This window comes from Nelumbo lutea, chromosome 5 (assembly GCF_056320005.1).
Source record: "Nelumbo lutea isolate HS-2025 chromosome 5, American lotus-T2T, whole genome shotgun sequence".
Taxonomy (NCBI): Eukaryota; Viridiplantae; Streptophyta; class Magnoliopsida; order Proteales; family Nelumbonaceae; genus Nelumbo; species Nelumbo lutea.
The window spans coordinates 3868529-4001852 of record NC_142688.1 but is presented as its reverse complement, the minus strand read 5'-3'; the positions used below and the strand labels follow the sequence as shown (position 1 = coordinate 4001852).

General features: G+C 40.3%; 7 protein-coding genes, 1 long non-coding RNA gene and 2 pseudogenes across 13 annotated transcripts; 3 read left to right on the top strand and 7 right to left on the bottom strand.

Annotated features, from left to right (window-relative positions):
- The first annotated feature begins 5195 nt into the window (after window positions 1-5195).
- Window positions 5196-9030, top strand: LOC148849905 (uncharacterized). 2 transcript variants are annotated; one of them, XR_016099790.1, is made up of 4 exons: window positions 5196-5399; window positions 5516-6298; window positions 8109-8210; window positions 8438-9030. It is a non-coding gene; the product is annotated as an uncharacterized LOC148849905 (long non-coding RNA). The 2 variants fall into 2 exon arrangements; XR_016099789.1 differs by having other exon boundaries at window positions 5258-5443.
- A 12221-nt stretch (window positions 9031-21251) lies between these two features.
- On the top strand, window positions 21252-29697 carry LOC148849904 (putative cinnamyl alcohol dehydrogenase 6). The gene is made up of 6 exons (XM_088947567.1): window positions 21252-21702; window positions 21903-22016; window positions 22114-22341; window positions 28515-28803; window positions 28945-29098; window positions 29231-29697. The coding sequence occupies exons 1-6, from the start codon at window positions 21608-21610 to the stop codon at window positions 29434-29436; spliced, it is 1086 nt and encodes a 361-aa protein (XP_088803693.1). The 5' UTR covers window positions 21252-21607; the 3' UTR covers window positions 29437-29697.
- Window positions 29698-33294: 3597 nt separating this feature from the next.
- Window positions 33295-35490, top strand: LOC148849903 (UPF0496 protein At1g20180-like). Of its 2 annotated transcripts, none has more exons than XM_088943224.1 (2): window positions 33295-33652; window positions 34119-35490. In XM_088943224.1, exons 1-2 carry the CDS (start codon window positions 33592-33594, stop codon window positions 35204-35206), a joined length of 1149 nt encoding a protein of 382 aa, XP_088799350.1. In that variant the 5' UTR covers window positions 33295-33591; the 3' UTR covers window positions 35207-35490. The 2 variants fall into 2 exon arrangements, with proteins under 2 accessions (XP_088799350.1, XP_088799351.1); XM_088943225.1 differs by lacking the exon at window positions 33295-33652 and adding an exon at window positions 33777-34045.
- Window positions 35491-38667: 3177 nt separating this feature from the next.
- LOC148849902 (uncharacterized) lies at window positions 38668-48596 on the bottom strand. 3 transcript variants are annotated; one of them, XM_088943965.1, is made up of 6 exons: window positions 48213-48596; window positions 42586-42704; window positions 40950-41007; window positions 40725-40802; window positions 40305-40370; window positions 38668-38959 (listed from the first exon to the last, which is right to left on the bottom strand). In XM_088943965.1, exons 1-6 carry the CDS (start codon window positions 48409-48411, stop codon window positions 38937-38939), a joined length of 543 nt encoding a protein of 180 aa, XP_088800091.1. In that variant the 5' UTR covers window positions 48412-48596; the 3' UTR covers window positions 38668-38936. The 3 variants fall into 3 exon arrangements, with proteins under 3 accessions (XP_088800091.1, XP_088800092.1, XP_088800090.1); XM_088943966.1 differs by lacking the exon at window positions 40305-40370; XM_088943964.1 differs by lacking the exon at window positions 38668-38959 and having other exon boundaries at window positions 40040-40370.
- Window positions 48597-51023: 2427 nt separating this feature from the next.
- Window positions 51024-57385, bottom strand: LOC148849901 (Single hybrid motif superfamily protein). 2 transcript variants are annotated; one of them, XM_088943963.1, is made up of 6 exons: window positions 56873-57385; window positions 56706-56754; window positions 56489-56615; window positions 54077-54147; window positions 53893-53965; window positions 51024-51589 (listed from the first exon to the last, which is right to left on the bottom strand). In XM_088943963.1, the coding sequence occupies exons 1-6, from the start codon at window positions 57063-57065 to the stop codon at window positions 51476-51478; spliced, it is 627 nt and encodes a 208-aa protein (XP_088800089.1). In that variant the 5' UTR covers window positions 57066-57385; the 3' UTR covers window positions 51024-51475. The 2 variants fall into 2 exon arrangements, with proteins under 2 accessions (XP_088800089.1, XP_088800088.1); XM_088943962.1 differs by having other exon boundaries at window positions 51271-51858; window positions 56873-57378.
- Window positions 57386-59826: 2441 nt separating this feature from the next.
- Window positions 59827-60977, bottom strand: LOC148849900 (uncharacterized; annotated as a pseudogene).
- Window positions 60978-61647: 670 nt separating this feature from the next.
- LOC148849899 (putative ubiquitin-conjugating enzyme E2 23) lies at window positions 61648-63605 on the bottom strand (annotated as a pseudogene).
- A 5642-nt stretch (window positions 63606-69247) lies between these two features.
- PER64 (Peroxidase superfamily protein) lies at window positions 69248-70929 on the bottom strand. Its single transcript, XM_088946265.1, has 4 exons — window positions 70605-70929; window positions 70305-70493; window positions 69957-70119; window positions 69248-69854 (listed from the first exon to the last, which is right to left on the bottom strand). Exons 1-4 carry the CDS (start codon window positions 70806-70808, stop codon window positions 69460-69462), a joined length of 951 nt encoding a protein of 316 aa, XP_088802391.1. The 5' UTR covers window positions 70809-70929; the 3' UTR covers window positions 69248-69459.
- A 27886-nt stretch (window positions 70930-98815) lies between these two features.
- LOC148849897 (expansin-A11-like) lies at window positions 98816-100708 on the bottom strand. Its single transcript, XM_088943160.1, has 4 exons — window positions 100642-100708; window positions 100167-100529; window positions 99709-100030; window positions 98816-99583 (listed from the first exon to the last, which is right to left on the bottom strand). The coding sequence occupies exons 2-4, from the start codon at window positions 100309-100311 to the stop codon at window positions 99277-99279; spliced, it is 774 nt and encodes a 257-aa protein (XP_088799286.1). The 5' UTR covers window positions 100312-100529; window positions 100642-100708; the 3' UTR covers window positions 98816-99276.
- Window positions 100709-103233: 2525 nt separating this feature from the next.
- On the bottom strand, window positions 103234-117448 carry LOC148849896 (putative 26S proteasome non-ATPase regulatory subunit 3). Its single transcript, XM_088946264.1, has 8 exons — window positions 116944-117448; window positions 116659-116849; window positions 106906-107043; window positions 106598-106734; window positions 106433-106487; window positions 106242-106352; window positions 105438-105677; window positions 103234-103956 (listed from the first exon to the last, which is right to left on the bottom strand). The coding sequence occupies exons 1-8, from the start codon at window positions 117020-117022 to the stop codon at window positions 103441-103443; spliced, it is 1467 nt and encodes a 488-aa protein (XP_088802390.1). The 5' UTR covers window positions 117023-117448; the 3' UTR covers window positions 103234-103440.
- Between the last annotated feature and the right edge of the window lie 15876 nt (window positions 117449-133324).

Below are 133324 nucleotides of genomic sequence, written 5' to 3'. Positions count from 1 at the left end.
CTGTTGTGCTCTCCCTGCCGACTTGTCTTATTACTATTATTGTTATTATTATTATTATGTTGTACAAAATTTCTTAGGTACCCGCAACGGATAAGTTCTTCTATCTCGTCGCAAAGATTATTATAATGTTCGTTGCTATGACCATGGTCTCTATGGAAACTGCAGTACAAGTTTTTATTCCTCTTGTTCGGGTTTCCCTTCAGACAAGGTGGCCATTTCACATACGGGGCGTCTTTGATCGTCATTAAGATCTTGGCCCGCTTCGTGTTTAAGGGCATGTAGTCCGTCCGACCTGCTAAGGGAGCTCGGAACGACTGGCTTGGCTTTGTCCCTCGAGGTGGGTCTTTCTTTCTCCTGTCATCTGGTTGGAGGGCTCGCCTTCTCTCTTCCTTTTTTCGATCCCGCTTTCAGTCCTTTGATTTATCTCCTCCTCTGTTCTTATGAATTTGTTCGCGAGCTTGAGGAATTCAGCTACGGTCGCGGGCTGGTTGACTACCATGTGTCACTTGAACTCCTTGTGTGTCACACCCTTCTTGGATGCCGCGAGCTGTACCGCGGGGTTTAGGTGCGGTATCTGTAAACATGCGTCATTGAACTGTTTGACATAGCCCCGGATGGACTATCCTTCCCTCTGGACTATTCCGAAGAGGCTCTCATTGTTTCGGGGGCACTGCTTGCTAGTAATGAAGTGCGCGGTGAAGACTTAACGAACTGGATCCAACTTCTTATCGACCCGGGGGCCAAGTTCCTGTACCAGGTGCGGGCCACTTCCCTGAAGGTGGTAGTAAAGGCCACATACATGCAGGACTCATTGGCCCTTGCCGGGTGCATTTGGGACTGGAAAGCATTGACATGGTCATTGGGGTCAAAGGATCCATCATACTTGTCTAGAGGAGGGAGTTTGAAATCTTTGGGCATGAGAATTGCAATGAGTTCTGAGGACAGGGGGGAAGGGACTGAAAGAATAGGGGCATCTTTTACCTCGTCTGTGCTTGTTTCTTCTTTACCTTGAAGCTCGGGCAGGATGCAGGTGGTAGTTCGGTGTCTTCGTTGCTGCTTAGAAGGCCTGGTATTGGCACTACTTGCCTCGGTGTTGCATCGGCCCAGACTTTTGGTAGTCCGTGGCCAGGACGCCGAATTGGTTCTCTGTGAGTGGGAGCTCGAACTTAGAGTGCCAAGGTGCTGACTTGATCGGCATGGAGGTTCCTGATCCGTTGGCAAGCTACGAGGCGGGGGTAATTAGTCTTTCCCTCCTGCTCGGGGATGAGGCCTGGCTCCTGGAGGGGTTCTGAATTTGGGAGGCTTCCCCTCGGTGAAGGCGCCCACCCTGAGGGGAGGGCTTGATGGAGCTGTTGTTGGTAGTGATGATGGGAAATGTGGTGTAGTACTTGCTGCTGATGGAGCTGTTGTTGTTGGAACTACTGCTTTTGGGCTTGCATTGCCTGCATACACTGCATCAAGTCATCAAGCTGGTTCTGGCTGGTCTTTAGAGGGGCAACGATCGGTTCGACGAAGGTTGTCTCAATAGGGAGGGGAAGGGGAACACTCACAGGGGTCACCGTGCTTGGCGCATTGAGGCTAGGGATTTCGTCCGTCAAGAGGGGGACGGTGAACAGTCCGGTGCATATAGTGGCGGGCTGAAGGTGTTCCCCTATAGCATTCAAGTCGGCGTTGTGCCCGTTGCTGCTGGAGGAGGCCATGGAAGCTAAGGTTTCTTTGAGAGAGAGAGAGAGAGTTAAAGGTTAGGGGAGGCTTTTTGAAATCTTCCCACAGACGGCGCCAAATGATGATGCGAAATCCGGTCGGTCCTAGCTGTCGATTGCCTCGCCTTTGACAGAACTGAAGGTGCTTGAAATAAGGAAGAAGTTGAAGATTTTCGGGGAGGAACTCGGTCGGAACACTCTGAAGCTCAAGTTAGTGTTCTAGAGAAGGCAAGGGAAATGAGAGACTTCAGGACCAAAAAGCACAAAAATCACATACCTCCTTCTTTGGGGGAAGGGGGGCCTTTCATAGGCACCCTGGTACACTTACTCCCATACGTCTACCAGATCGGGTGTCATAACCGCCACTGTCTTCCTTGTCAGGGCCGTCTCTGCCACGTTTGAGATGGCGGTGGCAGGTGGCCGTTGGACGGCGGCTGTCATGTGTCGGACCCCTAATCAGTCAGGCACACCGCCTCCATGTACGGGCTTCCTTGGCATCGGGTACGGTTGTTACGTCAGGCAACATAGTGTTGGAGTGGTGTGCGAGGTGAAGTCTTGAGTTCGGATAGAAGTGTGGCCCGAACTGCCCCAAGGTGGGTCAGCTCGGGTTTTTTGCCTGTTGCGCTTCTTGTAAGGCTTAAGGCCTCTAAGGGAGAGCTCGGGCTCCTCCTTGGGGAGCTCGGTTCGTGGGCACGCTGCCATGCCGAGCTGGTGCTCCTGCCAGGTCACTCTCGGTTGCTTCAACGTGTCGCGCGGCCAAGGCGTTGGGCCAAATCTCTCTCCATCAATAGATTTTCCAAAAATTTCTCCAAACATATATTCTAGGCTGTCCTTGTGGTGCCTACCTTATAATGCCAAAAGCAAATGTTTGAAAAACCCATGCGGCCTCCAAATGCTTATATTTAGCTGAGAATAATCTAATTTTATGGGAGTTTCTTTGAAGCGGCTCAGTCAACACAGCTTAATCTACAATGAGGCACTCCCAAACAGGCCCTTAATCAACCCATTCCGCCGTTGAAGAGATTGCAATCTATTTCAAGATTTTATCCACTAAAATACAATATAATAGGCCACTTAAGGGATAGGAAGGCCTAAGACGAAGGATTAAAATATTGCCACTGGGCGTATCGTATCGGACTGCATCGATACGGGATACGTTACAGCTAGATGTATCTTGCCAGTCATGCGTATCGGTCCGATACGCCATCGTATCGGCACGTATCGCATAGTATCGGCCGATACAGAAGCATATCGATCATGGTTTCGACTTTCAACTACACAACGTCTCACAATAAAAAAATGGATGTAAAGTAACTCAAACCCACGTTGGTCAATGTGCACCCAATTCCCAAACGCGCATTAATCACAAAGCCATTTATTATTTCATGTTAATTAGCGCTATAAAATCACTTTTATTAAAGCCAACCCAACCCGCCAATTGCCACCACTAGCGTGAGATCTTCGAGTGATTTAGCGGCAACATAACAAATATAAGAACACGAGAGAGATAGAGAGATTCTCTGTTTTTTTTTTTGTCTTAATTTTTATTAGAAATTTATTTATTTTTTGTGTGGGGAAGAAAATATAGAAAATACTTTTTACCAATTCATTATTTTATTAATAAATTTTCTTAGATTTTTTTAATTAAAAATTCTCTTAAATTATTAAATAAATATATTTATTTTTGTTTTATAATCGTGGTCATTTGTAGGCTTAATATTGTGCTTTGATCATAGTTTGAGGGCAGAAGATGGCTCTTTTGAATCTTTAGGCTGCATTTGTTTTTGGTGGAAAATTCATTGATGTAAAACTCAATCGATGGGTTTAAAATTTTAGTGGACCATTGTAGCTTTTTTAATGTGATAATCAATGTATGTAATACAATGATTTTTAGGTATTATATACATCAATTATGGATGGAAAAGTTGACTGATGAGAAAACAAATGCGTGAAAATGCAGACCGGAAGTGGAGTTTAACACTGCTCCATATTTAAACCGAAAACAAACATATGCAAATGTAAATTGACAATGTAGTTTTACGTTGATTCGCATTTACATCAAAACCAAACACAATCTTTTGGCTTAGTTTAGAAGGAGTACAAATACAAATGTGTTCAATACAAATATATACAAAATATAAAGTTCTGTAGTCTACAAATTTGTATTTGTACTCCTTCCAAATACAGCCTTTGGGTAAAAAATGAGTTTATTATTAGGGGTGCAAATCCGGCTGGGTAGGTCGAGGTGAAGTCAACCCTAACCCAACCCCAAAACTTCGGGTTTGGTTCTGGTTAGGCTCTGATTGTCTTGTGTTGGTTCGACTTCTTCCTATGGCCAAATGTACTTTTAAACTCTAGTTCATGTTAATTGAATATTAACATTATTTATGTGTAAACGAACATGGTTATCATGTTCAAGAAAAAATTGCTTTTAAACCTTTTAAATAATTAAATAATCATTTCAAAGTTAAAAAATAAAATAATTGTATATTTTTATGTTTTTCTATTGCTTAACTTTTTATTTTTTACTTAACATATCTCATACGGGCCACTAATAAATATAAAAAGACGAATATTAAATATACATAAATTCACAGAAACCCGGCCTAAGTTACAAGGCCTATTCACGGACTGGGCTTTGGAATCAACTTTACACAGTTTCAAGCTCAGGTTTTAGGCCGGGCCCATTCAGAATTTGACAAAAGCTAAGGGCCTAAGCCCGATCGCGGCCCATGAACCGGTCTGGCATCCCTATTTCTTATACAGACGACCACTGCATGAGATGAAGGGGCTTTACTTCGCTCATCGGACAAAAGCATCCAACCTCCTGTTGATTTTCATATCTAAGCCCTTAAAGCCTGAAGTTGAAAATTGCAGTTGGTCGGACGCATGTTCTCCGAAGTCGGAACAGTAGAAGCCAATTATATTACCCCAGCAAAAGTGCCAACTGTCAATGTCAGGCAACTTCAACACAGAAGGAAAAACAGTTATTCCTCAAGGTTAGATTGTTATGAAGTGCACATCCGTCCAGCTAAGATTTGAGTGGATATCAAAATTAGGGTGGTCTTCTCTGCAACATCAGTGAACATTACTGAAACGATTCTTCCAAAATTGACAAAGTTGTTAGGGTTTTGTAGGCCAACGTTCACGCAATAATCACCTGTTTATATTAAGTAATTCACTTCTCTTTCATGGAAAATAAAACGGAGGAAGAGACTTTTTGAATTTGTTCACGCACGCACTGCAGTTTGCCTGCCAAATTAACAGCTAAAGCATAAATACAAATTTGGGTTATTATATATAATTTTTTTTTTCAGGGATCATTTTATTGAAAAGCCAGATACTTGTTTTTGCTGAGATGGGTTTGTGCTATGATGCGGTTATCCATTGCTATGGATTGAAGTTTACTGTTTTTGTTTGTTATTTATTCTCTCACCATTTACTTGAAACTAAGAAAAAGTCCGAAAGAGAAAGTAGTACTGCCGGGCAGGTATGGAAAATAGCGCCTCAGGTGCATCAATTTGCTGAAAGATTGAATCTTCTAAATATATTTAGTGGCCCTTTTGCAATTCATGATGTTTTTTGGCCAGCTTTTTTTTTCTGATTCCCTGTCGATTCTCAATGCGCGCGCAACAATAATAAGTCTAATTCTATGAACAGAATTCATGCGAGGACATTGGTGTCTATGCTGCCCAGGTTGTTACATTTGTCAAAAAGCTTGGATTCGCTAAGAATTAGATGTGAGCATTTCAAGTTTTGTCTCTACTTGAGTTTGTCTTAGCCCCGCCCTAACTGTGTCGATTTGATTGCAGGTACCCGCAGATCAACTGGTCGTAGAGTTCGTTTATGGCACAGTGTAATGTGTCAATGAAGCTGCGGGAACTCGTAGTTGTCAGTACTCATGAGGACACAAGCCAGATCCATCAACAGTCTCCAATGCTTGGCCAGGAGCTCCACGGTTTGGTGATGGCCGATGGTTGCACGGCTGATGACATTACGGTCGTAGATCAACAAGTAAAGCCATTCTCCACCAATGGGTTTTCTCCCAACCAGTCGAATTCTTCTCACTACCAACCATGGCTACCTCTAACAGCCTTGAGGGATAATTTGACTTTGCCGTGGGATCTAAGTGGCGATCAGGTTAGACTCTGCAGCTCTACCAAGAACTTGTTTGGGGTATCAACTTCCTTTGTCATCGGAGAACAGACCCAAGAGTGATATCTTCTTCGAAGGCCCGACACACTCAATCGTGTCAGATAAACAAGAAGCCGTTGAACATGGGCTCCATTCCAACAGATGGTTGCACTCCAACATCTTTACCGGCCAATGGGAATAACTTATTACATCCATCGTCAATGCCAGAGTCTACCCCGAATAAGGAAGAGCTCGGGCATGACAGAGGTTCCGTCAAACTGGGGTCAGGTAAAGCAGACGCTGTCTCAGATTGAAGATGAAGATGATCAGAAGGTCGTTGGAAGATCGGGGGGGGAAGCACCAATCAAAAAATCTAGTCGCCGAGAGGAAGAGAAGAAAGAAGCTGAAAGAGAGGCTCTTTTCCCTGATGAGTAAGGTCATTGGTTCCCCGGATTAGTAAGGTAATCCATTAATTGTCATAATTAGGCATCAATTTCCTTTTATATCGATAAGCAGGCGAAATTCTCATTAATTTTGGATAACCTCACTCTTGGGGGCGTTCTTTTTTGGGATTTTGAGAGGGGAAAAAGATGGTCAATGGGATTTTGGTTTTCATTGACCAAGAATTTATTTCAGATTTATGTGGGGCCAGTTATTTCCTGAGTATCATTTACCCCTCCTAGGTGGGTAAATACTTTTATGAAAGTATTTTTACAAAAGGACTTTTATGAAAGTACTTTTATGGAAGTACTTTTACGAAAACACTTTTATGGAAGTATTTTTATGAAAGCGTTTTTAAGAAAGCACTTTTATAAAAAGCACTTTATGAAAGCATTTTTATAAAATGACTTTTACAAAAGCACTTTTATGGATGTACTTTTATAAAATCACTTTTAGAAAAGTACTTTTATTAAAGAACTTTTGCTAAAGTACTTTTACAAAACATCTATGCCAAGTGGTAAACATTAATTGTTGGAGACCTAGGTTGGCGTTTTGTGAATACTAGCATGATTTTTTTTTTTTTTTTGAAGAATGGAAATGTGCAACATAAGACATTTATTAGTATGGAAAGAATTCATTTTTAGGAAAAAAGTGTTTGGGTCATAGCAATATTTTCTCAATTGGCCTATTTTTACAATTCTTTTCCATTTTAGAATTTCATCTTGGATAAGAATGAGAGTTGAACCAAACATAGCCTTAGATTATAAAATTTTTACCATGAGTCATATTCTTTTTAGAATAAAAAACCAGCTCATAGCACAAAAATTGAGGTAGCCTCTAAAAATTATCATGCCCTATCTTATTCATTTTTATTCTTTCAAAAAACTCTATCTACAAAATTGCTGGTTGAGTTTATAATTAATAAATCCATCTCTGTTGTTTTGTGCATGTATTAACACTTTTGGCCTAAAGTACACGGAGTATCTTTTTGTCCGAGGTGAGTTTCGAGTCCTGATCTTCTGCACCTGTAGACTGTAACAGAAGTTACAGGTAGTACCTTAAGCACCAGTCACAAACCAACATGAAATTTGTCCTGACTCTATTAGGTTAATGGCTCGTCCCCAGTTCACCATTAACAAGCACCTGTAGATTCTCGGTCAGAAAAGCCTTTAATATTGGTTACAGCTCTGTACTTACTCGAGTCAGAGATAGGGCAGCAACTGGGGCCGGGCTCAGATTAAACATTTTTAAAAGTGTAAGTGCACCTGGTTCTCGCAGGCCAAATACTGTGTAAAATTCTTCAAAATGGATACTCTGCTTCTACCCTTCTAAAGGTGCAAATCAGGTATCCGGTTTGAAATCCAGGCCCATTCAAATTTTAACATAATAAACCCAAGTCCACCCAGGTTGCACCCCTACCCTACTCTTGCCAAGGGCAATAAAATTGTCATTCTTAAATCAGTAGTGACTGACTGACGGACCATGTATTCGGTCTGTGAAAACTTATAGGTATGTAATTTTGCTTGAATCCAGGCACTAAAATGTCTTGAAGTATTGGCCTATTTTTTTTTTTCTTAAAGCCGACATACACATACCTTATTGGGTGATATAGCTGGATTTAAATATACTCATTAACGAAAGGGTTAAATATAAAAACCTCTTTTTTATTTTTGAAAATTCAATAAATACCTCTGTTTTGTCGATGATGAAGACAGATGATCATTTTTTTCAAAATAGCTGTTTTACCTTTTGTATGAATTAGTATACACCTATTTTATTAAAATAACCCTGTCACTCAAACATTATTCATCTTCTTCCTCACACTCACAGCGGGAATGGCGGCAGTACACTCCATAATAATCCGATCGAATACTGTTCATATTCTTCAACTGATTCGCCATTAAAGAATTCACGAAGTCGCACGAAAAATCTGTAAGTTCTTCTCACAGAGTCTCGCACAAGAAATTTATAGGTCCTTCCTCTCCCTTTGGATCCAAAGCAAAATTTGCCCGCCAGTTATGGAAACAAAAATAGAGCACTTCTGAGTTTTTGCTCTCGCTGCAAAATGCAGTGCTTTCTCCTCCACTAATCTCCTCTCCTCTTTACTCCTCCTGGGTTTATCTTGTTTAACAGTACTCTTCTTTACTGCGTTTACCCAGGTGGACCCGCCTGGGAAAGGTACTGGTGGAGGAAAGGAACGAGAGCCAAGTCAATACCAGGGCCGAGAGAATTTCCTGTGTTTGGAAGGATGAATCTTATGGCTGGCAGCTGCGTGGAGGAGTGCGTAGCCAATTGGCTCATGGCTTTCTGTCTCGGAGAGACTCGTGTCATCTTCACTTGTAACTCCGATGTAGCGAAAGAGATCTTGAACAGCTCGGTTTTGCATCTTGTAAACTTTCTCTCTTTATCCGAGATAGTTTACAAGATCATAGCCTATAAGGCCCTTTAGGAAATCTCTCCCGTTGTTCAATCCGCAAATTTCATCTCTAATCAGGCGCTTTTCGAGGCCATTGATGGAGCAATGTTCATACACATAATAGACTTCGAGATTGGGCTTGGAGGTCAATGATTATCGTTCATGCAAGAGATCGCAAGCAAGTCCAAGTCCCGTAATGTTCCTCTCTCATCTCTTTTCTTCGAATTATTGTTGTTGTACCAGAAGAATCGTTTCCTGAGGCGAACCTGATAAAGGACCATCTCTATCAGTTCACGCCTGAGCTTGGAATTTGATTTGATATTGATTTCTTGATCATTCATGTTTTTGAGGTCATATTGTTCGACTTCATCAAGTGCCTCAATGGCAAGATGAGACATCAAGTGCCTCAATGGTGAGATGAGACATCAAGTGCCTCAATGGTGAGATGAGATATCAAGCGCCGCAAGGCCGCCGTTAATCTTTCTTTCTCCAACTATTTTTTGATATCTCAATGCTTCCAACTCCATCCCAGCATTCCTCTGAGTTCTCTCAGGGATGTCACCGTACATCATCATGTTCATGGTTGCTGATGACTGTAGAGATACCGCGCTCGTTTCATCGGAATTTCATTGACGCGCTTGAGTTCTACACATCGGATTCGCTTCTTACGGCGTTTACTGGAGAACACCAAGATCCTTGCCTCCATTCTCATGGAGCTCTCAAGAAACCTCAGATGGCCTCTCTCGATCTCGAGATCAATAACACACATCTGTATTGGATTGCTCTTTGGCCTTGCTCTGTTCCTGTACTTATCAGAAATGCTCGCCGACCTCTGCAACACTTACTTCTCGGCTACTCTTCAGCTCCACTAAAACAAACGTTAAAACTAACCAACCAAAAAAACACACAGAGAAAGCTAAAAAGGAAGTAACTATCTACTAGAAATTAAAGAACCAGACAAATAAACGACACCTAAAGAGAAAAACTACTGCTAAGGCTAACCAATTAACCATCTATAGCTTAATGGATTAGAAGAGCATCCCTGATGGATTGCTCTCTAGGGACCAAAGCTTGCAACAGCTTCTGAATCTAAGGATCTTTGGAACCATGCCCGTTTTCAAAAAAAATGATGCCACATTGGATTCACATAGGTATTTCAACAAACGCCCATCTATCTCATTATCTCATTGTTTGGTTCAGCCAATTATTAAAAAATTGGACATGTCTCAAAAATCGGGACCTCACCGATGCATGTTCCCCAACAGTTGACTGATATGTATTCTGTGATGCTTACCTGTCAATACATACATGAAAAAATGGTGATAAAAATCATCCTACCAAACAACATAAGGTAAGTTAAACTATGTGGGAGGTTTTTGTATTGTATCCTTAATTAAAGTTAATAACCGTTTCAATGGTACGTTAGGTGACACGTTAAAAATTTAAAAACTCTATTTTACCCTTTTTTAGAGCGTTTCTTTCTTTATTAGTTTTTTCTTTTTCATCCCCATCTTCTCCCTCCCTGCCGTGTTGGGTTTGTATCCTTTCTACTAATTCCTTGCCCTTTCTTTTTTTGTATTTTCTTGAATTGGCCATAAGCAGATATGGAGAAGCAAGAAGATATTGGTCTTTTGTATAGAGAGAAAAAAAAATGAAAAGAAGGAATTTTAAACTGGTCCCGAATCCCGCTTGGACTTTCCATTTTTTGAATTTGGAAAACACTTTCATTAAAAATGTAAAATGAAAATAATGAAAGTTCACTTGAAACTGTGAAAAATCTCTAGAGATTGATAGACTATATTCCAAAACTATTGGATTTAAAAATCCAACACAAATCTTTTGCATTAAAATGAAAAAATAATTAATTAATTTCTAGATATATATTTAAAGCATTGGAAGGGTGTGCGACAACATTTTGAGATTGACACTTATAATTTTTGTTCTCAAAATCATTGGTACGTGTTTAGGGGTGCAAATTGGGCGGGTTGGGCTAATTTTCTGGTCAACCTAGACCCAATCTTAAAATTTGGGCTTAAGGCCCGAGTCCGAGGTCATATCCGAATTTTCCAACTCCAGCATACATATATAAATGCATTTATACAAATATATATATATATATATTTATGTATGTATGCAAAATATCTATACAAGTGTTATGTATACAAATACTTTACTAACAAATTATTCTCTCCCCTTGAGCCCAATGTTCAATGTTGTCGACGGGTCTGGTTTGGTTCAAGATAGCCAATACCAATCCCATCCCAATAGACTTTTATTTATTTATTTAATTCATTTAAGAAAAACTAGGGTTGAACTAATGGGTTGGGTCTATCTTGAAAGAGCTAAATTGATTGAAAATATAATTATAACAGTTTTGGTTCTATGATTTTGTCTTGATTAATTATTGTATTGATTCTCATTCTTACTTGTCCAGAATTGATTCAGGTATAGAACCAAACATTTCTAAATATATAATTTTTTATCTTGTATTTTTTATTATGTTTTATGTTTGAAATAGTAAATATGGTAAATAATAAATAAGCTAATATTAGTTAAAAATGTTTAACTTATTTACATAAAAATAAATTACTATTATTATTTTGACTATTTTTTTTCAATATAATGAGGTTTATGACTTGATCCCAATTAAATAATCAGTTCAAGATGGAATCTACGTGGTTGTTTATTATTCATAATAATATAGTTATAGATATTTTATTTTAAAAAATATAACCTAATTTATTATTGTATCTCCCATAGTTTTCAAACCGCTATTGGCTCGGATTGTTAGACTGTTCGATGCATGAACCGTTCAGGCAACTGATTCCATTTTACCCCAAACCCGGTCCTTGGCCAAAGACCATTGAATCAGTCAATGATTCATTGACCTGGGCGGTCGAACCGTGGATTTGTTGACCCGTTGAACAATTTTGACCATTTTTTATTTTTAATTATTTTTTAATTTTTTTGTCAAAACGGGCCATACGTTCAAACTGGACGGTCTAGCTGTCAACCTAGAAACTGGTGGCCAGAACGGTTCCGTTTCTAGGTCATTTTTTAAAACCATGGTATCTCTCCAAATAGGCGCAAAAAAATGGTATCTCCAAATGGCAATTTTAAATTTTGCACCTGCAATGCAAGGGCTTCCCCAATAGTTACAGATGTAACGCCATAGAATCAAGTGACAAAGGTTTTCTTGCAGGTCTTGAAAGTTGAAACCCAAACCTCAATTAATGGTCGTCAGAGTCTGAATCTAAAAACTAGGTGGGTGTTTGGCATCGATGTCGTTTTTTGAAAAAACGACACCATGTAGGCACCACATCAAAAAAAGTGGTGTTTCAAACAACACACTCTTGTCTGGTACCGTTTCTAGAAAAAATGTTGTTCTAAACCACGCCTTAGTAATTGGGAAAGTGTGGTATGGAGCAACACCAAATTCAAAGTTTTTTAAGAAAATGCATTGCCGTCAACAGTGCAATGATGTGACTTCAACTTGGACATTGGATAATATACACCATATTGAAAACATTGTTGCCAGGTACCTGACAAAACTAATGTTATTTCTCAAAAAAACAACCTATATGGCAGCTCCGGTTCCAAACAAAAAATAAACACCATTTTCTCAAAAAATGATAATTACGATTCCACATGCCCAGCAGTGCGATGTTTCCAACACCAATGCCAAACACCTACTAGATCCACGGTTTAGCCATAATTCAACCCCTATTCTTTCTTACGATGTGTGATTTGTTGCCCCCATTCTACTCGATGGTTATCTACCTCCATGTTCTGCCAGCACCAATGCCAAAAGGTCCACATCAAACACATTAAGACTGAGGGGTCTGGGAATTTCAGTTTTAGTGGCTATTGTTTTCGCTTACAGGTTCTTTGTGATCTCAGATATAACTCACCATTGCGGTAGTATGATATATATTGTCTATAACTCATTCTCCGATGAGATTTTTATTGGTACAGAGATAGGGTCTTAACGTAGAAGATGACTTTTAATGAAGGGCAAAAGTGTCTCTTCCACAAATCCATCTAACGAAACAACTGGAAAGATAAGTTTAAATCCATTTTAAAAAGGTAAAATACGAAAACCTCCTCTAAAGTTTTTGACAATCATAAAAACCTCCCCTATAATTTCATTTTAACAAATGCCTCTCCTGAACTTTTGAGAAATTCAACAAAAACCTCCATTCTACCCTTTAATATATTAGCTTACATGCAAAATTACTAAAATAACCCTATTTTAACTCAACAAAAAACCTCCTTTAATGATCATCTCAGTAATTTTACATACAAAATTACTGAAATATGTATTTTTGTTGAGTTAAAATGGGGTTATTTGAGTTATTTTGTATGTAAAATAATTTATAAAAGGGTAGAATGGGTATTTAGAAAAAACTGGTGCATCAATCTAACGTTTTTCGCTTGGAACAGTGACGGAATGGAGGTTTTTGTTGAATTTCTCAAAAATTCAGGGGTGGCATTTGTTAAAATGAAACTATAGGGGAGGTTTTTATGATTGTTAGAAACTTCAAGGGAAGTTTTTGTATTTTACCCTTTTAAAAAAAGCTCAAGATATATTTAAGTAAATTTTTGAAATTTGAGAATATGTTTAAGTCTTTTATCTTAACTTTATGTTCATTGGTGAATGACCCCTGTAGTAAGTATGGGAGAACTACATTTATGTATCATTTTGGTTTTTACTCTTTTTCTAGTTTTGTAATAATATTATTTTATTTGAGATTTAATATCTATTTGGTAGTTATATTTAATTTAAATAATTAAATTAGACTTAATTTGTAATTTCTTTTATTTTGGATGGGAGCCTTTTTTTTATATAATATACATGTGTATAAAGTTAATTAGCACTCTTTTTGAAATTAGAGTTAACTATTTTCAATTTTTAAGAATGTATGCACATATATTTGAAAAAGAAAGTTTCTTAAGGTACTAAAATATTGGATATTGTTTCTTAAAAGAACAAAATATTGTGTATTAAACTAAAAGAGTTTTAGTCTATAAAGACTTGGGCTGTGTTTGGTTCCATGCGCATTTATTGGAAAAACGCCCACATCAGTGCCACATAGGCGTTGGCATTTATTGCAGATGAAGCAAAATGAAATAACTGTTGGTTTCACTATTTATCGAATAAATGGTAGAAACTGAAAATACTTTGATTTTTGTGCATTGGGCATTTGGGGAAACATCAAATTTTTGTTTCCCCCAATTAGGGGTAGATTCGAGCGGAGCCGAGCCGAATAGTACGAGGCTCGAGCTTAAGCTTGGTTCAAGCTAGAACCTTGAGCTCGAGCTCGACTCAAATAAAAAATTCATAAGTTCAAACTCAATTTTGAGAAAAAATATTTTATAAAAATAAAAAATTATATATAAAAATATTTTTTATTTGATATTTAAAAAATTAAGAATTATAATATTTTTATTATCGTGAAAAGCTCGTCTCGTTGCCACCCCTACCCCCAATGCCCCAATGTTTCTTGAAACCAAATGCTGATGTGGTACACTTTAATGGGTATTAATATGAGATAGAGATTAAAAAACGTTTAAAGTTAAGCCCGACATAACAACAAAAATAAGAAATATTTAAACTTTAAAATAAAAAAGTATAAATAAACGTTTAAAGTGAAAAAGTAAAAATAAACAGTCTATCCATTAACGCACATGTAACCAAACTCATACTTGATAGAATTTAACCACCCTGCACTAAGTGTCGTTGCAACTAAGGACACGTTTGATAACGCTGAATCTGCCACTTATCTCTGAAAAGCTTACTTTTCAGAGGTAATAAGCGTTTAGGGTCATGTTAAAAGTTGATTTGAATGCCACATCTTAAATTTTAAGACCTAGGCAGGCTTTGAACGCGGGCAGATGCGTTTCGGACCTGACTGAAAGTCTAAAATATCCTTCATATTTTTAATAATAACAAATTATGCCCTTCATATTTCAGATCCGTAGCGGACGAGAAGGGAGATGACGATGGAGAACTTGAAGAAACCCTATGACGGAGATGCCAGCGGAAAGAAAATCTCTCTCAAATCCCATTCTTCCCTCCCTCTCTCTCTCTCTCTCTCTATAAGAAATCCTTACGGTGGCTTCGATCTACGCCTCTGTTCAAATTTCTCTGACACAAGAAATCCTTCCGGTCCTTCACAATCATTTCTATTCAAGTTTCTCTGGTACAGAAAAAATCGTCGATCTCCGCCTCTGTTGGCATTTTCTTTGCCGTCAATCTCTGGTAGAAAATTGACTCTGATGGCCTCGCTATGGACTCCAGATCGTGCAATTTGACTTCGTGTTCGTTGTCGATCTCTGATGCAAGAGGCCACGTTGTGAAATCCCACCACCACCGCTGCAACACTCAGCAGCGGCGGTTTACACCCTCCCTCCCTCCCCCCTCTCTCTCTCTCTCTCTCTCTCTCTCCCCCTCTCCATCTCTTCTCCACTCCGGACCACTGTCTTCTCCGCCCCATTTGGCTTTAAGTTTGATTCGAGTTCGCTGTTGATCTCTGATGCAAGAGGCCTCGTTGTGAAATCCCGCCACCGCCACTGCAACTCTCGGTAGTGGCAGTTAACACCCTCCCTCCCTCCCTCCCACCCTCTCTCTCTCTCTCTCTCTCTCTCTCTCTCTCCATCTCTTCTCCACTCCCGACCATTGTATTCTTCGCCCCATTTGCTACTCTACAACTAATGTAAGACATGATATGTAAAATTAATTATTAATTATTTTAATTAATTATAAAAGATTATAATAGTTTTTAAGATGTTAATTTTCTAATTATTAAATATTTTTTAAATTGTTTCATAGACTTTATTACTATTTTTATTATTATTTTAATTCTTAATAATTTATAAATTTTTACATACTTTCCAATTTTATTCTTATTTTAATAAATTGTTTATTATTATTTATAATTTTTATTTGTATTAATTTTTAATAATTATTAAGTATTTAAATAGTTTTAAGATATTAATTTGCTAATTATTAAATATTTTCTCATTGCTTCATGGACTTTATTACTATTTTCATTATTATTTTAACTTTTAATTATTTAATTTTAATTTACAACTTTATATGTATTTTCATTTTTTTCTTATTTTAATAATTTTTTTTATAATTTATTCATATTTTAATATTATTTTTAATTTAATAAATTGTTTTTATGAAATAATGCAAACTGAATTAAAAATTATCAAATAGTTTGTTTTAGAGGTAAAATAGTAAATTCAAGGAATTTCAGATCCTAAAGATTCGATCCATCACAAACAACCTTTTAATATCTTTTTTAACTTTTCAGATTTATCAAACGCCACTTGAAAGCTGTTACTTTTAAAACCGAGCTTTATCCATCACAAAAGTACTGCATTAAATAATTTCTTTTTTAGCCGTTCCCGGTTTCCACGCCTTTGAGTTATGGGTCTCATATAAAAGCACTGTTTTCAAAACCTGACCAGATCGAAAAAACCAGGAACCGATCACCAGACCGGTTCTGTTTTCCTTCAAAACCACTTTTTCCCTAAAAACCGTTGATTTTAGGCAGCAAATTGTTGAACCGGCCGGTTAACCGTTCAAACGGTTTTGACCATTTTTCAAATTTTTTATTTTTTTTAATTTTTTTGTCAGAACAGGCCAATTGTTTGAATCGAATGATCGGACCATTCAAACCGGTAACCGGACCCCTGACCGATTCGGTCACCGGTTCGTTTTTAAAAACCATGTATAAAAGAAGAAAATAATTTCATCAAGGATTAACCTCTATAGCCGATTTTAACTGCTCATGGAAACTCCGGGACCGCAACGGCATTATACTCGGTGATAATTTATACCTTGTTGTTATTTAATTTTAAGTCTCTCACACTATCCGTTTGAGATCAGATTATCTGAATTTAATAGCTCTTTAACCGGGCAGTGGGATCAATCAATTTTTCTCCCCGACAGCCATAAGTGTGAGAGACTTAGCTTTTTTATCGGGCTGTGAGATCAATCATTTTTCACCCCGACAGCCATAAGTGTTAGAGATTTAGCTGTTTAATCGGGCTGTGGTAGAAGTGTTCACTTTATATATGGGAAATAGTTATTTTAGAAGTCGTTTGGTGAATTTTTTTTGCATGGTCTTTCAGCTGTTTATAAGTTGGGAAGACCGAAAATTGAATGATTATCAAAATTATGAGAAAATCTTCTTAAAAAGACTTGTCAAATGAGTTCTCAATCATTTTTTTAGTATTAGGTGCCATGCACCATTAATAACTTCCCCTTAATCCCTTTTTCCTCAAAGTGTTGATTGAGAGATCCAATTCCACTATAATATTGGAACAAACCCGCTAATATACTAACGAGCCAGCCCTTGTTTGCTTATTTCAACTTGGTCAAAGTTATACATCTCCACCTTAAATAGGTGCTCATCAATAATCTGGTTCAGTTGCATAATTGGTAAGAGTTGTAAACATGGACATCAAATCTATGATTCTTTTGTACAACAAAGAAAATATTAAAATTGAAAAGAAAACATACAAAACACAGAACACACAAGATTTATTATTGCTTGTCCAGATTTGATTATGTTAATGGAAATGAATTTGGTTTTTCTGAATGGGTTGTATGGCTAGCTAGCTGTATAGTGGGTTATGGAAGCAATGACAATGCTCCATTCCAGCCATAAATGTTAAGTGAGAGATTGAGTGATTGTGGGCTATATATATTTTATGAATAGTATAGGACATGTTACCAAGGTCGTTTTCTTTCTTTTTTCCAAATTGTTACAAGGTGCTCATACCTTAGCTTCATGGGCTATTGGCTAAGACTATGGAAAATTCTTCCTTTTGGCCTTCTTTACACCATCCTACTTTACATTTGATTGGGGAAGATTTGTAATCTTATCTGCTGATTGCTGATTGGAATGGAATTAGCCTAATGGCTTTAGTTCTTCCCTTAATTCAAACAATATTGAAAATGTATATATTAAAACATATGCTGAAAATTAATACTTGTTTGGCTTGCATATCACAGCCTCCCCAGGCTAGGCTTTGCTTTGCTACCCACAAGTATGCTATCGATAACTATTCACAAGACTTTGCAGTCGTACATCAGGAACATCTCCTGATATGACAATCAGGTACATCACAAGACATGCATTGGCACAACTTTTAAGTGAAAATATAATTAATAAATATTTAAATAATTTTTATTTATTATTTATTTTTAAAAGTTAAAAAAATAAATAAACATTATATAATATATTCAAAAAATTAGTTATTAAAGTCTTTGTGGATATGATAGATTATCCATAGAATTATAATATATTCAATATTGTGATCAAATGATAAAATATAATTAATTAATTATTGTGATCAAATGATAAATTAACGATTCACACTGTTTCTTGCAAATTTTTTTTTTTGCAAATCTAGCACTCTAGGAATGAGGTTTGGAGCTTTAGAGTCATTTGAGGGAGAAAGAAGGCTTATTTTAGAAAAAAAGAATCTTGTTTTCCCCCTTTTTTTTTTTCAATTTTTGGCTGCATCTTTTTTGTTGATATGCTACCGATACAACCCCGGTACGATCCGATATGGGTACAATACGCATGAAAAAAGATAAAACGCCTGATTTCCATATATATCTTGTATCTGTTTTTCAAAAATACAATATGATTCACCCCGTATTAAATGTATCATATCAAAATTTTTAACCTTGCCTTTTGAAAATCTTTTATGTATGTGTCCTTTGACATAACACTGTAGATGAGATGAGATGCATGCTTAAGTCAATATTCATAATTTCATATGGAAAATTGACTCATCGATGTATGTGTCCCTTATTAATTAATGTGGACCGTTTTCTTTTGACATAACACTCAGTTAATAATGACCACAGCCAATACAGATAAATATGTACCACCATCAATCCTTTTCTAATTAATGAGAACTTTCTATTTCTTCCTCTATTTTAAGGTAAAATTCAGAAACTCTCCTGAAATTTTTGACAATCATAACAACCTCTTCTAAAAGTTTTATTTTAACAAAATCCTCCTTTAAAGTTTTGAGAAATCCAACGCGTACCTTCCTTTCATCAATGACTCGTACGAAAAATTGTCCAATTTATAAAACTGCCCCTAACTTAATAGTGAGGGCATCCTCAAGATATTTTTAAAATGGCAAAATATGTTTTTCACTCGATTCACTCAACTTTACCAGTTTAGAATATTAAACTAATCCATCTTTACTCACTCAACTTTACTAGTTTAGAATAGTGAACTGATTCATCTTTTAGAGTAAACTCCAAACCCTAAATAGTAGAAAATATCATTTGCAGCCGCACCATCTATTTGAATATCCCATTCATCGAAGAATATCTCCCTCCAATAAGCTTGCAACAACCTTCAAAAGGGTATTTAATAGCAATGAGTTCTCAGATGAATTGGTTAGTGGTGGTTTTGAGCTGAGCCAAGCCGAATAGTATGAGGCTTGAGCTTGAGTTCAGTTCGAGCTAGAATATTGAGTTTAAGTTTGGTTTGAGTCAGAAACTCATAAGTTCGAGTTTGATTTGAGGAAAAATATTTTATAAGAATAAAAAATTATATATAAAAATATTTTTTACTTGATATTTAAAAAATTAAAAATTAATATATATATATATTAGGCTTGAGCTCGGCTTAATTGAGCCTATAAATTGGGCTCAAGATTGAACTCGATTGAAACTGAGTCAAGCCGAACTCGAATAAATCGTGAAAAGCTCGGCTCATTGCCATCCCTAAAACCGGTAGAAGGGATTTGCGTGCATTTCTAAGAAGCCAAGAATTTTATCTATTGTTTCTTTTCTCTCTCTCTCTCTCTCTCTTTATGGTCTTGAAGTCGGAAGACATGGCCGAGTGGATGTGGATGAAGTACAAATTGGGGACATCACAATGGCGACAACTACTCAACCCTTTATTATCTCTCTATTTACATATAGGGGATGAGTAAAATAGGAATTCAATCTTTTTAGGGAACAGGGACTCAATGTTGGGTCTGCCCAACTTTCTCTCTACAGCTTCATTCTAACCTCTGACTCCGAGTATAGGTCTGGCTCTCTGGTTCTTCCAATTTTCTTACTCTCTAACCGCTAACGTTCCTATGCCCTCCAACATTTTTCTTTTCAACAATGGCTACTCCTACTCTAAACCCACTAATCAAGGTACTTCTATATGCATCTCTCTCTCTCCTCCCAATTTACTTCATTTTCTTATTTTCCTTCTCTTCTCATCTGAGCACGTTACATCTCCTTTCCTCTTCTTAAGTATAGTCTTTATAAATCCCCAAGAGACAACTAATAAAGGGGACTATAAGAGAGATACATGAGAAGTATTATAACACAATGGTGTTTAGAAAATTAAAAGGCTTTTTCTGTCTATCGAGATAAAAATCCGATAAAATTCGCCTTTGCGTCCTCTAGTGGGTGAGTCACGAATTTTGTCTCCAATTATCACTCGGAGTAAGTTTGAGTGGAAAAGCCTATTGCAGCTAAGTACTGCCTCTGTTTTTTATTCGATGAGTTTGAGGGGTCGAAAATTGAAAAAGGGGAAAGAGGACCGAAATTGGTGATTCTAAGTAAAAGTTTATTTTAGGGTTATTTTAGTAAAATTTCATGTAAAATCATTTATAGAAGGATAAAATGGGTATTTTAATAAAATAATCCATAAATCAAGCATTTTCCTTATGGATTAGTGATGGAAGGGAGGTATGTGTTAGGTTTTTTAAAAGTTCAGGAGAGATTTTTGATAAAGTGAACTTGAGGGGAAAGTTGTCAATATTGGAACGAGACAAAAATGCTTTTTTAATAATGGAATTTGTATGGATAAGATTGTCATTGAGTTATTTACATGATAGTAATGTGTGACACTGCAATAGATAGAGTGTGGGTAGAGAATAGTGGGCAGGAAATCCGGATTTGAATCCGAGACAAGCTATTTTGTGCAAAAAAATCTAGAGCAAGTGGGACCCATGACTACTAATCAATCAGTCTACCCCTCCCAAGACTTTAGCCACTGGGACCACCATTGCATAAATATTCTGAATTCTGAATTCCAGCCAGCCCTACAACTAACCCTATCCCCGTGTAAATCACATCTTGCCCGTGAATTTGACATCAATTCACAGTCAGATGCACTCCCTGTACTTTGGGCCTATCAAATTTTGAGCTGGGCTGATTTGTACTTCCCCCATATAAGGGAAAAGCATGGAGACAGATGATGCAGAATTCTGAATTCTAACCCCCCCCCCCCTATAAACCACTATAAACCACTGCCTGTGAATTTGACATCAATTCCTCCTATACTTTGGGCCTAGTAAATTCTGAGCTGGGCTGATTTGTATTTCTCCCTTAATATAAAGGGTTTTTACAGTCCAATCCAACCCCTAAAAATCTAGAACTCCCTGATCCACTACCCAACCCACAGGTCCCACACTAATCAAAAGCTTATGTCCTATAAGTTTTCCTTTTCGCTATGTAATAAAAGTATATCTATATGAGTGTGAATTGGTCAATTAAAACAGGGAACAAAAGACTACCTGAGTTGGAATTACAAAAACTGTTTCCGCCTGAAAACATGATCTGTGTTCTCAAATTTACTGAAACCCACCGTGTATCAGATGTGTGGAAATAAATCATGGTAAAAGGTGTTTGAACGGTTTTTTTGTTGGGACTTGGGAGGAGATCCGGAATCAGACTATATACCAACTCCGATCAGTACTCACTACTTATTTGGAGGGATGGACCAACTACTCCATCGATATTATCGATATTAATTTGTTATTGTTATTAAAAGCTGGAAGGAAGGAGACGTTGGGGCCAACTGCATCGTTCGTGATTGTTTGTGCTGCTGCTGCTCTCTCTCCCTCTCTCTCTGTCCAAAGAATGGCTCAAACTACCCCAAACCACACTCAAACTGTCTCTGGATGGGCAGCTCACGACTCCTCTGGCAAGATAAATCCCTTTACATTCAAGCGAAGGTAATAGAAAAGAAAAAAGTAGCAATCTTTCTCTTATATGTATATTTTTTGGTTATTTCAGTTGAAAAGCTCTGTTTTTCGGTAGTCTGTTCCTCTCTCCCACACAGTCACACACGACCATGGCCCATAGGCACATAACCAGTGCCATCATCCATCAACTCTCTGAACCGTTAAACAAATTGATAAATTAAATTGTTCAGGGAAAATGGCGTTGACGACGTTACGATTGAAATCCTGTACTGCGGAATGTGCCACACTGACCTGCACCATGTGAGGAATGACTGGGGGATCACCATGTATCCTGTGGTCCCTGGGTAAATCTTTTCTCTTCTCCTTTCACTATTGTTCATTTGCTCAAATCCTTTTGTCGATCAGCTGTGTTTCTAAAAAATAAAAGTTTACGGCACGCAGACATGAAATTACCGGTGTGATAACCAAGGTGGGGAGTAACGTGACGCGTTTCAAGATGGGGGACCGAGTCGGTGTGGGATGCATTGCAGCGTCGTGCCTGGATTGTGAGTTCTGCAAGGAATCTCAGGAGAATTACTGTGACAAAGTTCAGTTTGTTTATAATGGCATTTTCTGGGATGGAAGCATCACCTATGGAGGCTACTCCAAAATGCTCGTAGCACACCAAAGGTACACCACACCCATGCGCTTCTTCTTCTTCTTCTTCTTCTTCTTCTTCCCTGTTTCATGTGTTTCTAATGAATCTCATATTCTTTTTCCTTATTTGATGCGTAATTGACACCATCTCTTGAATCTGTTCTCTTCTCAAGATCTTGAGAAGAGGTAGGTTCATCTTGAGAGCACATGTGCCACGACCGTGGTCGCATGACTCCCGTGATGCACTCCAATTAAAGATGGACAGTCCAGCAATTGATTTTGAAAATAAAATAAAAATCAGTTGACGTGGCTTGAACCGCTGTTGCTTTCATTGGAGGGTCGCAAGGAGTGCTGCCATCATAGTCAGAGCAGATGTGAGAAAATATAAAGAAGTTAATGGCTTTAATTATTCTATTAATGAATTGTGGGAATCCATCCACTGCTTTCCACTAAAGTAATTAATGCAGATGATATCAAAGGGTTTCTAAAAGATAAGGGCAACTTTTAAAATGTTTATTTTCTTTCTCTACCCTCTATCCTGCATCATCCAAATACCCCGGTTCTGATCCCATCAGAAAAAAGTAATCCATCAAGGTTTTGGTAAATAGAATTATCCATTCTAATAGCCAAGTAAGAACCAATCCAAACTGGCCGAGTGAAGAAAGAGATGATTGTTTCATTGCCTTTCGTGCCTTCATTTTTTTTCCTGATTTCCAATGAATAAAATACAATGGACGCGCAATACGGCAAGTATTCCAAATATGCAATTAAGCTTTTGGCAAAGTGAAAAATTTTCAAATTACAAAAACCTGATGAATTGATTGAATATAAAGGGTCTGGAACACATCAAAGCGGGCGGTGCTAAGAGGTGAAAATAGATATTAGGATGGTTTATTGAGATAAATGGACGCTGTTGAAAAGGTAAAAGATAAGTCAGGCCCAATAACTTCTCATCCGTCGGATAAAACCGGAAGCCCGGCGGCAACGCTAACTGGGAAGTAGGGTCTCTCTCTGATGTCACCATTGGGGTGTTCTTCCTTTCCTCGAAGATTGGCTGAGTTTATCTCTGTTTCGGCAGCTAGAAGAAGGAACAAGGAGAAGAAAATTGATTATTTTAATTTCTTTTTATCTTCTTTGAGACTCAAGCTAAGAGGGGTTTTATATAAGGAGGAAGACGATGAACAGTATGCTTGTTCTTGATATTTAAAAAAAAATATCTTATTTTGACTTTTTATAAAAATATTATCTTTTATTGATATTCTAAGCAAAAAGTTGCCATTGTCCACTTTGGTGAATGGGGGCGGAGACTGGGGGGGTTGACTCATCCAGTCCCATCGGCCATCTCGTCTTTTGGAAAACGCCAAAAGGGAATGTGCCTTATCTTTTTTGGAAAAGCCCATCACCCTCCCCCTCCCCTCAATCCCCTTCACGTCTTGGCGCAGTGAGATTTGATGTCAGCTCTCCACCTTCTCCACCTACAACGAGTTAGAGTGGCTTACTTTTGCTTACGTTTGCTTCATATTTAACCTTGTTTTTGTTTTCTCTAGTGTTTTCATTCTATCATTCACCTGGCTGGTTGAACCGTTTAAATTGTCACGAGTTAAGATTTCGGATTTGATTTTTATATGAAATCTGCCATTTCTTCACGAGTTATCCATTAGGTGGATAAATAATTTTCCTATCTATGGAAAGCTTCCAACACTTGAATGGCACAAAAATGCCTCTTTTAATAATGAATTTTTATGGTTAAAATGGTCATTTTCATTTTGTTTACTTGGAAAATAAAACAACATGGGTAAATACACTTAGGTAAGTGTTTTCTTACCCGGGTAAATAACTTACCAAAAAGTGAAGGGCGCCTTAATGTATGTATAAACTTCTTTAGACTATAACCTTATCCTACTATTTTTCGTAAAAAAAAAAAACCTATTTTTAGATCTCAAACCACAATTTTTAGCATTTTATAATTAAAAAATATGAATTAAACATAAAAGTAAGATATATATATATATATATTACATCTAAGAAATAATTATACATTTTTTATTGATAAAATACATGCTTTATACTATAGACACACATTATGTAGAAACTAGTGTGTGTGTATGTTATTTTATGTATAAATTAGTGTTAGGGTATATTGCATGCGTGCAAGTAAAAGGTAGATATGTGTTAGTATTATATAATCGAATTTAGCTTTTGTGACATGCACAAAACCAACACAAGTATACGATTTTATAATAGTATAGATATTATAACATGACACTATAATATATATCAAGGTTCAAAATATCGATATGTATTGTATCAGGAGATTTTTTATACACCCTTATAGAGGGTGTTTTGGGGTCCTAACCAGTTAAGAGGGTGGACGAACTTTAAAGTTTAAACCAGCCCCTCTAAATCAGATTCGAAAAAAACTAAAAGTAAAAAATAAAAAAAGCTACCAATACTGCCCAATATGCCTTTATTGACGTATCAAGCATATTGATATTTTGATCTTGATATATATATTTTGTAATATTTTATATTATACAATGTATAAAAGACATTTTATACACATATTATATGACATATATATAAAATATTATATATTTAATATTTTACACATAAAAGCTATTAGCTTGAAACCAAGCACGAGCCGATATCAAATGTGCAAAGCCTAGCTCAGCCTATCTCATGATCACCTCTTATTTAAGGCTGAAAGTTGAGTTGCCAAATTTGAAGAATTTTGTTGATTACATCAAGCATGCATTGGTGTTTGATGTATCAATTTTTTGTGAAGTATCAATTTTTTGGCTAAGTACCTCGTCATTTGGTTTGCTTCCAAGTGGCCGATGATTCAGAGGCCGAAGTGGAGAACTTTTGCTGGATGAGGACCTGGATGCCGGGTTGACCAAGCCGAGCTGGGGACAGATTAGGTGTCGAGCTGACTGAGCCGAGATGGACAGGTTAGGTGCCAAACTAACCGGGCCGAGTTGGGTAGGTTAGGTGCCGAACTGATTGGGTTGAGCTACATATTAGGTAACGAGCTCACTAGAGGGCCAAAGTGGAGAACTTTTGCTGGATGAGGACCTGGATGCCGGGTTGACCAAGCCAAGCTGGGGGTAGATTAGGTGTCGAGCTGACTGAGCCGAACTGGACAGGTTAGGTGTCGAACTATCTGGGCCAAGTTGGGTAGGTTAGGTGCCGACCTGACTGGGTCGAGCTACATATTAGGTGACGAGCTGACCAGAGGGCCGAGTTGCATATAAGGTGACGAGTAGACCTCTTCAGGGGCCAGGACGTGCCAAGCTCGAACCGGGCTTTTATTGTGTATTAACAAATTTTTTTAAGGCCCGAGCCCGACCATCGGGCCTACAACTTGGGCTCGAGCCCGTCTCTCATAAAAAGCCCGAAGCCCGAGCCTGGGTTCGGGCCTGAAATTTAGCCTATACTATTACTATTATTAATGTTGAAGCGGTTGAATAGAGATAGAGAGATTGAAATTATAAAGAAAAGAATAATATATATATATATATATTAAATTATAAATATATATTTTAATAAATATTATATTATTTATATATTTTATATAATATATAAAATACATTTTATATATTATATAAAATATATAATACTGAGTCGGGCTGGGCCGGGCTTTTTTGAAAAATCCCGAGCTCGGCCCGAAATACAGTCAGGCTTACTATGTTAGTCCCGAGGTCAGGCCCGTAGGCCTAATTATATGACCAAGCCCGACTGGGGTGCGAGCCGGGTCGTCGGGCTACCCGGCCCATGAACAAGTCTAGTGACGAGTTGACTGGGCCGAGATGGGCAGGTTAGGTGCCAAACTGACCAGAGGGCCGAGCTGCATATTAGGTGACGAGCTGATTGGATCGAGCTGGGCAGGTTAGGTGTCGAACTGACTAGGCCGAGCCGGATTGATTGTTGAGCTTCGTAGTTCTTTAGAGACCTGCAAGGAATCACTGTCAGAGGACTCGGGGTGGCTAACACAGCGATGTCGCTCTGATGCTTAAGTCAGTACTCTCATTGTAGATTGCGAGCTAAAAATCATAGAGTATGAGAGATAGAATATGCTTAATTGCGCCCCCCCCCCCCCCCCCCCCCCCCCCACCATGCCATTGGGGTTGGTGCCTTTATATAGACATTGTTTGGCGTGGGCTTCATGCACCGTTTCTGAGATTTTCGAGAGGTCACCTAAGTGGTCTGAGATTCCCGGATGCAACCATCATGCACGTTGACCACCCTTTGGATCGTTCGGCACGTGGGCCAACTTCCAAGGATCGTGGGAGTGTTGGGATATGCATGCTGAATTTGTCGGCGAGCGCGTCTCGTAGGTCGCAAGGTCGGCACTTGTGCCAAGTCTCTAGGTCGGGGCCTATGCTAGGACGTCAGTTTGGCACCTGTGCCAGGTCACCAGTTCAGCGCCTGTGCCAAGCTGCTAGTTCGGTGCCTGTGACAGGTCGCCAATTCGGCGCCTGTGCCAAGTCGCCAGATGGGACACCATCATCTTGGCTAAAACAAATTGTTGCCTAAGTGGTTCTGGATGTCACTTACTTATTCCGATATGCCATGTGTTACAATCTCATTGGAGGGCCAAATCCGCCTTTATCAGTGTTCAAATCCATTGAAAATTTATCAACTCCCAACTCAACTCTACCCAAATTGCAGTCTATTGGGTTGGCAAATTAGGGTTTTGTTTTTTGACATCACTCACGGTCCTTGCTAAGGTCCATTTTAGAGTTGGTCTTAGTTTGGCCTCTAACCTATTTAAGAGAAAAGTAGGGATCCAATAGGGGACATAAGATGTTAAAAACATTGAGTATTTAAAGAGGACCTTTAATAATTTAATTTTAAAAATAATTAACCATATATGTAAAGAATGAGAGTGATCCGTATGAAATCTGTGGTGAGAGGACCTTTGAACTCCCCCACTTTCCTCTTTCTAATCTACATAATTTTAAATTCCAAGGATAGTATGTTTTAGTGCACGCATGTGCATCGGTCCCTATGATACTTGCACGGAAGGTTAGAAGACAATTAAAATTTAAAAACTTACATCCATTTCAATACGTGAAGAGACCACATCACGCTACTTACTGTTGCATCCGGGCAACTTAATTATCAAATCAAGTGAATGGATGCCAAGTGCCAACTACCCTACTAATTAAATCGAGTTCCCACAACGTCTCACAGCGCATCCTCGCTGTATATTGGGAATATTTCACGATAATGACATTTTCATTTTTTATATTATGATAAGAGATGTTTTCCAATACATCATAGGGATGTACTATAGGTCCCATAGAAAACGAGCAAGTTTTGTTGTTTGGTGAAAATTTTGGAAACCGAAATCAAACTTTTGGAATACCATTTATAACATGAAGCTCAACTTGAGAGATTTCTGTGTCCTTTAAAACGCAAAGCCCTCCCAAACGGAGCCTTAAAACTCAGGTTATTGTCAGTTCTTTAATAGCATATTAAACACTAACTTAGACCTTCTATTTGATTGATGTATCATGGCGTGGCATTTTTCTGATCCTAATAAAGAGTCTAACTACAGTGTATTTCCAAGTTTTAATGGCACAATACATGAAAGCTTCAAACTATCACATTAAAAATGTAACATAATTTATTTAATTTTTATTTGTACAAGTATAACAGAGTGTGTTTCACTATGATGTATTATTTTATCATTGGTTCATTTATGTTTGAATTATATGTGTTATAAATCCACATCAAAATATAAATAGCTCATGATAGTTCACAAGGTCTGTGTAAGAGGGGATCGGATCTTCAGAAGCATAATACAATTTGGTTTTTCTTTTTTTTCCTTTTGGCCAAAAAAAAAAGAAAAGAAAAATTCATACAATGTATCATATATATATATATATATATATATATATATATATGACCCCATAGAATCAATGTTTCATATGTGTAAGAGCACTTTTAGTTATCACTAACGGCCCATTTGGTTCATGCGAATAAGGGTCTGCAATAGATATCCGAAAGGGTCATTCCAATTTCAAACTGTTTTCCTCCCTTGGGAATGAAATCTCATTCCAATTCTCATTTCATTTCTTACCTGAATCAAATAAACTATGGGAATGGATCATTAATTTCAATTCCAACTACGAATCAAATAGACCCTAAAAACGGTTATTGTTGGACTCTGTTAAAAGTTAACTTGAATGGGTGAGCAGGTTTGTGGTGCATGTGCCGGAAAAGCTTCCAATGGATGGTGCAGCGCCTCTACTGTGTGCGGGGATAACGGTGTTCTGCCCTATGAAAGACAATAAAATGCTGGAATCACCTGGGAAAAAACTCGGGGTGGTAGGGCTAGGGGGTCTTGGACACGTGGCTATCAAGTTTGGTAAGGCATTTGGGCTCCACGTCACCGTCATCAGCACCTCTCCTTCCAAAGAGAAGGAAGCTAAAGATCGCCTCGGTGTAGATGACTTTCTTCTCAGTACCAATTCTGAACATATGCAGGTATATATGGACCTTTTGGTATATATGATCCATCGATCAATACTTGCAGCTGCTAGCTTTCTTTACATCAATGGTTTGTCAAATAATAATCTTGAAGTCTTGTTGTACATAAATATATGCATTTACACTTTAGAATTACAGGCAGCGAGGAGGAGTCTTGATTTCATAATAGACACAGTATCAGCCAAGCATTCTTTAGGACCCATCCTAGAACTGCTTAAAGTGAACGGAACTCTAGTGATGGTTGGTGCACCAGATAAGCCCGTGGAGCTGCCTTCTTTCCCTCTCATATTTGGTAAGGATCCTGAGGTCGGCAGCTACTGAATAGTGTGTGAATACTACTGATTTAATTAATTTTATTTGGGTTTCGTTGGTTGGTTAAGTTTGTGGGTTTAATTTGGTTGATTAGAATGACTCATGACTGCAGGCAAGAGAGTGGTGAAGGGTAGCATGATTGGTGGAATGAAAGAGACACAAGAAATGTTGGAGCTCTGTGCCAAGCACAACATCACCTGCGACGTGGAGATCGTCACTCCAGATAAGATCAACGAGGCCATGGACCGGCTTGCTCGGAATGATGTTAGATATCGATTTGTGATTGACGTTGCCGGTCGGACACCTGAAAGTCGTTGAGCACATCCAACCGGGGGCTGGTACTTTGATTGATGTTTCACATGTTTATTGCACACTACACAACACCGACCTGTGTCAGAAGAAGCCAAGAAAAAAAAATTAAACCCATTTATATATGTTGTTAGGAGAAACAAAGTAAAAATTAACTAAATAAGTGTGTAGTTGCACTAGAACTTTCAGTTGATGGATTGTCCTCTTTTCATGTATTAGTTTGCCGCAATGCGGGGTAAAAAGAAAAAACAAAAATCCTTTTATAACCAATATTTTATGTCACCTGGCCAGAGCTGACTCAATTATATTTTTTAAACATTTTAGGTGGTATTACAATTATATTTTATATTAAAAATATATTAATCTTGTAGGCCTGAAACCCTGGCCAGGCCCATGATCACCTTACTGGGCTGCGTTTGTGGGCAGCAATCAGCATGATATAGAAGGCAGACTGAGGTTGAGTCAACGTTGTGCACCAGTCTGGGCCTGAAGTGTTGGGCCCAGTTGCAAGTCCAGAAACTTGCGGGCCGAGCTTGTCTGGACTTACGGGCCAGGATAGAAATGATCACCCCATAGCCCCTGGGGTTCAATGCAATCCTAATAATTAGCATGAGATGAGTCTAGGTCAAAACCCAGGTCTGCGATCAGCCTACACATTGAAAATCGAAGAAGCCCAAGTTAAGAAGAACCATATGCACCTCGGCACCTCCCTTCACAAGTTGGGTTAGTGAGGGCAGTCTTGGATTGAGACAGCCCAAGTTCCTGAAATGAATGAATTTTACATATCTTAAGGTTTCATCATCACTATTTTTTGACCAAATACCCCCCTAAACCAACAAGAAAGAAGATCCGGAATTAACAAAATATTAATGCCTTGGATCTGTCACAAATCTTGTGATTAATTGTTATTCAATTAAAGGTCCATGAAGTGAAACATATGCAGACTTGCATTGTCATGCAACTTATAAATTACATTGAAGACTTGAAATTTAATGGAGTATTTGATAACTAAATAGGGTAGGCTGCGTAAATATTTTGCCATTCTGTTCTATTAAATTATGAATATTTAAATTTTTTTTACTCCAACCCAAATCCTTTTCACTCTGCCCCCTAATGGTGTAAATTAATATGGTTTTTTTTTTTTTTTTTCAATTCCCCAACCTCATAAATTTCTATTGATTTATATAATTGAAAAATGATATAAATTTCATCAAAAGGCAATTAATACTCAAATATATACTATTTTAAAATGGATATTTTCCTTGCTTAAGCAAATGTATATCACAAAAGTTAATTAACTTTAGATTATATTTTTACCTTTTATTTACCCAAAATTGGCGTGGCTCTTGTGTTGCTGCTTGGTTTGGGCCTATATCTTTATTCTTGGCAATTCAAGCTGAAGCATTAATAGCTATCAGGCAAGGTATTTTGTTAGCCAAGTGCTGTAGCTTTCACTAAGGTGGTCCTTGAGTCCGACTGCCAGAATACAATCTAGAGCATGAATCAGAAGATCTAGGAGTTTGGTCCCAGAGTCTTTTTGTTTTTTTGTTTTTTTTTATTTGAATGATATTTTTTATGTAGCCTCTGATTTGAATCTCTCTTTTTTTGTATGTTGGTAGAAAAGATAACACTACGGATCATGTTATAGCCAGGAGAGGCTTAATTGTAATGATTGGTTAATTTCTTTGGCACTTGGCTAACAAAATACCTTGAATCCTGATAGATAAATAGATAGATAACAGATCCTGTCAGCCTCTCCAGAATCCTGATTTGGCCATGTATGTTGTTTCCGCGTTTTGTTTTAATGGAAAGTCCTGCCTCTTTGATTTTAAAAATAAATAAATCCAATCTGGACAGACCTTTCCATGCATGCATGGGTATCATCATGTCTGTAGCGTGTGGACCCAAGGGTTGTATGGACATATATATCAAAGCAAGGGGCGACTCTGGATCTCCGATCCATCAGATTCTGCCCATGTTAACCCAAAGCACATTATCTTTGTGCCCATCAGATTCTGCGTTTACATGAATAAACGCAGACAGAATTCTTGTGGAGAAAAGATCTGGATTCGAATTTTGTAATCAGCAAATCTGGACTCGTCCAGCGCACACCGCACCAGGTCCGACGCATTCATTCTCGCAAAGTCACAACTCACAAGCGAAACAGTAGTAAGTAGTAACAAGAACCAGAAGAAGAAAAGTAAGAAATCCGCAATGCTTTTTGTGACTCCATTAATTATTTCATTCCAAATCCATGATGATCCATGCATCCGCGCGTGCACGCATCCTCCCCCTCCCGTCGCCTGGTTTTCGTAAATAATGCCCGGCGATTTGATGAATTGACCCTTAGAAAACATATATTACATTTTCTCATTCGAAATTGTTTAAAATTCTTCACAATTTTTGGCTCAGTTTGGAAGGAGTACATGTGTTTTGCAAAAATATATAAAATAATACAAAATACAAGATTTTGTACTCCTTTCAAATTCTCAATTTTTCAAAATATTCAGGAAAATCATATTAATGGCTTTTTGTTTTCCAAGACAGTTTCATAGAAATTCTTCACATCAACCTTATTAAACATATTTTTATGATCAAATATTGAATGGCATATCAATCTTATTAGAAATATTTTTATGTCAGCCTAATTTTTTTATTTAATACACCTTTGTTCTAACTGACATTTTATAAAAGTGAACGTTGGGTCCTACAGTGCCATGTGTCATCTTCTTGACCATAAATCTTTTATTGATTTTGGTTCTTGTTGCATTTAAAATTAAAAGGGATCGATAAAGTGACAGGGCCTTAGATGAGTTTGATTTGATCAGAAGCATTTTTTTTTATTTAAAGTTCTTTTTACCTAAATATGTAAAATGGGCAGAATTTTTTTAGACTGAAATATTTGAGATATGTTTTTATTGTTTTTTATCAAAGTTTTGCTTTATTTTAACACAACAAAGGTAAATAGTAATTTAACAACATCCCGTCAGTTTATTTAATGTCAACTTACTGATATGGGGTTTCATGAACATTTTGAAAAATTATGATAAATTTAGAAGAAATGTTAAAAAGCTATAATGGGTTTTATACAATTTCTCTTTGACTCAGTTTGAAAGGAGTACAAATGCAAATATAAAAGTACAAAACCTTATATTTTTGTATATATTTACATTATATATATTTGTATATATTTCTTCAAAACTGAGTTTTCTTTTTTTTTTTTTTTTCTTTTTACCCAGCGCCCTCTTTTGTCATTCATTATAAAGGGATGGAGACAATTGTAGTGGAGTGAGAGTCCAGACTTCTCTGTTTTTCCAACCATATTAGATATTAGAAGTTGTATTCCTGGTGTTTCATTTATTTCTTTTCAATATGCATGTTTCCAGATGAAGGGAAAAGGAAATGGTAGTACTGCTAGCATTCAACTCTTTGGTGGGTTGGGTTGGGTTGGGTTGGGTGGATGTTCCACCTCCAATCGCATCCATGGTTATCTAAAAATCTAGAAACCCTTCAATCCTTGCTACTCTACATGGGGAAGGGGAAATTAATAAATATCCCAAAGCTTATTCCCATCCAACGGCTAAAACTCATTCATGCGTTGGCTGGCACGATCAATTATAGTTAATCATCATCTTTGGCAAGCAAAAATAGAAAGACAAAATTTATGGCACAGACACAGTTAATGATAAAGAGCCACCTGGATGGAAAAAATATCTTCATGTGGGACCCCAAAACAAAATATCTGCCAAATGTGTGATTAATTGCGTCAATAACGTAAACAAGTTATGGCCCTTCATGGGAGAGGGAGATTAAGATAGATGGATATTGAGTGGAAGTCAGGATCACTTAAGCAATAAAGCGACCATCTTTGGACCTTAACATTTCATAAATGATTTTATTGAATAATGAATATATACACAATACACATTCTCCGTTCTGCACAAAAAGGATGTCTAATTAAGGAAGGCATTACGCCGCGGTTCGGTCCCACAAATACAATAAGCCGACGGACGATGTATATATAAACATTTAGAGTTCCATGTGTCGTGTGGCAAACGAACAGGCTTATTCTCTTCAACCCAAATTATAACTCTTACTTGATTAGAGACAGAAACACAAACAGGCTTGCATGAACAGATGATCCTTTTTTGATTAATTTGCAATATGTCTCAGGTCATCAGAAAGATTATGTGGCCAAAGTTGAGATCATCTCTTACGCAGACAGGTACGTGAGTCTGATCATTGATTATTCAGGGGGATCAGTTTAATTTGGACATGGTTAATTGAAGGTTTTACGTTTCTTCTTTAATTTGTCGTTATTTCAATCGATCGAAATGCTGTAAAGGGCTCTTTCGGTCTTAAGAAGATCTTCATGGGTTCAAATGTTCAATTCACTTCTTTACAGACAGATTTTACTAGTTTTTAGAGAAGAATTTAGGGACTTGGGAATTATTTGTTCATGGGTTTGTAATTAATCCAGAAACAGATTAATCTAAAAGAAAGAAAGAATGAAAGAAAGAAAGAAAACTGCAGCTTAATTAGGTTATTTGATTGAAATGTTATACGGGATCTTGGATGAGGATGATAGAAAAGAAGTTCAAGAGATTGAAGCTATAAGGTTTGTCTGTCTGTCTGTTCACTGTTCTATATTGAGTCCAGCTGAATTGGTTTAATTTTCTCTTTGCTTTCAGGCAGTGGGGCTCCAATAATGCAACACGTCATGAGTAGCGTGCGAGGCAAGTTCAATGTAAACGAGGAATACATGAAAGCCTTTAGAACACAGTCTTACATGGAAATATGGAGCAAAGCCCAAGTCCAGCTGAGAAAAAAGGACGATGAAGAGAGAGTCTCTTCTTTGTCTCCTGTACCTTCCACCCCACATCTCTCTGATTTCTTGCTCGAACCCCAGCAAGATATCCTAACCGACATGATCAAAAACTCCAACCTACACCACCTTCTCATCGACTACTTCCAAGGCAGCATAGAAGCAAGCAAAATATGCGAGTTCCTCCTGAAAAGCATCGATCAAACAAGAGTCAACTATTGCATAATTCGAAGGATCCTCAACCAAACCAAAAGGCTACCTGCTGGCTCTTGTGATTACAGCGAAGATGAGTGCAAAACTATATTCCGTGATCTTGATTCATTTGCCAAGCTCAATAACCCTCTCTCCGGCTTTACTTCGATGCAATTCCGTCTAATTCATGACAGATACGGGTTGATGCTCAAACAATTGAGAACAGCACGTAAAAGGGTAACCAGGAGAAAGAAACTGATTGGTGTAAGCAAGAAGGCTGTTGGATTAAGCCTGGTGATCGGGTGCAGTGCACTTTCAGTAGTCACGCTAGCTCTTGCGGTGCATGCATTGGTGGGTCTTATAGCCGCACCGGGGTTAATCAGTTTCTCTCTGGGTGTCATGAAGAAGCAGATTAGGTCTGCCCGATTTGGGCTGAAGACCAACATGCTCGCGAGGCTCAGCGCACAGCTTGATGCAGCAGCGAAAGGGGTGTACATTCTGGACAGGGATTTTGATACGATAAGTCGGCTTGTGGAGAGGTTGCAAGATGAGATAGAGCATGGTAGGGTGATAGCTAGGATGGGCGTGAGGAATCGGAAGATATTGAAGGAGGTGGTGAGGGAATTCCAAACCCATGAGTCTTGCTTCCTGGATCAGCTGGGGGAGCTTGAGGACCATGTTTACTTGTGCTTTCTCACCATTAACGCAGCTAGAAGGCTTGTCGTACAAGAAATAATGGTGCAGCCCCAACAAAACACTTGAAGATATATAGATTCAATTAACTGCATGGAATTAGCAATCAAACACTGACGGTACGTTCTGATGCATGTATTGCTGATAGCAATCAAGATTCAAGATCACTCACAACTACAATCAGTGACTAGTGAAGCTTCTATTTTAGTTGTAGTCCACAGGCCCGAAGCTCTGCAGAATTAGCTTTCCTCTGAATTAGTATACCAAAACCCAAAAGATGATGATGCAAAATACATGTAATACAATAATAGTTTTATAGTTGTTTCATTGCAATTCCTTGATTTATTATTTTATCCCCCCTCCCCCAGTTTGGACTCTCTTAATTAATTAGGTGATCTCTTTTTTCTTGAATGTAATTGATTTTTGAACAAATTGATCGAATATATGGAATACGCATAACACAAATATGAGTTTTCCAAATTCTAATGCTCACTGAAAGAGCCAAATAGTGACTAGAAAATAGAAACTACTGAGCAAGTGATCTCTATCAAGGGATTACAGCTGGAATAATGAGTATAAAAAACAACACTGGCCATGTTCATGCATGATGCAAGCACTAATTACTCATACAAGACAATTCAGTTATCAATACATTGCCAACATTATAGATCCTAAAACAATTTGATATTGAGATTGAACAAGGATAGGTGGAAATTGATTCTTGCTTGTCTCCCAAGCAAGAAAGAGAGAAACTTTGACATTAAATGAACACATGCATTCGGTTACGTGACCCCTTTACTCCAAATTTTGTTAGATTTGGTAGATCTGTTAAATGGAGCCACTGAGGTGTTAGTTATAGGGCAAATCTCTTAAAAGCTATCTCTATTGTTTAGTATTTCAAGTTTTCTGGCAATTGACAATCATCGGTAATCGTTAATAGAAAGATGAAAAAGATTATTTTACTCTTAATTTTTCTTTAAATTTTCAAAATAAAAATATTTTCTATTGCTCTATTTCTACCTTTTTCAAAATGGAAGGGATAGATATGAAACTCTTAGCACATAAATAACATATGTCTGTAAGCTATGGACGAGTGAGGAATCACCTATTGCAATCAATACATGAATTTGATTGCCATAGAGATCCATTTGTAGGCTTTGCTGGAGAGCTGAGATTGATGAAGAATTCCAAATGATGGAGATTTCAACCTCAAAAGGGTAATATTAGGTTTAAAAAAATTTATATATGACCCGGCATCACATGTGAATTGATTGCGATGGAACATTAATGGACACAAATGGCAGAGGAAGATTTAGGGGTACTTTAAGAGATTGCCCTTAATTAGGGGGAAAATAAGTCAGTTTTCTAAAACTTAGAGGTATTTTAAGAGATTTTCCCTTAACTATATTGATCAGGTATTATCAAACTTGTATTTAGCTCTCTTTTCTTGTTAATTAAGCCAAGATTTCCATGCAAACTTGTCTTTATATGGCTTCATATATACACACCGGGTACCGCAATGCGTATAATTCTCACCAGAATGATGAGTCTTCATTAGCATTTTATAAAAACGTGCAATTTCATAAAACTTAGGGGTACATTAACAGATTTGCCCTTAATTATGTTGATCAGGTAGTATCAAACTTGTATTTCGCTCTATTTTCTTGTTCATTAGGCCAAGATTTCCATGCAACCTTGTATTTATATGGTTTCATATATACACACCGGACACCGCAATGCGTAAAGTTCTCACCAGAATGAGTCCTCACTAGCATTTTCCTGGAACGTGCCTAGCTCCTTGTTGGCGAGGTTCGTTCAGATGCAATTACAATGTGACCAATCTAAACTTTATTAACATCCAACGGAGGATCCACGTTTAAATTTTAACCGTTCATGTCAATCCTCTAGGCCTTATTGATGGCATTTGCCTGATTTGGGGAAGCGGCAGAATCATGGAAAGATCCGTATGTCTTGATTCTTATCCACCACCCGATTATAATCCGCCAGGTACTTTGAAAGCTTGTTTAACTGATTTGAGCTCAAGAGGTTACAGGGTAGAAACGGAGCATCAAGAGGTGCTTCTAAGTAGGGGTGTCAATTGGACTGGATGTGGTCCAATCCGGTCCAGTCTAGTGTGAATTCATTACAAATAAACCAGGTCCAATCCAATCAAATGAATATTCTGGACCATTTTAGACCAGTCCAATTCAATGTCTGGACCGTTCAATTTGTTCATATTCGTTTTAATTTAGATTGGTTTCAATCCAAATCCAGTTCATTGACACTTACATTCTTATTTTATATCAATGGACCAGATATAAATTTATTACAGTTAAACCAGGTCCAATCCAATCTAATAAATAATTTGGACTGAATTGATCCAATCCAATATATCTTATTGGTCCATCCAATCTATCCAAATTAGTTTTGGACTGAATGGGGTCCAGTCCAAAACCGACCCATTGACACCCTTCTAAGTTCCATTACCATATTAGGGAAAAAACTAAAAGCACCAAAATCCAACACCCATCATTGCACGCATATACACCCAAAAAGAAAAGGCATAGAAGCTTAAAAATGGAAAGCCATAAGAAGACCGAAAACCTCCTACGCTAGTCCAAAGACTCCAAACCACTTGATCTCTGCAAAGTGCAAACATACCCGAGTTTGTTTGTTCACCTGCCCTTTAGAGAAGGGCCCTAAACAATCTTGGAAATGGCAACATTCTTTTTTTTTCTTTCTTCCAAAGGGGTAACCTATCCCCCAAACCCATAATCCCCTACCCCCCAATGGTGCAGGCAGGATTCTGGTTTTCATACTCTCTGAAGGCTTATAACTTAAGCAACGTACAAATAGGGATATGACATGGGCTAATGCTGGGTATGTGTACAAATCGCAGAGATGGACAAGACACTGTGTTTGGTTGCAATGCAAATAAATTTGCAATGATGCAAAATTATAGCAGTGTTTGGTTGCAATGCAAAATTATAGCAATGCAAATGATTTTGATATAAACTTTGATCTATTTTTGTATCAAATTTAAATTTATTTTATTTGATTGCAATACAAATGAAATAAATTAAGAATAATTCTCTTATTGGCAGAAAACTGTTGGGTCTACATATGATTTGGGCTCCATTTATGAAGCTTCTTTTAAAAGCAACATTTTCTACATCATCAGTGACAGATACATGATACGTGTGTAAAGCACATAGACCACTTAACTATTGGATTTTAATCTCATAAGAGATTAAATCCAATGGGTTTGATTGATCAATTATATGAGAAATTGCACATGCACACTTGATTGGAAAATTAATTTTTCTTACAAAACCTAGTTTTGAACTTGTCCCACATTGGAAAATTATAAGCTTTGTTTTTGGTATTTTAATAGGAGATGATTTACACTTCTTAAAAATAGTAAAGGAGAGTATGGGGGTTTGATCAACGCAATGAGACGCTTTAGAGATGCACTTTGTTGATCGTTGATCATCGTTGATGAGATCAATGGGTGTGATCAAGAGGCACAATTCAAAGTTAATAATCATTAATTGTTAACTACTTTTTAAACAGTTACAATGTTTGAAATTGTGACTATTCAAGATGCTTTCTCTAAACCAACACCTACATTTTTCTTTATACCTCTTCATAAACTATTTAAGGAACATGAATCAGATTTCAAAGAAGGCTTTTTCGAAATTCACACTCTCTCTCTTAGTCCAGCCTACTACAGTCTCATAGAAGGTTTCTTCGAAGATTCTTCAACTTTGCTAGTTGCAGATTCTCGCCCAAAGCTCTGTTATATTCTAAGAACAGATTTACCTGTAACCCAACAGCAAACTCAATGAAAATAAGTAGAGACAAATAACGTTCTAAAGACAGTATCTTCAGACGCGCCTCAAAGCTTTTCCTCCAAAGTTACAGTGACCCCATTTCCCAACATTAACCACACAATTAAACATTTAAACATAAAACACAAAATGTTGCGGCTATTAGGAAACACCCCTAAAAAAGTTAAAAGCAATTAGACCACTTGGTATGAACCAAAGAAACAAGGCACCAAATATTTAGGTTGCAATTTCCCACTAATCTCAAACAGTACACAGAAAACTTTACTTGCCCCAGTAATGTACCCTACCCTGTTTTGGTGGAACCGAAACCTCCAATTGCCAATTCATAGCCAACCTTAAGGTTGTGTTTGGTTGAAAGAAAATAAGAAAGTTCTTGGGGAATTTTACAAATTTTATTAAGAACTTTCCTTCAGCTTTCTATTTCTCTTATTTTTTGTCAAACCAAACACAGCCTGATAGGACACTACTGTTATGATATACTTGGTCCAACCTATCTCAAACCTTGGAAAATCAAGCCCAAGCCCCAAGATTGATGCACACACACAAAAAGAACAAAAAAGAAAAAAAAAAAATCTAGGGGGCTAAGATAACTTTCATTGTTTGGTAAGAAAAGTAATGCCCCCTACCTCATTACAGTTCTGTAATACAGTTACGGATCTAGAACAACCAGCAAAACTGTAGTCCAATGAGATATATTTAGGCCCCGTTTGGTTCACTGGAATAGGGGTCTGGAATCAGAATCGGAATAGGCTATTCCAATTCTAACTGTTTGATTGGATAGAATCGGAATCACATTCCCATTCTTGCTGAAATGGCATTCCCCCATTTGAGGGAATGGCCATTCCTTACCCCTCCCTTGGGAATGAAATGCCATTCCTGCTAATTCCAATTCTCATTCCCATTCCTGTCTGAACCAAACAGACTATGGGAATGAACCATTCCGATTCCGATTCCAACTGTAAACCAAACGGACCCTCAGAGAAAACAATGAAGCAAAGAACCACAAAGATGGAGAACAGACAGACGAACAAAAAGAAAGGAAACCTGTGGGGAACATAAAACATGCGATAGTATCATGTATCCTATAGATTTATAGATTCACAAAATGAGACTAGTAACTTTTTACATGGAAGTAAGTAGTAGAGGTGAGTTCTCTCTCGAAAAAAAAAAAAAGGTGAGTAGCCACACTTAGAGTGGCAAAAGAAGCACAGGACATGGGATGAACTCAGCCAAGAGATTTGCATCAATGTGTTTCGAGTGGATGGATTCCATGCTTATCACTACCAAATCCAAATTCAAGTCATCAGCAACTTCACCTATGATGGCAGTTGGTTTGTTCCCCTCCCCTAGTCGCTCTATCAACTGGTATTCCTGGAATCCACCTAGTTAAAAGAGACCAGTTTGGTGTACAATAAGTTACTAAGAATTTGATAACTATATCCAAGTATAGAATCTCAAGAGGATGGTATGCATTTTTTTTTATGAATAATGTTATACCGTATGCATATAACTCTTAAACAGCCACCGGTGAACAGAGCTAACTGATTTAAGGTAAATCAAAATCAAATGGCTCTTGATTCGCAATGACTAGACTGGGTCAAAGTTGCTTAGGTGAGAAAAGCCACAGCTTCACTAGAGATTGTGCCCAAGTAATTGGTATCCAATACTAAGTTGTTTGTTCAAGCACGATAAAAATAAGAGGTAAGATCAACATCAAAAGGAAGTAAGGAGCCAACCTTGAGAGAGATGCCACCTGATGCTAGATAGTTGGGTGTCATGCTCTGGAAACAATTCTTTTGGCTTCTCATCAATAACTGCAATAAACACCAAGTTTCCATATCTACTGAAATCCTGCACTCAAAAGGTCCAGTAACCAAAACAAGAAGTACTTCTACAGTTTATGTTTCATGTTTTCCATAACATGAAAGAGAAAAAAGTGCAGAATGAAGTTGCAAGTATACCAACTACTGTTATGTCTGCCCCATATTTCTTTGCTAAAGCAGCAGTAGTTGCCGTAGCCTGGCAACAGAAGATTGAAAATTATGGTAAGAAAGCAGTAAGAGTTATATGTCTAAAGGATACAAGTATAACCAACTCTAAACTCTTACAGATAGTATATGTAAATCATAGACCTATTGTGTACACACTTTCCCTATGTAAATCATAGACCTATTGTGTACACGCTTTCCCCCAAATAGCAAACTCACTTGTTTTGAAAGTTGTCAGCACCAAACATGTCAACATATATTAAGACTATCTTCTAATAGGATTGCAAGTGTGCAACTTGGGTGGGCTTTGGTTGAGTTGAGTATTTGTTAAATTTGATATCATCCCCTCGTCTATACCAGAGAACTGTCAAAAAAAGACCTAAAAGATTTTTCGTTTTTTTTTTTTTTTGGAAGAAGAAGAAGAACTAAGAGATTGCTTTTGAAGAAAAAAAAAAGACCTAAAAGAATCACTCTGCTATTTCTTTATTTTAGGCATTTTTTTTATAAATATTTATTTTAGGCATTCTTATTCCATGCACCATTACCTAACCACATATGATCAGATATGACAAAGCAACTGTTGTTCATAACAATAGGTATGCCCAAAACCGACTTATGGGTATTGATCAACTAGTTACTTGTGCAGTAGGTGTGCCCCTCAACTGACCAGTCAATTGACTAACCACCTTCTTTCCCAATGGTAGAATGAAGCTCTAAAAAGCATGGTTTAAAATGTCCATAAATTTCCTAAAATTTCCACAATATATTTCCATTTCTGTGGATAGGTGACATGAAATTTTATTTGAATTGACATATCCCCCAATGAACACTACCAACACTATTTTCGAGCACAAGAGACAGTATTGTAACATAATTTGGTGACAATATTGTAGCAATTTTATTACCTACATAATGTACATAAGTACCACTTTGATCCAGCTCAATATTCATTTCAAACATGTTAAATATTAGTTTTTGTTTGTGTAATAGATTGTTTGGTTGATCTGTAAGAATCATTTGCTTTTCTATGAGTTTAAACTTTGATTCAACTTATCTTAAGGTTTACAGGGCAACTTCGCAATGTATTATTTTGTTTATAACCCTATTTTTTAGCTTTGTTTAATGATTTGGAACAAGATAATAATTTAAAAATGTGTCTATGCTTCCTTTACCATTTCATAAAATATCATCTATATTTTTGCATATTACCACCATGTCTATAATTTTTACAATATTTCTATCGATATTTCCAACATGTTTCCTATATTTGGATGACCGACATTACCACCAATACTGTCATTTTAAACCTTGCTAAAAAGTAATGGGTGAATGAAAATAAAATCATTTCATTCCAGGTGGCATGCAAACAGACTCTAAGTAATTCAGTTAATCATCTTCTTTAACAAGAACTTTAGGGAGATCCAAAATGTAAATTGGGAAGGAAAGTGCTAAAAAGATATATAAACTCAAATTTGATGGATAATGACAAACATCCTTCTAACAGGATCCATTTTTATACCAAAAAAAAATTAATGTTTTGATTGAACAATAGCAATTTACCAAGTAAAAATAAATATGACAGAAGCTGTGTTGATAAAGAAAGAAGCACCTGTCTTGTCCCATCAGAAAGATATGGATTCCGATCAGTGATTGGAAGGAGCAGATGCTTGAAATTAGTAAAAGCATCTGCAGCTAAGCTTGTTTCAGATTCTTGCTCCTTTGCTCTTGCTGGAAACAATTGAAGCAGAGGGTGTTAGAAACAAGTCATTATTCAAGACAGAGAGTGCAATCACCAATTATTTATTTATTTATTTATTTAAGAAAGGGTAAAGTAACTTTATTAGAAAATGATCAAGAGATTACAACAGCAATCCCAAAAGAGGAGACAAATATACAAGATCAAAGCTCTAAATCACATTACAATTCTTGCAGATTTCTGGTCCTCAGCTGAGCCCCAAGAATTGAGGTTTGGAGAACTTTTGCAACCGCAATCCAAGAGACCAGCTTGCCAAAAGTATAAGAAATCAGACAGTCTGAATCTTTAATACTATTCTGGAAAATCCTTCTATTCCTTTCTGTCCAGATACTACTAATCACTGGTGCAGGAATAGCCAACCAAACACTTTTTGCCAGCTTAAACCTTGGAGGTCCCAACACCATAACAGGTCCAACACAGAATTTGGCATGACCCAAGATAAGCCCAAGGAAGATAAAAAAATGCGTCCAAATAGGAGAGGAGACAGTGCAATGGATGAACAGGTTGTTGCAAATAAAAAACAAGGAAAAAGAACAACAATGTTCAACAAGAAAAATAGAAAATAGAAAAACAGAAATGTAAAATTCATAGATCAAAAGAAGAAGTAAAAAAAAAAAAAAGTCAAAGTACTTAAATTCTTGGCATAAACCTCAAAAGCTGATATTTAGGAACAATAAGCTCAACCTGATAGGAGGCTGAGCATTGTAAACTACAGGTGGCAAATTATCTCTGCTATAATCTGTTTCATTCACCGTTTTTGACTCCGTAAGTGAGATCAGAAGTTCTAATTGTCAACCATTCTCAAAATTAGCTGACCAAAGTCAAAATGAAATTTCAAGTAATGGTTGTATGCTAACCTTACTAGATGCTTAGAGCTTAAAGATAAGTTCTTTCAACATGTCGTTCTGCAAGCATTAACTCTGACAAGGAAATTTTGAATCATTTAGTTATTGTTACCTTGAATAAGAGCAATGCCGGCAATGTACCAAGTTCTGTCACACTCTCTTACCCCCATTACAAGTAGCCACAAAAACCATTATACCAGTTTGTTAGCAGCAGGGCAGTAGCATCAGTCAACCGGTATTGTAAGATTCAGACCGGACATAAAACCAGAATGCTCACTGGGTCACGGTTTTAACAGTTAACCAGATGGTTAGCATGAAAATCATCATTTAACCAGGACCCAGAAAGGTCACTGGCTCACCAGGTTACAATTCAACTGTCCAATATGGTTTGAGTCTTACAACATTGCTAAAAACAGCTTTACTAGAGATGCAATCTCGTTTTTTGGAAAAAAGGTAATGTAATTTATTCAACACAAAAAAAAGAGAATTAATACAGCAAAACCCAGACCACTAAGACTGCCTGGGTACAAATCAAATTACAAACTCATCCAGGACTGAGAACTAAACAAAAGAGCCAAATTCTGATGTTTGAACTCCTCAGTAACCAACACCCAAGAGATTAACTTGCCCACAGCTCTCTGCACTTCTTCATCCGGACTTTTAGATTTACTACAGAAGATTCTGTTGTTTCTCTCAGCCCAAATGGACCACAACACAGCTGCAGGAATGGTACTCCATACAAGCTTTCCTTTCTTTCTGAGGCCCTCAATTCTCCAACAGCCCAACACTCCTTCACTGATCTTGGCATAACCCAACTAATATCCAAAGCCTTTAGAAAGTGCCCCCAAACCATGAAGGAAATTGGGCAGTGAATACACAAATGCTCTGTAGTTTCTGCAAGAGATCCACACAAACCACAAGAAGGATCCAGAATCTGAATGCTACCCCTCTCCAGATTAGCTTTAATCAGACATTTATCAAGAGCCATTGTCCAAACCAGAAAATTAACCTTGGAGGGACTAATTGGGTTCCAAATCTGGTTGGCAGGGAAATCCAACTGACCTGAATTGTTCAGCTTAAGGACCAGGGACTTTATAGAGAAGCAGCCGTCTGAATTCCATTTCCAGCTCCATTCATCCTCCAGACTCATATCTATCTTCTGATTTTGAAGTTGCCCCAACAGCTCCACATACTCATCCAACTCCCAGTCAAACAAACTTCTCCTACAAAGAGGGGTCCAAACAACGGAACCACCAGAAAAATTAAAATTCTCAGCTACTGAAGATTCTTGATTCACAGAAATTTGGAAAAGGAGAGGGAAAGCATCTGCCAAGGAGCCCTCCAAAGAGATCTGCCCCAGCTTGGATGAAGTTCCCTAGATCTCCAATCACCCCACTCCACCGTATACTTCGCAGCAACAAGGTTTCTCCACCAGGCATTCCTTTCAGTAGAAAATCTCCACAACCATTTACTGAGAAGGACTGAGTTAAATTTCTTCAGATTTCTTATTTCCAGCCCACCAACTTCCTTAGGGAGACACACTTACTCCCACTTTACAAGGTGAATCTTCTTTTCATCTTCCCATCCCCTCCATAAAAAGTTCCTCTGAATTTGCTCGATCCTATTCGCTATTTTGTTTGGGATGGGGAAAAGATAGAGAAAATAAGTGGGGAGGTTAGAAAGGGTACTCTTAATCAACGTCACTCTACCCCCAAATGACAAATATTTTGCCTTCCAAGAAGCCAATTTTTTTCTCCATTCTCTCAATAATTGAAACCCAAGTCAAGGAGGAAGAGCATTTTGCCCCGAAAGGCAGCCCCAAATACTTTACCGGGAGGAATTCGATTTAACAAGCTATCACTTCTGCACATTCTTCTAAATTTGAAACTTGGCCCACTAGGATAATCTGACTTTTACCCGGATTGACTTTGAGACCAGACACCACTTCAAACCAGCTCAGAATTCCAAGCACTGTTTCCAACTGAACCAGAGATGCATCAACAAAACATAGGGTATCATCTGCAAATTGGAGGATATTGACCTTTTCCTTATCAAGGGAGATTACAAATCCTTCCCAATAACCAGAATCTGTTGCCTTCTTGCTAAAAAGAGTGAGGATTTCCAATAACACAGATGAACAACAAAGGAGAGAGGGGACCACCCTGTCTCAAGCCTCTGGAACTACCAAAAACCCTGTAGATTGCCCATTAATTAGGATTGAAAATTTAGGGGACTTAATACAAACTCTGATCCAGTTTCTCCATTGCTGCCCAAAATTCATTTTTAACAACACAAGATCCAGGCAATTCCAATTGACATGGTCATAGGCTTTCCCAACATCAAGTTTACAAATCACACCCGGAGCTCCCTCTCTTCTTCTGGAATCTATCAGTTCATTAGCAATGAGAATTAAATCTATCATCTACCTCCCCGGAACAAATGCACTTTGGTTATTAGAAATTATACTGCCTAACACCCCTTTCATTCTTTCTACCAGAACTTTAGCCAGGATCTTATAAAAACTGTGCAAGAGGCTAATTGGTCCAAAATCCTTGATATTCACAACCCCTTCAATCTTTGGAATAAGAGTAATAAATGTGGCATTCAAACTTCTTTGTAGAGAGGCATTTGAATGAAAAGCCTGAAACACATTCATCAAGTCTTTTTTCACAAAATCCCAGCATTTTAAGTAGAAGAGGTTTGTAAGACCATTCAGCCCTAGCGATTTATCACCTTCTAACTTCTTAATTGTTGTCCTAACTTCCTCCTCTGTGAAGGGTCTCTCAAGCCAAAGTTTTTGATCTTCACTCAGCTGCTTGAAAGGAAGGTCTATAGGAAAGGGTCTGTGGGTCCAATTTTCCTTATAGAGATTTTTATAAAAGGATGTTGCCACTGACTTAATCTCTGCGATTGATTCCCCACTACTACCTTCCCACACCAGCTTGTTGACTGAGGAAGCTCTAAACACTGAGATGGGTTCAATATTCCTCTTAATATTGATATCATCTTACTGAAAGTTCTAATTATGAATAATCTTGGATTAAGTTAGAAGAAGGCATGATAATCAAGACCCAATAATCACTACTGCAAGGGCCATTACCCTATATATATATAAAGAGAGAGAGAGAGAGAGGGAAGTGATTTTACCCTATTTTTAATCTATATCTACCATATATGTACCTAAAAAAAATAGACTTTACCACTTGCCCACTAGAAGCCTAAGACGATATGATCAGGTTTGACAGTCAAATAATCCACATGCAAGGGCTCTTTAACCTACATATGATGGAAGGAAACTTAATATAGTTTCTAAAAGGCCTTAAATAATCTAAATAAATCATTTTGTAGTAAGGGGTTAAAAACAAGTGTCCCTTGGAAAAACTTAAAAGAAACACAGAAATGAGCCAGCATTTCCTTTTTTTCGCTTCATGGGGCTATGGGTAGCCCATCCTCCATACCCAAACCCCCCCCCCCCCCAACCTGTGGTGGCAATGGGATCCGCTACACCAAGCCAGAGACCATATCAACTGAACCACCATCAGTTAGTAAAGAAATGGCCTAGTAGGGAATTAATTCTTACTTGAATCATATAAATTGTAAGCTCCATGAATCAAATCGCAGGATTCAAATAAAAACCCTTTGCATTCATGATGCAAATCATAGAATCATAAAATCATAAGATTTTAAGTAGGTTGGAAGAAAGATATGCGCATATTTTTAAGCTCTTCTCTCAACTCAAGGAGATGGTTCTAGGGAAACAGCAATCATGCACTCTTTGGCTGTCTGTCCACAAAAATTTTAGGAATATTGAGAATCACACTTTTCCTCGTTTTTTTCATGACACTTTTTTCAGCACAGAAGATAAAATTTGTTTTGAAATACCACAGTACATAGATTATCACCATACATGAGCTATACTTGCTCTTTGATATATTTCAATAAAGGGATGTTCTAAAAAAAACAACAACAAAAGAAAAGAAGAAAAAGGAAACATGAACTGTGAGTTTCTAGTCATAGATCAGGGCATGAAAATCAATTAGCAGACTTATAAACCCCAAAATTTTTCACTGTTTGCAGTAGATAATCCAAACGCCACAGTTTTTAAGTTTACCGGAGTAACTTTAAACTTAGAATATTCGACATCCCAAATGCACCACGGTTTTCACTTTTCTGTAGTATCTTAGGAGTTTGGATCAGCATTCGCTTGGTTTTACTAGTTTGAATCAACATTCGCCATTTTCATTTTATCTAAACAGTTCTGTCAACAAAAAGCAAGTGAAAAGTAGAAGCAGAAAGCCCTTAACTTTGGGACAATATGGCATTAAAGAGAACGGAATGGCGAAACGGGATTCATGTAGCCGACCCCATATAGCTGGGATAAGGTTTGGATGATGATGACCTAAAAACCATTTCAAAGTATGATCAGAGGCCTGCCTAGTGCCAACCATTTCAACTTAAACCCACACTAATGACATAATACAGACAAAATCATGAAATCAAATCTCTAACTTTAAAGAACAAAAGAAACTAGCCTTAACTACCTCCATACATTGAAGATGAAACAGAAGATGGACAGTCCTCAGTTAAGAAAAAGACGAAGGAAGAAACGTGGTTACTGAAAGAGAAGAAGAGTACCTTCTGTAAGTGCGATTTTACTGAACCTAGAAAAGAGTGATAACTTGCGTTCTTTGGTCTTTGTCCGAAGAGAAGAAGAGAAATTATTCGAGAAGAGAGAAGCAGTATTGGCAGTGGAAGAAGATGACATGAAAATCGATACTTTCGGAGGGTTTGAACCGTCCACGGACACGGCGAGTGAATGATGAGCAAATGCCATGGCAGAACCGGAATGGAATCTTCAAATGCTATTACTCACTACCACGAGAGAGAGAGAAGCTCTGGTATTTTTATTGTTTTAATAACAGAGGAAGAGTGAAACATTTCGAGAAGTGGATGAAAAGAATGATTGTTTAAAGGCCCAGGGGTGCGTACATGCTCAAATGAGGATGTCGCATCTCGCATACTGGCATTGTCGCTGCTTTACAGTTTAGATACACGATTCCGGGCTTGGGCTTTAGGTTTCGTGGCTAGGCCCAGACCGTGTCAGGCCATAAATATATTATATATTGATTTATTTTTTTAATTTAGGAAAAATGATGGTTCAATCGAGGGTCAGAATTTGTAGGTTCAAAGTATATTTGGGGTAGGCAGTTTGGAATTGATGTCAATTTATGGGAGGGTATGGATGCATAGAGTGTGGGTTTTAGATATTTTTATTTTTTATAATTCTGCGGTAGAAATCAACTTCTCCATTTAATTTAACTAATAAATTATTTAGAATAAATTACAAAAAACCCTGCATACTTTATCATTATTGTTGGCACATGGCACTGCCAAGAGTGCCATGTGCCAACAATAATTGAAAAAATATCTAATCTTCTAGACATATTTTTATGCTTCAAAGTAAAAATTAAGACCCTCAAAATCTGGAATGATGATAGGACTTATTTATTCATATATATATATATATATATATATATATATAAAAGTAACTTTTCTTTATGGATAATTTCAGGCATTTTATAGGATAAAATATATTTTTTCTTTGGCCTTTTGAAGTTATGCTTCTCCGGATTTGCAATAATAAAATGGGGACCATATTTTGAAAATTCCCTTTTAAATACCATTAATACCACAAACTTATATTTTAAATGACTATTAATCCCTTACAAATTTTTAAAATCTGAATTAACCCTCCAATCATTTGTTAGTACTTTAAAATGACTAAAATGTCCTGAGTACTTCCTAAACCCAAATTTGTCCACTTGTTCCCATTGTGCTTGTCCATTTACAATAAAAATTATCCACAGGCAAAAGCATTACCCATGGATAACTTTTAAACTATCAGATTAAACACTCTCAAACACTACCCAAGTGACACATCCCTTAATTACCCAAACAATATATTATATCTAATAAAAATTACGAATGGAACAAAGAAAAAAACTGGAAGCTCTTCTCTCCACATGAAAAGAAAGTCAAAAGAGGCACCAACATCTTGCGTAGTAGCCTTTGAAGCTATTCTCCAATGTGAATTTTTTTTCCCTTTTCGCAAAGTTCTAAAAACAAAGCAGAAACAACTGGATTGGATGCACATTGATTTTCAAAACAAAATTACAAAAAAACATGTTATTGGTTTGTTTGTGTTTTTTGCTTCCATAAAATCATATTTCTATACTACTACAAATTTGTTTTTGTTTTAAAAACCATTATCTTCATAGTTTCAAAAACATGTACTGTATTTTGAAATAAAACCAGCTTGTTTAAAAACCAAAAACATGTTTTGTTTAGGCTTTGTGCTTTAGGGCTTCAAAATGCTTTGGCTTCAGATTATGATCGTTTTATTTTACATAAAGCAATTCTGACAAATGAATGTGGTCTACAATGAGATTTTTTTGTTGTTGTTGTTGTTGTTGTCGGTTTAAAAAAAAATCGAAACCATCTTACTTTAAAATAAATTGTTCTTTTTGTTTTCAAAACTAAAACAAAAAACATGTTCTTGAATCTGATTTCCAAAAGGTGTTTTCATTCATTATTCAACATCATTCAACATCATGTTCCATAAATCATATAATCTATACTAAAAATTTTGTTTGTATTTTAAAAACCAATATTTTGTTGGTTCAAAAAATATATATTGTTTTATGAAACAAAAGCAACTTGTTTTTCTTTGGAAACAAAAACAGAGTTCAAGAAAATATCTTTGTTTTTTTTTTTTTTTGTTGATGTGGTGATTCCAAAAGCAAATGAAATCAACAATATTCACGATGTCCTATAATATATTATTTTTATATGACAAAAATACTCCTGATACAGTTATTTATCTCCCCTATTCCATATATCACTCATCTCACAACACTTTGATGGAGAGAAGCTATATTTAGGGTCTAGTTGTCTAGATATCATTTTCATTTTCTGTTCTCTTCTTTTTAATGCAGCTCCATTTGGTTTGCGCCTAAGGCTGTGTTTGGTTGCAATGCAAAATTATGGCAGTGCAAATGATATGGATGCAATTTCTGATTTATTTTTATTTCAAAGCTTACCTTATTCTATTTGATTGTAGTACAAATAAAGTAAAATAAGATCAGAAGCAGAATAAAGTAAAACCAAAACAAAATTAAACAAGAAATTGCATTCTTTTCATTTGCACTTCTTTGCATTTGTGCCAGTGCAAATAAAATTGCACTGCAACCAAACACAGCCTAATGGTAAAAAAATGAAAGATTTGTACAGAATTAATATAAAATGGCATTCGAGGGGTTTAATATAAAATGGCATTCGAAAGTTAATGCTTTTTAAGAAAATGAGTAGCGCCAGCGGTTGTAAGAAAATGATATTTCTTATAATTTTCCATAAAGTAAATTTTCAAATATAATGTTGGTCCTATACTTTTAAACCAAACAAGCAGAAAATGGTTGGTTTTCCTTCATTTCACGTTTCACATGCAATTAAGCACTGCCTGCTGTTGCCCACTTCATGCCACGTCTATGGAAAGTAAGGAACTCATAGAATACAACTTCCAAAGCATCTAAATAGAAAACAACGCAAGCAACATTAAATAAAATACAAACTATGAAAAGACTCCTAAATGACAATTCAAAATGGATAGGGAAAAGGTGAGTAGACAGCATGAGAATTCCTGTAAATTTTGGGTTTTAAGATGAAACAGATTGTTGGAAACCAGGGATCAGAAATCAATTTAAAAAAATGGTTTATCCAGATCATTTAGCAACTTCAGTCAGATCCTTTATTGTACTCAACTCAGGAAACTTTTACCCGAGCATTCCAACCCACAGATAGGTGAACCATTAGTGGTAGAGAAAATAATATCATCCGATCAATCAGGAAAGATCTTTCAACTTCTTGTAGTCTTCAAAGCTCAATAATGAAGACTTGATTTTTGGCCAATCTGTTGGCTTCGGCATGATAATTGCAATGTATCCTTCTCTGGATGCCTGTGATGCAAATATAAAAATGCAGGAGAAAGTGGAACAAATGATTACCACTAAAACGTGAAATGATTATCATTCTAAATGGCTAAACTAATGTAATGCCATTCACTAGCTGGAAGGAAAGACAAAAGCCAACCCCTTGGTAGTGTCAAAACAGGGTATACATGCAATGGGATCAGGATTTGGACATCAGAGAATTCTCCACTCATAATGTAGCAAGGATCCTGTAGATATACAAGGGGATATAGATTCCATGCAGCCACTTCCAACACCTATTCTTAAAGTCAAAGTTAAGATTTGAGTCAGAAAAGTACAATGCACCCACTGCAGACTTACAACAATTTAAAATGTCAAACCCCCCAGCCTAAACACCAATACCCGCCCGTGTATTGGCATCAATTCCAAGCTGGCACCTACCCCAACTGTACAGTGGGGCTAAGAATTCTGATGGTGGGCTGAACAGTCATTCTCCCTAATTTCTTTTCACCACCTTTCTTTGGTGCTTTCACCATATATTCTGAATCCTCAAAAGCACAAGCCAAATATTACTAGCAGTCTGACCTTTTTGGGTATATCTCGATAGATATGTGAGCATGTGAAGAAACTATATTTATGGATAAAAAATATTACAATTGTTTTGGTCCTTTTTACTCTACAATAGTGATATATGACATGATGAGCAAGGTTCAAAATTTCGATACAATACGCCCCGTATTGGGCATATCGTATCATATCGGTAGCTGTCCGAAACCCCAAATAAGGGGTATTTTGGACTTTGACTATTTTCAGGGAGTAGGCATGCTTAAAACCGACCTGATGCAATTTTGAAAAAAAAAACCTTAAAATAAAAAACTTATAAAGTAGCGAAACACCTGATACACCTGTTCGTGCGTATCGGGTGTAACAATACTTTAAACCATGTTGATGAGTACTGTTCTGAGATAATGGTGTTATGTGAAGACCTTAATATCTATCAGCTGATAACTTCTTCTGTGTGTTTGTGTGTGTGCTTTCTTTCTTTCTTTCTTTCTTTTTTATTTTTTGATTAGTAATCAATCAATAACTGCTAATATCACAGTTATGCAATAACAGAGAAATGATCTCCATATGGCAAAGTTTGTATCTAGTATTAAGTCTGAGTATTTGAAGGTGGGCCTTTGCACAACAGTTGGGTCACTCCATTGCAACCTGGGTGACCAGGGTCCAAATCTTGGAAAAAAAAAGCCTCTGTATGCACAGGGGTAAGGCTGTGTACATCTGTCCCCCCCCAGACCCCACATTGGTGGGGGCCTCATGCACTGGGCTGTCCTTTTATTATGTCTGAGTATTTCTAGGTAGACCTGAACAGCCATCTATGGATGATGCTTTCTTGCAAATGTTAAAGAAAAATCAACTCTTCGAAGGAAAACCGTTCAAATTTGTTTCCAAAAAACAAACCATAGGGAACTGTAAGTATCTTCCAGCATTTCCAACACTTCTAAATGGATAATCCAAATCACATGGTTCCCCCCAAATGAACAGCTTAAGATATCATGTCCTGTGTACTAGGTTGCTTTTTTGTTCATTAAGTGGGAAGAGGCAATTCAAACAAATATAAGATGGGGGTCATATGGAGTTAATTAGGTTGCAATGCAATATTAAAAAGTTCTCTCTGAGTGAAAAGCCACCTAATCAATGTTGGAAGATTTGGACCATTTACCAAATGAGAAAGGCCACCAGGTCACAGGTCAAGTGGTCCGAACACTAGGTTGACGTAGTGACCCATGATGTCATATATATAAATATATAATATATTATATAAATTAACATGTATATTGGTTGTGGTTTAATGGTTATTTTTCTGATTTCCATAGATATAGATATTCTTTTATTGGTAACTTGTCAGCATTTTATTGATGTGAGAGAAATAATAAATTTACAATACAAAGATACAAGCAGGACCCAGCCGTTCACTACTACAAACAGCTTCCCCTTACCCAACCCTTCATAATAAAAACAAATGGTGTTATAGCTTAATGGTAATATACAATCTTTTGTAAATAAGAGGTTATGAGTTCAACTCTTCTCATTGTCATTTTATAACATATGATGAAGCAGTGATCCGGAAGGGTTGTTAAGAACTGGCTAGGTTACTACATAAAGGTGGTTTGCAAGGGTTTCCCCAAGTTAATAGCAGGTCAAACGGGTTTTGAAAAAATAAAACAAGTAAAAAGCAGAGCATTAAAAACTGAATTAAATCCATATTTTTTTGGTAAGAAATTGAATTAAACCCATATGTTCATATGCATATATTGACTAATTCTTACCGATGAGTTAAGCAATCCAGGTTGCTTAATTAGCCTTTCATTCACTTCCAGTAGAGAGCCTTTTACACAACATCTGAAAAAAGCCACCAAAATTATTCAACATTAAAAACAACTTTCTGTCCCTCTTTGTTTTTCTTTTTATATTTTATAGGTAAAATGAAAAGGAAAGAAAAAAGTATCTAACCTCACAATATAGAAATTACCATTAGTACACACTTTACACAAAGCTGAGTTGGGTTCAAAGTGTTGTGCATTCTGCATAAGAACATATCTATATATTAAGACCTTGTGCATGTTGAAATAAGGTTTCAGATCATCCATATGCATATAATATCACCAAAAAGTTGAAAAGAAAGGCTGTTAAATGATATCATGTCAAATATGAAATATTATTCTTTAAAACATGTCAAACTTTCTGAATGCAAACTACTTCCATGCTTAACTCTACCATGTGCATTCATGTGCAATGTAGGTGTAAAAGGAATTAGTAGATGATATAGATCTGGCACAAAAATTTTGTGAAGACAAACAAGAACCAGCATCAAAAGAGACATGAAATTATTACAAAATGATCCAACATTAGTTATTAAGTAATACATTATGAAAAAAGTGGCTCTCTATACCACGTGATAATCTGCAAAAGAGATTCTGGTTAATGGGATGGTTGATATATTAAAGTACATTCATCAAGGTCAGAGCCTGTATCTCACTAGAAGGATACAATAGATGGAATTAACAATTAATCTACATCATTTTTATGATAACAACGTTTCTTCCAAAGTAATGCTTATGCATAACAACTTGCCATCCTTGTTGCTCCAGTAAGGCCATGAAGAAAGATTTACTCATGGGTAGGCAGACTCATGCATGCTTTCTAAGTGATAATGGTCCTCTAGGAGACAGATTTTCCTTCAAGAAATAGTAAATGATATATGCCCATACAGCACGATCGCTGTATTTCATTCAAAGTAAATGGAACTACCAGATTCTGGTTTCTTATCAGTCAAGTATTTCACTTTTCCTTTTGCTGTTAGGAAAAGTTAACACACTATGCCCATACAGCATAGTCGCTCCTATTCAACTTAATTGGAGTTATTTGAATAGGAATAAAATCAGAGAACAACAAAATTGTAAACTTCATTTCATCATGTATACTCAAAAAATAACAATTAACAAACACCAGAATCTGGTATTCTATCCTCACAACCACCAAATAATCACAAAGAACAAAAACAAAACTGTTTCAGCATGTAAATATCGGTCACTAACCTGTCCAAATGAAGGAGCAACATTCCTTTCCAATTGTAGATAAAAAATTTTAGCAGAAAAACTGAGTAATCACCATTCTCACACATCATGATCTGCATAATCATTGTCTTTCTTGACTCGTAACTAGCACATCAGACCAAATACCTCAATCCCTCTTTGTATTAGAACAAGGAAGAACAATCAGTTCACTATCACCTCACTTTGAGAGAAGAAAAACATCAAGAAAAATAGTGAGAAAACACTCACCATCACCATCATCCAAGCCTTGTCCCAAATATATGGGGTCAGCTACATGAATCTTGTTTTGCCAGTCCATTATGTTTAATGCCATATTCATTGTTAATTATGAGTGCTTAAATCATTTCTTACTGCTTTAACCAATGTCCCTTTTGGTTTGCCCCTAACCCTGGGTGACCAAGGTTCAAATCTTGAAAACAGCCTCTCTGTATATCTGCCAGGGTAAGGCTACGTACATCTGTTCCTCCCCAGACTTGGCATTGGCAGGAGCCTAACACACTGGGCTGCACCCTTTCCTACTGTATCAAAGATCTCTAATGCCCTACTCCTTTTGTATTTTCTCACACCTGATAGACTGTCTTCTCTCAATAAAATCAGTGCATTTTAGCCCCCAAAAGAATTATCAAATTTTAAACTTTAAAATAATAAAGGGCTCCTGACAAGCATTTCTTTTAACCCTTTTGGCCAAAAAAAATTGGTCAACCGCTTGGGTTACAATTACAAAATGTCGAGTTGAAACTCATCAAGGCCATAAGGAGGGTGTCCTTCAATTAACTAAAAAAGAAAATGAAAATATGAAGGTAATAGGCATGGCGGTTATGTGCAGTGTAAGGCACCCTTCTTCAGTTACTATCACTAACTATGGCAGGTTGTCATAACCAGCCATTTCTGACCACAAAGCACCCTAGTGTAGTTCTCTGATCAAGCATTGGAGTTCTGAAACTCACAAGGAAACTTAGTTCGAACACAAGCACACTGTCTCAGAATTCCATATATCGACTGTTTGAGAGGTTGTCTACAAAATTAATGGCAAAATTCACCTAATATGGAACTAATAGAGTCATTGAAATAGAAATATGCACAGATCGATTCATTCAGACAATCCAGAAGACTAAACCCTAAACCCTAGACCTGTAAACTAACTTAAGAAGTTCATCAAGTTATATTTGTCACCACGAGAATCAGAAAAATAAGGAAACAAAAACAAGATTATGCCATGAAATTAGTATTTCAATATTTCCGTTTTATTGTCTACTGCAAAATCGTCAAACATTCAGAGGACAATCAAAAGAAGAAGAAAAGAGGGTACCTTTTTACGCTTCCCGGTAACCTTGATCGCGCTTCGGTCAGACTTCCCAACATTGAAATCGATAGCCGTAACTCCGCCTTCCTCCTTCAAGGCCACATGCGTCGGAGCCAAACCAATCACGCATAGCCTTTAGATCAAAACGAAACCCAAAAAAGAGAATTTAGAAAGAAAAAGGACTACATCAAAGACGGACAACCAGGAAAGATCAAAACTTTACCCGTTAGCGTGGCGATATACGTACTGGTCGTGTCCTGGCTTGATAAAATCTGCAAGTACAAGACAATGAGGAAAAAAAAAAAAAACTATAGGGGAGAGAGAGAGAGAGAGAGAGAGAAAGGTGAAGTTTGTCCATAATGGGTCCTATATAGTTGTTTATGGAGAAACCTGGAGCAAAGAAGCTAACGTAGTTAGAATCGACCACAGAGAGAGGAGTCAGAGGGAGGTCTCGAATATCCGGGAGCAGAAGCTTATGCAGTTCTTCTTCTTCTTTCACCACCTCTTGTTCTTCTTTTACCTTCTCTTGCTGGTCGGAATAAGGGGGTGAAGATGAATTTCCAGTGTTTATTTCTTCTTCCATCACGGCCAACTTAACAAGCAGCAGAGAGAGCGGTCGTACGCCAAATACTATTCCCCGGAGTGTAGTATTCCATCTCGGCAAAATCTCGGGACTGGGGAGCACAAACACGGTAGCTAACAGCCTGACGCCGTGACGCAGATGGACCCAATTGCCAGTTATCAGTCAAATTTTACTATCACTCGAAAATCAGGGCCATCTCTGCCCCACAAGGGGCCACACCACAACGCCCCACAGCACATCCCCGCCGTGTATTCGGAACATCTTCCGATGATGAGATGTGCAGTGGGGCGTTGTGGGGCGGAGATGTGAACTCGTTTATTGTAGAGGTGAGCAAAAAGAACTGAAAAACTAAATTAACCGAAAAAATCGACCGAAACCAAACCAAAAAACGATTAATTGAATCAGTCGATTTGGTTTCGGTTTGATATTATTAAAAAACCGTTAATTCTGGCTTGATTTCGGTTAATCTATTAAAAAAACCAACGGTTAATTGAACAACCGTTATATATATATATATATATATATATATATATATTTATATTTTATAATGTATATAATATATTTAAAAATTAAAATTGAATCCCTAATAATCGGCCTCCTACCTCTCTAAGTTCTTCCTCTCTCACGCTCTCTGACTCTCAATTCTCTTCTTCCCCAATGGATTGATGGCCTTTGGCACTCCGCCCTCCGATTGAATCACCGACGGCTTCACGTCCAACCAACTGTCTCACTCTCTATTTTATGTTCTCTCTCAGACTCTTCTTCTTCTTCCCCAATGGGCTAGACCTACTGAAAGGCGACAACCTCCAACCGATGATATCTCTCACTCTAAGTGAGTGTCTCTCACTCTAATCTCTCTTAATAATCAGTTCTGTTCATCGGCTCTCATTCCCTCATTAGTCATCTCTCTAACTCTCTCACTCTCAAGCTCGAAGCATTCACTCTCTCTCAGACCGTTTGGCATCTCCTCTCAATCTCTCATCTCTCAGTCTCTCTCTCTCACTCGACACTCACTCAGTCTCTTCTCTCTCAATCTCAATCACTCATCTCTCTCAATCTCAGTTCTGTTTACTCTCTCTCAAACCATCGGCTCTCACTCAATCTCTTCTCTCTCGACAGCAAATTAGCAACCACCAACTAGCATTCGGCATATCGACAACTAGTCTGGCACTGGCAAATCACCACCTCTCACTTAGTCCTTTTTTTTTAATTTTGAGGACATAAAAAAACCGAAAAACCAAACAGGTCGACCAATTAACCAGTTGCACCGGTTTGGTTTCGATTCGGTTAAATTTAAAAATAGAACAGATCGATTCGGTCCAGAAAATCACCCAACCGAACCGTGGGCACCCCTTGCACTAAACTATAAAGAAGACTACAATAACCGTCTGATTTGCATTAAATGGACGGCATCTGATTTGCCAACGCAGGCTTCTGCATCTAACCATGTTATACGTTAAAAATGGATATTGATAACAGAAAATTGCATAGTCTCAATTTCGTCCCGAATTTCAAAACATGTTAATGCAGTATTTAAACTTCCAAAACGTATACAAGTGTTTGATCATTTGAGACTTTGACCCATGGTTTTCAAAATTGGACCGGACCAGATGGTCAGACCGGAAAAGGTGTGACCAGTTCTGTTTTACTCCAAAATCGTTATTTTACCAAAAACCATTGATTTGGTTAACAAATCATTGATTCAGCATTCAGGTGGTTGAACCATTCGAACCGTCTAATGATTTTAACTTTCTTATTTTTTATTTTTTATTTTTTTGTCAAAACAAACCATCCATTCGATTCAAACGGTTAAACCGTTTAACCTGGGAATCAGACCCCTAACTGGTTATTCAGCTTTAAAAACCTTGCTTTGAGCGGAGATAAAATAAGGTGGAAACTTCCCGGTAGGTAACAGATGTAGTCTTCCGGTTATTATTAAATAACTGAATGTATTCTAAGTTTATCTATGTTTCACTTTAATTGTTTTTTATAACTTAATATTTGATAAAAAAAACCATTATCTAATGCTGACTTATGAGGGTGTCTAATCACCTAGATGGGTGTAGGGGTGATCACAATTAGGTTAAAATCGAAAAATTGAACCGAAATTTTGGTTTCGGTTAATTGGTTCAGTTTAATTGATTTTTTATTCAGTTTCAGTTTCTAAAATCAGTTTTTTCCAAATTTTGGTTTTTGGTTTTGTCATGGTTCACAAACCGGTTAACCTGAAAAAAAAAAACAATTTATTTTTAAAGTTATATAATTTTTTTAATATTATTGATATTTTCTATAATTTGATACGTCAATCAATGCATGGGCTTAATAGAAACTAAAAACTTTCCGATCCAATACAAGAAAACTTAAATGTCTACACCATATAAAGTCTAACTAAAAAAAGGAAAAACTAAAAAGAGTAAGTTTCAAGCTTCCTTTTCCTTCTTGAACACTTCAGTGAACCCTCTTGCCTCTTCATCTTCTTCTTCTCTTCCTTGAACTCTCAAAGAGACCACCAAGTCAGTAACAGAGAGTTCGTTCGGCTACAGGTAAAATCTTCTTATTTTCTTCTCTGCTTTGGATTTCTATTTTGGTTTTTAATCAAAATAACCGAATAAAATTTTGGTTCGGTTTGATCGGTTTCAACCAATTTTGATTTTGGTTCGGTTTTAGCCTACAATAGACCGGTTATAAAAAAATCGGTTTTGCAGTTTGGTTTTGAACCAAACAAACCAAATGCTCAACCCTAGATCGGTGTGTTGTTGCTTTAAGTGAAGGCCCCTAAAACCTATACATAGTACAGAAATTTAAGGACTAAACATGCTTGTAAATATGAACTTACATCCACGATTTTACCAAAAGCATAATGTCCAAGATTTACTAAACATGATTGCATAATTTATGAAAGATCTTAAAAGGACAAAAAGAGTGATTTGAAATGAAGAAACATATTAAACACAAAACATAGGATGAATGTTTTTGTTTTCATTTGTTTTTGGAATTGCCACATCAGCTAAAAAACAAAAACATGGTCTTAAACTTTGTTTTTATTTTCAAAGGGAAAAATAAGATGGTTTTGTTTAAAAAATCAGTACATGTTGAAAGGGAAAAATAAGATGGTTTTGGAACCAACAAAATATTGGTTTTTAAAACAAAAACAAATTTTTTAGTATAGAAATTATATGATTTATGGAATATGATGTTGAATAATCAGATGAAAACATGTTTTTGAAACCAGATTCAAGAACATGTTTTTTGTTTTAAGAAACAATCTGTTTTCAAACAAGATGATTTCAGTTTTTTTTTTTTTTTGGAACTGGCAACAAGAAAAACAATTCACATTATAGAATGCCCTCATAGTGTTTACGAGAACACTTGCACCAATAATTTAATGGCCCAAAGGATCTTTAGCAGTGTCAAAACGTTTAAAACTAAAATCAAGCATCGTTCCCACATGCTTTCATGCTGATAGAATTGCTATCTTCATGCCTTAAGTTGATAACGTATCTACCACATCCAGTTCAGTTGTATCCTCAGCCATAACCACAAGGCAATGTTCCACTGCATTCTCATTAGTAGATTCTGGATCATAAGTTCATAACCATCAACTATACCAGACTCATCCAGAGATACAGAGATACAGAATCACAACTAGTTGATCTTCTGTAAGAATTATCTATTTTCCTCTGACTCAAGTTCACTTTCACCTCCACAATCTGGATGCTAAAGATACGTCTGTTTCCTTCCATGCGAAAACAATTCAATAGCCAGTCTTGTAACGAATCCAAGGGAAGCTAGGGAAATGGAAACTGGTCCACCTTGTCCAGAATTACTCTCTTCTGAATGAATATTTGTGTTGTATTCTCCTTTCTGGATTGTTATCTGTCTCTTTCTGTTGTGCAATCTCATGAACATCATTGATTCATAATTCAATCATTCATAGAAATGGGAAAACAAAAAGACGAGGATTAATTAAAGTCCAAGAGCACAACTGGTAAACTGAAAGATACAACTAGTCAACACTACTGACAGTCTATGGCATGGCAACACATATGGAATGCATAGAAGCGTGGAAGGAACCATCTAATGAATTCCACACATGAGATATCCTATGACAAGGAAGGTTCTTCAGGTTTTCAGTGATTAAATGTTTTTGGTGCATGAGTTATCCTACATGGCATCCATTGTAAGTCTCACACCCCACAAGTACTAAATTCATTGATGTCCAATACACCATCCTCTCCAAGAGGAATTCTAGACTTTCTCATAACGTGTCAAAAGTAACACTGTTAAAATGTACCCACCTCTTTAACATTCTCTAGGGCATCCTTTCATTTTCATCAACCATCATCATCATCTCAATCAACCAAATCTGTTATTGGAAAAATGTTGCAACTCCCCTAGAAGAATGAACTGACATTTCATGCTCATGATTATGAATATTAAAATAGAATTTATCATCAAGTTCTCCCCTTTCTTCTTTCTTCTTTCTTCTTTTTTAGTTTTTTGTTAGAGGGATCATTAAGTTGTATGACAGATGAGTGACCAATTTTGTATTGTTAAAACTTGAATTAAGCAATGAAAATTTTCAAGCAAATGGGCAATGCATACACCATTGGGAATTTGGAACCTTCCCATCAATCCATGTGATTTCAATATTACCATCTTTAGGACCTATAATATTACCAACCCAAGAAATGTCTAAGAAGTGTATAGGTTTCACCATTGGAGACATTGTCTTCTTTCAGACCTGCAGAATGCTTTTCTAAATCACTTTTAGCTTCTTTTGAAGCAACCTGCTGCTTTGCCTCCTCAATAGGATTCCTAGAATCAGATGACTAAAGGAAAAACAAGGGAAAGCCAAACTACCACATCCCCATAACAATAGTCATAATCTGGATACCCCTCCAACTCATAAACACTTACTACTTCCTCCTTACCAAACTCTTAGGGGTCTTCTAGCATGGAAACAGGCTTTAACCACCTCACAGTGGCCATCCGCTCCTTTGCATTCTCCCTTCACAACCCTAGCACACTTCAATACTTCACATCACAAGCATTATCATTATCATCAGAAGCCTTATCCATCATATTTTGTTCAGCAACAAATTCATAACCACTAGGAGTATCAATTGGAATTGAAGTGGCTGAATCTAGTCCAAATTCCTTCCTTCCGTCCTGCCAAGACACATCAACTATTGTCTTGATCTATTTAATCAGAAGAGCTTGTTCAAAATTTTCTTCTTCTCTCTAAACATTATTGTCTTTCCTAACCTCGACTCTATGGATCCTTTTCCAATGAATAGGCTAACTTTCATGCACAAGTTCCATTGAAACTAGCATGGAACTAGTACAAGAACAACATTCTAGTGATACATTGTTTTCCACATTTCCACTATTTTCATCTAAATTAGGAACTCTTTCAAGGCCCATTGCTTCAATTTTGTCGACTGAAATGAAATTGTAACCTAATTTCTCCTTATCAACCGGCCACTTCCAAATGAGAAGAAACTATTGTGGCCTCAACAAGATCATTGGATTTTCTAAATCTTTGTTCATTGGAACAGAAGATGATAGAGAAGGCACTGGAAAAAAACACTAGTCACCCAACTGCCAATTTGTATGTGCACAACAAGATAATAGTTTTAGACTCTTCAGACTCTGCTCTTCAGCTAGGGTAGTTGCAGATTCAAAACCGTATAGAGAGGCAGTAGAGCCAATCCAATAGATAAAAACTGATTCAACAATAACTTTTGTAACAGTACCCTCTAACAAGCTGGCTTGCGTATGGGAAACACCCATCTTCAAAAATGTTCTTGGAAACTGGCGTTAGCAGCAATGGATCAGCCTTCATGACTTTACACATCAATCCATCATCAAATGAAAGTATAAAACAATAACATTGTCAAGATATCATCAATTCTTCCTAGCCAAGATCCAAGTACTACATAATTGCCAATACAGAAATCTCACATTGTCTCAAATCCCTGGAGGATGCATCTTTTATAGGGGACCCATCAGCTGCTAATAGATCACACCCACTTATCCTGTTGGATCCAGAGCAGATACAACAACATCCCCATGCAAGAATCCTCTATCTACAACTCTTACAGCAGTAAGATTGTGTGTTGTCTCATTGCTATATTACTTTAATTTGGTCAACTGGAAGAGGAGCACTCTTGTAACCATTGGCATTCCCACTGGTGTTAGGATTGAGATCATTATCACCACTAGAATCATTGTTATCTCCATCATCATCAGTAATGCAGTTGCCTAAATCCAAGTGGCCAGCAAATTCTGTCACAACCCCAATCCGACTTGCATCTTTGATGCAACTCATAACATCCTCTCTTTAAATATATGGCACACTATGCAGGTTTGCCTCAACATCTGGTGGTTTGATTGCTCCCCCATTGTCAGAACCTTCAATTAACCCAGAAATAACTCCATTCGTTGCGCAATTCATTACATTCATTGTTCTATTGTCATGCAGGATTGAGTGGCGTCAAAAATGTTGATATTGTCATTTTGGCATTCATTTGCATTATTGAAAATTCAGAAGAACAATCCTGAGAGAAAATGAGGCACAACCACACAAATGAATATGTTAAATCCCATAGTTGGGATAGAAAATTGATTAACAGGATGCATCACTTCTGAATTAGAACTAGCATAGAATGTGTACCAGCAAGACGCAGGATGAGTTGGTTGATATCTACTTTATCAATTTCACAAAAGAAAGAAAATAAAAAGAGCCAATTTGAATTTTTCCCTCGAATAGTTCTCTGATTATTTTGAAATTGAATAAGGAACCTCCAACACTCCGTTCAAGAAAATGCAAGTCTGGTAAAATCAAGATAAAATCCAATTGGGATCAAGAAAAGAAAAAATGAAATCACATAACATAAATCTATAAACAACTACATTGTTTCTTAGTTCACATTAGATTAAGATTTTCCTCTTTGGATCATATAGTCGGCAATCTGTCCAAACAAATAGTAGGCATTCCAATAAAGTTCATGAGGGTAGATATCGAATACTCTATAAAAGAACTCCTCCATCTCCAGGGCACACATACATTCAACATTCAAGTAGCTATACCAATTGAAAAGCTTTGAGCATTTAAATAAATATTAGTTCACTAATACAAGAAAATGGTTATTGATGAGGGCAGATTTGGCCCTCTAGTAAAATTGTGACACGTGGCACCTCGTGACAACTAGGAAAACACCCAGCCAACAAACTTACAAAGTTGGTGACCCACCCGGGCACCTGCCTGGCCGGCCTGGCGCGACCTGCGCGCGGCTTGACGCGCGCCTGCGCGACCTGCACGCGGCCTGACGCGCGCCTGCCTGGCGCGCACGAACTGCGCGCGGCCTAGCGCGAACTGTGCACGGCCTGCGCGACCTGGCCGACCTGGACCAGCATAGCGCATGATCCGGCCAAGGCGCCAGCTTGACGACCTAATCTAGACACTGACCCGCCGACTGACAGGCGCCAGCTTGACGACCTGATCTAGGCACTGTCCCGCCGACTGACACAGGCGCCAGCTTGACGACCTGATCTAGGCACTGTCCCGCCGACTGACACAGGCGCCGACCTGACGACCTGGCCTAAACACCGACCCGCCGACTGACACAGGCACCCCTCTGACAACCCGGCCCAGGTGTCGACCTGGCCGCCTGACACAAGCGCCAACCTAATGACCTCGAGGAGTTCACCACCATACCCCCGGTTCTGACCGGATGCGACGAGTCTTACCGTTTGGAGGCTTTTCACCCACCTAACTCGCGAAGACTCCGGTATATAAAGACCTCACCCCCCAAAGGGGAAGGGGATGGAAAAGAAAGGGAAGTAACCCTGCTCTCTAGCTCTCTCATATTATCTTCAAAGCTCTCTACAATAAGAGTGCTAACTTAAGCATCGGAGAGCCCCCACCGGGAAAGTACCCCCGGGACCTCTGATTCAGTTCTCGCAGGTCCTTCAGCTCCCGCCGCCTACAAAGAGGAGGAAAAGATGGAGTTCTCGCAGGTCTCTTAGTTCCCGCCACCTACAAAGAGGAGGAAAAGATGAAGTTCTCGCAGGTCCCTCATCTCCCGCAGCCTACAAAGGAAAGAAAAGCACCTCATGCTGAGGGAAGTCGGATTGCGTCGCACCAGGGAGCTCCAACATTCTCTAAGGCATCGACCGCCTAGTAGGGAGTTCGCCAGGCAGTTCGCCCCCAGGTAGTTCGCCCCCAAGGCAGTTCGCCCCCAGGCAGTTCGCCACTAAGGCAGTTCGCCCCCAGGCAGTTCGCCACTAAGGCAGTTCGCCCCCAGGCAGTTCGCCACCAAGGCAGTTTGCCCCCAGGCAGTTCGCCACCAGGGAGTTCGCCACCAGGCAGTTCGCCACCAAGGCAATTCGCCCCCAGGCAGTTCGCCACCAAGGCAGTTCTCCCCCAGGCAGTTCGCCACCAAGGCAGTTCGCCCCCAAGCAGTTCGCCACCAAGGCAGTTCGCCCCCAGGGAGTTCGCCACTTCGCCGCCAGGCAGTTCGCCCCAGGCAGTTCGCCACCAAGGCAGTTCGCCCCCAGGCAGTTCGCCACCAGGGAGTTCGCCACCAGGCAGTTCGCCACCAAGACAGTTCGCCACCAAGTAGTTAGTTACCAAGCAGTTCTCCCCCAGGGAGTTCGCCACCAAGTAGCTCGTCACTAAGGCATGCCACCACCGGGTCGAATAACGAGGTACTTTGCCAAAAAAAATTTACATCACAAAACATTGGTACGTGGCCAAAAACGGTTACATCAATTGGCGCCGTCTGTGGGAACCCGCTACAAAAAGCTAAGTTCTCATCCTACCAAAGCTAAGTTCTCATCTTGCCAAAACTAAGTCATCACTTTTTAGAAATTGAAGCTATCGCTTTATAGTTTACATTTTTTATGAACTTAGAGACTATGCAGGGAGCTAACGGACTAAGTAGCTCTACCAACCTTACTTTCAATTCAGATAATGCCACATCAGTCCTCTCTGCAAGGTCTCCCCTACAAAGATGAGCTCTTCGTGGCTTCCGCAGGAGTTCGCGGCCAACTGACTACATAGGCGCCCTTACTGGTCGAGCCTTCCAAGGCTCCCGTGTGATCTGGCAACCTAAAGTTAGTGGTGTTTCCCCCGAAGGTTGAGCCCCTAGTAGCTTCTTGTAGGAGTGGGTGACCGGCATTACGAAGCTGATGCAGGCCAAGCCTACGGGCCACCTCACTACTTAAGACCCGGTTGCCTCTCCGGCACGGGCAAAAGTAAAAAAAGAGTAGACTACGAGTCGCTCCCAAAAGCCTACGGGCCACATTACTGCTTAAGACCCGGTCGCCTCTCCGGCACGGGCAAAAGTCAAAAAAGAGTAAACTACGAGTCACTCCCAAAAGCCTACGGGCCACATTACTGCTTAAGACCCGGTCGCCTCTCCGGCACGGGCAAAAGTCAAAAAAAAAGAGAGAGTAGACTACGAGTCGCTCCCAAAAGCCTATGGGCCACATTACTGCTCAAGACCCGGTCGCCTCTCCGGCACGGGCAAAGTCAAAAAAGAATAGACTACGAGTCGCTCCCAAAGCCTACGGGCCATACTAGTAATTGGATCAGCACTTACTAGCTCATCGACTTACGGGCCAAAAGAAATCTACTCCCTTCGCTGAGTTACTATCAGCTCGGGAGTGGGGGGCTATTGATGAGGGCAGATTTGGCCCTCCAGTAAAATTGTGACACGTGGCACCTCGTGACAACTAGGAAAACACCCAGCCAACAACATTACAAAGTTGGTGACCCACCCGGGCACCTACCTGGCGCGACCTGCGCGTGGCCTGACGCGCGCCTACGCGACCTGCACGCGGCCTGACGCGTGCCTGCGCAGCGCGCACGAACTGCACGGCGGGCGCGGCCTGCGCGAACTGCGCGCGGCTTGCGCGAACTATGCACGGCCTAGCGCGAACTGTGCACGGCCTGCGCGACCTGGCCGACCTGGACCAGCATAGCGCATGATCCGGCCAAGGCACCAGCTTGACGACCTGATCTAGACACTGACCCACCGACTGACAGGCGCCAGCTTGACGACCTAATCTAGGCACTGTCCCGCCGACTGACACAGGCGCCAGCTTAACGACCTGATCTAGGCACTGTCCCGCCGACTGACACAGGCGCCGACCTGACGACCTGGCCTAAACACCTGATCTAGGCACTGTCCCCCCAGGCAGTTCGCCACCAGGGAGTTCGCCACCAAGACAGTTCGCCACCAAGTAGTTAGTTACCAAGCAGTTCTCCCCCAGGGAGTTCGCCACCAAGTAACTCGTCACTAAGGCATGCCACCACCGGGTCGAATAACGAGGTACTTTGCCAAAAAAAATTTACACCACAAAACATTGGTACATGGCCGAAAACGGTTACATCTGTTATCACTATCTTTCTTTTTTCTTCCTTTTGAGAAGTGAATAAGCGATTGTAAGACTACAGAGGTTGCAATGGTTAGATTGAAATAATCCATATATCAAAACAAGCGTAAATCTTTCACCAAGTGGCTCTATCCATCGAAAGATTTTGATAGCAGATAAAAATCGCGAGGTTAACTTCTAAGAGCAACACTTTCATTGCAAGCATAAATCTTAAGATAGCACCTTATTACCCTCATGAGGAGAAAGAGGGGTCTCTTCGAACAAACAGCTCTGATGACCCCGTTTGGCATTTCTTTTCGCGCGGGTTGTAGCATTTTAGAAGTGAGGCAGCTTGCATTTTGATCTTTTCCCGTTTGGTTGGGAAAAGATTTAGCCGTCCAAACTCATAGCTTCGAAAGTCCATTTTGAGCAAGAAGTTTCAAATAGAGTTTTTCCCTTTTTTTTCAATTCATTTTCGCATGGAAAGACATGCCGATGGGCGTATTACCTTGTATCGGTACTTTTTTTAGCTTTTATTTTTATTTTTTTGAAATCGGTTCAAAGGGATCAGTTTAAGGCCCGGCCACCCTCTGAACCAGTGTTGACCCAATACAACCCCTAAAGGGACGTATTGAGAAGCCATTGTCACGATACGTATTGACCGATACATATCAATACTTTGAACCTTACTTTTAATTATCAGAGCTTCCAAAAAATCTTTCAAAAAAGACTTGCCAAACGGCCCTGACTCATCGCTTATCACTCAAATAAATGAGTTTTTTATTGACGCCCTATAAACATCTATCGTATTTGTCATGGGAGAAGGCCAACCCAACAGACCAAACGGCGTACCGCATACAGACAGGAAACTTCATATAAAGTTTTTTGATCTTCGGTTGCTTTGGACTTTTGTGAACTTTTTGAGGTGTTGCCAAGGGGGACAAGAGGTGGCTCAATTGATATATTGGTTGATTTGTTCTGGTATTTGGGAAGGGGTTATTAATGGTGCGTATCAAAAAAAAAATGGACAATACCATGCAGAATTCCAAATTCCAGCACCCCTTATTTCTAGCCCTTTTCCCCTATAAACTACATCCTGCCTGTGAATTTGGCATCAATTCACGTCAGGATGCACTCCCCCTATACTTTAAGGTTATAAAATTCTGATGTAGGCTGATCGGTTATTCTCCCAAAAAAAAACATTTTTGGAGGTGTTCGTCTTTCTATCTTCCCATTATTTTCATTGTGTAGCCGAAATTTCGATCATTTTAAAAAGCCTAAAAATAAAACACCGCATATAAATACTTTTCAAATCTCAAACGCACCCTTTGTTAATTTACAATTGGATCTATGAAATCACCCCAGGTTGTTATGCAACCCCGGAGGGCCTGGACTCCGAACTCCAAAATCTAAATGCGAGTAGATTCGGATTTGGACCGGGTCAGGTTATACCCACCTTTTTTATTCTTGATCTAATTAGAAAGACTCGAAGTGAGACCATTTCTCCCTTACAGCCCATGCTTCCCAACGTTATTAGATCTAATCTGCATAGACAGAGTGGCACCCAAATTACTTACATGACATTTTACTGTTAGTGCTGACTGCTGAGACCCATCATGGAATGGGTCAGTGTTTACACCTATATGGGCTATGGCTATGGGAGGCGTTTCTGGGCTGCTTAAACTTTATGATTTCTCACGTCCAAGGGTGGGCTCGGCCTATTTTGTCCCCAGCCCGTTTTCACTACCAAATCCCAAGTCCCAACATGAATTGATGTAATTTTGCAAATTAACATATGAAAACTAAAACCAAGCCTTCAATTAACATGCTTGAGCTTTGTTGCTACAGCATCTATGATGATCTCAAAAGCAAACACGCAGATCTACTTATTTCTTCACTTGCCAAAATAAATAAGAAAAACAGAAGCAACCACTTTCAGAGGTTGCTCCATTGACATACTCTTAAATTTACTTATTAAAAAAAATCATATATATAATATAGGCTTCACCTAATTAACCACTCTGCAATCCAACCTAACCTCTTGTCCACCAGCGAGGCTACTCATCTTGATCATAGACTTGACAAAAGCCTTATTGAAGTCCGCCTGGGAGATAGCAAACTTGGACACAAGCGATTTGGTTTTTGAGGTAGTGAGCAAAGCTTGGTCCGAAGAGAATAGACTCTTCCCCTGGAGAAGTAGCTTGTAATATGTGTTGTCGAATGTGGTGACACTAGAATCCATGGTAGAACCAGCATTCTTTACCTTGTTGTGTGCGGGACAGACACTTCTCAGACTCGCCGCGAAGGCCTGGTTCATCGAAGGATCTATATCACTATTGGGGCTGAAGTTGTGGATTCTGTTCTGGAAGGATGAACAATGAGCGAATCCAAGCGTGTGACCTCCTGCAATTTATTGTCAAATAGTTACTCTAGCCTGCAGGGAACCTGTTGGTCCAACCCCATTTAACCACTGATTGACCGGGACAACATATGTAATTAAATTACCTGAAAGAGCGACCAGGTCTGCCATGGATAAACCTCTCTGAGAGAAGCTTTGCTGCAATTGAGATATGTTGAAGGTGGGAGCTGGCAATTGTCTGGTTTCACTGGCTTTTGAAACTCTTCCATCTTTTCTTCCTTTGGGCACTTCCCAAGTAGGACCTCCAGACTGAGAAAGAAATATTAAATACCATGCATTAAACCATCACTGCTACTCTATGAAATGAATATATATATATATAAAAGCAATTTGTAGTCTGCATTCCACACAGAATCAGTTTCAAGTTTCACTCTTCAGTCCAACCTCAATGAAGAAAACAATTAAAGAGAGAGCAGTGTGGTGTTTGGACTTACTAGAGCAACTGCATCTCTTGCAGCTAGAGCCAAGATATCTGCACAGGAGACGACACCGGGGCACACTGACTCTATTGCTTTCTTTGCATTGTCAATGACATAAAATGCATGCAAGGAAATGTTAGGAGGGCCATCCTTTTCAGCTTGGTTGTTTCCTACAGATTTCAACAGCACCGAGCCATCGCAACCCTTCAAAAAACAAAACAGGAATTAATTCAATTAAACTGGACGAAGTAGTGCTGGGCTGCTGGCTGATTAAAATACATATTATTTGAAAAAATAAATAAATAAGAAGATAACCCTTATGAAGCAATCATGGAAATGCATCCGAAGTAGTGCTGCCGGCACTGTATTATCATTCGTCATCGCCTTCTTCACAACATTGGTGATGGTTGACTCAGCTTGTGGACATGTTTTGTCGTAGTAGTCTAAGCTGAGGGCATCCCCAGGAGAAGAAACTGAGAAGACGAAGAGTGTGCACAGAAGTGCAACAATGGTTGCCATGCCGGCCAATATAGATTCTCTGGTATATCTACTTATCTTTCTTTCGCTCTAATTCTGTGCTAAGTGGAGATGAGAACAAGGGTATTTATAGAAGAGATAAGGAGAAGGAAAAATGGAGATGTTAATGGAAGAAATGAAAAGTTGTGGTTATAGTAATTAACATATGCATTTGGTGAGCAAGATTTGCAAGAAGGAATCTACATTACATAATGGAGTAGCTAAAAAAGAGAGAATCCGCATAATGGAGTAGTGTGTTTGAAGCATCCCCATAAGAGGACAAATATATTTGGTATTTGGTACAACTTATAGGAAAATAAATTTGAGGCATGTTGCAATGTAACCTTATTAGTTAGTTCAATAAATTTGAAGTTGCCAGCTGATGGCCTGATTGGTAAAGTCTCTAGCTGAGATTGCAGAAGAGAGACCTGGGATATATCAGGGGCGGAGCCAGGGGAGTGGGAGCCATCAGCCATGGTGCCCTGGCCAATCTAGCCCCGAAGAAGAAATCATGGCCCCGTCCCTGCCAGGGATCGAGTCCCTCCTTCACCCGGTTGGGGGTTTTGATTTTTGGAGGAGGGCTATCCCCTTTTCTAGGGGTGTCAATTGGACTGGATTTGGTCCAATCTGATCTGGTCTAATATTTAGTCCATTATAAATGGACCAAGTCCAATTCAATCTAAAGAATATTTGGACCATTTTGGATTGGTCCAATTCAATGTTTGGACCATTCAATCTGTTCAAATTGGCCTTAATTTAGATTGAAAATGGTTTTCAACTCAAACCTGGTCTATTGAACACCAATATTTTTATCTCCTATCAATAAACTGGATCAGTTCAATCTGACCCAATCTAATATAAAACCATTACAGATGGACCAGATCCAGTCCAATCCAATAAATAGTTTGGACCAATTAAATCTGGATTAATCCAATTCAATATGTCTTCTTGGTACATTCAATATTTATTCAAATTGATCTTGATTTCAACTAGATCCAACCCAAAACCGGTCCATTGACACCGCTACTTGTGTTGCCCATCACCAAAAGTTGAATTAAATTTAAATTACAAATAACTTTATTTTCCTGTTTGTTTTAATGCAAGTATAGTTTTTTTTTATAATGCAAAAAAAAGTGTGCAACACATAAGCATAAGCATATTGACTAAGCGTCAACATCTCAGTTAATTGGCGTAGTCTAATCACAGTTAGTTATCTTTACTGAATCCTACTAAAAAAAAACATTGAAAGGAAAAAAAAAAAAAAAAAAAAAAGGAATCTTCAGTTCTTCACCATTGGTCCATCCGGATCAAATCCGCCTGCACATGATTCAAGCATTGCCATCGAGGAAATAGTAGCCGGAGCAGGTCTTTCTGAGCGGTCCACAATCAGATCCCGCCCTGGATGGCCCCATCTGAGAAATTGCCGACACGAAGATGGACAGAACCAGAATTCTGGATGTTATTTCACTTTTAGTGTGTACTGTGTGTTAGGTGTAAATAATTTGATTGATCATTTGTTCAAGAACCTGCCGTTAAGGGATCCCACATAAGATATTGTTGGTGCATATGAGACTAATTCAGTCCTCACAAAGCTGCTAAGTGTTAAAGACCTAATCCGTATTGGCATAAGACTATTATAATTCATATCAATCTAACCACCTGCCCAATTTATTACCTCTGAAACTTTTGGTAGATCGGATGTTATGACACGGATTTTTTTTTTGAAGCCTAAATATTCATTCAACTTTCAACAAGATTACATCTCAAAATCAAAATGGAGTATCGACCTTACAAATGAAGGAGGTGATACCCAAGTTTTGAAAACATGATACTGATTAGCATAGGTAACAAGTTTGTGAACTAATCGATTACAACTTCAAGATGCAAAGAGTACTAAAGCTTAAGAAAAACAAGACAATAAAGATCTACACTCCATAATTATACGGTGTAATCTTCAGCGAGGATCTATCTGGGAATTGAGCAGATCCACAATAGTTTTGGCATCACTCTCGATATGAAAAGTTTGTAAACCCAAACTTGGAGCCATCAATAAACCTTCCATAATGGCAAGAGCTTCTATTTCTTCTGTAGAAGAAGATTGAACTGGATGAACCCGACCAACCAGATAGGAAGTGGCCTGCTGAATCGCGGATAGCAACACCGATGATGGCTGCTTAAGATTGATGCCAAGCACCAATGGACGTTATGACACGGATTGTGATCTAACAAAAATTTCCCTTCATGACCATCCATTCTCTCCTTTTTAGCGCAACACATGATTGAAAACGGGGAACCCATTGATTAATTAGTTATGGGATTTGTGATGATGCATTATAAGGTGTGATTGACTGAATGTTACATTTTATTAAATATACAGCCAATATTAATTAATACAATGCAATTAAACTCTTATTATTTTCCCTTTTCTCTGAAGTTTTGATGTCTGGATAGCGAGTAGACGACCAAGACTGTCGCCCGTCAAAAGAATTGATATTTCACGTGGTCCAGCTGTTGCGCTTTCTTAGCCGACTCAGACTCCCCTTTCAATCAATTAAGAAGGCAAACTCATGACAAAGTGATATATCAACAAGAATGTGTCATATTATATAAAGCGATTAGTGGAGCAAAAACAAAACCAAACCGGATTAATCTCTTCCTATCAGAACAAAAAACACTTATTATTTTGGTTAAGATTTTATTAAACCATCAAATAGGGTTGTTACTTTATCTCTATACTATGTGGTGGTGGTTAGGGCTCAACTATAGAAAGGCGTTAAATATGCTTGCATGCCTTATTTTACAAGCCTCCAACTTTTATTTTCGTGATGGGTCTGTTGAAGTGTTGAAAACTTGGATTGGATTCAGATTTGAGGGCAACCACCTTTGTCGCCTGTGGACTATATCTGAATAAAGTTCACTACTATTAGTCTATTATTACTAGTAGTAGAGGTTGAGTGATTAATTGTCTTCTCAATATTGGTTGAAAACTAACTAATTACCAACCAAATTATGATTCCCTTTTGACTTCTTTCAGAGGGTTGCTCAATTATTTGACTACACACTGTACACTTATGCAATCTTGGTGGTGCAAATCAGGTACGCTATATATATATATATATATATATATATATATATATATATATATATATATATAAAGTTTTACTTAAAAATTTATCAAATGCTCAACCCAGGCCTATCCAAGTTGTACAGCTCTGGAACTGGATGCCATTATTTGCCCTTAAGGCCCTTCAGCCACAACAATGGACCGGAATTGGAATCCACCGGCCGACTGGCGCATGTAGGACCATGTTAAAGGTTTCAAGTTAGGGGTGATTATGCGCCGGGCCCTAGGTCTATACTCAGGCCCCAGCACAGGTTTCTGGCCTACGACTTTTATGATAAATATTAAGTATCACATAATACTTTGTATATCATATATATGTCTATAAAATTTATTCTACATATTAGATAATATAAAATAATGTTTTCAAAACCGGCCAGACCGGAAAAATCAGGAATTGGTCACCTGATCGGTTCCATTTTACCACAGAACCATTTTTTGGCCAAAAACCATTGATTTGGTCAGCAAATTGCTGACCCAAGCAGTTGAACCGTTTGAATTGTTCAATGATTGTAGACCATTTTTTATTTTTTTTATCAGAATGGGCCATCCATTCGGCTCGCACAGTCAGACCATTCGACTCAAGAACTGGACCCTGTACGATTTATTGCCTATTTCATTTTTTAATATTTTATATTATTATACATAATATATTATTTATTCAACTATAATACCAGAAAAACTTACAATTAATCAACCAGTCATCATAAAAGTAATAATCAATTTGGTGGAATTTATCAAAATTCACAAAAGGTTTTGCTCGGTCAAAGCTCTTCCGATTTCATATTTTTCTAGTAATATATATTTTTATTATATATTATAATTATCATGTTATAATATTCATATATATGTAATATATGGATTTTGGGTCCAAGCTCGAGCTAAGACTGAGCATACATAAAAGCTAATGAAATAATGGCGTAGAATAAGTTTTATACGTTATTAAAGTAAACAATTTTCGCATTGTCAACAATTAAAAAAAAAAAAATCACAAAATTAACAGGCTAAACTTCACTAAGATCTGGAAGAGTTGAGAATAGTTGAATTGCAAAAGAGCAAGTAAAAGAAGAATATTAATTGCGGATTGGGAACTCGAGATGAAAATTATGATGACAATCACCTGAGATCAAGATGACTTTTGGTCTTTGCAAATAAAGAGAGGTTGACCTGCTAATTAATGTGGACCGATGCTTTGATCCTGTACTAAAGCTTTTATTCTCTTATGTCTCTTAAGAAGAGTTGTTGCTTTGCAAATAAAGACTTTTGGGTCCTTTTGGTTCGTGGTCCAAATTTAAATTGGAATCAGAGAATCAGAATAGTCTTTGGTTTAAATAGAAATTGGAATGAAAATTAAAATAAACTGGAATAGGATTTCATTCTAAAGGGAGGGAGAGAGAATAGGACAAAGCTATGGATATGGAATATGCGTCAGATCCACCAATCCCTGCCAGTTTTCTGGGTTCCAAGCTTTGACGAATTTTAGGTATGTGTCTACTCCACCCAATTGCAAATTAAACACCCAATATAAACTTCAACATACGTAATGCTTAATCAAGAAAGCCACTTAAATCTCATAACATCTGAATCTTGTATTGATTATTATATTCTGGGTTCTTAATTATCATATTACAAGTTGATTTATTTGCCTTTATTTTGTTGTTGAGGCTTCCCATTTTGGATATCACCACGACACCAAGGGAATGCATCTAAAGTAGACATAAATTATTTTCATGAATGGAAATAAGTTAAATATTTATCTCAAGATTTGAAGTCAGGTGAATCCTTATTAGATGAAAACTAATGCAGCCCTACACCCATTAAGATATGGAAGCAAGGGAATGGGTTCACAGAAAACAAAGAAAAAAAAAACATTATAGACGTATTTCTGGACTTTTCTGCCCCATAAACAAGCTCAAATAAGCCTACCCCTAGAGGCCATGTCACTGAGTGATCTAGGAATCTATCTGAATGAGCTATTCACCCTATAAGCCAAAACCTTTGCTTCTTTGATATTGTTGGGAAAAAGCCTGCTATCTTACAATAGCCAAATAACAAAATATATTTGAACTGAAGCAAAAGTATTTCTCTTTCCCTCTTTGTGCAATTAAATGAGCATGCAAGCCAAACAATATCAATCAAATAGAAAATATATGCAATAACAAGAACACAATCCACAAATAAAGACACAAGATTTTAACGTGAAAAACCCTCCAAAATGAAAGGAAAAACCACGGGCAACTAGCCACTCAAAAACTTCCAATAATAAATTAATGGGATACAGCAAAGTTCTTCTCTAGCATTAAATCTAGAGGCTATCATCATCAACTACTCACCCAAAGGTGGACTTTATCACATATCACCAAATAACTCAATGACAAAAATAAATCTCTCCAAAATGATAATAGAGAAGAGAAATAGCAAATCAAACCAGTAAATGTGCAGCTTGAGATGTCATCAACTGCATACTAAAATCTCAAGGTGATCGCTGAAAGTGATGCCACGCAAGTTTTGTGTTCTTAGCCCATGAAAACCCACAAAAACTCTCTTCTCCTTTCCCCCTCTCTCTCTCTCTCTCTCTCTCTCTCTCTCTCTCTCTCTCTCTCTCTATATATATATATATATATATATATATATATATATATATTTCTCTCTATACTCAGTTCTGTTTTCGATGGAAGACTTAGCCAAATCGTTCCAACTCCCCTCAACTTGCCGAGCAAGTTTTATTTGCTCATAACTGTCTCTGCTAATGCGAAGACAATTATGATCCTCTTTGACTTCTACATTTTTTTTCTTATATAAATATATATATATATATGGTGGGCCCTCCATGCGGGAAGGGAGCCCAACCAACAATCTCCCTCCTCACTTCTCACGTGGAGGGTGGCAACCCCATGCCAACAGCCATCCTGCAAACAACAAGCTTTTCCTTTGACAGAGTCTTGGTCATCATATCTGAGCCACTATCATCAGTATGAACTTTATCAAGTTGTAGTAGCTTCATTTCTAGCACATCTCGAATCCAATGATACATCGCATCTATATGCTTAGAACGTGAGTGGAAAGTAGAGTTATTACTGAAGTGGATTGCACTTTGGTTGTCACAGTATAGAGAATTTTTTCTTGCTTATGGCCCAACTCTTGTAGGAATTTCTTCATCCACAAGACTTCTTTATAGCCCTCAGTAATAGCAATATACTCAACCTCAGTAGTAGGCAAAGCAACACACTTTTGCAGTTTTGATTGCCACGAAACAGCTTCCCCTACAAAGGTAATCAAGAACCCTGATGTAGACTTTCTAGAGTCAATGTCACTAGCCATGTCTGCATCTGAATAACCATCTAGCACTGGCTTGTTACTTCCAAAGCACAAACAAACTCTAGAAGTACCTCTGAGATATCTGAGAATCCATTTCACAACTGCTCAATGTTCTTTTCCTAGATTAGAGAGAAAGCGACTAACAACACCAACAACATGAGCTATATCTGGCCTTGTACATACCATAGCATACATCAAACTACCAACTACGGATGCATAAGGCACATTCTTCATTTCTGCCTTCTCTTTCTCACTTGTAGGACATTGCTTGGAGCTAAGCTTGAAATGACCTATAAGTGGAGATACAACCGGTTTTGCTTTGCTCATATTGAATCTCTTCAAAACCTTCTCAATGTACTTTTTTTGGGTTAACCAAAGCTTCTTGTTCTTCCTGTCACAGATGATTTTCTTGCCAAGGATCTGTTTAGCTGGACCCAAATCCTTCATAGCAAAAGCTTTACTGAGTTCTTTCTTTAACTTGTTGATTTTAGCAGCATCATGACCAACAATCAACATATCATCCACATAAAGCAGGAGAATAACAAAATCATCATCAGAGAATTTCTTTACAAACACACAGTGATCAGAAGTAGTCTTACTGAGCCCATATAAGTTCTTTCTCAACCTGCAAACAAGATCTTCTTTACCATGTCTCACAAAGCTTTCAGGTTGCTCCATGTAAATCTCCTCCTCTAAGTTACCATGGAGAAAGGTGGTCTTCACATCAAGTTGTTTAATTTCCAAGTTTAAGCTGGTAGCCAATCCCAAAACAACTCTGATAGACGACATCTTCACAACAGGTGAGAAAATTTCTTCAAAGTCAACACCCTTTTTCTGATTAAATCCCTTCACAACCAATCTTGCCCTGTACCGTGGTTGTGAGCAATATTGTTCGCTCTTCAATCTGAAAACCCATTTATTCTTCAAGGCCCTCTTACCTTTTGGTAGCTTTACCAGATCATAAGTATGGTTCTCATGCAAGGATTTCATCTCATCTTGCATGGCTTTTAACCATTCTTGTTTCTTCTCATGAGACAAAACCTCCTAATAATTCTCTGGTTCTCCCCCATCTATAATCATTACATACTTAGTAGGGGAGTATCTTACAGAAGGTTGACGCACTCTAGTGGATCTTCTGAACTGAGGCTCTTCTGGTGGCTCTGAATTATTTTGTTCATCTGCTTGCTTTTCTTCATTTATTGACTCATTATCCATTGGAGGAGTATTTTCATCTTGATCTTTTTGTACATCTCTTCTAATTCCAGTATTTGCAGCTAGTGGACCAACCATACCTAGGTCAACTGGTTCATGATATGTAGACTTTGGCTCATTTGGCTTTTCAAAGTCTACAATAGTCTAATCCTCGAGGAACACTGCATCTCTGCTTCTGATGAGTTTCTTGTTGACTGGATCCCAAAACCTGTACCCAAATTCCTCATGACCATACTCAAGAAAGATACATTGCTTTGTTCTACTGTCACATTTGGATCTCTCATCTCTAGGAACATGCACAAATGCCCTGCAGCCAAAAACTTTCAAATAATCATAAGATACATTTTTTCCTTTCCAAACCTTCTCATGAACATCACCATCCAAAGGAACCGAAGGAGAAAGATTTATCAAGTCAACTGCTATTCTCATTGCCTTCCCCCAAAAGGACTTAGGTAGCTTTGCATGAGAGAGCATACATGTAATTCTGTCATTAATAGTACGGTTCATTCTCTCTGCAACACCGTTGTGTTGAGGTGTTTTTGGCACTGTCTTCTCAAACTTGATCCCATGAGTTCTACAATACTTTGTAAATGGCCCTTTGTACTCACCACCATTATCTGCACGAACAAATTTCAACTTCCTTCCAGTTTCCCTCTCAAATGCAGTATGAAAATACTTGAAAACATCTAAAGCTTGATCTTTAGTTTTCAAACAATAAGCCCAAACCTTTCTAGAATGATCATCAATAAAGGTAATATAATAGTGAGCACCACCAAGACTCAAAGAATCCATAGAGCAAACATCAGTATGGACCAAATCTAGAACATTTGCTCTTCTAGGAGAGAAGTTTTTAAATGTGACTCTGTGTTGTTTACCTACCAAGCAGTGAGAGCATGACTTCAAGTTAGAAAAATTCAAACCTAGAACATTATGCTTCTTTGAAGGAATCCGCAAATCATTCTGACTCAAGTGACCCAACCGTGTATGCCAAAGTTCAATGGAAGAGTCTTCAACTGCATTTACCTCTCCCCCACAAGATTTAGCCTCTGTCACATTGAGAGAACTGCACTTATTTCCCCGAACTACCACTAAGGACCCTTTAGTGAGCTTCCATTTTCCTTCACCAAAGTAGTTATGATAGCCGTCATCATCAAGCATCCCAGTGGAAATCAAATTAAGGTGAATCTCAGGAACATGTCTCACATTCTTCAAGAGAAATTTGCAAGAAGTATTTGTGTTCGGGCATACATCTCCTATTCCGACAATTTTGCACTCTCCATCATTTCTCATCTTCACATGACCAAACTGACCACTAAAATATGAAGAGAAAACATCACAACGAGAAGTGACATGATATGAAGCACCAGAGTCAACAACCCATTGTGAATCCTAACATGTGAGATTGACACTGCCACCATCACATATAATACAAACATCATCACTAACTGCAGCTGCTACAATATTGGCCTCTTTCTTTTCTTCGCCCTTTTCTTTGCTTTGTTCCCTCTTAAGTACTCTACGTTGGAACTTCTTGTGTCCTGGCCTTCCACAGTGATAACACTTAATCTCTTTCCTTGACTTGGATCTTGCTCGAGACCTGTCATTGTTATCACGATTCTTTGGAGTTCTACTTTTGTTCTCCCTTGCCTTTCAGTAACCAAAACTTGACTCTACGTTGTTAACCCTCAGTCTTTTCTTCTGTTCTCCTCATTCAGCATGCTCTCCTTCACCATTTTCAAAGTTGGTACACCATTTGGAGAAGAGTTTACAAGAGAAACCACAAGAGTATCCCAAATGTCAAGCAAAGAGCTAATCAAACACATAGCATGAATCTCTTCATCTAACTTTACTTCCATAGCAGTCAACTGGTTCATTATACCTTGAAAGACATTCAAGGGCTCAGAAACAAAAGTTCCATCCTGATATCTCAAACACATAAGCTTCTTGAAAAGAAAAACTTTATTCTGATAATTTCTTTTCTCATATAACTCCTACAGAATAGTCCACACCTTATGGGTGTTAGTCTCATTGGCAACATGCTGATACACAGTATTATCCACCCATTGCCTGATCTTTCTAACTGCCTTTCTATTTAGTTTTTCCCAGTCTTTACCAGACATACCCTCTGGCTTGCCTTCATCACCTCAGAAACAGAAGTTCCACCCTGATATCTCAAACACATAAGCTTCTTGAAAAGAAAAACTTTATTCTAATAATTTCTTTTCTCATATAACTCCTACAGAATAGTCCACATCTTATGGGCGTTAGTCTCATTGGCAACATGTTGATACATAGTATTATCCACCCATTGCCTGATCTTTCCAACTGCCTTTCTATTTAGTTTTTCCCAGTCTTTACTAGACATACCCTCTGGCTTGCCTTCATCACCTAATATGGTGTCTTCATAGTCATAACAACAGAGAAAATCCATCATTCTAGACTTCCATATTGAATAGTTTGAATCATTGAGGCTAGTCATAGTGCCACTGTTGTTACTAGTTGAGTCCTCCATTTAATTAGCACAAGAAATTCCTCAAAAGAACCTGGCTCTGATACCACTTGTTGGGAAAAAGCCTACTACCTCACAATAGCCAAATAACAAAATATATCTGAACTGAAGCAAAATTATTTCTCTTTCCCTCTTTGTGCAATTAAATGAGCATGCAAGCCAAACAATATCAACCAAATAGAAAATATATGCAATAACAGTAACACAATTCATAAATAAAGACACAAAATTTTAACGTGAAAAACCCTCCAAAACAAAAGGAAAAACCACGGGCAACTAGCCACTCAAAAACTTCCACTAATAAATTAATGGGATATAGCAAAGTTCTTCTCTAGCATTAAATCTAGAGGCTATCGGCATCAACTACTCACCCAAAGGTGAATTTCATCACAAATAACCAAATAACTCAGAGACAAAAATAAATCTCTCCAAAATGATAATAGAGAAGAGGAATAGCAAATCAAACCAATAGATGTGCAGCTTGAGACGTCATCAACTGCATACTAAAATCTCAAGGTGATCGCAGAAAGGGATGCCACACAAGTTCTATGTTCTTAGCCCATGAAAACCCATAAAAACTCTCTTCTCCTTCCCCCTCTCTCTCTCTCTCTCTCTCTATTTTTCTCTCTGTGCTCGGTTCTGTTTTCGGTGGAAGACTTCACTGAATCGTTCCAACTCTCCTCAACTTGCCGAGCAAGTTTTTATTTGTTCATAACTATCTTTGCTAATGCAAAGACAATTATGAGCCTCTTCGACTTCTGTGGGAAGGGAGCCCTCCATGTGGGAAGGGAGCCCAACCAACAGATATGATGCCCGAGGAGCCATGGACCATCTGATGTAGCTGATACCCACCCAATCACCACTTGGCAATCTTTTTCAGTTTTTGAACTTGATGAGAAATCCTATTTAAGGTCATGCTATAGTACTAAAATCCAAGTTTTTAGGGAGTTCCTTCTCCAGACAGTCCAATTTAACTCAATATAATTTGATGCATCTTTAGAAACACCATCCCAGCCCTGAAGGGCCTGGGTTACCTAGGGCTAACATCTATAATACCCTCTTCTGGGGCCACCCATCATTCATAATGTTATTCATTCTCTCCCTCGGGTATTTGATCCCTTTCGGCCATGTCCTGCTTCAGCATTACACAAAAAAAGTGGGTCAATACTCAACACTATTGCTTCCAATAAATAACATGTATATTGTGTACCAAGCCATCAGTTTGTTTGACTTTGTTGTAGGTCCTCTTGGTGTTCATTCAATTGATTAAACTAAGGTGTGTATCGGATATTATTACTTATTAGTTAGAGCAACTGATGCAAGAAAGTTTCTTTGAATTGGGCTTTAGCCACTTACTAGAAGGTAGAAAATGTCAAAATTAGCTAGAGAAAGACACAAGTTTTGTTTTGTTGTGTTTTTTCGGTTAAAATGTGAAAATGACTGCCGTCTAATCCGCCAAGAAACAGATTTGTTGTTTCTCATGCAGATTACAATAAAGAAATTATGTTTTATAGATACAAGTATGAGACAATATGAGACCAAAAAAAGCATGCTCAGTCGATTTTTGTTGTTTTCTGTGTATACTTTGCCTATCAAACTTTGTAATGCACTAATGAGTTGGCATTTGATTCAATACAAGTTCTATCTTCTATACTTTTTTCGTCACATAAACAGCTGCACAGAAGGTTTAGAGAGATCTCAAGATCATCCATTGCTTTAGCTGGTAGTATTGGAAGAGGCCAAGTAGGATAATTTGTTTTGGGGGAAATAGACTTGGGTTTATCTTTTCCCTTCATAGCCATTGATTTGCTTGTTGGTTCTTGGTTCTGCATTCCCCTGTTTGATCAGAAAATAGGGGATGTGACAAAGCGGTGCGGGAAAGAAAACTAATTGCTTTTCATTCATGAAACGTGTAATATACATAGTTACATGTATTTGAATTCTAGAAGGTTCACATTTAAGTTAGTCTCTAACTAATTGTGCCAGCTAGTCAACGAACTCCAACACCCCCTCCCCCGGCCCCTCAAGTTGGAGCAGGAAGAGACTGGATGCCCAACTTGCATATGAATCATGTGAATTGGTCTCAACCCAAAGCTTTGGTTATAAGATCCACATATTGGTTCTCACTAGCAATATGAAGTGTCTGAATTATTTTGTTTGAGATATGTTGCCTGATGAAATGGCAATCTATCTCAATATGCTTGGTGCACTCATGATATACTTGATTGTTGGCAATGTGTAGAGTTGTTTGACTGTCGCAAAATATACGCATGGATTGATAGATTGACACACCAAGATCAAGAAGGATTTGTTTGAGCCAAAGTAATTCTAATTTAGCAACTGCCACAGCACGATACTCAGCTTCTGAAGAGGAGCGAGAGATAGTAGCTTGTTTCTTTGTCTTCCAAGAGAGCAACAAGTCATCGAGTATGGTGATGTAGCCAATAGTTGAGCAACAAGTGAGGGGACAAGTAGCCCAATCAAAGTCACAATATGCCTTGAGATCGAGTTGACTTAATGACAACAAGAAAATTCCTTCTGGTGAAGACCATAGATAACGCATGATGTGCATGGCAGCATTCATGTGTTCTTCATGTGGCTCATGTAGGAACTGACTAAGTGTATGTACTGAATAACTAAGTTCCGGTCTTGTAACTATGAGATAGACCAAACGACCCACTAACCATCTATACTAGGATGGATCTGATAGCAGTGGACTATCTTTATTATGAAGTTGCTCCATAGGAATGGGGCTAGGGCTAAAATGGATCATGCCAATATCTTGCAAAAGATCAAGCACATATTTATGCTGACTTAGGAAAATTCTGGATGATGAGCGGTTCACTTCATTCCCCATAAAATTGAAGGGATAGGAAATCCATCACATGGACGCCCAAAGATTGCGGAATAAGGGGGCGAATTTCAAAAAATTTTCTCTCCCTTCAACTGGGAATCGAATTCCCCATTTAGAAATCATATTTTCAATGATCATTCTTGAACCATAAACTGAACCAGATCTAAACCAAAAGGAGTAGGGAGAGATAATACCTGATACAGAGAAATAACATCTCTCAATGGAGGTGTTCACACCCAAGGTAGGATCCAAAATCTGCTCCCACTGAAGATGGCGCAGTGCAGGGTGGAGCAGAATTAGCAGTGTTCTTCCAAAAGAACTTGATCCTTCTCAAGAATCACCTGGACGGCTTGTGAATACAACTCCCACCAATCTTTTCTCCAAAAGATTGGAATCAAGATCCAATCTTGATTTCTCCCAAGAACTGGAGATCGAACTGTTGTAGGCGGCTAGAGAGTATTTGTAGGGTGCATAATTCTCTCTTCTGTGATTTCAGCTCTGAAGACAGGACTATCTATTGCTTGCTTGTGATTGATTGATGTGTCTAAAGGCTGCCGCCCCCTCTTTCTTTTATAGACTTAAAGGGATCAGCTCCTAATCCCATTAGGAGTTGCTAACCCAAATCATATCTGGATTAGAAGTCCCTTTAAGATAAGGGATAACCCTTATCTTATCTGCAGATTAGATCAGCCATCTCCTACTCTAATTAAGAAGTTTTCATATCTAAATTTTATTTAGATCTTGGACTCTCTAAGTGGATAGGGTGTGGGCTCAATCCTATCAGCTGATCCATCTCAGAATTTGCCCCTTAAGTGACTAATCAAATTAGCTCAATTCGAAATGGGCTTAAGGCCCATTTAAGGTTATGTATTCATTTTGCCTTCCAAACTGCTGCCCAATTGGGCTTCCTTGTATGGTGTGGGACCCAAATATTGATCTACACATCAGTCACATGGGTTCAGCCCAACCTTTGTTACAAGGTCTACCGAATACATTGTTATGGACAGTGCACCCCCTGAAACCCATCAGATGGGCTCTATGGGCCCAACACTTACCCTAAGTGGTCCCTGGGTCAAGCCACCTTGTAACACCCAAGGACTATGGGCAGATGCAAGATTAGCCCATCAGGTATTATCCTCAATGGTCTTACACTTAACCTCTCAGCCCATAATGATCATACACTGCTCGACAAGAGAGGACCTCTCCCTCGGCTGCAAGGAACAGTGTAGCACTCTCTCTTATATGGATCCCGGGAATTAAAACCTTTTGCAAATCATTTCGAAACCATAATTTATATACTTTTATATCTCATATAAAATATATTTTGCAAAACAAATCTCAACGATTGAAATCGGCTGCCGGTAGTCTTGGTTTCTGATGGAGCGCGATCCGGCCGGTCTTAGCTGTCTGCGGCCTTGCTTCCGAATGGGGTAGCAGGGAACCTGAAACGGAGGAGATGGGGAAGCTCCGAAGCTCAAGTTAGAATCCTTCAAAAGCAAGGTAATACCAGATAGCGCAAAGTTTTTGCATACCTCTGTTGTCGGGGGGTAGGGGGCTCTTATAATCACTTCGTGCACTCGCCCCGGGGCCCTTGTCAGGTCAGGTATGATTACCCTTGTGCTTGAAAATTCAGTCGTCGTCCTTTCTACTGAGATAGAACCGTCACTGCCTAACCGTCATCTAACTGGAGATGGCGGTGTCAGTGGCGGTGGCAGGTGGCCGTTCAGGGTGCTGCCGTAAACGTTAGATCCCAAGTCAGTCAGGCGCGGCGCCCTTGGGCACGAACTTCCTTAGTGTCAGGCGTGGTACGACTTGTTTGGTTTTGGTGCCAAGTTATGCGAAGTGCTGAGCGAGGCGGTCTTGAGCTCGGAGGTATCTATAGGGCAGGTCAGTTCGGCGAAGTGTATCCCGAGCTGTTACAAGGTGGGTCAGTTCGGCGAGGTGTATCCCGAGCTGTTACAAGGTTAGTTCGGTGAAGTGTATCCCGAGCTGTTACAAGGTCAGTTCGGCGAAGTGTTTCCCGAGCTGTTACAAGGGGTGAGTTCGAGCCCCCGATAGGGAGTTCAGTCCGCTCGTGTCCCCTTTTGCCGAGCTGTTGTTTCTACCACATGTCACGTAATAGAGAGGTCGGGCCAAATCTTCCTTCATCAATTAACCCCCACTCCTTGCGTCGGGGGTCTTGCCATGGTGCGGGGAGTTTCGCGAGGTAGCAGGTGGATTTGTCCCATCCTTCGAACCTTCACTGCGCGAGATGCTTTTGCTACGGTTCTTTCGGTTTTCGAGAAGGCTGGAAACGTGCTTACTCAAGAACGCTGGTGGTTGTGACAGCGCACGTTTTAAATTTCAAACCAATTCGCGCCGCTAGGACGTGACAGTGGGTCATTTCAAAAAGGCGCGCCACTGTTGTACGTGCGCGGGCGACTGTCAAGGAGACGTGTGGCGCGTCAGTTTCGGAAAAGCCGCGTGTCGAAGCGACGTCGGTTTCAAAAAGACGTGCGCTGACGTTTCGCTTTTTTCGGAAAGACGTGCACCAATCACGTCTCAACCTTAAGGGCTGTGCGGTCAGTAAGAACGTGGGCCGTCGGATCGTCTTCGGTCTGCACGGTCGATTCTTGGTTACTGTAGCTATAAATAGTGGGGGACCTCGGTTGGTTTGTCACTTCTGCGGTTTGTCTACTGAGTTCGCGTCCAACCTTTCAGCTCACGTCCAAGTCTTTTCCAGCTCGCGTCAAGGCCGGTTATACAGTCTTCACGGTACTTTGGCTTGTTCTTCAAACTTTCCGATGAGTACTTTCTTGAATCCATCTTTTCCCCAATGTCTAGCTTTGATAGCTCAGACGATTCTTCGAGTAAGGCCGGCGTAGGTTCCACCAACCGAGCCGTGTCCCCAGACTGCCTCAGTGATCCTGAGGTGGAGTTTGAGGACTATGAACCAATAGGCCGAGTCGCTTCGGGCAGTTTGGCGTCTACCTCCCGCCGAGGTCGGATGCTAGACAGGTTTGGTCCTTCGACCATGACGCCTGAGGGGCTTCAATCCATACTTCTGTCTTACAATCTTCCTGGGGGGTACACATATTTTATTCCTTCGGGAAGCTTTCCTTGGGAACACGGTCCTGACGAGATCGTGATTTTTCGAGAGCAGCTCACTGCGAGGTTGCGACTTCCTTTCCATCCCCTTCTCGTCGAAGTCATAAACCACTTCGGTGTCACCATTGGTCAGCTTCATCCGAACTCTATTCGGAACCTGGTGGGGACAGTTTCCCTTTTTTGCGAGCAGAACTTCTCCTTGGACTTAGAGATATTCTCCTCTATCTTGATGCTCAAGAGACAGGCGGGTTCTCTTCCTAGGGGGAGACGGGCGTATTACCTTTCTCCTCGCCAAGGTTTCAAGCTTCTGCACGATCTTCCTAATAAGGTCCCGGCTTGGAAGCGGGGCTACTTCGGCGTGCGAAGTGTACAAGGATGGCCCTTTCAGACCGGGTGGGGTGAGGCCGCTCCCGATTTAGGCATAACTCTCGATAAAGAGACGGTGAAGGGCCTCCGGCAATGGGCACGGCAAGGCTTAAAGTGCCACCACTACTTAACGAAGGCCAAGCTTATTGCAGCCGGCCAGAGTTCGGGTAGGTTTCTAGCTATGCGGTTCTTGCTTGCTCTGTTCTTTTCATTTTTTTTTCCTGATGTCGAACTCATTTCTACAGGTGTCATGGACGCGGAGAGAACTCATGGGGGGCGTTTGTTTCAAGGTATGAAGAGGAGGAAGCGGGTCGCCAAGCGAACTCGTACCGAGCTGCCCCTGGATGAGGAGCCCCAAGTTCCAGACCATACGCCGGAGGATCTGCCCAGGGAGCCCGAAGTGACTCCACCGGTGCACGAAACTGCCGGGGCGCCTTACGCTGAGACCACTCATACGGGCGCTCCTGCGTACTCAAGTGCTCCTGCTCACTCCGGGTCTGCTCATACGCGGGCTGGGCCCTCAGGCTCGGGAGCTCAAGGGGAGTTTAGGAGCGTGTTGACACCGAACTACGCTCTTCAGAAGAGTAGGGACGCTACTTTCCCTGAGGAGGTCGCAGCGTGGACCGATCTTCCCTTGAATCAGGTCGCTTGCCGCGCCATAACACATGCCATGGTGGTAAGTTAGATTCCGTCTTCCTTTTTTATTATGTTGCTTCTGTTGTCATTTGCTCACTTGTTTCTTTTGGTAGGTGAATTCTTCAATTCATGCCTTGGCGGCCCAAGTGGAGAGGAGCTCGCAACAGGCGCGAGCTGCTGAGACTGCCGCTCATGCTGCTGAAGAAGCCTTCCGTGCTGCAGAGGCAAATACCCGGGCTGCTGAGGCGGCTGCTTATGCTGCTGAAGAGGCTGCTCGCGTCGCGATGGCCAGGTAGGCGAGGTCTCAGCGTGACGCCGAGGCCATGGGGGTAGTTGTCAAGCATATGGCGGACTTGAAGTTGGATTTACAGCATCAAGTCGAATATCTTCAAGAGGACATCAGGGAGAGAACACAGATTTTTTCCCAAGGCATTGAAGACGCCAAGAAAAGGCCATTGAAGACTACATTGCCTCTCCGCATTTTGACGATCTGATGATGGACTCTTACAGGAGGGGGTTCAAGTTGAGCCGGTGGATGATCCAGAATACGTACCCCAACCTCGATGTAAGTGCCATAACCACTTCGCGTATAACTCAAGAGATGGCCAATGCTGCCGATAGTGAGCCAGACTCTGAAGGAGAGGCAGGGCCTTCGGGTGTTGTTGAAGAGCCTTCCGATGGCGAAGAAGTGGCTCTGGGCATGTAAATTTTTTTTTTTTTGTCAATGTACTGTTTCTTGCAATGGAATGTCTTTTTCCCCTTGCTCATCTTCCCCGAACTGTTTCTTTGTCTGCCACTGTCCGGGTTATTAAATTTCCGTGGTCTTTTATGTCGCGAACTGGTTTTTTGCCGAGCTGATAATATGCTCTTCTTTGTTTGTCTACGCCGAAGTTCCTCTTAGCTTGCCTCATGGCACCTAGGACCTGATTTCGTCCACTTCGCTTGGTGGTTTATAGGTAGTATCGCCGTAAGTTCACAACGTTCCACGCTCAAGGTACTCGTTTGCCTTCCAAGGTTTCGAGTTCGTATGCGCCCCCGAGCGCTCTTTTTACTTTATACAACCCTTCCCAATTAGGTCCAAGCTTGCCCATGCCGGGTTCGGGCACCATAATCTTACGAAGGACCAGGTCGCCGACTCGAAAGCTTCGTTGCTTTACTCTGCTATTGTAGTAGCGAGCTACCTGCTGCTGGTATGCCGCTATTCGGATGTGCGCGAGGTCCCTTACCTCATCCAGTAGGTCAAGGTTGGTACGTAACTCGTCTCCGTTCGTCCGATCGTCGTATGTTTCTAATCGCAATGTTGGTATTTCGATTTCCGCCGGGATCATTGCTTCAGTGCCGTAGGTGAGGTTGAAGGGGGTTTCTCCCGTGGCTGCTTTTTCGGTAGTTCGGTGAGCCCATAAGACACTTGGTAGCTCTTCGGCCCACAATCCCTTAGCTCGATCCAGACGTGCTTTCAGTCCGCGCAAGATGGCTCTGTTCATTACTTCCGTCTGACCGTTTGCCTGCGGGTGCGCGACTGACATGAAATTTTGCCGAATCCCCATGTTCTGGCACCATTCTTGGAACTTGATATCCTCGAACTGTTTGCCATTGTCGAAGATTAGTACCCGAGGTAACCCGAACCGACATACTATGTTCTTCCAAAAGAAGTTCAGTATGTTTCGAGCCATAACAGTTCCCAGAGGTTCAGCTTCTATCCACTTCGTAAAGTAATCTACTGCAACAACTAGAATTTTCTTCCGCCTGTTGCTGGTGGGAATGGCCCTAGGAGGTCGATGCCCCATTGTGCAAAGGGCCACGAGCTGGCGAGGTATTTGAGGTCTGAGGCAGGTTGATGGTGGATATTAGCGTGCTTCTGACACTTGTCGCATTTTCTGACGAGCTCGACAGATTCTGCCTTCATCGTTGGCCAGTAGTATCCTTGTCGAAGTGCCTTTTGGGCGAGTGCTCTGCCCCCCAAGTGTCCGCCGCACAGACCTTCATGAGTGTCGCGGAGTACGACCTCGGCTTCGGCAGGTCGCAGGCAACGCAAATAGGGGAGCGTGTACGACCGTCGATACAACCGTTCGTCTATTATCACGTATTTGGCTGCCTGGCGCTGCACCCTCTTGGCCACATTGTGTTCTGCAGGGAGGGTTCCGTCTATCAAGAAGCTCGCGAGTGGATCGATCCAGCTCGGCTCTGCCTCCATGACGGGAGCGACCTCCTCTGTCCCCCCAAAAATACTAGGCCGAGGTAAGTCCTCTATGTACACAGTTCTCATATTGTTGTGACTTGTACTGGCTAACCGGGACAGGGCATCGGCCTCAGTGTTTTCTGACCTCGGGATTTGCCTGATGATGTGTGACTGGAAGCTGAGCAGGGCTTCTTTTACTTTGGCCAAATATGCGATCATGGAGAGATCGCGTGCTTTGTACTCGCCGGTAACTTGGTTCACCACGAGCTAAGAATCATTGCAGATGACCAAGTGCTTTGCCTTTACCTTTCGTGTTAGGTCCAGCCCGACGATCAGTGCTTCGTACTCTACCTCATTGTTGGATGCCGCGAACTCAAAGCGTAGTGTGTATTCTAATTTTGTGCCGCTCGGGCCGCACAAGACTATTCCAGCTCCGCAGCCTTGCCGGTTCGAGGAACCATCCACGTGAAGGATCCAGGGCTCCTCATCCCAGTTCGTGCTTCGCTTGACCAGGAGAGATGCCACACTGGCTGCTACTTCACGGGGTTCGGACTCTATGGGCTCAGGAGCTCCGGGTTCGCCCGAATTGGGGACCTCGGGCTTGACCTGTGGGGCTTCGTGGCTGAAAGTGCACTCGGCGATAAAATCTACCAAAGCTTGGGCCTTGATAGCGGTTCTCGGTTTGTACTGGAGGTCGTACTCGCTGAGTTCGATGGCCCATTTCGTCAATCGACCAGAAACCTCGGGTTTGAGTAAAACTTGTCTAAGAGGTTTGTCAGTCAGGACGATGACGGTGTGAGCCTAGAAGTATGGGCGGAGTTTCCGAGCTGCTATTACTAGGGCGTATGCTAGTTTTTCTATCTCTGGGTACTTTGCCTCTGCTCCCTGCAAAATTTTACTAACATAATAGATGGGTCGCTGGACCCAGTCTGTTTCTTTTATTAGTACCGAACTGACCGCCTCGTTGCTTGTCGAGAGGTACAGTTCTAAGACCTCGCCCACTTCGGACCGGGCTAAGGTTGGCACACTAGCGAGGTAACCTTTTAGTTCGCCGAACGCGAACCGGCAGTCCTGGGTCCACTCAAACCCTTTGCCTTTGATCACCTTGAAGAAGGGTAGGCAGCGGTCTGCTGATTTGGACAAGAAGCGGCTTAAAGCGGCTATGCGGCCGTTTAGCCTCTGAACCTCTTTTACTTTCCGAGGTGGTCTCATATCAAGAATGGCTTTTATTTTGTCCGAGTTGGCCTCAATACCGCGCCGATTGACAATGTAGCCTAGGAACTTGCCCGAGGTGACGCCGAAGACACATTTGTTGGGGTTCAACTTCATTCTAAACTGACGCAGGATTTGGAAAACAGAATCTAAGTCTTGTATTAATTCTTGTGAAAACTGAGTCTTGACGACCATGTCGTCTACATAGCACTCTATCTTCGTACCAATCAGGGGCCGAAATAGCCTATTTACAAGTCTTTAGAAAGTCGCTCCGGCATTTTTTAGTCCGAAGGGCATGACTTTGTAGCAATACAGACCGAACTCGGTTATGAAACTGGTTTTTTCCTCATCGGATGGGTCCATCCTAACTTGGTTGTAGCCCGAGTAGGCGTCCAGGAAGCTTAGCAACTCGTTTCCCGATGTCGCATCCACTAGGCGGTCAATTCTGGGGAGGGGGAAGCAATCTTTCGGGCAAGCTCGGTTCAGGTCGGTATAGTCGACGCACATGCGCCACTTGCCGCTTGCCTTTTTTACCAACACCGGATTGGCCACCCAGCTCGGGTAATGGACTTCCCTTATGAAGTTTGCTGTGAGGAGCTTCTCGACCTCCTCGTTGACCGCTCTCAAGCGTTCTGGGGCTAAGTTGTGTTTCTTCTGTCTAACGGGTCTGACTACAGGGTCAGTATTAAGTTTGTGAGTTATCAGTCCGGGGCTAATGCCGAGCATGTCGGCCGCGGACCAGGCAAAAATATCTAAATTTTGAAGTAAAAAACTCACCAGTTCGGTTCGTAGGGGATCCTCGATGGAAGCTCCGATCTAAAGTGTGCGATCTGGGTCCGTAGCCGAAGTCAGGATTGCGACAGTTTCCTCCGTGGGCGAAGCTCGTTCCTCACCTTGCCCCGCAGGCCGCTCCAGCTCGAGGTCATCGGCCACCTTGGTTTTTCCCTTCAGGGCGGCAACATAACAATTGCGGGACTCGAGCTGGTCGCCCCACGCTACCCCTACACCGAAGTCCATAGGGAACTTCATGGCCAAATAGTAGGTGGAGACTGCTGCCCGTAGGATATGCATGATCGGCCGCCCTATTATGGCATTGTATGGAGAGGGGGTCGCGACTACCAGGAAATCATGGTTGAGTCTGACCGCACAAGGCCATGTGCCGACTTCCACAGGGACAGTTACTTTTCCGAGGGGCCTGACTTCCTCTCCGTTGAAACCCACCAGGGGAGTGTTCGCGGGCTTCAGCTCGCTCCTCTATAACTGCAGCTGGTCAAATGCTTATTTGAAGAGGATGTCCGCTGAGTTGCCCGAATCTACGAGTACGCACCTGACCTCGAAGTCGCTGATCCTTAGTTTAATGACAAGCGCGTCGTCATGGGGGTAGTGGACTCCTCGCGCGTCGTCCTCCGTGAAGAAGATTGGTTCTTCGGTCTTTGGTCTCTTTGGAGGGTTCCGTTCTTCAAGGGCCGTTTCGCGAACTGAAGTCCGGGCTGCTGCCGAGGTACACCCCGCTACCACCGAACCTCCCACTATTACATGGATGGTTCCCCGAACTGGCCTCTCTTCCGGAGGCTGCTTCTGCAATGGTTCGGCAGGTATGTTGCTAGACTCGGGGGCATCCTTTTCATGCTCCCCTTGTCGACCTGCCATATTGTTATTATTGTTGTGCTGTATAAAGTTTCTCAAGTATCCGCGACGGATGAGCCCCTCTATCTCGTCCCGGAGGTTATTACACTGTTCGGTACTATGACCATGGTCTCTACGGAAACTACAATACAAATTCTTATTTCTCTCGTTCGGATTTCCCTTTAGGCGAGGTGGCCACTTAACGTACGGGGCGTCTTTGATCGTCATTAAGATCTCTGTCCGCCTCGTGTTTAACGGCGTGTAGTCGGCTTCTGCTTCGGCTTCGGCTTCGGCTCCCGGGTCGGGGTTTTTCTATTCACCGGGTTGGAGAGCTCGCCTTCTCTCTTTCTTTTCTCGTTCCCGCCTTCGGTTCGTTGGCTGATTTCTTCCTCTGTCCTCATGAACTTATCTGCGAGTTTGAGGAATTCGGCCATGGTTGCAGGCTAGTTGGCCACCATGTTCCATTTGAATTCTTTGTGCGTCACCCCTCTTTTGGCCGCCGCGAGCTGCACTACGGGGTCCAACCGCGGTATCTGCAAGCATGCTTCGTTGAATCGCTTGATGTAGCCCCGAATGGATTCTCCTTCTCTTTGGACTACTCCGAAGATGCTTTCCTCGGTTCTGGGGCACCGTTGGCTGGTGACGAAGTGTGCAGTGAAGACCTGCACGAACTGGGCCCAGCACTTTATCGACCCGAGGGTCAGGTTCCTGTACCAAGTGCGGGCTACCCCCCTGAGGGTGGTGGTAAAGGCCATGCACATGCACGATTCGTTGGCCCTGGCGAGGTGCATTTGGGACTGAAAGGCGTCGATGTGGTCGTTGGGGTCGAAGGACCCGTCGTACTTGTCCAGAGGTGGGAGTTTGAAGTCTCGTGTCTTTGCCTCTAGATTCCGACAAGGCACGGGTGGCGGTTCGGCGACTTCGCCGGCGCCTTCTCCGTTGAGCGGGCCTTGTACTGGCGCTGCTGGCCTCCGTGTTACCGAGCTCGATGGGCCCGGAATGCTAGTAGTCCGCCGCCAGGGCATTGAATCGGTTTTCGGTGAGCGGGAGCTCGGGCTTGGAGCGCCGGGGTGCCGACCTCGCGGGTGAGGTTCCCGACCCGCCTACGGGTTGCGAGACGGGGATGACACTTTTCTCTCTTCGGCCTGGGGACGAGGCCTAGCTGTTAGGGTGGTTCTGGGGCCGGGAGGCCTTCACCTAGTGGGGGCGTCCATCCTGCGGGGAGGCCTTGACCGGCCTCGAAGCGAGGTGGCGAGGTGGAAGTAGTGGTTGGTTCAGTGGCAGTTGGGGGAACTGCTGTTGATAGTGATACTGGGAGATGTTGTGCAGCACTTGGTGCTGGTGAAGCTGGTGCTGCTGGAACTGTTGCATTTGGACTTGCATTGCCCGCATGCACTGCATCAAGTCCTCCAACCGGTTTTGGCTGGCTGCCAGGGGGACGGCAGTCAGTTCAGTGAAGGTTGTCTCAATGGGGGGAGGAAAGGGGATGCTTGTGGTAGGAGGGTTTACGGGTGCCACTGCTTGTGGCGCGTTCAAGCTGGGGATCCCATCCGCCGAAAGGGGGATGGTGAACTGTCCAACGCACACCACGGGGACTTGAAGTTGTTCCCCGGTGGCGTTTGTCTCCGTGCCACGTCCGGTGTTGTGGGAGGAGGCCATGAGTGTTGGGTTTTTTTTTCAGAAAAGGGGTTATCGAAGTTTGGAGGGAGGCTTTTTGAAGTGTGTTCCCACAGACGGCACCAATTGATGGAGCGCGATCCGGCCGGTCTTAGCTGTCCGCGGCCTTGCTTCCGAATGAGGTAGCAGGGAACCTGAAACGGAGGAGATGGGGAAGCTCCAGGGGGAACCCGGTGTAGAGGCCCGAAGCTCAAGTTAGAATCCTTCAAAAGCAAGGTAATACCAGATAGCACAAAGTTTTTGCATACCTCTGTTGTCGGGGGGCAGGGGGCTCTTATAATCACTTCGTGCACTCGTCCCGGGGCTCTTGTCAGGTCATGTATGATTACCCTTGTGCTTGTCAATTCGGCCATCGTCCTTTCTGCTAAGATAGAACCGTCACTGCCTAATCGTCATCTAACTGGAGATGATGGTGTCAGTGGCGGTGGCAGGTGGCCGTTCAGGGTGCTGCCGTAAACGTCAGATCCCAAGTCAGTCAGGCGCGGTGCCCTTGGGCACGAACTTCCTTAGTGTCAGGCGTGATACGACTTGTTTGGTTTTGGTGCCAAGTGATGTGAAGTGCTGAGCGAGGCGGTCTTGAGCTCGGAGGTATCTATAGGGCAGGTCAGTTCGGCGAAGTGTATCCCGAGCTGTTACAAGGTGGGTCAGTTCGGCAAAGTGTATCCTGAGCTGTTACAAGGTGGGTCAGTTCGGCGAGGTGTATCCCGAGCTATTACAAGGTCAGTTCGGCGAAGTGTATCTCGAACTATTACAAGGTCAGTTCGGCGAAGTGTATCCCGAGCTGTTACAAGGGGTGAGTTCGGGCCCCCGATAGGGAGTTCAGTCCGCTCGTGTCCCCTTGTTCCCGCCTAGGCTTGGCCCCTTTTGCCGAGCTGTTGTTTCTGCCACGTGTCACGTAATAGAGAGGTCGGGCCAAATCTTCCTTCATCAGTTTCCATCAGTGAGAGTGCATCCCCAATCATTACCTTTGCCCGACAAAGGGGCTGATCCTGTCACTATGATCCCCCACTCAGATGAATTCTCAGACTGTCCCAACATACCCAGGTTTTGACCCCCGCTAAGGATTTCACTGATTGGTACATCAAAGACAGCCTAATCCGACACCTAGTGCAGTATCATAATCGAGTTTAGGGGTCGGGTGTAACTTTCCAGTTTTGCCCATCAATCTCCAAGGTCTAGGGCAATACTGGAAATCTGGTACAGTTCAAAGATTCAATTAATCCTACACTGTATGTGCCTTGGGTCTCACCCCGGTAGCTAAGACATGCCACCCCAACCGACTTGGTGGTACTACAGTGTCAGACTTGTCAGGATAGGTCTCCCCAGACCAACCCACTGGCTGTGAACATTCTAAACTAACACGAGTCTCATTAGGTGTCTAGTTTAAGGGTATTACACAAAAACATACTAAGGGAACATGAATCAAATATGCACTTTTATTATTTTACAATAAACTCATAAAGTACATCATTTTGATTAAAGCTAAGGGTATACAAAATTGTCTAACAAAAATATGTGAGGGATCCAAGATCTCTGATACAAAAACAAGTGTGAAGGTAGGTGAATAATTCCTCAATATGTTTGGAGTTGTCACCATTGACTATTATATCATCAACATATACCAACATTGTTGTGAAATATCCATCACGATGAGAAGTGAATAAAGAATAGTCAACTATGGACTGTTGGAAACCATGCTCCTTAAGTGTAATTGTGAATTTTTCAGACCACATATGAGAGGCCTATTTAAGGCCATATAAGGACTTGTGTAATCGACACACTTTATTGGAAGAGCCTTTTTCAAATCCTTGTGGTATGCACATGTAAACCTCTTCATGAAGGCCTCCGTTCAAGAAAGCATTGTTAACGTCCAATTTCCAAAGCGACCAACCTCTGATTGATGCAACTGCTAATAAACATCGTATAGTCACTATCTTGGCCATAGGAGCATATGTATCAGTGTAATCGAGGAACTCAATTTGATTGTAGCCTTTAGCTACTAGGCGGGATTTATATCACTCAATGATTCTGTCAGCCCAATATTTGACTTTTTAAATCCACTTAGAGCCAATTGGCCCGTTTTCCTGGGGGAAGATCTACAATGGACCATGTGTTATTTCGCTCCAATGCCTCAATTTCTTTAGTCGTAGCTTGTAGCCAGCAAGGGTCATGTGCTGCTTCCGCAAAATTCTTTGGTTTACAAGGTGCATTGTTGTCACAATTTTTTGTTTGAACTCTAGACAATATGAGTGAATGGGGAAAGTCACAAATATAGTTATCGAGATGAACGAGAGGTTTGCGGATGCGGGTAGGTCTTGTAATAGGATGATGAGTTGAGGTGTTGGGGTTGGAGGGCCAAGGTTCACAAGTGGTGGGTTCATTGTCGTCATCTAGCTATGGTAACATTATTACTGGTTCTAATTGGGGCCGATGGGCTTGGAATTGGAAAGGAAATGGGATTCATAAACTACAATGTCCCATATGAGGTGAAAATTGATTTTGACTCCAAGTCATACACCTTGTAACCTTTTTGCGCATATGGATAACCCACAAATATGCATTTGTTTGCCTATGACATGAATTTGTCTCAAGAGGGTGAGGTGTCTCGGGCAAAACATAGGCAGCCAAATATTTTGAAATGCAAATAGGATAAAGGTTTCTGCAATAATACCTTAATAGGCATTTTGCCTGTTGAAACTGATGTAGGCATGTAATTGATAAGATAAGTTGCAATTAACATGCACTCACCCCAAAATGTAATAGGAAGAGCAGCTTGAAATCAAAGGGCATGAGCAACCTCCAACAAATGTCTATGTTCGCACTCAACAATTCTGTTTTGTTGAAGAGTGTCAACACATGATCTCTCATGAACAATTCCATGACTCAAATAGAACTGTTGCATTAGCCCAAAGAGAAACTCTAAGCCAATGTCAGAATGGATGCGTTTAACAGAAGAGTTGAATTATGTCTTGATCATTTCACAAAAGGTAATAAGACAATTGCATGTCTCTGATTTATGATGCATAAAAAAACCCAAGTACATCTATTGTAATCGTCTACGATTGTGAGAAGAAAATGATTAACTCGGGAACCACCCCAAATGTCGCAATGTAGAAGCTCAAAAGAAGCAGCAACTCGGGAATGATTAACTGGGAAATGCAAGCGGGTGAGCTTAGCTCTGTGGCAAACTTCACAACAATGACCATGTTCTGAAGGAGTACTACCAAAGATGGATGAAATGTGTTGGGGAGAGGCATGTCCTAAACGCTAGTGCCATAGCATGTAATCAAATGAAGGAACAACAGAGGCGTGGACGATGGCATGGCATGTAGGTCAGATACTCAAATTTTACAAGTGTTTGACATGTTTGTTGATCTTCTAATGTCAGTAATGCTAGCGTCTTCCATTTGCATTGAAGGCTCAATCTGTAAGCTGAAGCTAATCAAGGATGGTCGCCATTCTTGTGTTTAGTATGGATCCTTTTTGCAAAACTGTAGCCTTGTGTTCTTCCAGGAGTTACTAATGCACTTTTCCTGTTAATTAGCACCTCTACTTTACATCTCCATTTGCTAGCCAAGGAAATATGAATGAGATAGAAATTTTCAATTTTCTTGAAAGCATTGTCTGGAAGAGAAAAAAAGAAAAGAACAGCTTCTGCTTTTATCCTTCAAGCATGCAGCCAATTGTGTTTTGCCCATTCAGAAGCCCAGATACCGCAATATGAAGAACATTCTTCGTTTCTAAAAGTGAAAAAAGCTTTCAAAAACTGAAAACAAGTTGGCACCGCGAGGAACATTCTTGGTTTATAACATGGCCATTTTTCTGACAATCCCTGATATAATAATGCCACAGCCACAGCCTCTTAGATTAACCGCATAATTTAACTGAACTAAAACAAATATGTTTTTTATGAATATATATGATTGTATATTTCGGTTGAATTGAAAATTTTTAATCATCTCGTTATAGTTTTTCTCCCAGGGAGCAAGTTCACTCTTTAGAATCGATCCATTACTGAGTTAGAAGAAAAGGGGGAAGATCAAATAAATTAAATGGACAATCTTTAACCTAACATGCATACCCCAATTAAGTTTCTTAAATATAAATCCTAAATCTCATTTCTGCACCTCCGAATATTTCATATGCAAACAGAAGCTAGCTAGTAAAATAATATATGCAACAAAACTGAACCCAAACAGAAATTCAGAAAATATTTGTGAGAAAACAGTCATGAGTCACCGAGTCTCATGACTTGGAAGTCTTATTGTTACTTTGGTTTGGGTTAATAGGACATTACAACAGTAGAAATAATATATGAAATCTACAATTATACATATACTTGAAATAAAACCTACCTCCATACGCAGTGACTGTGACTCCACTTCTGGGGTCAAGCCTTATCTCTCTCTCTCTCTACATATGGTACTTAATTGACACAAGAGTCCAGTCTCAGCTCACATCGGGCTCGGAGTTTGTCAATTGATTACGTTCAAAGGCTTAAACAAGGAAAGGGTAGAGAAAATTGCCATCATTAACCTCACTTACATCTATATATCCACTGATGGAGCTAGCACAGGGGATGGCGGGCTGCTTTAGCAAAACAACAAGCACGCCTCAGCCAAATTAATTAATTAAACCCGATCCAGAACCCTGAGCTTACAACGATGGAGCTTATTAGAACTGTTGGGAGCTAGAGAAGGTCTGGCCGAAGCTCCAATTTGCTGGGACAATGTCCATAAAGAGACGAATCTCTCCATCTGTGGTGGTAACCTGAAAGGAGAGGAATTGGCCATTCAGATAGGAGTTCGATTGCCAATTAGCACCCCAGTTCCTCGACATTGCCATCCAACCTGTGCGAGAGCCCTTGATCGACACGGATTGAATCGACCCAGCCCCTCCCACATTGCTTATAAGCACCAGTTCGAAGTAGTCTCTCCCATTGATGGTGAACCTCACTCCTCCATGTTTCTTGCATGGAACCCTGCAATATTAAAAGAAGAAACACCATGCATGAGCGAGTGCCAGTAGTCTAGCTATCGTCTGATATTGAAGAAGAGATCGAACGACGACTGACGAGTTAAAGGAGTAATTAAGAAGAAGAACAACCTTTGGTACAGAACTGGAATGATTCCACCTCGATAAATGCCGATTTTTTCCCATGCTGGCTGAGCCATATCGAAGTGCTGAAGCGGTGGGTTGCACCACCCGCCATCGTTATTGGGAAGAGCATAATTTGGAGGACAGAAATTAGTGGCCGTAACCGTGACAGACACCCCTTTCAAGCACCACTGAGGATCCGTCTTATAATCGCAGATGATCTTATAGCATTGCCCACATGAAGCTCCGTCGTTAAACAAAGCAGTGCTTAGAGCTGCTGTTCGAGTTCCATATCCAGTTGCATACAAGTTGCCATACCCACAAGCTCCCCCTGTGACCAATCGTCGTCTCTTATAAGATTCAGAAAATCAAAACAATCACGAAGAAACTTAAAAAAAAAAAAAAAAAACATTAATTTGGCTATTTGATGATTGATGAAAAGCAAAAAAAACTAATCAGGCCTATACCCATCGTTCCGGAGGCATCGCTACCACCATAAAAAGTAGCATGGGCCTTAGTCCAACCAGAAGGCGTAAAACTCTCGACCTGCTGAACGGACTGAGAACCGAATCCAAGCACGGCTATGAGCGTGAAAACGATGCTCAACGCCATTAATTCCTCTCCCCGTAACTCACGATACAAAATACCAAAGGAGAAGGAAGAAGAAGAAGAAGAAAAAAACAACTCCGAGGAGAGAAAGATGACTTCTGGCCTCTGGGGACTGAATTGACCTGCTTACATTTAGTAGCTTCTCTGAACGTGTAAGGACCTCCACTATAAATAGAGAACATAGTCCCTCGTAACGCAACAACCTCACTCACATGTGATCACTGCAATTAAAAAGAAATTTGTATGTAGTTTGATTAATCAAATAATCAATGCATTCATCTGGCTACCATTTAGTTAATAGTATTTACGAGCCTCATTCGAAATAATTATTACCAGGCACGTTATCCTCTCTTCTCATCAGTCCTGGATGGATCAATACTCTTAATTAACCCACAGTTATTCTTTAGATTAATTCATTTTCTTTCAATGTTCTTTCTTCCCATCTGAAGCAAAATTCGCCATCATCCACGGATTTGGTGACGGAATAATTTGCTAAATCCATGTGATACACCTCACATGGTCTTCCTATTGACCCATCTGATCAGAACCCATATGAGTAAGAAATTGGGTTTCATGCACATGGCCCCATTTGACCTTAGTGTCCATTGCTGCCTCTCTCTCTCTCTCTCAACATGGTTATAGGAATCACCTGATGTCCAGGTGCTATATATATATATAATTCAGATCATCTCTAGGGACTGTCTCCATCCTGATCAAATATCTGTCGATGCTCTGCCTTTTCAGGACTAGAATGAAATCGTTTCCCCCAATCAAACCGTCCATATTAACATTTAGTTTGAGCCTGAATGTGTAGGAACATTGTAATACACCGTACTGATTGACAGAGTAGATGAGATTACGCCTTCCGAACCTACAGTTGATCAAATTGGCCACAAGCCCAGAACCCAAACTTGGGTTTCATTTTTGTGATCCTACCCAATACCCATTAATCAATCACGTTTGGGGGATCCTCCCAAGAAATACCACCACCACCAAAAGATGGGCCGAACACGTTGTCACTGATTATAAAACTCAACATGATTGAATGACAACCGGAGTATGCATTATTCATACCATGATACCAAACCTTCAAATAGTTTAGATTTACTTCCCCCAGAACATTTGTGCTCCATTTGAACGGTCATGATGATTGGCAGACTGGTCAAAAAACAAAAATGGTACAAATCTTTTTGCTTTGATTGTCTCTTTAAAATTAGTCTAATTCCAGTGTGATGTGATGTGGAACATTTTTAAAGCAAGAGCCTTGGGAAAGCTTCCCATTCCATGTCCCTGTTCATGAATGTGAAGCCAGAACGGAACAGAGATCATAGGCCAGTGGTTATATATACTGATACTCAATATACGAGACTGGGAAGTTGATAAAAACAATCTTTAAATGATTGGTGTCATGTCTCCATTAAAATATCATAGATTGCGAACTACCCAATAAATCCAACTTATCGTTTGAGAAATAATAACCCTTTGTAGCATCATGCACGTGATGGTGAGATAAGAGACACATCTCTTTGTCTCTGTTTAATTCAGTTGGATTAGAAAATGGAGAAGGAATCTCTTGATATTTGCAAATTTCTTCATAAACAAAGCTACTGATCGCATGTCCACACTTTGTGTTAAATCATTCATAGGCTTTGGCACATTCTATCACATGCTGACTCCATACAATATGCATTTGTAGCCAGTAAGATATTAGAGAGGAATCAAATGATAAGACTGATATGAACTGTTTCAGTTGGAACTTGGAACCCTATAGCATAGGTTAACAGGAGGATACAAGACCATCAATCATGGACTTGCACGTTAGCCTAATTATATTGGGACCCATGTCTGCAGAGCAGAAGAGTTAAAGAGTTAAAAGAGCTGGAATCCTTGACTGGGCATGCCAAAGCTAATGTCCTTGTGTATCCCGGTCCCCAGTTAAAAGAGGGGAGTCCGATGCACAAAGCTCCTATCAATGCGGGTTCTGAGAAGGATCGATGTATGTAGCTTTACCTCTATATACATAAGGCTGTTTTCAAGATTTGAAATGTGGCATTCACTCCAAAGCCCACCTTCTTCATGATTAAAATTCGAAATGTGGCAGCTAAGTTAAATCCGGTCATTCCTGATGAATTTGGATGGTTGCGAATCAGTGGATTGCAATATTTGTGAGAATTTATGACAATTTCGACGTGCACCCACCAATTTTCTGGATTTTTCTATTGGGTTTTTTCTAGTGAATTCAGATCTGCTGACCATAAGACGCTAGTCATAGCACTTTACAGCCACATCGGAAACATTTCTTGTGCTTTTTATTGTCTTTCATGCGCGGAGGATGTGCGGCTACGGTGTCTTATGCAAAGTATGTGGTAAGCAGATCAGAACTCTTTTTTAGTGACCAAACAAATATATCATTTTATGATAATTATAGGATACTTGCTTTTTGACTCAGTTTGAAAAGAGCACAAATACAAATATATACAGTATAAATACATGAATACATATTTGCATCTATACTCTTTTCAAACTGAGCCTTTGTATCTCTTTCCGTCAACTTTTTATTCCTCTTACTTTCTATTAATAATCAAACCAAAACCCAATCTGAAGGAGAGAAGATTAAGCATTCGCACCTGGGTTCGATATCTTTTGAGAAAAAACTGGGTGTTTGGAAAAAACACCCTGAGCTGTTTGGAAGCTTCTCGTGCGTGACACGGTTAACATTATGTGTGTTGGACAAAGGAGTAATTAAAATCTTAGTTAAGAAGACAAAGGACCGAATGGGATAACGTGCCATACACAGCTCCAAAGCAATCCAAGTTGTCTTTCCCAAACAGCAAAGAGCCAACTGCCAAAGCACATAGCGTGAAACCATTTAGCCAAAAATAAAAAGACTCAACCAGACTCAACCTCCAAAAGACTCCGGGCATCTGGGAGGAATACGGAATACCAGAAACAGCATAAAGAATAGTCACTCAAACACAGAAAGAAAACAGAAAAAGCAATAAGAACAGTAATTCGATAGGATCAGTTATCAATTCAAGGAAATTAATAACATCCCGATATGACATTTTGACAAAGCAACAAATACAAGAAATGACAGTTGCTACCAATAGATTGGACAGCGCAAAACTGAACTCAAAATTCATCGTCGTCTTCCTCGGCAATATGCTTAGCAAGTTCCTGCTCCTGTTGTTGCCTCTCTCTCCTCTTCTCAGCACTTTCCTTTTCCTTTTTGTGGGAATTGGGTGGGAACCTCAGAGCACGCACCGCCTCATTATGCATGTTAAGGCAGAAGGCTATCCTTGAATTGAATGCAAATTGGGGCTCATTTGTAGAGTAAACATCTCCGTTCTCCTTTGATACCATACACCCATTTGCATGATCCACTGTAGCATCAATAGCACCATCTCGGATTGCCTTAGCTACAATACTCTCAGCATCAGCAACAGGATTTGTGGAGTCCAACCTCAATTTTTTCGCAACATCTGCCAGTGAGATACGAGAGTAAGAGATGCTAATATTGCGTAATCCAGTCCTTATAACATTATGACGGAGCCTCACAATCAAATTGTGGGTCCGATCTGAACTAAAAGTATCTGTGAACTTCTCAGCAACAGTCCTGAACAATTCCAGATCCCCAATCCGAACAGCCTAAAAAAACAGCTAGCAGTGTCAGTCTACATACACAGAGATAAGATGACAGGACATCTGTCATTATGCATAACAGAAACAAGGTTCAAAATATGGATATGTATTGTAACGTATAGTATGATGTGTATCAGTTTTTGGGCCTGCCAATTTGCTATATTATTGAGTATTTCATGAATCTTGAATGTCTTTTTTTGGTGGTCATGAATCTTCAATGTCTAAAGAATACCAAAAGGCTTACATGTGGCCCGACTTACATTTATTAAAACTTTACAAAAAGAACCGTATTGAATGTGCCGATAGATACACCTTGAACCTTGAATAGAAAGAGAAAGCATGCCCAAATGAACAAAAAACTGTGTGAACCTTTTTTATGTTTTCATATAATGAAATCTTTTTTTTTTATCAGTAACAAAAAACTTTATTAATGATGTGAAGCTTTGTGAAACTTTAATTATAATGGGGGAGGTAAAATGTCTTAACTCCCTACCAACAGGATACAAAGGAAGAAAGTTAAAAATTAGCCCAAATGAACAATCTAAAGTTGAAAAAACCTGCATTTACAGTATTTGCACCAACCAAATGAACAATCTTAAAGTTGAAAAAACCAAATTTAGAAAAGCTGAAGCGTTAACATGAAGGTGCCAAATACATGAAATATTTGATAGTGTCACAAGTACAAACCATAATTTAGAACTCTGAATGGCTCCAACATATGCAGCCATGTAACCAAAGTTGGTTCCTGAAATTAAACTTTGATGGAAGCAGCTTTGGGAATCCAGGTCCATCTGGAACTGGAGGGGTTTTAAGAAGTGAAAGTGGAGTGATTATGGGTATGTACTCAGGCCCCATTGGATTGTGTAATTCTGTAACAGCAGAACTGAACTGAAACAGAATGAGAAGACTTCTTTGTTTCTCAGAAAAGAAATCAAAAAATTCAGGAGGTTCTCAAGGGACCCGGACATGCAACCAAAAATTCAATGGACTCCATGGTCAGCAAATGGTCTAGCTGACCAATTAGCAAAGCAAGGGATAAATAGGGCACAGTGTTTTGGGGCTCAGTTGTAAGATTAAAATATTAAATTGTTACCGTATTTTCTGGGAGGTAGCCGAGGCTGCCTTTGATTTGTATATTCCTCTTTCTTTAAGTACTAAATTTTGATTTTGGTGCTGATCAATAAAAAAAAAAAAGTTAGCAGGCACACCATGACCACTGGTGATCTCATATTTGGCTATCCCATATAGTTGCTTTTTTATCCTTTAATTTTTTCCAAACATCAAAAGGAAAAAAGCAAAAGACACAATCACAATCATCTTTCTAAATCCCTGCACATGAGATCCATGTAAAAAGTTTAAAGCATGTAATTGGGAAAACCTACTCAACATTTTGTAACCTGACCAAAGAAGGAAAATAGGTGGTGGAAGAAATAATGCAGCATAATGGTAATGGAATGGATCTTGAAAATTCAGTTAATTATACTCACATTTGTAAGCTCAAAGTATGGCCTCAACGCCTTCTGCATCCCTTTCTGCATAAACACAGTGCGCTCAGGAATCTCCCCAAGTAGTAAGCGAACTATGACAGCCCACTTGTTGCATTGAACACGGAAGCCACGGGCTGCGACAGGGGCTTTTCTGGCAGCCTGCAGGAGACTCTCCTTTGCATCTGTATATTCCAACTGAATTGTCCTGATCTTTCCTAGGTAGAAGAGGTATCTACAAAACTGCAGCATGTGCACTGTTAGAATGCGCAAAGTCATAATTCTCAGAATAACAGCCCAGGTCATTCCCAATTTTCCAATTCTAGATGCCAAAATTACTGCTTCCACTAAAACTAACCAAGGGATCCAATCGAATTGAAAGGGGTTGATTTAGGGTCTTAGTAAGACAAAAAAACCTGCCTATGAATTCATTAACTCAACCCATTGGATTAATGCAAAATTCTTGAATTAATAGCCATGCATCTAGGATAAATTTTATGAGTGTCAAAACCACAAATAGTGCCAAGTGTTATGATCATCCAATATACTCAAGGTGCAAAAGAGTTCCTACATAGGTCTCATAAAACTGAACAAGGTAAACTGCTCCCTTTCATGTATGCCACCGTCCAGATATAACCACAATTTCAGCATGCCTTTCCATGCATGAATAGGCAAGCTAAAAAGTCTGTAACTGTATGATAAGATATCTAAAGTACATCTGAAACATGTTTCGGACATAAGCCGATCCTAAAGAGGGTGAAAATGAGATGGTGTAAAGTAGTCAAGTCAAACAGAAATGAGGATTACCTGCTGATTTGAGTGTGCTTCAAAACGTGGTGCCTTTGACCTTAGTTTCTCTGCCTGATCATACAAGTTGTAATGCAAGTAGTTGCGAAGTAACAGGTTAAGAAGGGTTTCCTGCATCAAACCATTATGTTTAGTATGAAAATAAAACCATCAAATAATATGACTTTATATTTTAGAAGGTCAAAACCAACCTGACCCAGTTCATCATGGCGTAATGTGGCAATCCGATGCAAAGCAAGGAGATTGCTGAAAAGAGGAAACTTTTCAAGTCAGACAGAAAAATAAGAATTAAGAACAATATTGACCTTAATCAGCACTCAGCTTCCTTTTTTTAGTTCATAAATGCAGGTGCTCACCCACGTATTTCAGCAAGATCTCCTGTCAGTTCATAGCTGAAGGAGTAATAGAAGTACAGCCTGGATGCTAGAACATCAACAGTTCTCCTATTCAGGTTCTTTAGGCGAGCAATGCTTGCAGAAGAACAAGACTTCGCCTGAAAGACAAGCCAAGACACTAGTTAAATTAAGAAGTAGAATTTACTTCAGTATATAAAAGAGGATTTGGAGATCTATTCAAAAATTTAAAACTTAAAAAGGAAAAAAAAAAAAAAAAAAAAAAAAGTGGTCGATTTGAAGCCATTGATAATAGAGAGAGCCCATCTAACCTCATTATATCTTTTCTGATCAATCAGAAATATTAACACAAGCAAGTAACAGTAAATCTCAAGCTCTGGCAAGGAGTGCTTGACAGGAGTTTGAGTTGTGGAAGTGGCAGTATCAACTTCCATGCCATGCTCATCTCCCTGCAACCAAAAGGTAAAAAAGATGTTTCAGATTTTCATTAAGAAATTGGTCATACTCCAACAAGATTAAAATTTGACATCAACATATATTTGAGCAGTATTTGTGAAATCATAATTTTAAAGCCTAATGGTGTTACCAATATTGTGAAGCAATGACTAGTTGTTTTGGACTCTCCAGTCAATGCAATGACTAGTCAGTGCCTACTCGATAAAAAAGACTTCTAAATTTAAGATATTAATACAGTTTCATAAATAAGTTAATATAGACTACAATTATGCAAAAAAAAATGATACTGAACATTAATTGAGTCTTTGTTTTGCAAACAAATAAAAAGTTAGGCTGGATAGGCTAGGATAAGTAGCCATAGGCTCACAGCCTTTGTTTTCTAAAGAAGAGTAGAACCTAGAATATTTGATGTGTCCTTTGCTTATGGCAACTCTGTACTAACACCACTGATCAGAAGAAAACTTAAAAGAACTCCACTGCCATCTTTTATCTTAAGCTTTTTTTCTATTTTATATACAATCATTGAATCATGCTCCATTACAAATATTTAAGGCAACAACATTAATTTAATATTTTATATTGTTTCAAATGATTAGAGATGCAAACATGCAAATAAAATTTTCAAATGGCTTTGTGGTTGACTAGGTTGACTAGCAGACAATCAGTCAACCTTGTCAATGCTTAGTTGTCCTAGACAAGTAGATCATGAGTATCAACCAATCAGTTCGTGATTCAGTCAGTCTGACCAACAACTGACTAGTCAATGCTTTTGATAAAACTGACTTAAATCACTGCATCAAGACGGGCACTAAAGTTGATGTGTTAAATCCATGGTTTTCAAAATCGAACCGGAAAAACCGCTAACCGGTCAGCCTCGGGTCCGGTTTTACTAAAAACCAGAATTTGTTAAAAAACGTTGAAAAGGTCAGAAAACCGCTGACCCGGGCAGTCAGACCGCTAAACCATTCGACCCGGGCAGCGGTTTGCGGGTTAGTATTTTTATCTTTAATGTTTTAAATAAAAAAAAAACAAAAAATAAAATTCCTATTATATCCCAACACAGTTCGAATCCCTTATTCCCTTTAGCTTTAGGGTTAGAATTCTAACCCTTCCCGAGTTCCCTCCTCAATCCTCTCAACCCTCACACCCTACAACGGCCATCACCTCCGGCATCCAATGGCGACACACACCGACGGCGACCGATGAGCTTGCAGCAGCAAAAAGAGTCACCCTCACCAACACTTGCAGCAGCATCCAACGGCAAAAAGATTCACCAACACTTGCAGCGGCGGACGGCGAGCTTGCAGCGGCACTCGACACTCGGCAGTGGACATTGGCGAGCAAGTCCACTTGCAGGCTTGCAGCGGCAACTTGCCTGCAACCAAGCCCGACTGCACTGGGAGGATCCGCAGACATTTGTAACTGCACTGAAAAAGGTCGAAGCCTGGATTTTCTCCCAAATAATTGAATCTGTGTGGTGGCAGGTCAATTCCAAGTGTTTTCCACCTCTCCCTTAATTTAACGTTTCAGAAAGAACAGGGGAACTTTTCTTTACACCTTTGGAAAGAAGCTTTCAGGGATGCTCATGAAAAGCTTTGCCCTGTTCGAGCTGGAGGCCATGAGTGTGGTTGTTTGCCTGTGCTGGCTAGACTGGTAGTCTATATTTTCATTATCTGTTACTAATGTACTTGCACCAATCAAGTGCCCCAGCTGCCATTTGTAATTGGCCTTTATTATCTGGTGATAATCTGGGTGCATAAGCATTAAGCATTGTATGGATTGACCATTGCATGGATGCTGTTAAGCGATAGTTTAAGCATGGACCCTTTTTTTAATGAATACATGGACCCTTTTACATGTAGAGTGAACATGGAATTCCTTTATAAGTAGCCCCTTTTTTATATGTTTTTAGAGTTCACTTCCTATATCATACTCATGTATCAGTCTTTCTGCAATGATATTCTAGTAGCTGTTCTCCTTTGCCCTATCAATATATAGTCAGGTCTAAGTTCTAAATATGACATGGCAATCTTTTTTTCTCGATATCCAGGTGATGGAGCAATGCATGAATAGATTAGATGTGGCCATGTTTAATGCTATTCTTCATGAATCAGCTGATTTGATTCCAACAGATCCTGTCTCTGACCCATTAGTGATTCCAAAGTTCTTCCTATCCCAGCTGAAAAATCAAGCTTTGGTAATGGTACACAACTGAAAAATGCTGTAAGTAATTCACATGTTGCACAAGTTCATGTTCTATGACTGGACATTATGTATTTTTTCTATATTTTTTGGAAAATTTTCTGTATTTTTTGGATTTTTCTGTATTTTTTTGTATTTTCTGTATTTTATTATTTTTATTTTTTTCATATGTTGTTCTTTTTCCTGTATTTTTCTGGGTATTTTTTGTATTTTATTTAAATTTCTATGGTATTTTTTATTATATATAAATATTTTTTGTTTTTTATTTATTTATAACGTCACGGGTCGAACCGTTTGGCCTAGACGGTTGAATCGCCAAATCGGAAAACAGTGCCCAAAACGGTTCCGTTTTCGGGTCGGTTTTAAAAACCTTGGTTAAAATCTTATTAAAGTGATTAACTTCAAAATTGTGCGCCTATTGCATAGGGGCAGGGTAAAAAAAAGGAATCCAGGACATGTAACTTTACCTGACACACAACATATTTGGAATGCTGCAAAACCCAAAATATCAATAACACATCTGTGTCATGTGGAATAACAATAGAACTACAACCACATTTATTGATTTGTTGCAAATTTTTTTACCAGGTCTGCTCTCATGACATAGCCTTCTACCAATAGTGTGTCATTCCCAACTATATGCCTATGTTGATACATCCCTTGAATAGGGGTGGCAACGAGCCGAGCTTTTCACGAGCTGCTCGAGCTCAGCTCGGCTCGGCTACAGTCGAGCTCCAGCTCGAGCTCGGGCCCAATTCAATGGCTCAATTATTAAACGAGCCAAGCTCAAGCCTACTAGAGCTCGGCTATTCTTAATTTTTAAATATAAAATAATTTTTTATATATAATTTTTATTTTCATAAAATATTTTTTTCTCAAAATCGAGCTTGAGCTTATGAATTTTTTTACTCGAGCCGAGCTCGAGCTTAAGGTTCTAGCTCGAACCGAGCTCGAGCTCGAGCTCGAGCCTTGTAGAACAGTCTTGAGCCGAGCTCGAGCCTGGTACCATTCGGCTCAGCTCGACTCGAATCCACCCCTACCCTTGAGTACCATCCTTAGAACCTGTTTTTTGATTGGTCCATCCTTGGAGCCTGTTCCTCTTCACATTATGTTGGACAGTTGGAGTTTTTGGAAAGAAATGGATAGGTAAACCTTTTTACAACAAAAGTCCCCTTAGAGACCGCCAGAGTTAAAATGGAGAGATAATTGTTTCAGCTCCATCCTCAGAGATTTTAAATGCCTTGATTTTGATAATTTTAGGCATCAATAGTTAAAAGAAACATGTTTTATCATCCTTTTGATGTATAGGGAATTATACATTTAATTGTCCCCTCTTTAACCATGTAGAGCTCTAGTAAATACTCAAGAAGTTTTCTCCCTTTTGCAAATATAATAATATCCTCATCACCTTTATAAATAAAAAAGGAAAAATGTTATTAGCAAATCAACATAATTTTCATTTTAGATGCTTCATGAAAAAGCATTCAGCAGATTTCATTGTCTTTTTTCCTTTTATTTCATTTTTTACTTAGAGTCCCTAAATAAGCTTATCACTAATTCAAAGGATGTGTCTTCTCTTAGTCTTGCATGGTATCCTTCATTATGATAATAAAAAGAACCAAAGCACATAATTTTTCAACTCCTCCCCACAAGCAGAAACAAATATATTACCAGGACAGAAAAAGAAAACATAAATAGCAAGATGAAACCATAGATCAAGGAGTCAGTTACCATTTAAGTCAGGCAAGGAAGTTTGAATCCAACAGAAGAAAACATGTTTTGAATGTAAAGTTACACTTTTGCTAATTACTATCCATGAATTATTAATAGGAAAAGATGGTATTCATTATGTATGCTAGATATTCATTCATGTAAAGATACAAGGAAAAAAAACAATATGTTAGTGTCACTAAAGAATACACAAATGTTGGTAACCAGACAGCTTTGTGATATTTACATTTCCTTCAAGAGAGTACATGCAATACATCTTACCTAAACATATGATGAAATCTATATCCCACTTGTCTATGAAGCTCCATTTACTGGTTGACCATGTATAGTGATAATAGTCACAAATTTGCAGTTGGTATCTAAGCCAGAAAGCCAGTGTAGTTAGCCAAGGGTTTAGGTATTTTGGGCTGGCCAGACAAAGTGGTACCCTAGGCAATCAACAGGTTAATGCCTAGGCAACAAAAAAAATAAAACATATCTATACACATATATTTATTTTTGGTAAATGGTAATAAAAGAAAAGAATTTCACTAAAATAAAAGAGAGTACAAAGGAAAGTGACCAGAGATCATCCAAGGGAAGAAAAAAAGAAAATAATACCCTATTTCTCCAAGACTCCAGTCTCCAGTCTCCAGTCACTTCACCAAACCTTAAAAGCAAGATTCAGACCCCTTGAACTAGGACTCCACCACACCAACAGAGATTCAGACAAAGAAACCATCATACCAAAGCTTAAAGAGAAGAAACTCTACTTTTATGAACGTTCTTCACCTTCTTAGTGGACCCGATTCCAAACAAACCCCCTTTCAGACATACAAAGACTCTCGAGACCTGAACTGTTCGATAATTTTTCTGGTTACTAAATCTTCTTACCGCATTCTGCTTCCTAATCTTTTGACACTCATTGATTCTTTCCAGCTCCAAAACTACATTTCTCTCAAACAACATAGTAGACGTTAACTAACCATCCTCTCTACAAACCACTCCAAAACCTTTTGCATCACTTAAATTTTTGTGGTTTAAATCTAAATCTGAACAGACATCCAACTATACAAGATCCTCATTCATAATTCCTTATTTCCTTTCTCTGGATGCTTAGGCATTTGCAACATCTTAACTCTCTAAACAAACTTCTTGTACACTTTTCCCCTCCAATAACAAGAATTCCCAAAGCTTTGCCAACCTCCAGTCTAGTTCCACTACCTTCTCCAGATCAATTCTCCCCTCAACTTCATGAGTTCCATCCATAATGGCATTGTCTTTAATAGAACTAATTTCCTCTCCTTCCTCCTTGTCAGCTTAAACATCAATTAAATCCTGCAGAAGGCCAAGTAAGATCTCCCCTTTTCCTTTTATAAGTCTTGGAGAACAAAGAAGCCAGACCCATAGTTGTCAAGGTGACACCTAGGCAGGCGCCCTTTGAGGCTCACCTCACCTAATCACCAAGCATTTTTTTACTGTCTATTATAAAATACTTGTTTGTTCATTCTTTTTTGAGATTATAATTATAAAATAGACATTATTAAACTAAAATAATCATTTTGTGTGTTTATATACCAATTTCTTTTTATTATTTTCTTATTTATTAGGGTTTAATCAACACGAACATTGCTAAATGCTGTATTGAACCCTCAAAGACTTCAAAACCTGAACCAATAAGGAAGAACTTAAAGTTTTGTCTAATCAGCACATTTTCTTCTTCCATATATTCTTCTACTTCTACTACTACAACTATCAATACTTTTTCTTTTCTTCTTTTCCAATAACAAAAATAAGGGTTCTCAATCTCACATCTTTGCATTGCCGGGGAACTAGTACCCTCAGTTTTGATCTTGAACAAAACCTTCTCCCACTCCTTTATCACTCAAATTGCAGTTCTGTCACCTGCTCCCCTTTCGAATGGAGCTCCAGTCACATTTAGGGAAGATGAAGACACACCGTCTAAACAGTCTAATATTTGATGATCATGCTTCAACTTCACATGTGTTAATTAACTCACATGCCTCCTCCCAATTGGACCCAAATAAATTGGAATGCCCAAACTTCTTAAGACCAAGAGACCTACCTTCAAAACTTCTACTTGGCCCACGTTTCAGCCCACCTGATTGTAATAAAGAACTTCCTTCAAGATTATCCTTCCCATAAAAATTTACCACCCTAATCTCTTCATATAACTCCCCCCCCCCCTCCACATGCACTTCTGTATCCCCAAGCAGTTCAGCCGCAATAAACTTTTCACTTCCCAAAATACCCTTATCATCAATGTCTGCACTTCCATTATCCTGACATTTCAACTCCCCCCTCCCCCTACTCGACAAATAGTCTCTTGCTTTCGATCAAGCACCACCGCCAGCATCTCATCAAACCAATGCAATGGGATACACCCTTCAACCACTAATCTTAGGTCAAAACCATTCCCCAATAAAATTTAGAGCCAAATTCAACGAAACCAAGTGGGTTTCCTCGACTTCAACCAAAATACATGCCATAATCACATTCTTCAATCTATTTGTATGAGGGACAACCTTTCTAAAACTCCCATAGGCATTCCCCACAGCACAAAATGTTTGTAAGTTCTAGGCATGGAGAGGAATCCCAGAAACATAGATCCACACAAGACTTTTAATTCCCACTTCTCGGGTTGCACCAACCAACAGATCCCATCTTTCCAGGCTGAGATCCAGCATCCTTATTTTAATAGACTCTTGTTTTATAACTTCCTTAGCTTCCTCTATGCTGTTTAGAACGAATAGGAAAAAAAAAACCTGCATTCAGTCTTCTAGTTTGAACATTTCCTTTCAACCCCCAATCCGAACAAACCCATTTCAGAATCTCCTCCTAAACAGGTTTGGAGTTAACAAAGCAACCAACTAAACAATTACCAAACCACCTCAAACTTTCAAAACTATCATCATTTGGCTTTACAAAGATTTCCTTCATTATGACCAATCTTTAACAAAGAAAAGCTTGGATGCAAACATCATCTAACAAAGCAAAGACTTCCTTCATGATGACTGATCTTTAACAAAGTTGAGATTGAGGTGGAGGGCATCAACTATATAACCACTGAAGTTAAGGACTTTAGACCCATCAACTTGCTAGCCATCCTGTAGAAAATAGTGGCAAAAGTGCTAACATTGTCACCAATTCCTAGAGTGCTTTATCGATGGAAGACAAATTGTATGGATTGGATCCTTAATGGCTAATGAAGTGGCTGAGGAGAGAAGAGTACAGGCTCTCATGGGGTGGTCTTTAAAATTGACTTAGAAAAAGCCCATGAGATAAGTTAATTGGAACTACTAATGGAATATCATGAAATTAAAAGGCTTTGGAAATAGGTGCACTAATGGTCTGTTTGGTTCGCGCGACTGGGATGAGAAAATAGGAATATTTGCTGAATATTCCTATTTTCTCATATTTGTTTTGGGCGACATACTAGGATGCAACAAGAATACCCTTCTCAAAGTATGGGACACGGGGTCTCACCAAATAGGTGCAACCCCATTGAGAAACAAAAGTGGCATGACGATAGTAGAAAAAAGTTGTCAGGGCGCACTGTTCTCATCTCCCACCCCCTACAATGGTTCGAGCTCCAACCACCTGTGTCCTTCATCTCCGACGAAGTTTACGGCCTCCGGTAAGCACTTCCATCCTGTTTCACGCCATTTAAAGGTTATTTGGTATTTTATTCGACTAAAAATCTCATTCCCTCTCTCCCTCAAGTCAAGTTCAGATCCCCAGCCGACAAGGAGACAAGTTATCGTCTTCTTCTTCTCCAGCAAAGGTAACACTGTAGAGGTGTTTTGTTTGCATCATTCGTATTATTTTGCATTTCTTTATCAAGAACTCTATGTTGTCATCGTATGTAGGAAGAGTGGGAGCGCAGAGAAGAGAAGGGCATGCTTGTATGTTGCCGCTCGGGGCAAACCATAGAGAACACACGAAGAACAATTCTTCTTAGGCTCTGTCAGCAATGCTTCCCTTTGTTGTCACTACAACAGCTGTTTCTGCTCTTGTTCAACCTACAATTTTTTCTTGGTGAGAATTTGTTTCTTTTTTTCCCCTTCCTATTTATTGTTTATTGGAGTTGGATTTCTACTTTGAGTACAAATACTGAATTTTAGATTGTTGATTACTGTTTCCCACAGTTCTTTTTTAATTATTTTTTGTTAGGTTTTTCTTCATTGATGCGATTTTCTGAGTTTTTATAGATAGAGATTTAGCATAAGAAAAACGGTCTATATACTACTAGCGGTTTCTCTAGTGGAATTTCTGTTTCCTTTTCCTCTTTGAGTACAATTAGGATGGAAATTCAAACTTTTTCTTTAATTTTTTGAGTTTTCATATTTGCAGGATATTTGTTGGATTATCATCTTGAATTTTAGCTCTTGTGGATTAATAAGTACCACTATCTTGATATGAGTATATATAGCAAAATTTGCCTAAAATCAAAAATCCTGCAAAATTTGCTCATCAACCAAACACTGGAAAGCAAATTCTATGGGATAATAGGTCTCAGCAAACAAAGACAGTACCAAAATTGAGAAAATAAAATTTCCTTTTCCCATTCCATTCCTTCCCATCCCAGTGTTTCCCGACAACCAAACAGACCATAAGTAGATGAGAAGTTGCATTCAATCAGCCTCTTACTCCATTCTCATTAATGGCATTCCTCACAGCCTCCCTTTCCCTCCTCCTCCTTACCTTTTTTTTATAAGTTCTCTTTACCTTGATTGTTGGCATCCTTGCTTCCTTCTTTGATAAAGCATCCAGTCTTGATATGATTCAAGGTTTCTTGGCAGGTAAAGAAAACTTACATATATCACACCTCCAATATGCAGATGATACGATTATCTTATTGGAAGGGGAAAAGGATCTTCTCAGCAACTTGAAGAAACTTTTGAAATGCTTTGAGGTAGTCACAGGCTGGAAACCAACTTAAAAAAGAGTAGTCTTATGGGGTATCTGTCTTCCAAACTCCTAGAGCTGAATGAGGTGCTTGGATGCAAGCTAGAGAGTTGGCCTATCGTTGGGGGTAAGTAACTCAAGATCTACTGGCTTCTGGGACCCTGTCACTGAGAGCTCTGAAAGAAGATTAGATGCCTGGAAAAGGAAATTTTTGTCTAAGGGAGGTAGAATCAAGCTCATTAATCCCCACTTACTTTTTGTCTGTTTTCGAAGCTCCAGCCAAGGTGAGAATGACAATTGAAAAATTACAATGTAATTTCCTGTGGGGTGAGGTGGTAAAAGAAGAGAGTATTTAGTGAATTGGAAGCTGGTTTGTACGCGAAAAGAGGACTGTGGCTTGGGCATTGGCCATGCCCATGTGTTGGAAAGAAATATTGCTCCGTTTGGTTGCTGATCAAAAAATATATATATTGCTTCGCTTGGCAAATGGATTTAGTGGCTCCCCTTGAACATCCATTTAAAAAATAAATAAATAAAGGCGTGTTTTCTCTGCAATTGTTCGCCCAAAAAAGTATAAACCGGGAATTGTTAAAACTTTAAATCCAGAAGGAATATGACAGCCCCACTGTGTTTTTGTTCTTGCAACTTGATAGCACCGTATTCTTGCAAGTTGCAATATGGACCCAACAAAGAAATCGGAAAATAAAAATGTGCCAGCTTTACGTGCGTCCACAAGAACCTAATTTGCACAAGAGTTCACAAGTTACCTTAGGAAGATATGAAGACAACCGAATGTGACCTTCAGAACCTGGGACAAGCGCAAAATTGAGGAATGCGGATAGCACCGGTGCCTTAAGCTTCCGCCTCAATGCCATTGTAAGGCGAACAGCTCGCACGATTCGACGAACCTCTCTGGCATAGGCACCTGTCTCGATAAGTGATGTTATCTCCTTCAAATCTGAAAATCCCAGATAGAAAAAAGAAAATATAAGCAGATAAATCTTACATTCAAAATCAAATAGGAAAAACTAGGGCTTTATGTATTATCTTACGCTGCAACGTTGGCGGATCAGTAGAAGAAACAGAATTCGAAGGAGCTGGAAGCTCTTTCATCTCTACATCCTGAGTCATCTTGCAGTAACTAAACTATAAAATAACAGAACCGAAAAAAAAGGAATGATCAGGAGGAAAAGTACGAAGTTGGGGATTATAAAGCGAGAACAGTTCAAAACAACTCCGTTCCAAATAAATAAAACACTCTCAAACAAATTCACTTGAACTGCCAGGTGAAGAACTCAAACTAAAACTGATCGCGGATCTAGAGTGATCCGAGAGGAAAAGCTAGGGTTTCCACCGAGTTTAGTTGGTATCTCTCTTTTCTTTCTGTACAAGTTAATGGCTTAAAAAGTTGTCTCTAAGATTCTAACATGCGCCTGGTGCGCGATATTTAGGGGCATTGTGGAAATTGGAGAGGGGCCTAGAAAAATCAGACAACATAGAATGGTAGATGCAATGAAAAAGGGAACCAGACCCCAAAAAAGAAAGATAAAAAACATCAAACTGATAGAGAAGATAACCATAAATTAGTAGTGATGGACGAAGATTTGACCCGATGCCTTGGCCATGCGACATGTGGAATCAACCGAGAGTGACCTGGCAAAAAGCCAGCTCAGCACGGCACCAAGCCCACAACTCGAACTCTGAACTAAAGAGCCAAGCTCCCTCAAAGGAACCTTCAACTCGAGCTCCGAATTAAAGAGCCGAGCTCCCTTGAAGGAACCTACAAACCGAACTCTAAACTAAAGAGTCTCGAGCTCTCCCTTCGAGATCTTGAGCCTTACAACCACCAAAGGCAAAAAACCCGAACTGCCCGGGGCAGTTCGGGCTATACTCCTATCCGAAGTCAAGACTTCACATTAAAAGACCACTTTGGCTCCAAATCACCTGACTGAGCAACCGTACCTGACGCCCAGGAGACTGTACACGGAGGTGGCGCACCTGACTGATCAGAGGACTGACACATGACAGCCGCCATTCAACGGGCACCTGCCACCGCCATCCCAGACGGACAGAGGCGGCCCTAGCAACTGGCAGTGGAGGTTATGACACCCAAATTGACAGTTGATAGAAGGAAGTGACCCGATCTGGCAGAGGTAATGATGCCCGAACTGGGTATGTGATTCTTGTGTTGACAGAAGGAAGTTAGCACCCAGGGTGATTATAAAAGGCCCCCAACTTACAAAGAAGAGGGTATGTGATTCTTGCGTTTTTTGGTCTTAGAATTCCTCATTTCCCTTGCCTTCTGAAAAACACTAACTTGAGCTTCGGAGTGTTCCAATCGAGTTCCTCCCCGGAATCCACCGTTTTCTTCCTTGTTTCAGGCACCTCCGATCTCGTCAGAAGCGAGGTAACCGACAGCTAGTACAGACCGGATCGCACATCATCATTTGGCGTCATCTGTGGGAAAACTTCAAAAAGCCTCCCCTAACCTTTAACTCTCTCTCTCTCTCAAAGAAACCTTAGCTTCCATGGCTTCTCCCAGCAACAGTAGGCACAACGCCGACCTAAATGCTGTAGGGGAACACCCCCAGCTGGCCACTGTGTGCATAGGGCAGTTCATCGTCCCCCTATCGACGAACGGAATCCCTAGCCTCGACGCACCAAACATGGTGGCACCAGTGAATGTTCCCCTTCCCCTCCCTGTCAAGACAACCTTTGCCGAACCAACTGTTGTCCCTCTGGCGACTAGCCGAAACCAGTTTGATGATTTGATGCAGTGCATGCGGGCAATGCAAGCCCAAATGCAGCAGTTCTAGCAGCATCAACTCCAGCAACACCAAGTACTACACCACATCTCTCAATATCACTATCAACAACTGTTCCCCCAACTGCCTCTGAACCAACCACAGCTTCCACCTTGGCACCCCGCTTCGAAGCCGGTTAAGCCCTCCCCTCAGGGCGGACGCCTTCACTGAGGAGAAGCCTCCCAACCTCACAACCCCTCCAAGAGCTAGGCCTCATCCCCGGGCAGGAGGGAAAGACCAATCACCCCCGCCTCGCAGTACGCCGGCGGATCGGGAACCTCCTTGCCAGCCAAGTCAGCACCTCGGCACTCCAAGTTTGAGCTACCGCTCAAGTCAGCAAACTACCAACAGTCCGGGCCCATCGAGCTCGGCACTACCGAAGCCAGCAGCGCCAATACCAGGCCTTCTAAGCAACAACGAAGGCAACGGTGAAGTCGCTGAACTTCCACCTGCATCCTGCCCGAGCTCCGAGGTAAAGAAGAGACAAGCTCAGACGAGGTAAAAGCTACCCCCATTCTCTCGGTCCCTTCCCCCCTCTCATCAGAACTCCTTGCAGTCCCCATGCCCAAAGATTTCAAACTCCCCTCTCTAGACAAGTATGATGGGTCCTTCGACCCCAACGACCACGTCGATGCCTTCCAGTCCCAAATGCACCTGGCAAGGGCCAGTGAATCCTGCATGTGCATGGCCTTCACTACCACCTTCAGGGGGTGGCCGGCACCTAGTACAGGAACCTGGCCCCCGGGTCAACAAGAAGCAGGACCCAATTCGTACAAGTCTTCACCGCGCACTTCATTACCAGCAACCAGTGCCCCAAAACCAAGGAGAGCATCTTCGGAGTAGTCCAGAGAGAAGGAGAGTCCTTACGGGGCTACATCAAGCGACAATGACGCATGCTTGCAGATACCGCGACTGGACCCCACGGTGCAGCTTGCGGCAACGAAGAGAGGAATGACACACAAAGAGTTCAAGTGGCACATGGCAATTAGCCAGCTCGCGACTGTGGCTGAATTCCGCAAACTCGCGGACAAATTCATGAGAACAAAGGAGGAGATCAACCAAAGGACCGAAAGTGGGATCAAGAAAAGGAAGAGGGAAGGCGAGCCCTCCAACCCAGATGACAGAAGAAGGAAAGACCCAGCTCGAGAGACGAAGCCAAGCCAGCCGTTCCGAGCTCCCTTAGTAGCTCAGACGGACTACACACCCCTAAACGCAAAGCGGGGCGAGATCTTAATGACGATCAAAGACGCCCCATATGTGAAGTGGCCACCTCGTCTGAAGGGAAACCCGAACGAGAGGAATAAAAACTTGTACTACAGTTCCATAGGAATCACAGTCATAGCACCGAACATTGTAATAATCTTCGCGACGAGATAGTGGAACTTATCCGTCGCGGATATCTACGAAATTTTGTACAGCACAATAATAATAATAATAATAGTAATAAGCTAGGTCAGCAGGGAGAGCACAACAAAGAAGCTCCCGAGTCCAGCAGCCGGCCAGTAGAACTGCAGAAGCAGCCCCCGGAGGAAAGACCAGTTTGGGGAACAATCCACGTGATCGTTGGAGGATCGATCGTGGCAGGGTGCACCTTGGTAGCAGCTCGCGTATCAACCCGGGAGGCCGCCAGAGAAGAGCAAAATCCCCCAAAGCGGCCTAGGACGGAAGACCCCATATTCTTCACCGACGACGATGCGCGCAAGGTCCACTACCCCCACAATGACACACTTGAAGCCCGCGAACACCCCGCTGGTCGGCTTCAGCGGAGAAGAGGTTAGACCCCTGGGAAAGGTCACAGTACCTATGGAAGTCGGCATGTGGCCTAGCACGGTAAGACTCAGTCACGACTTCTTGGTGGTCACGACCCCCTCCCCTTACAATGCCATAGTAGGTCGGCTGATCACCCATGCCTTAAAAGCAGTGGTGTCCACTTACTATTTGGCCATGAAGTTCCCAACGGACTTCGGCATCGGGGTAATGCGGGGTGACCAGCTCGAGTCCCGCAAGTGTTACGTTGCCGCTAGACCTATTCATGGGTCGAGCCAGGCCGGGTTCGGGCCGGGCTTTTAGTCTTCATTAACGGAAAAATGTTAGGCCCGAGCCTGAGCCCAACCCGACCAACGGGCCTATAACTTGGGCCCGAGCCCAACCCTAATAAAAAGCCCAAAGCTCGAGCCCGAGCTCAAAGCCCGACCTAATAAAAGAAATTAAAATTTTTCCCTACATTATCTATTTTAATTCCAATGTTTTTTCCCCTATTTAAATAAACACAATTTTACATTCTTAAATCAAAAGATTTATTCAAATGAACATCACATAACCCATTTTAATTTCATTCTTTTTTCTTACAATCAAGTAAATCAACAACCTTCTTTAAGGTTGTTTAATAAATTTCCTATTGTTTGGTTGTTTCTATACAACCAAGGCAAACATGAAATAAAACACATAAGAGCAAATCATATAGGTTCATATTCCTACGAATAGCATCACACACTAAAACTAAATTCATATAACTTCAAGTTCATGTTCCTCTGAAGTCATAAAAAATAATCCGAATAAGACAAACAAAATCCATAAAACATGTTCTCCATCCATTATTGAATTCAACAACAATATGGAATATTCCAACTCTCAAGTTCTAAGCCATTCTAAAAAATAAAATAAAAGACTTCATTGCCCATATGACCATATCAAATAAAACATGTTCTAGGCTTTTAGCCATCTCCATTCATTCTTGAATTCACCAACAAGATTGAACATTCCAACTTCCAAGTTCTAAGCCATCATACAAAAGAAAATAAGAGATAAATTCGGTACCCATGTTACATATGTAATTTGTTATCATGTCAAATGACAGATAAATAATGGAAATATATGTTATTATAATACCTAAAACATATCATCAAGTTCAACATTTTCATCATCATCATCACTACTATTTGATTCTCCATCTTCTTCTAACAAGCTTGATCCTGAAGAAACCCCTAACAAGCTTGATCCCCCTTGCATACAATTGGAAAATCTATTAGAAAAAAAATCAATGAATCATATATTTTAATAAACAATAAATAAAAAAATTACCTAATACAAGGCCTTGTGCACGAAGTCAATCTTCAAGACAAGCCAAGGTTTGAATTGTCTTGGACTTAAGTGAACTTCTCCAAAGATTGATCACCTTCTTTCCAATGCTAAGTGCAAATTTGGATGCAACTGTGGAAATAGGAATAGCCAAAATATCTCGAGCCATTGATGCCAATTCAGGATACCTAAGTGAACTCTTATTCCAATACTCCAAAACATCAACATTTGCTTTGATATCAAGGTTTTGTTCCTCCAAGTAAAGGTCTAACTGAGTTTTTTTCACTTTGAATCTTTCTTTTTGAATTCAAAAATTGCTCATAATCCTCAAACCCATCACCATCATCATTTCTCTCACTCATGTCAAATTGACTAGAAGATCCAACAAAGGAGGTGGAGGAAAAATTTTCTTTGCATTCATTAAACAAATCATGGAGAGTTTTAGTTATAGCATTAACATGCTCCTCAGCTTCATCCCCATAAAGTTTATCAAAACAATACTCCACTAACTTAATCTTGCAACGAGAATCCAACATAGTAGCACAAGACAAAATCATACTATATTCAGCTCAATATTTATCAAATTTCTCCTTCATTTTTCTAACCATGTCAGTCATATAATTTTGAGGTTCCTTACTCACTAACATCAAATGTCTATGAATCATCCACACTCCCTTGAAGTAGGGTACTTAGTGGCGAAAAACATGCAAGTAACATCATAAAAAACCTTTAAGAACTTGTGAAGTTTATCCATTTTCCCTATTCTTCTTCCGAAAGCGTAAACATTTTAAAAATATGATCCCTTTGCCCCCAATGTTGTAAGACTTGCTTATAATAAATGGCATGTTCAAGCATCAAATAAGTTGAATTCCATCTCACACACATATATAACATCAATCTTCTAGTTGTGTTTAAGTGAAAACTTTTTTCAGCAAATTCATAAAATCTATGCTTCCGGGTACCTGATTTCTTTATATTTTTCACACAATCCCGAATCTTAAAAACAACATCATCAACAATACTCAAACCAGCTTGCACAATAAGATTCAAAATATGGCTACAATAACAAACTTTGAAAAAATCACCACCACACACCAAAGATTTATGTATTAAAGATCTCAATTTCAAAGAGTTAGCTATTACATCATTGTAACTAGCATTATCTAATGTGATGCTAAAAATTTTCTGATCGATATTCCATTCGCTTAAGCACATGGTCACCTCATCTGCTAAAGATAGTCCATCAAAAGGAGGTGCCAAAGCTTTAAAGCGAATAATTCTTTTCTGTAACTTCTAATTGTTGTCAATCCAATGAGCAGTTATACACATGAATTCATCATCAGTGTGCTCAGATCTCCAATTATCGGAAGTTAAACAAATCCAACCAAGTATATTAGACAAATCGCTTTTCACACCCTCTCTCTCTTTCACATAACTAGACATGATATTTCTTTTAGCAGTATGCCTACTCACATTTTTAAATTTAGGATTTATAGATTGAATAAAGAATCTAAATCCAGGTTCTTCAACAGTAGTAAAAGGGTGTTTTCCACATACAAGAAAAATTGATAATGCCCTACGAGACTCTTGTTGATCAAACTTGTAATTTTTCAAAGAAGTACTCCCATCAGTATTTGATTGAGTAGTTACTTTGTACTATCTAATGTCCTGAATTCTACGTCTAGGGCAACGCTCTAAATGACGCTTCAAATGAGTAGTTCCCTTACTTGACTTACCTTGTAATATTTTCATGCGGTGCTTACATCGTGCCTTATCCGAATTAATCTTTTCCATTTCTTCCCACACCTTAGATGTCAATCTTTTCTTAGTAGAAGTCTGGTCAAACTCTTGATAGTCATCATCAACTATATCTACTCCAACAGCCGCATTTTCACTTGCCATTGACATGATAGTAATTATTAAATATGAAATAGCCTGCATAACGAATTCTAATTTTATAAATAATACAAGCATATATTAAATAAAAAACTAAAAGAAAAATAATCATTTGTTTACATTAAAAAAGAATATAATTTCTGAATCTGCAAAAAAAAAAAAAAACCAATTGCAGATTATCCAATATAAATTCTGAATTCAATAATCAATATAAATAAGAATTTATTTACATTAAAAAAGAATATAAATTCAGTATAAATTCCAAATTCAATAATCAATATAAATCAGAATTTATTTACATTAAAAAAGAATATAAATTCAGTATAAATTCTAAATTCAGTAATCAATATAAATCAAAATTTATTTACATTAAAAAAGTAATATAAATTATGAATTTGGTAATCAATATAAATCATAATTTATTTACATTAAAAAAGAATATAAATTTAATATAAAAGAGCTGAGTTCAACCTTAATGCTTGGGGGAAAATGATCTCGGTTACAACATGTACCAAGGACCCAACCCCAACCTCCAACAACCTTGAGTAGCCCCTCAACTTCATCAATATTTTCAGGTTCCAAAGCCTCTGTACTTGTCCTTTCCTTAGCTAAGCCAGCCTCCCTAGTTTCACTTATTCTATCTTCTTCATCTCCCAAGTCCCAACCTTCTGAACATAACTTTAGTAGTTCTTTGCCACCTAAAAAGAAAAAACCCGGTGACTATACAACATTCATTTATGTAATGATTCCCTTAATTGGTAATAGTTTTTCAACCTTGAATGCTTGATGTACTTGTGGTTCTTTCGCTTTCTCTAGCAACCCCAATTTCAGATTCATCAGTGACACCACCTCCAATAATCTAAGAATCTCCCCGCTTCTTCTAAAGAAGAAGCCTTGTATTGATGCTTAGATCATTATCAGCATCAGAAAAGCACATCAACCAACAGAGGGCCTTCTTACCTAGACAACTCCCCTTCCTTTGCTACAACCATCTGCCCATCAAAACCTGAAACAAATCCACCTTTTGAGAATGTGACATTTCACTGCTGCATAAGCCACACTCTTCCATGGAGCCTCTGGGACTGTAGCACCAAAAGTAAGTTAGCTCTCTGAAGTCATAACTCCCTGTGGCCCAGATTCAGGTTACAGTCAGATACAGCACACATGGACCCCAACCCTCAACAACCTCAATGCAACCTCCCTCAAAAAATAGCAAAAAAAAAAAAAATGAATGAATGAAAAGAAAAGAAAAGATGAACCCTCTGACTGCACCGCCAAAAGAGTCTCTATCAAGATTAGATTGATGCTAATACCCACTAATTCTTCAAGCAGCACCAACAAACCAACTTTAGCTACATGAAACACTAGACGCAATGATGTCTTCAGATACTTCCACCTCGTGCATGATCTCCGAGCGTATCTTGCCGCCATTGCCTTGTTTTCAGCAGTAAGTAAATTTGGAAAACATAACCGTAGGCTTACTTTCAAAACCCCACTGAAAATCTACAGAAAACTATATCCACTGACAAAGAAAGAAGCACCCTTGGCAGAGTGAGAATGGATTCCACATGCAAACCCTCTTTCCGGTGTCCACTGAATTGTCCTGTCACCTGTGTATCCGAAAACCCTCCTATCATGATTTCCATCAGATTAATCGAGTAACTTGCCATGTTAGCAGCACCATACCATGAGTTGCTGTCTTCTCCTACCACTCAAGATCTGGACCCAAAAGATGATGGGAAAGATGAAATTATGAATGGATCCAAAACTAGAGAAACCCGAGTTCCCAACTCTCAGAGTTCTAATAGAAGTTGTGACAACGTATAGCACAGTTGGATATTAATTGCGTTGCTGAAGTTCTTCTCGTTCGTCCTAACTCCTAAATAAATAAAGTGAAGGTTTACAAGAAAAGAAAGTTGGTGGGAGGAGGCGTTGATTCACCAAGACCGAATGGCTATTGATGATCTGCTGAAAGAACTGGAGCGGCAACCGGCAATTCAACATCGGAAGACCTAATTCTAATATAAAGGATGGCTAGTTGTTTGCACAGTGAGAATGATATATGATGATCGTGGGTGATGTTGCTTGACACTTTGACACTTGACAGTGAGTTTCTCTATCTTATATCAAGTTGTTTTGTCTACGTATTAGTGTTATAGTGTATTACTTATTGAAATGATCAACCTTCACCATTTATACTTGGACGGTTGGCAACAAGTTATTTAATCCGGTATATATTTATACATCACACGAGGAAGTGTCAAGTGTGGAAAATGACAATTGGAATGATGGTACTCAATGTCAAAGTTGTTTGGAAGAAGCACCTTCATCAATGCTTGTATCGAAGACTTGAGCAAATAATTAAGATTCTTTGTTGTCGCAGATTCTGTTGTAATTTGTAAACAGTAATAGAACAATAGCATTGTAAACAGTAAGACAAACAATAGCATAAAATGGTAAAGAGTAAACACTAAACATTGTAAACAATAAACACTAAATACTGTAATAGAATAAAATAGTAAAAAGGACTCACCGCCGCCGCCGGTGATTGTATTCGTCGGAGAGTTCGCGGTGAGTCGGTGACTGTGGTTTGTGAGCTGTGAGCCTGACCTGTGATTTTGACAATGATTAGTTCGCGTATGAGAAAGAGAGAGAGAGAGAGAGATCACCGCCGCTGCCGGAGTTGTTGCGCCGGTGATTGTTTGCCACCTCGCCGGTTGTGGTTGCCTGAGAGTGTGAGGATAAGAACTGTAGAGGATGTGGAGATTGGAGAAGAAGGGCTCGATTGGAAAAGAGAAGAGAAAGAGGCAAAGAGGAGAAAAAAAGAGGGTACTCAACTAGGGACTAGGGTTTTTACTTAGGTTCAGTTATAAGTCGGGTCGGGCCGGGCTCAAGCCGGGCTATTTTGGCAAATCCCGAGCCCGGCTTGAATTTATTGTGGGCTAGGCTTTTTGGCCCGAGGTCACGCCCGGCTGGCCCATATACCTGTTCAAGCCCGTCTGGGGGCTGGGCCGGCCCGTCGGGCCACCCGGCCAATGAACAGGTCTAGTTGTCGCCCTCAAAGGAAAGGCCAAAGTAACCAGCAACCTCGAACTGGAGCGACCTATGGAATAGAACGAGGAACGAGCTGCAACAACGGAGGAAACTGTTCCCATCTCTGCCTCGGCGAAAGACCCCACCGGATTACTTCAGGTCGGAGCATCCCTGGAAGAACCCTTGCGGTCTGAACTGGTACGCTTCTTACTCAGTAACTTAGACGTTTTCACTTGGTCTGCGGCTGAAATGCCCGACATAGACCCTATGCTTATAACTCACGAGCTCAATACTGACCCTGTAGTCAGACCCATTAGACAGAAGAAACGCAACTTAGCCCCAGAACTCTGGAGGGCAGTCGATGAGGAGGTCGAGAAGCTCATCGCAACAGACTTCATAAGGGAAGTTCATTACCCAAGCTGGGTGGCCAACCCAGTTCTGGTAAAAAAGGCAAACGGCAAGTGGCGCATGTGCGTCGACTACACCGACCTGAACCGAGCTTGCCCAAAATATTGCTTCCCCCTCCCCAGGATCGTCCGCCTGGTGGATGCGACATCAAGACACAAGTTGCTAAGCTTCCTGGATGCCTACTCGGGCTACAACCAAATCAGGATGAACCTGTCCGACAAGGAAAAAACCACCTTCATAACCGAGTTCGACTTGTACTGCTACAAGGTTATGCCCTTCGGACTGAAAAATGTCGGGGCGACCTTCCAAAGACTCGTGAATAAGTTGTTTCAGCCCGTAGTTGGCACGAAGATAGAATGTTATGTAGATGATATGGTTGTCAAGACACAATTTTTGCATGAATTAATACAAGACTTGCATTCCGTCTTTCAAATCATGCGTCAATTTAGCATGAAACTAAACCCAAACAAGTGTGTCTTAGGTGTCACCTCAGGTAAGTTCCTAGGTTACATCGTCAGCCGGCGTGGTATTGAGGTCAACCCGGACAAAATAAAGGCTATCCTAGATATGAAACCACCCCGAAAAGTAAAAGAGTCTCAGAGACTAAACGGTAGGATAGCCGCTCTGAGTCGTTTCATGTCTGAATCAGCAGACCGTTGCCTGCCCTTCTTCAAGGCGATAAAAGGCAAAGGGTTCGAGTGGAATCCGAACTGCCAGCTCGCATTTGACGAGCTCAAGAAATACCTCGCCAGCATCCCGGTGTTGGCCAGGCCCGAAGAGGGCGATGTTTTAGAATTGTACCTTTCAGCAAACGACGAAGTGGTCAGTTCGGTACTAATAAAGGAAGCAAATCGGGTCCAATGACCCATCTATTTTGTTAGTAAGATATTGCAGGGAGCAGAAACAAGATATCCAGAGATAGAAAAGCTGGCCTATGCGCTGGTCATTGTGGCCCATAAACTCCGCCCGTATTTCCAAGCTCATACCATCACCGTCATCACCGACAAACCCCTAAGGCAAGTATTACTCAGGCCCGAGGTCTCTGGACAATTAACAAAGTGGGCCATCGAACTCAGTGAGTACGACCTCCAGTACAATCCCCGGACCGCCATCAAAGCCCAAGGCTCGGTGGATTTCGTTGTAGAATGCACGTTCTGCTCCGAGGACCTTGGCCCGGTTAAGCACAGGGCTCCCAGTTCGGGTGAGCTCGGTGCTCCCAGGCCGACTGAGTTCGAGCCCTGTGAGGTCCACCCAGTTCGGTATCTCTCCTGGTTAGGCCAAGCGCGAATTGGGATGAAGAGCCTTGGATCCTTCACATAGATGGCTCCTCAAACCAACAAGGCAACGGAGCCGGTGTAGTTCTCCATGGTCTGAGTGGCACGAAATTGGAGTATGCACTACGGTTTGAGTTCGCGACATCCAACAATGAGGCGGAATACGAGGCATTGATAGCAGGGCTAGCTCTGGTGCAAAAGGTGAAGGCAAAATACATAGTTATCTACAACGATTCCCAGCTCGTGGTCAACCAAGTTACAAGAGAATATGAAGCCCGTGAGCCGACTATGATCGCCTACTTGGAAAAGGTAAGAAAGGTACTGCTTAGCTTCCAGTCACACTTCATCAAACAAATCCCGAGGTCAGAGAACACTGACGTCGACGCCCTGTCCCAGCTAGCCAGCACAAGTGACAACACCATGAGAACTGTGTACATAGAGGAGTTACCTCAACCTAGCATTCTCCGAGGGGCAGAGGAGGTCGCTCCTGTCACCCAAGCATAACCGAGCTGGATTGATCCACTCGCGAGCTTCCTGCTACATGGTGGAACGCAACACCGCCAGGAGGGTAGAGCGTCAGGCAGCCAAGTACGTCATGATAGACGGACGGCTGTACCGAAGATCCTACACGCTTCCCTACATGCGCTGCTTGCGACCTCCCGAAGCCGAGCTCATACTCTGCGACATTCATGAAGGCCTATGTGGCGGACACTTGGGGGGCAGGGCCGTCGCTTAGAAGGCACTACGATAGGGGTACTATTGGCCAACAATGAAAGCAGACGTCGTCGGGATAATCATGAAGTGTGAGAAGTGCTAGGAGCACGTCAATATTCACCATCAGCCCACCACCGACCTCAAGTACCTCACTAGCCCATGGCCCTTCGCACAATGGGGTATTGACCTACTCGGGCCATTCCCGCCAGCAACAGGAGGAAGGAAGTTCCTAGTAGTGGCAGTAGACTACTTCACCAAGTGGGTTGAAGCTGAAACTCTCGTAACCATCATAGCTCGGAATGTCTAGAACTTCTTCTGGAAGAACATAGTGTGCCACTTCGGGCTACCTCAGGTGCTGATCTTCAACAACAGTAAGCAATTTGGAGACATCAAATTCCAAGAGTGGTGCCAAGGCATGGGGATTCGACAAAACTTTACATTGGTTGTGCACCCACAAGCAAACGGTCAGGCAGAAGTCACGAACAGAGCTATCCTCCGCGGACTAAAAGCCAGGCTAGACCGAGCTAAAGGACTATGGGCGGACGAGCTACCTAGTGTCCTATGGGCCTACTGAACTACAGAGAAGACCGCCACTAGAGAAACTCCCTTCAACCTCACCTACGGCACAGAGGCAGTCATCCTAGAAGAAATCGAGATCCCCTCACTTTGGTTGGAAGCATATAGCGACAATACTAATAATGACGAGCTACGTACTAACCTCAACCTACTTGACGAGGTGAGGGACCTCGCATACATCAGAACTGCATCATACCAGCAAATGGTAGCTCGGTACTACAATGCCAGAGTTAAGAAACGAAACTTTCGCGTCGGCGACCTGGTCCTCTGCAAAATCATGGTACCTGAGCCCGGAGTTGGCAAACTCGGGCCGAACTGGGAAGGACCCTACCGAGTGAAGAGAGTACACGGGGGAGCGTACGAGCTCGAGACCCTGGAAGGTAAGCGGATACCCCAAGCATGGAACATCGTCAACTTAAGACGGTTTTACTTATAAGTTAACAAACTAAGCAGGCCATGAGCCACTGCCGAGCTAGCAAAAACCTCGGCACCCTAAGGACCAGAATGTCAAGCTAACAAGGACTTCGGCACCAAAAGGGGCAGAATACTGAGATAAAGATAACTTTGGCACATCATCGACGAAAGCAATCTGGGGCAGAGAACAGATCGGGCACATAGCCTTACTATGTTAACTCGCCTCGGGGCACATGTCTAGCAGCTCGGGTATAGTCACTTCGGCAAATGGAGAATATTTGCACAAACATATTTGAACAGAAAAAAAAATACTTCATTGCTAAATGTTTGCTTTATGGTGTTAAAAAAAACAAAAAAACAAAAAAAAACAAAAAACACAAACAAGCTCACAAGCTCAGAGATCAATCTTCCTCGCCTTCAGAAGGGACTTCGACAACACTCGAAGGACCCACTTTGTCTTCAGAATCCGCATCGTCATCAGCTGCGACAGCCATCTCCTCAGTGATGCGCGAGGTGGTTATGGCGCTAGTATCGAGGTCAAGGTACGTGTTCCTTATCATCCATCGGCTCAAATTGAAACCCCATATGTACGAGCCCACCATCATGTCGTCAAAGCGTGGCGAGGCGATATAATCCTCAACGACTTTCGCCTTTGCCTCCTCAACAGCCTGAGAAAAGATCTGCGTCTTCCCCTTAATGTCTTCTTGAAGGTACTCGACCTGGTTCTCCAGGTCCAATTTCAGATCAGCCATATGCCTCACCACCATTCCTAAGGCCTCTTTGTCTCTCTGAGACCTCAATAGCTCAGCCTCAGCAACTTCTGCCCGTCTCGAGCGTCTCTTCGTCTGGATCGCCAAGGCGTGAATAGAAGAGTTCACCTGCCAGAATGAGGACAAATTAGCTCGGCAAAAAAAAAAACCACTCCGACTTACCACCATGGCGTGAGTTGCAGCCCGAGCGCCTATGAGATTGGTAGGGAGATTGGCCCACTACGCGACCTCCTCAGGACAAGTGGCGGCCTTGCTTTTTCAGAGAGCATAGCCCGACGTCAGCACGCTCCCAATCCCACCGTGGCTCCCCAAGCCCGAAGGCGTAGCCCGGGCATAGGGAGCCCCTGCCCCTCCTGAACTAAAGGGGGCACCCCAAGCTCCCCATGAGGCTCTGTCCTCGGTACCTCGGGCTCTGCCACCCGGGAAGGATCGGCGCGAACTCGCTTAGCAGCTTGCTTCTTTCGCTTCATGCCAGCAAACAAGTTCGCACCTCGAGTCTTGTCTGCCTCCATAACACCTACAAAAAGGTGCTCGGCGTTAGAAGACGGGAATAAAAGTAGAAACAAAAGTATCTTTATGAGCAAGAAACATACCCGAACTCAGACCGCCTTGAATGAGTTTATCCTCCGTCAGATAGGCTTCGCATTTTAGCCCAAGCCGGGCCCAGTCCCAAAGGCCCTTCACTGTATCTTCATCTAAAACAACACCAGGGTCAGGAGCGGCCAAACCCCACTCAATAGGAAACGGCCACCCCGTAGCACTCTGAACCATGAAGTAGTCCCGCTTCCACGCCGGAACCTTGTTTGGGAGATCGTGTAAGAGCTTGAAGCTCGGGCGAGGTGACAAGTAGTACGCCCTCCTACGCCCGGGCAGGGGACCCGCTTGTTTCTTAAGCATGAGAATAGCGGAAAAAATTTCTAAGTCCAAAGGAAGGCAATGCTCACAGCAAAGGGAGATGGTCCCGACAAGGTTGCGGATAGAGTTCGGGTGAAGCTGACCTATAGTGATGCCGAAGTGGTTCATAACCTCAACGATTAGGGGATGGAAGGCAAAGCGCAACCCGACAACAAGCTGCTCCCAGAATATCACGATCTCATCTGAACCATGCTCCCAAGGAAAGTCGCCCGAGGGTAAAAAGTAAGTATACTCCCCGGGCAGATTGTACTGGACGACAAGGGACCAAAGACTTCCAGACGTCATAGTAGAGGGTCCGAACTTATCTAGCATTCGACCTTGACGAGAGGTGGATGCCAAACTACCCGAGGTGACTCGGCCTACGGGCTCAAACTCGAGCTCTACCTCGGGCCCTGCCTCAGACTCACTAAGGCCATCGGGGGCAGCAGCTCAGTTCGTAGAACCAGCGTCTGACCCACCTAGAGGGCTATATGTGCTACTAAAACTAGACATCAAAAACAAAGAAGGTTGTGGACTCACCAGGAAAAGCTACCAAACTACAGACGAGTGACGCGAGCTGGCCGGCTTCGACACGAGCTCAAGGAACAAACGCTGAAGGATAACAGAGGAAAGTGACTGGGGGTCCCCCCACTATTTAAAACCATCGTACCCGTGCATCAACGGCCAGGATCGAAATCATCCAACGGCTCCCCGCAAAGTCAGTTGCGCACTACCTAATGAAAAGACACTTTGGCGCGCACGTTTGAAAATTCGAAATTGTTTGGCGTGCACGTTCAAAAATTTAAAAATTTGAAAATCGTTGGCGTGCGTGAGCCACACGCAGCCTGGGATTGACCCCTGGTTGAGCCGAGAACACATGCAGACCGGACCAGAAAAGTTCCTGGTCAAGGCCAAAGTGTCCCGAGGCAAATCCACATGTCATCTCGTGAACTTCCCACGCCAAGTCAAGACCCCGAGCACGGGGAGTGGGGGGCAATTGATGGAGGAAGATTTGACCCGACCCCTTGGCCATGCGACACGTGGAAGCAACCGAGAGTGACTTGGCAGAAACGCCAGCTCGGCACGGCAACAGGCCCACAACCTGAGCTCCGAACTAAAGAGCCAAGCTCCCTCGAAGGAACCTGCAACCCGAGCTCCGAACTAAAGAGCCAAGCTCCCTTGAAGGAACCTACAAACCGAGCTCCGAACTAAAGAGTCCCGAGCTCTCCCTTCAAGGTCCTGAGCCTTACAACCACCAAAGGCAAAAAACCCGAACTGTCTGCCCAGGGGCAGTTTGGGCCATACTCCTATATGAAGTCGAGACTTCACATTAAAAGACCACTTCGGCTCCAAATCGCCTGGCAGTGGAGGTTATGACACCCGAACTGGCAACTGGCAGTGGAGGTTATGACACCCGAACTGGCAACTGGCAGTGAAGGTTATGATACCCGAACTGGCAGTTGACAGAAGGAAGTGACCCGATCTGGCAGAGGTAATGATGCCCGAACTGGCAGAGGCATGGAAGTGAGAACCTAGGGTGATTATAAAAGGCCCCCATCTCACAAAGAAGAG

Bases quoted from the DNA above. Each gene is read 5' to 3' on its own strand.
- LOC148849904 (XM_088947567.1), top strand. From the start codon at position 21,608: ATGGCTCAAACTACCCCAAACCACACTCAAACTGTCTCTGGATGGGCA. The intron at 22,017-22,113 runs GTAAATCTTTTC...TACGGCACGCAG, and splicing joins ATGTATCCTGTGGTCCCTGG to ACATGAAATTACCGGTGTGA. The intron at 28,804-28,944 runs GTATATATGGAC...TTAGAATTACAG, and splicing joins CCAATTCTGAACATATGCAG to GCAGCGAGGAGGAGTCTTGA.
- LOC148849903 (XM_088943224.1), top strand. From the start codon at position 33,592: ATGTCTCAGGTCATCAGAAAGATTATGTGGCCAAAGTTGAGATCATCT. The intron at 33,653-34,118 runs GTACGTGAGTCT...CTTTGCTTTCAG, and splicing joins ATCATCTCTTACGCAGACAG to GCAGTGGGGCTCCAATAATG.
- LOC148849902 (XM_088943964.1), bottom strand. From the start codon at position 48,411: ATGGCATTTGCTCATCATTCACTCGCCGTGTCCGTGGACGGTTCAAAC. The intron at 42,705-48,212 runs GTACTCTTCTTC...AATTGTTTCCAG, and splicing joins TAAAATCGCACTTACAGAAG to CAAGAGCAAAGGAGCAAGAA. The intron at 40,371-40,724 runs GTTGGCTCCTTA...TCTTTTAACTAG, and splicing joins CAGGTGGCATCTCTCTCAAG to GTGGATTCCAGGAATACCAG.
- LOC148849901 (XM_088943962.1), bottom strand. From the start codon at position 57,065: ATGGAAGAAGAAATAAACACTGGAAATTCATCTTCACCCCCTTATTCC. The intron at 56,616-56,705 runs GTAAAGTTTTGA...TTTGATCTAAAG, and splicing joins GTATATCGCCACGCTAACGG to GCTATGCGTGATTGGTTTGG. The intron at 54,148-56,488 runs GTACCCTCTTTT...GTTCTTATGCAG, and splicing joins TTACCGGGAAGCGTAAAAAG to AATGCACAACACTTTGAACC.
- PER64 (XM_088946265.1), bottom strand. From the start codon at position 70,808: ATGGCAACCATTGTTGCACTTCTGTGCACACTCTTCGTCTTCTCAGTT. The intron at 70,120-70,304 runs GTAAGTCCAAAC...TTTCTTTCTCAG, and splicing joins CAAGAGATGCAGTTGCTCTA to TCTGGAGGTCCTACTTGGGA. The intron at 69,855-69,956 runs GTAATTTAATTA...AATAAATTGCAG, and splicing joins AGACCTGGTCGCTCTTTCAG to GAGGTCACACGCTTGGATTC.
- LOC148849897 (XM_088943160.1), bottom strand. From the start codon at position 100,311: ATGGCGTTGAGCATCGTTTTCACGCTCATAGCCGTGCTTGGATTCGGT. The intron at 100,031-100,166 runs GTATAGGCCTGA...GATTGGTCACAG, and splicing joins CGATGCCTCCGGAACGATGG to GGGGAGCTTGTGGGTATGGC. The intron at 99,584-99,708 runs GTTGTTCTTCTT...TTAATATTGCAG, and splicing joins ATTCCAGTTCTGTACCAAAG to GGTTCCATGCAAGAAACATG.
- LOC148849896 (XM_088946264.1), bottom strand. From the start codon at position 117,022: ATGACTCAGGATGTAGAGATGAAAGAGCTTCCAGCTCCTTCGAATTCT. The intron at 106,735-106,905 runs GTTAGATGGGCT...CTTGTCTTTCAG, and splicing joins ATCAGAAAAGATATAATGAG to GCGAAGTCTTGTTCTTCTGC. The intron at 106,353-106,432 runs GTTGGTTTTGAC...GGTTTGATGCAG, and splicing joins GCCATGATGAACTGGGTCAG to GAAACCCTTCTTAACCTGTT.